Source organism: Marmota monax, unplaced genomic scaffold (assembly GCF_021218885.2).
Source record: "Marmota monax isolate L192 unplaced genomic scaffold, Marmota_monax_Labrador192_F-V1.1 WCK01_AAM20220418_F8-fsc00133, whole genome shotgun sequence".
NCBI lineage: Eukaryota > Metazoa > Chordata > Mammalia > Rodentia > Sciuridae > Marmota > Marmota monax.
The window spans coordinates 87,126-220,633 of NW_026694821.1; the positions used below are offsets into that span (position 1 = coordinate 87,126).

Here is a 133,508-nt window from a genome sequence, read left to right on the forward strand (position 1 = left end):
AAAACACCACCGCATCTGAATAGCCTCCAAAAGTAAACTTTCAAAGGTGAAGCCCAGAGCAGACTTCAGAGTCACAGCAAGACCTCCATTCAGCCTAGTATGGAGACACCCTGAATTTCAGGAGTACTTTGGATGAATGTCAAGGAGGTGGGAAATAAAGCATTTGGAAATGATTTTTATATTGCAGTTATCCTGGGTCCTTAACTGAGACCCTTGTTTTCTTTTCAAACGTGTCAATATAATGTTATTTTCTGTTTCCCTCTTTCTGTCATTTCAGTTAGAATTACTGTTATTTTTCAAGAATCTAACTGCACTCCTCAGAGACCAAAACAGAAAAAGAGAGACCTTGAAGTAGAATGTGTTAAGCGCCTTTGATTTAATCGATTGGGACAGCTAAAAAGATACAAATGTTTTCCTTGTTGAAAGGTGTATTAATGTTTCCTAAATGCATTGCTTGTTAACTGATTTATTCCACGACCTAGAGAAGGCTAGAGATGTTTAGCCACAATTTATCGTTCTCCTCTCTCTCGGCTACATTAAAACCAGAACCTTGAAGATTGGAATCTCTGGATTTCGGTGGGTCGGGCCCTGCCTTTAGATATTGAAATCAAGACACTAGCATGCAAATGAAACTTAACACATTAAAGTATTTGGAAACCAGCCATCTGTTTTGCTGTGTGGCCTTACACTAATAAACAAAAGATACAGTACAAGGCTAGGCGGGAAATGAAAGAAAGGCTGTCTTTGAAGTTCTCCTTCATCCACTTGAATCTTTTTAGAGGCAGCCTCAGAACCCAGCAGCTGAGGAAAAGCACCCGGTGCCCTTGATGTGGCCGCAGCAACTGTGCCTTCGAAGTCCAGGCTTTCCCCCTTTAGCAGGAAAGTGCAGGAAATCTCACGGGTGCTCTAGAGGCCTGCAAATTCCAGATATTTGTAGGGTTTTCTCCTCAGCCCATCCTTTTAAAACATCCTTTGAGGAGGAAGGAAGTCATGTGTCTGTATTTGTTTGTAATGCTGTAAATGTTCTGTTCTGCTCATGGGACTCAATTAAAGCCTCCAAAAATGTGTGAAAGTAAGGGAAAAGTGGCAAGAAGTCTAGGAGGATTGCCACTTTGAACTCTAGCTTGCTGGCTTTCTCTGTTTGAGGTCAATTCATGACTTGGTCAGAAGTAACTTCAATATGGCAAGGCTTCAGAGTGGCTTTCAACAAGAACAGTGGAAGAAACTGTTGAGACCAGAGAAGAAAATAAATATTGTTTTCTGGGTTATGTGGCGTGGACTCTTTACAGCCAAGATGGCTATGAACTCAAAACTGAGTCTGAAGGAAATGAGATGTGCAACCCAGAGATGGGGGTGAGCCAGGAAGGATAGATGTTGACAGGAAGAATGAGGGAGGGAGCAAGGGTTTACTGAAAACATACCACACTCAATTAAATGGGTGAAATATATTGAAACACTGCCTGACAATCAGAAAGGAGGAAGAGGGATGGGGTGGGCCCCATTTTCACAGCAGCTTTATACCAGAGCTAATTAAATATGAATCTCTTCCCTCTTGGTTCACTGATGTGAGGAAAGACTGACTGAAGACAGTTTCAGCTTTTGAAGGGGGCTCTGTTTATATATATGTCAATGTTCAGTTGGAGGTGAAAAGGTTAGCACTTGACCCAGGAAGTATCCATGTTTGTTTCAAAAATAGATCTGCTTCATAAATTTCTTCACCATTCTTTTTTTCCCATTATGAACTTTGATTATAATAAAAGAGCTGCTGTTACTTTGAAGAGACTCAAGGTATCAAACAGACATTGATTAAGTGAAATTACACTCATAGGGCAAGCTTCAGCTACATGATAATGAAAAGCATTCACTTTTATTCAAGAAAAGGCCCATTTCTTTGAAAATCCACACCACCCTTCTTTTCTTCCCACATGAAATGAGTCAACTTTGTAGGAAGCAACAAATTGTAGCCCTGTGAGACACATATGCTTAAGCATACCTGAAACTTGAATATATTTATTACAGACATCTTAAGACCCGTAAACTCTGCTCTGGATCATATCACTCCAGGATCTCAGAGCTGTTCATGATTGTACAGGAAATGGGGAATATTGTAGGCTCACAAAGAATAACTGATAGAACTCAGTATGGTACTTCAGGGACATCAAAACATTGTGCGACATGCAAAAGACTATTCACGAATCACACAAAATATACATTCATTGTGCCATCCATCACATTAACAATTCAGCTGAAAATACATCATATCCAGCTAAAGTAACTGTGGAAGGAAGAAGTTGATTTGAGCAATACCTTTAGGTTCCAAATAATCCAGCACAAATTTTAATTGGCAGGTTGGCCAGAAGAATGAGAAGAAAGGGGTAGGGTTGGGGAGAGACTTAGCACAGGAAACCAAGGTTTCTGAGCCTTGTGCCCTACAGGCCTTCTTAACTCACTAAAGGAACAAATTGAGACTACCTTCTGAGGCATCTGATGGGATTTAAATGAGGGAATTTATTCTTCACCTATAATCACATAAAAAATTGTACCCCTTTTGAGAGTTTGCCCACCCTGTCTGATTTAGTCACCTAATTCTAAACATTTCTAGAAAATTTGTATAAAGATAAATCTCTCAAGACAAAGTATTTACAACCAGCAAACTCATACACATGAAACTGAATTAAATTAAGGGATGAATTAATTGTGTAAACACACTCATAGTGCATGTCTTCATCATGAGCTCCTGGACACCCTTCCTCTAGATTCTACTTTTAAGGGCAAGGTAGGGGAGAACTGTAAATACATAGTTAGACAAGAGGTGAAATGCCTCCCTCTGGCATGTTTCTGCAGGCAAGGAGACCCTAGTTTCCAAAGGGCAACTGAAAGAAACAGTTGTTTCTATGAAAATCTCTTAAAATCAGGGAGGAATGCAAGGGGCCATCAGAAATTAATGCTGGCACCAAATCAGGACTACTAAGGAGTTAACCCCTCAGCAAGTTTCTGGTCTAGAGTTTTCTGGAAACACATTATCCTGGCCAGGAGCTCCCCAGATAGGATCAGAAAGAGAGACAGTAAGTGGAAAGGAAGATAAGCTAAGAATGTGCTTTGGGTAAGAAATCCCAGCCCCAGGAGAAGTCTGGGCTGTGGAGTTAGGGGCGAGGGTGGCCTTCAGTGGGAGGTAGTCAGAGTGTCTGAGGTAGAAGACCCCGGAGAAGGAACGCAGGGTGAGGAGCTGGACTTTTCCGAGGATTCCTCGGTCTTTTCGTCGCTTCCAGGTGGGGTAGCAGGAGAGATGGGCAACAGCCCTTCCTTTTCACGTTTCTTCTGCTTCATTCGGCGATTCTGAAACCAGATCTTCACCTGGGTCTCATTGAGCTGCAGAGAAGCGGCGATCTCCACCCTGCGGGCACGCGTCAGGTACTTGTTGAAGTGGAATTCCTTCTCCAGCTCCGTGAGCTGCTTGGTGGTGAAGTTGGTGCGCACTGCGTTGGGTTGACCCACGTAGCCATACTCTCCAACTTTCCCTGAGGTAAAGTAGGAATCCATTAGAGGAAAAGGTAAAAATTCTAAAATTGATAAGAGATCCTCTACACGCTTCAGAGCAACACTCAGGGGGTAGATCAAGAACTTCTCCACACCAACCCAGCTGAGGAGTGTGAATGATGAGGTGTAAAATGTTAACCTGAAGTCAGCCATTAGCTTGGTCAGACCCATGATTAATGAAGTCTGGAGATATTAACAACACCATCACCACCAACACTCCCCCGCCCCCAACACACACATGCACACACAGGCTTCCTACTTCCAGAACACTTAAATCAGCCTCAGCCCATTTGAAAATACAACAGTATGAAAGACTCCTTTGCCCCAACACACCTGGTACACTCTTCCCACACCCTACAGCGCGAGTCGAAAGCAAGAAGCTTTCTAAAAAATCATTATTAAATTTCTTCGGAAACTAAGTGAACAGCTCATCAAGACTCATCCACTTGTCGGCAGGACTGACCTGTTTTGGGAGGATTTCTTTTGACTTTCATCCAGTCAAAGGTCTGCGCTGGAGAAGACGTCTCCGACGCAGGGGAGCGACAGGCTTCTTGGTGGCTGGCGTGGAGAGGGGACAAGGAGTTATTATACGTGGCCAGGGTCAGGCTCTGGTGCTCTTGTCCATATGAGTGGTGAATGTACTGAGGCGAGCCCACCGTGCCCCCAGCATAACCCTGGTGGTGGTGGTGATGCTGGACCATGGGAGATGAGAGATTTCCAGAGTAAACAGCGGAAGCGCACGGGGAGTACCCACCACTTACGTCTGCTTCCTGATTTAACCCATAGGGGCCGTAAGGCGCACCGAAGTTCTGCGCGCCATAGCTTGGACCACAACCCGAGTGGGAGTAGGACACCCCCAGGTTCCCAGAAGTCTGGTAAGTGGCCGGCTGGGGGTGGTGGTGGTGGTGGTGGTGGTGGTGATGGTGGTGTGGCGAGCTGATCTGCACACCCCTGCCCACAAGAAAGCGGTCGTCGCCGCTGCAGCTGTTGGCACTGACCGCACACGACTGGAAAGTTGTAATCCCATGATCGGAGGGGTAGGCTCGCGCTGAGCAGGTCGCCGAATCACCACTGCTAAGTATAGGGTATTCCAGGAAGGAGCTCATTCTTGCATTGTCCATCTGTCACTGAGCGACCGGGTCCTGCGAAGCCCTGGGTGATCCTGCCAACTTTCTCACTTCCTCCATGGGGCCGGAGAAGAAAAATGATATGAATGTACAGTGCGCACGAGGGGGGGCTAGAGGGCGGAGGGCTCTAGGGATGGGCACGTGATTTCGCCAGCCAATGGCTAAGCCTCCTGCTAAAGTTTGCTGGCTCTGGCGGTGATGGATCACCGTTTCAGTGGCATTTAAATCCCCGGCGCTCCTCTATCTAGGTGACGCGCAGCAGCCCCCCCAGGCAGCCCAGGCGGCGGCAGCAGCTGCAGCGGCTGCAACGACAGATTCCGAGCGCTGGGGCGAAGGGAGCAGAGGCTGCCTTCTGCGCGCTCCCGACTCCGCTCACCCCCCTCCCCCCAAGAGGTGGGAGCTGGGAGGCATCCCCCGCCTCCGCCCCCTCCCCATCACGCTCAGAAAGATGAACTGGCAAGAGGTGAGAAGGGAAGAGGGCTCCTGGCTCCCCTGGGTGGGAATCCGTGGGCTAGAGCTCGCTGGGTGGCCGCAAGTACCTCGGCCCAGTCCAGAGAGCGCGGAGCAGGAAGGGTGGGAATCCAGTCGTAACCGCGCCCGAGTTCCAGGGTAATTCCACCGTACAATCTGGGCTGTGAGGCCGTGGGGCCGTAAAGAGCTCGAAGAACGCTGGAGGAGGGCGAGGCTAGGCCACTAGCTCTCCAAGCTCGGAATGGAGAAGGTAGTGTGCCAAGAACTGACTGCGGGGAACCCGGGTGGGAATGGAAGGTACGAGAGCAAGAAAAGAAACTTCCCTCCTCCAAGGAGGGTCTCCCCAGCCTTCTTTTCCAACCCCCGGTCATCATTAGCATGGCCATGAGGAGCCTATGTAATTCGATCCCCAGGGACTACTGAGCCCTTGAAACCAAGCTTGCTGGAAAAGGCCGGGGTTGCTGGGCTCTTCTCTGCCCTCCCTCTTTCCTTGCTCTCCGCCCCTTTCTCCTCCCCACTCAGCTTTGCTAGGGGAGCCCTCTGAGATCCGAAGCAACTCCACTGCTGGAGTTTGAGGGGGTAGGAGAAGGGGGAGGGGGATGACGCTATCAAACGTGGCCAGCGTGGGGGCCGGGCCTTGAGCTGCAGGCCATCTGCTGGCTCTTAAGGACTTGGGAGCCTGCGTGCAATCTTTAGCGCTTGGAAGGCCGGAACGCAATTCCTACAAACATTCCGAACTTTCCCTGTTTCTTTTTCTGGAGGGGGATGTTAGGACTGCCTCCACTTTCCACCTCACCCCATCTACTGCACGTCTGGAGTGGAGGTCGGGGCTGGCAGGTGGGAGAGGCGGTGGACAGATGGCTGAGGGTGAATGGGACAGTTCCCTCTTCCCCAACATCTCCTCCCCTTTCCAACGGACTGTATAGTTGCTTGAGTGAACTTTCAAGTCTTTCCATAGAGAGATACGTGCGTCACCCCAGGCCAGGGGTCCTGGTCTCCCTCACCCTAGTCCTATATTGATGCTGCTGGAGTCTTTAATTGCTGTTTACTATTAGGTTTCATGTCAACCTCGGGCTTGTGGAGAAAAAATGCCAAGCAGAGACCGAGAACTGATGCATTCTTAAGCAGGAGAAGTCCAGAGATCATCTAAGAAGCTTTACAACCAAAGCTGCATAGATTTTACTTTGACATGTTTGTGACATTGGATCGGATAGATGAAATTAATAGTGAGGATTATAGGTGGGTTTGGGGTTCCCATGTCCTCCTTTTCTACATTAAAAGAAAGGAAGTTTTTCTCTAGGCAGGCACATTTCAAATGTGTTAGTCATCCTTACATATATCTGTGTTCAGTTCTCATAAAGAAGTTCTCCAAAAACCTGTCCCCACAAGAGGGAAAATTTCTGTAGACCTTTTACTCTGAATTCTCTCAGTAGCAATGAAACATTTTCCCAAACATTTCCTTTTGGAACGGTATTTTCCTATGACCTTTGACCCACCCCAAGCATGGAAAGAGGAAGAGCTCCAAAAGTTCCCCTACCCCAGTTTCAGCTCCTAGGGATCCTCATCCTGCAGAAGGGGATAGACAAGGAGACCCTCTTGGAGATAGCCTCCTTGGGATCGCCAGGGTTGGGGAAACAAGGGGGTCTTGTTGGGCAGGGGACAGGATGTAAGAGGGTCAGTGCTGGCAGTGAGGGAGATCCAGGCCCTCTGCCCGCTTGCCTCCTTCCTATACCTTCTTTGTGGGCTTCCTCTGCTCTGGTTTGCAATATCCTCCCGGCCGGTTGTAGTTCGCCTGCACAAAGCCGCCTTCAGCCTCAGCCGCTGTCTTTTCTCTCCCTCCACCTCTCTTTCTCCTGGCCTGTTTTCAGGGGAACCTGCATGGGGTGTTTTCCTTTGGATCACAAATTCGCACTGCCACACAAGCCTGCATACATACAGGCCAACTGCCATCCCACCTCTTCGCACTGCTCCAGCTCCCGCAGGCTGGCTCTGCCTCGGCTGGTCCCCCCGAGTGCCGCTCTCCTGGAGTGGCTCACAAAGGCAGCCTCCCGCGGCATCCAGCCCGTAGGCTAGGCTTCGGTAGCTCCGATCCTTCCCCAGCCTCCACACCACCACTACCCCACCCCCAGGAATCGTGGGAGCCATTCTGCTGTATAAGAGACCCTTGGTCCTCTGGGCATGTAGGCCAGTGACCCAGGACTCAGCTAAAGTCTCTTTAAATGCCTCAGGAGAGTGGGTGAAAGGCGAGCTTGGTTACGATTAAAATAATCGCCTGCAAGTATCTGCCTCTGCTCAAAACGCCTCTTTCGGGGCTCTTCTAGAAAGAGAAAGAGCGAGGAGGAGACAAAACGCCGCCGAGGCCCCGGAGCCGTTCATGGCATCCGCGGCTCAGCCAAGCTGTTGTTTTAAAAGAGCAATAAAAATGAATTATGACTGAATGCCTTCTAACTTAATGCTTTCGGACGGGGATCCCCGGCAAATACGTAAGAGGATTTTTATTTGTGCATGTGTTCCTGCAATTGATCTCTTTGATGACATTCTCATTCATAGAAAGCGTTTGATTTATGAGCTTAGGACGAATCGCATCCAGGAGCGGCGCAGCCCTGGCCGCAGCCCGGACGCCCTGCTCGGCGCTAAGCCTGAGCCTAGGTCCGGAAGCCGGCCACAAACGCCACAGGCCGCCGCCGCCGCCGCCGCTGCTGATGCTGCTGCTGCTGCTGCTGCTGGGATTTAGCGGGTGAAGAGGTGACAGAAAGTAGGGAGCAAACCCATGAGGAAAGATCGCGATTTTATTCTAACTTCCAAGCCTTTGCTGTTAAGAGCAGGGTTCTTAAATCAACCGGCCCAACACACATGTTGCTGCGCTTTCTCACGGTAAGTAGCCCATAGAAGAGCACAGAAAGGGAAAAATAAACATGGGGAGACATAAAAACTGGAAAAAAACAGAACAGCCCCCAAACACACCCTAGGTCATATTTTATTGATATTTCATTTAAAGTGCTTTTTCTCTTTCTTTGCCTAACTGGGTTACTTTATAACCTAGGGTGCAGAAGCACTTCATTTTAAATCTCAACTTGCTAACCTGACTTCAAAGCTTTAATGATCCATTATTAGCAATGTAAACAGATTTAAGAATGAAATATTGATTTTTCTGACCCTGGATGTGGGGGGAGGGGGGAGTATCCTAGAATGACTGGACCAGACAATTAGAAAGAGTCTTTCCCGAAGTGCATTTTCCAGCTAGTAACCATTATTTTGTTTTATTGTTTTTCTCTATCTTTTAGGTCTGTTTTGCCTGAACCTATCAACAGCTGGGAGATTAATCAACCACTCTGAAAATGTACGGGGGATTTGTGGGGGAGGGGTTGGAATGTAGATGTTTGGAACCAATGTGTATAAATAAATGAATTGTTGATAACTTATTGACCTGGTAGCTTGTTAAAGAAACCCAGAGTTGCTCATTCCTAGAGCTGGGGTTTCAGTAGGCACTTTATTTCTCCACCTTCAAAAGCTTGAGCTTGCCCAACTCTTAGGCTGCCCAATCCTGTTTCTACTACTAATTTAAATTTATGGCTTGAGCCACTACACTGAAAGCCAAATCCATTCCCTTCCAAAAAAGAAAAAGAAAAAAGAAAAGAAAGGAAAAAAAAACCCTAAAAACAAAAAGTACTTGTCAGAAGCCCTAGCCATTTTCTGGCTTTATTTGTTGCGGTCTATTGAAGACTTTGAACATGCCACATTAATAAATATATTAAAATTGAAAAAGAAGATAAATTGTGACCAGAATTTTATTTACCAAGTTAGACTAAAAGAAGAAAAAAGAAACCACTATGATCCTTGAGAAAGAGGGGGAGAAAAAAATAAAGCTACTTATAGCAAAGGAGAATTTATTCTACCAAAAATACGCATGACAATGCATCCTAATGTAATACAAAAATAAAAAGAAAGTGATGATACAATTTCTAATCACTTTCTTGCAGGCCTCATATATTGCTTTCAGGAAAACCACACAAATGATTGTTAGGTGAGGTTTAAAACAACTAAAACTCCAATGTAATCTGTAAGAGATGACTCTGAAACTGAATCAGGGAATCACTAAACAAAATGCTCAACATTAAAGAAGTAAGGGGGTAGGTCAAGAAGAAAATAAAATAAAAATCAACTCCCGGAATAAAAGAAGGCAAAACCACCTGGTCAGGGGGTTTTTGTTTTGTGATGCTTTGTTTTTGCTTTAATGTTTTTAGTAATTCAGATGCTGCAAGTCAATTGTGGTGAGTGTGTCTGTAAAAAAGTCAAAGCTGTCAGCTGAAATATCTACAGGACTGTCGAGGGAACCTGGCAAACTGGGTGAGACTGCATCTGAAAGCTGCAGGCAAGAATCTGTGGAGAAAACGTTAAAGTCCTGCAAAGAGGGGACCTCGAGGGCCTCGGGACTGTCATTGTTTAGGCCAGCTCCACAGTTCTGGCCCATTGTTGACAAGCAGTTAGGAACAGTGGGTGACTGGTGCTGAAAATGTTTCAGATTTTTCTCATTGCTGGTTAAAGGCGAAACTGGGAAACTTTGGGAGTCGCCATTGTGTCCATTGGGAGCCTGCTGTTGCGAGAGGGCATTTTGCTGAAAAGTGTAACCTTCCCTCTCCAGAAGGGCCCCGGAGACGCTGAGGGCTTGCTCAAAGAGGGACTTCTCTTCTTCGTCCTCCTCTACTTTCTCTGAGTCCTCAAGGCTTTTAAATTTCCCTTCACTGTTTTGGTTTTCCTTGCACTGGGTCTGTCTCTTGTGCTTCATCCTTCGGTTCTGAAACCACACTTTCACTTGTCTCTCAGTCAAATCCAGCAGCGCGGCAATCTCCACCCTTCGGGGTCTGCAAAGGTACTTGTTGAAATGAAATTCTTTCTCCAGCTCTAAAAGCTGCGTGTTAGTGTAAGCAGTTCTCAGGCGCCGCGATCCCCCGCCGCTGCCATCGGCGATTTCCAGGGATTCTGCGGAAAGGGAAACCAACAAGAGACACACGCACAGTTGGAGGTGGAGGGGTCCAAGAGGGATTATTCCACTGGAGAATAAATATAGCAGAAAAGATCAACTGCAACAAAATGGCCGCCCTGGATGCAGTAGAGCTATTGTGCTGCCTTTCCTGGGAGCTCAGCCCCGGGAAACCCCATCTCCTCCACCTCTATCAAATTCCTGCCTGTAGCTCCCCCCAACCTCTTCATCCGGGAGCAAACTTTATATTAGCCACAACACAATTTATAATTAATGCATCAGCTGCTTAGCTGAGCAAGAGCGATCTATCACTCTTCATTACTGTCAAAAAGCCAAACTCTAGGACAACTAGACAAGAGGAGGTCAGTTCCAACTCAAATAAATCATCCCACATTACACAAGTTAGGGAAAGTTTCCCCCTCCCTCCCTAAAAATATATATGTCTCATTGTGGAGCACAGGATCTCTTCTCCTCTCCATCAAGCCCATTCCTGAACCCAAGGGGGCAAGGAAAGGCAACCAGGCATCTGTCCCTCTCCCCATTCGCTGCTATCCCATGCTCCCCTCCCCCATAACCGCTCTCGGGGCAGCCCGGAGGGGGAACAGGGTCCTGGGGACCTGGGGCCAAGTCTTGGGACTGACCTTTGTGGCTGAGGCAGGCAGGGCCAGTGGTGGTGGCGGCAGCGGCGGCAGCCGGCGGCAGCGCGGTTTTCTTGGCCGCCTTCTTCTCCTTCATCCAGGGGTACTCGGGAGGTTGCAAGGCGCCAGCGGGCACCGGGCTGCCGCGACTGCCCGCGGGGCTCGGCTTGGGGCGGCCGCCAGCGCCGTGGCGAGGGTGACTGCCCGGGTTCAGGCTGGGAATGGTCTGCTCAAAAGGAGGAGGAATCAGTGTCGAGTGTGAAAGCGTCGAGGTCTTGATTGATGAACTTTGAAATGTATCAGCGACAGGGGGAAAAGATGTCAGGCACTCAGCGAGCGACGGCTGGCTATTGATAAAACCAATCTCTCGCTCAAATTCGTAATTCATGGCCTTCTCCTTGGAGCCCCCTCGGAGAAAAAGTTCCCTCTTTTGGAGGGGCTTTGGGGGGGCGAGGCCCAGGAAAAAGGCGAGCGCGGAGGAAAAAAAAATCTATCATAGAAGATCGCTGCTGGGGTGTTTTTTTTCTAATTCACTGATTACAGCCGTATGGGGACCGCGCTACTATTAAACTATTGAATTCATGGAGACAAGGTTGAAATTGGACCGAATTGGCTGTCACATGATTGCTTCTGCCCAATGACAATTTGGGCTTTAATCAAAAGAAGCCACTGTCTGTTTGATTGATCCAAAAAAGTCGGGAAGGAACGCCTCATTGGGGGCCAGTGAGGCTTTATTTACACTTTTTTCAGGACAAAATATATATATATATATATATGTGGATGTGGGTGGGAATGCCCGAGAGTGAGTGCGGGACGAGGGTGCCTGCCTTACTCCTGCTCAGCAAGGAATCGGTGTGTGCGCCTGGGAGTGTGTCTGAGTGTATGAGTGAGTGCGAGTGTGAGCCTGGCTGCCGGTCCCGCCAGCGGCTGCCCTCTGCCTCCCCCGCACACTCCGCGCATTGTTTGGGATTGTCGGGAAGACGCCTCGCACCTCACAAATCATTTAAGCACCTCAGTCTGACGCCTGCAGTCATTAACAAAGTAATCCATTAATCTTCAAAGTTTTGACACCCGAGGGCCCCCGCATCCCAGCCACATAAGTTCTGCTAAGACCGGAGGAAAGAGCAGAGGGAAAGAAGAGTTGGGAGATGGAGAAGAAAGACAGTGGAAGGGACAGGAAGAGAAGGAGAGAGAGAGAGAAGGAGAAAGAAAGAAGACAGAAAAGAAAGAAAAAAGATTTGGGGGGCAATCCTTTTATTTCCCTATCCTCTACTTTTCCTAAAAACCAGTTCTTGGATCTCAGAACTGATCTCTCTCTCTCTCTCTCTCTCTCTCTCTCTCTCTCTCTCTCTCTCTCCACCCGTTTCCCCTCCCACTCTCTTCTGTCTGTTCGCTCCCCCCATCCCATAGTCCCTCGCCCCATTCTCAATGTCCAGCCTGGAATCCGCGCCCCCGGGCCCCATTGTTAGCCGGCTTTTCCACCGCAGCTTTGCATCTGGCTCCAGGGGGAAGCGGAAAACGGGAGGCGGCTCTCGAAGCTTCCCGACCTTCCTGCGCCATCAACTTCTCAGGAGTGGCTGGAGAAAACAGATGCACGTGCCAAGCGAGACAGCAACCCCAGGTCCATGTGTCCAAATCCCCGTAGCCAGGGCGGCGGCCAGCCAAAGAAATGCCGCCCCGAGCTGGCGAGTGCGGCTTCTGGCATTCTGGGTTTCATACCCTTATGGCTCGGGTGCGGTGAGTATTTCCGATTTCCAGGAAGTCTGTTGGAAGTTACCAGAAGCGAGGGAGAAGACGTTTGTTCCTCTCTCTTTCCCCCTACCCTTCTTTCCTTGTCCTTGTCGCTCTGGTTGGGGGCTGGTTGGTTCAGATGTAGGAGTGTTCCTTGGCAGCCTGAATTGCTTCCCACACCTTCCTACTCCTTGGACACCAGGGAGGTTTGCACCCGGGTTCTGTTGTGGGAAAGAGCACTGTGGGAAAGAGCCGGGTGTCCCAAGGAGGGATTATACAGGTTTTCCTTCTCCTTCCTTGTCTCTCTTTTTCAATTCCAGTACTTGAAACTGTGTGTGTCTTGGACAGTGCTGGGGGGTTGAAAAGATAACACCTTTAGGTACCAAATGACAACTTAAAAAAAAAAAAAAAGCCCACCAAGCCAAAAAGAGGGCATGAGGCAGAGATAGAGAGATAGAGGGGGGGGGGAGAGGAGAGAGAGGAGAGAGAGAGGTCTGAAGGTACTTCTCCCCACCCCCCCCCCAACCCTGAGGATGGTGATTCGCTTTTGCTTTCTTTGAAATGGACCAAGTGATCAGACTCCCCTAGGCCGGCAGGCATCAGTGGCAGGAAAATAAATCATTCTGATGGCCAAGGAGAGAGAGGTTGGTGGGGGAGAAAAATCTTCGTAGAAAACAAGAAAGGCTGACCAAGGAGCAAGGGCAGAACTCTGTCTCTGAGGCCAGCATCAGAGGGGGTTTGGGTTGGAAATGAGATATTAAAGTGGCCTCCAACCTCAACTAGCCAAGAGGCATTGCATTACAGATAGAGATGCTATTTTGGAAAATGTGAGGTTTTTCAGTTTTCTTGCTTTTATTCCAAACAAAGCTCTGAAGGAAGTCTGGGCACGATCAATCTTGCTCACCAAAAGCCTTGACAGCTTCTGGCCCTTAAGAACACATTTCAGCTTCAAGCTCTTTCCAAGATCAAATGTGGCCGAGCAAAGAGGAGAGCAGGAAACGCAAGTAAACAAGGAAAACTAGTCTTTTAAAGATATTTTTTGGCAGTGGAAGGGTTCTAGGGTTGCTTTTAGGAAAGGTGCTTTGTGGATTTGGTGATGTTGGCTTTTGGCATTTGCTTTTATCAGAAAATTTTGAGGGAAGGGGAGGGGAGATGCATAGAGGAAGCAGCACTGCCTCTATATAGCTGGGCTTTGTCAGGGGCTGCGTGGGTGAGAGCTTTCTGCCTGTTTCAGCCCCCTTAATTCAAATACCATCTGGAAGAAAATGCTTTTCTGAAGCTGCTCAACACTGAAATAGTCCCCAAATCTATTACTTTAACTCAGGATATATTTTAATAAGAATTTCTTTGAATATTTAGAAAGCTGGGGATGAGATCAATATTTTTCTTTGAAAGCCAAAATGAATGCCTTAGAGTGGCAAGATATGGAAAATCATATTAGATTCTCATTTTACAATTTCTGCCCTGAGGGAAGGAAGAAGCTTCTAAAGCATTCCTCCCTCAGCTAGAGTAGATTTTTAGAAATGGTTCAAATGGTGGTAACCCAGAAAGATTTTCATCCTTAGGTGGATATCCATATTCTTCGATTCTCTTTCTCTCCTTCTCCTCCTCTTCCTCTTCCTCCTCCTTCCTCACCTCCTCCATATATACTGCTCCTTATTTTCCCAGGTAACTTACACATGTCTCTAAAATAGTTACTTAAAAAGAAGACTCCTGTATCTGCTCAGCGTTAACAACCAAAAAGTGGAAGCTCCAATCCTCACAAAGGCTGATCTTCCTGCCTCTGCATTTCTGAGGTCTGATCATATTTCCCCAGGGAGGTTGGGGTAGGGGGAGCAAGACCATTTCCCCACAGACCAAACTCTTTGAAAAGAAAACATATATATTAGGAGCTGCAGGACAGATGTGGAGAAAGCACCTCTGGGTGTAAGAAAAACACCCAGCTCTCTGAAGCTGCCTGGCTTTGCAGCCTCTTTTTCTTAAAAGACTTTCTTTTTCTTAAAAGAAGAAAAGGTTACCTAAAAGCAGTTCGTTGGGACCTAACAGGTACCCAGAAATGGCTCCAGTGCCTGCTTCTAAGGATCCTCTGAGGGCACTTCTCGGGAGGATGGATAAAGGCCATGATGATGGATATTTTGGATTGCAAACAAAATGGCGACATTTTTCACTTCTGCCTCTGAGAGATACAATCCAGGGAGGATGGGGCTTATTTCTTACATCAGATGCTTCTGATCCCCAGACGCAGGCGGTTCTTTACTCCCAGTTTTGAGGATGATGATGATGAGGAGGAATGCAGCTCTGAGGTTTGCATTTTTTTGAATTTAGATCCTTCTCTGAGCAATTATTTAATCAGAAGATGGAAATATGTCCTTTTACTGTGCCTGTCTTTGCCTCTTCCAGTCAGTAGGCAGCTCTATCTTAAATGCAGGAGTGGAAATGTAATATTTAGCTCCTGTAGCATCAAATGAAAGAAGTACTTATACAATTGCATTTTTATTAGAAAGATACCAATCTCCTTTCTCTCTCCCCCTCCCCCTGGGGCCATAAAAAGAAAGCTGGGAGGGAAGAAGGAGAGGAAATAAATCCAGAGAATGGCAAATGCTAAATTCCTCTAGGAAACAGATGCTAGCATTCAGGCAGTCCAAGGAAGGGATCAGGGAGATTCTCCTGAGTTTAGCCCTCCTTTTTTTTTTTTTTTTCTTCTGGAGGTTTGGGGGAGTTTCAATCCCTTTAGATCTGTTTGGCTCTTCGAGGCGATTTCGGGAGAGATGGTTCTCTTCTGGCGCGATAAACGACTGCGAAGCGTCCGCGAAGGAGACCATAAGTCTGAACGCTCTTGGAAAGAGTTCTGCATCCTCTGCATTGTTGGTGATTCACGGGGTTAAGACGTCGGCTGGTTCGCTTTGACCGGAGCTGAAGAACACGGGACGACCGCCCTGAGTTTTCCCAACGCGCGGCCGCGGGGCACCTGTGCGCCCCCCACCGCGCCTGGGCCCGGCTGCCTTTGTTTCTGACAACCGGTCGTTCCACAGTCCCTGCGCCCTCCGCCTGCCTCCGCGGCAGCTGGGAACCAAGCAGCCCAGCAGGTCCGCCACACAGCCTTTCCAGATCTGCCGCCACCAAGAACCCCGACTGCCTTCCGGAATATTCGCCGAGCTTTTAGGCGAGCCGCCGGCCAGGCCCCAAGCCCAAGGAGCTGGGTAGGCGGTCGCGGCCTACTCCGCCAGCTCGCCTCCGCCTGAAGTCCACGCAGACACCCATCTTCAGCCAAAGAACCCCTTTTGAACACGGATGTTAATCAGAATAAAAACTTTATTTATTTTTTTTTTTGTTTTGTTCTCAGAATGTGAGCAGCAAGGAATGTAGAACTCTCAAAACAAATCAGCATTTTTCGCGTTTACAGATTGGTTGTTCAGTTTTGCCGGATGTTACAAACCTAAATCACTGTTTTCAAACGCTGGATCCTCTCTGGTTTTATTGCATCATTACCGTTTTATCAAGGAATTATATTTCCCTTTCAAATAAAAATTTTATAAGTACGCCAATACACCATTGAACAAAAGGCCCAAGAAACCTTCTGAACAATCAGGGTACAGAATTTCTTTAATATAAATACGAACGGATGGGGATAAATAATATTTAAAACTTAGACTATTCAATGCTTGCAAAAAAAATATAAATAAATCTGACTGTTCACCAGCATACACACACGGAAAGACGTACACTTAGTCATCCTTGTACAGGGAGCCCCTGTTTCAAAGCGCCTTTGATTTTTTTTTCTCGCTCTTTACAAGAAGTGCAATTTTAAAAACTAAAAATAAAATAAAATAAAAAGTAATCGCTCCCCCTCGGGAACCATAAAGTACGAACAAATTCACATTTGAAAACTCGACTAGAAAATTTGTTCATATACCCTGTTTCTGATCAAAGAGTGGAGAAGGTAAAGGGCGCAGGGCCAGTGGCCAAGCGAAGGGCGGGAAGAGATAAATATCGCTACTGATACTGACAGCCATTCCAGCAACCAAAATTGCTACGTCACATAAACAATAAAAATGCATTACCAAAGAAAACAAAACGGGGGGGGGCGGGAGAAGGGAGCGAAGGAGAGAGAAAAGGGAGGGGCAGGAAAAACATTTAAAAAAAAAAAAGAAGAAAAAGGTGGGGCGGGGGACTCTCCCGGCACGCAGCCCCAGCCCACCATCACAGGTGGGTGAGCTTGGGAGCTTCCTGAATTCTTCCCTGAGAAGGATGGTGGGCGGTAAGGTCCGTGTAGGTGGGGTGTGGCTCCCCTGGCCCTGGCGCGTGGTGGTGACCGCTGCCCAGCGGCCCAGCAGCCCCATAGTCCATGGCTGCAGAGGTGGCGTGGGGGAGGTGAGTTAGGCCAAAGAGTGCCGGCCCGGAGTTGCTCATGGGTTCCACATAGCTGCCCCCCACGAAGACGGGGCTTCCCTGTAAGTGTGGGGTCCCATAGCTGCCGTTGCCTTGCAGGCCATGAGCATGCGGGTCATAATCAGGAGTGCCCCCTGCGCTTGCCCCTGCCGCTGCATAGCGTTTCTGTGGGGGTGGGGGTGGCGGTGGGGCACAGCTGGGCAAGGGTGCAGGGTAGGAAGCGGGAGGCAGCCCATAGGTGCCTTGTGGGGGCTTGGAGAAGGGTGGGGGTGACTGGGGCTCATATGGGACACTGTTGACCAGCGAATGCATAGAGTTCAGATAGCCACCAGGGCCAGGAGGCACGGGGCTGCGACTTGGAGATTGGCCCCCCGATGACGTTAGCATGCCCTTGCCCTTCTGATCCTTCTTGTATTTCATGCGGCGGTTCTGGAACCAGATCTTGATCTGGCGTTCTGTGAGGTTCAGGAGGTTGGCCATCTCCACCCGGCGCGGCCGGCACAGGTAACGGTTGAAGTGGAACTCCTTTTCCAGTTCCACCAGCTGCGCACTCGTATAGGCTGTTCGTGCGCGTTTGGATGAAGCCTGCCCAGGCGGGCTCTTGTCACCAGCGCAGCTCTCTCCTGCCAGGACAGAGAGAGGAAGAGCACGTCAGGGGCTGCATATGGCCCCGCCCAGCTCCTGAACCAGCCTGGCCTCTCTTTCTCCAGGACCCAAAGATCCCTCCATCTGTTAGGGCCCCAAGAGGAATAGGATTTAGGTGCTGTCCTCTCTCCTGGTGGGGGAAACAGTGTAGGTGGTTAGTCCCTCTTTCAGCTTGTTTCAGGGAACAAATTATAGGCTTCTTCAAAGAGGGATGTGGACAGAAATCTCCACTGAGGTGAAGAGAAATCTCCACTAGCCTTCCTGGTCTGTATTTCCTTCCTGGCACTGACACATTTACTGGTCCTCTAGGCCCATCAGACAAGATTTCCTGTGGGCAGGTCTCACCATCATCATTCTTTTCCAGTATCCAGTAACTTTGGGACACCTAATGTATACTTCCAAACCTTCTTTTCCTCCTTAGCTGACTGAATGATGAGGCAGCAGATTCAACTGGCCAATTCTCCAACTATCCAGAGATGGGCAGAGTGATAATCCCAAACTGAAAGGCTTTTGCCCAGAAGAGATATCCTTGATGCTATCCATTTCTGGTGGGGAGGCTCAGGTCCCTCATGATGACCTATCCATTAGAGCTCCCCATGTCATTAAGCAGCCTACTAGAGCTTTGTCCACAAGTGTTATGCCCTCCTGTCCTCCTTGGCCCCCAAATCCTGGCTCTGGAGGCCCCAGATGCTCAGGCTTGGAGCAGAGCACTGGCAACTAGAGAGGGCAGGGGCAAAGGTAGCCAAGATGCTAGGAAGCCCAAGGCCTGGGGCCTTTCCTCCATTGGCCTCCAGTTCCAGGAGGCCCATGTGGTTCCCATTAAGATGACAAGCTGAATCCCCTCCCCCAGGAAATCCCTGGCTGCCTTCATTGTAACTAAGTCTGAGCAAAGCCTTCCCAGAGGTGAGGTAGCCACTCCATCTGCTGGAGCAAAAATGGCTCTGATCATAGACAAAGCATTGAATCTGACTTGGAGGGTGACTAGGCCTGCTTTTATTCTGCCACATTTCAATATGGGGAGGATGTCACTGTTTCATTAGAATACAGGAGCTGTGCTAAAAGAGAAACCGTGAAGCTGAGGATGGTTCTGCCTAGAGATCAGAACTCCAAAAGTGAAATGGAGGGATTCCAACTTCATTAGTCTCCACTTGCTCTTGGGGAGGTCCAGAGAGACTCCCATCAGGTCTGTGTCTGGGGGTTCCTGGTACACAGAGGCCTTATCACCTCCTTAAATTGCCAAGATTCTGGAAAACTTTGAGGTGGGAAGGAAGGAGAGTGGGAGCAGTGGATTTCTGGAAATGTTCTACACTCTGCTGGCTGTGGCTGGAAGTGGCTTGGAGCCTCCTCCAGAAAGCACCCCTTTACCTGAGCTGGAGCCGCTGGTTTTCTGCTTTGTGTTTTGCCTCGACTCTTTCATCCAAGGGAAGATTTGTTTGGCCATGGTGGGCGAGTTGAGCAGGGGGCTCTTGGCTGCGCTGGCAGGGGTGGGGTTGCCGTTGGCATTCTGAGGAGGGGAGACAGAAGAAGGGGGCGGGGGAGCCGCAGGGGTGGGTGCAGGGGGCTGCGGTGGGGGCTGGGGAGGCTGTGGGGCAGGGGGTGCAACCTGGGGTGGCGGTGGGGGCAGAGCCGGGTCACCCAGGCCTGGGGGCTGGCTGGACTGGCCGCTCAAGGTGCGCAGGCACGCTTCGCTCAGTTCATGCGCCTTTGGATGGCCCCCTGCGCTGGCGCTGGCGGGAGACTGGAGTGAGCAAGCAGGTCTGTGATACTCGCCATCAGAACCCAGAGCGGCGGATGCCGCATATGGCTGCTGACTGGCATTATAAGCAAACCCGTTGGCTGCCTGGTAGGGGTAGCCACCGTAGATCGCCGAGCTGTCGTAGTAGGTCGCTTTTTGCATCGCGTTGTCTCACAATCTTGATCGCACACTCTGACAGGGGCTTGACACCCGTAAGGGCGCACATTGGCACGCCCCCGAGGTCACGTGACGCTCCGCCGCCAATGGCCGCTTGCCGCAGACCTGGGAGGGGGGCGAGAAGCGCAGCGCGGTGAGGGCTCCGCGCAAATCCATCTTACTCTCAATAGCTAAGTGACATGAAAGCCATAAAAGAAAAAGTGGTCAGCAATATTTAGCAGCACGACTTGGCCCCGGGCGCAGGGAGCCGCACTATAAAAAGCCGCTGGAATTTACTGGCAGCTACAAATATTTGCTTAACTTGCGTCTGGAGTTGGGGGATTTTCCGGGGAGAGAAAGGAGAATGACTGAGGCTGGAAGCTGAGTCTCTGGAGCCGAGGTCCAAAACAAGAAAGGCCTGGTAGGCTGGAAAGAACAAGACTGTAATCTTTCTTTTGGATGGGGAGAAAGAAACGTGGGTGCCCCTTCATCTCTGTCCCTTTACTATCATCCAGAGACCCCAAGCCTCTCCCCTGTCTGGATCTTGGAGAACCAGCCAGAAGGCAAGGGGGAGCTTGGGGGTCTTCCCGCTTTTTCCTGGAATCCCCACTTTAGTACTGACACTTGCCAAAAAGAGCCATAAGATGTGGTTATTCCTCATCCAGCCCCTGCTTGGATCTTCCTGTCCTCAAGAGAGGTTTCTGCACACACACACACACACACACACAAAGTAAGCAATTGCCTTATCTGACCAGGCTGGATTTCAGAAACTGAGCTTTTTAGGCAGTTAATCTACCTTTGTTCAGGGATAGGACCCACCTCCTCTAAATGAGCTCCTGTGGCTAAGAAGCCCAGAGATAAAAGTTTGGGTGGAACACAGGTCTGTGTGTATGTTAGGAAGGGACCAACAACATCATCCTATCCAGCAAGTCACAACTCAAATCATGGACAGTTCTTTACTCTTTTCCTCTGCTACTTCTCAGGCACTTTGCAGCAAGTCACCCCCACCTCCTTTCCCCAGTTACAAGTTCCCAGATCCCCCTGTCTTGGATTTTCTGAGGTGCTGTTATTCAGAGCAATGATCAAATTCTACCTGTTAAAACATGATGGATTAGAGAAAAAAACAGCCCACCAGGAACCTGAAAAACCAGCGTTCATCTCCATGACCACGGCTTGAACTCTCTTTCCAACTTAACGATAATAGGTTCTGTCTTAGAAACTGCTATGTAATTTGATGTATGGGGGTCATTTGGCTCTGGAAGAGGCATGGAAGCACAAGCCATAAAATCCTGCCAGAGTTCCCTGATCTTTGTGTGCTGCTGTTGTTGATATTTGTTACTTGGTCTATTTACCTGCTTCAGAAACACCAAGTAAAGGATAACACTAAAGTCTGGGAATGTAGCTCAGTGGTAGAGCACTTGCCTATCTTGCAAGAGTCCCTGATTTCCAACACTACCAGGAAAGAAAAGAAAAGAAAAGGTGAGGAGTAACAACAATCTGAAAAGCAAGTGAAAACCTTAACCCTTTTTAATTTAGTTTGCAGAAATGAAATCGACATTTACTCTTTGTTTTCAACCTTTACATGCTTAACCTCTAGCTCTCACAAGAAAAGTTCCATATGAGTTGCATATATTCACACACATCACACATTCAAAATGTAAGTCCCTCTATTAACATTGTAATGATAATTCTTTAAGAAAATGGTATACACTTCATGCCCCAACTATGTATATTAAATCCCAGAATTATTCAAGTTTTCCAGGGATAGCAGATGTTAACTAGAAAAAATAATTTAATAAGCATCTACCAGTGGATGATTATAATTTTGTTTTAAATAATGGACTCCTTTAGATTTCATTATTAAACCAACAATCTGACCAACATCTGGAAAACAGGCACAATTAATTTTCCAGAACCTCAATTAAAAATTAAAGCATCACTTATCCGGAGTTACTGTGCATAATCATGAGCCCTGGAGTACTGTTATTCTTTTGGAAATAGATAAGCAGGTACAGATACCATGGTGGAAAGCAAATAAAGGATAAAGTAAAATTTAAAACTGAATAGCAATTTACTGTCTTGGTTTCTTGTTCTTTCGCTGAAAACAGTTCCTATTACATTTGACAGTGTTAATGTCTGGCATTATAAAATTTTTTAGATACCAGACTTGTGTAAAAACGTCAGGTCAAGAAATTATTCTAGACACTTGAACAGCAAGATATTAGATAAAACAAAATTAAGTTAATTTTGAACATGCAATGTTTCTAGTGACTTGCTAATCCATTATCAGGGGCCTGCGGCTTACTTAAGCCTTTTCTTCAAGTTGTGCATTGTCTTGTAAAATAACGAAAATACCTTTTAAAAAAATCAAAGAGCATATGACAGCCCCCATAAACTTAAAATATACATTCAACACCAAGATCCCACCAAAGTCCTTCCTATTGTTTGAGGTCTGCAATCACCTTGGACCTCACACAATTCTCCCACAACTCAGCCCCCAAAGTTTCCAACCTAGTAAAGAAGTTGGAGATTTGCCAGCCAGGAAACTTTGCTTTGTACCCCCCAAGCAAGGATTGGGAGTTAAGGGAGTTTCCTCTGCAAAGATCTGTTTCTGGACAATAACCCCCAGGTGCAGGAGCTGAAGGAGGCTAAATCCAGTGCAGGCAACAAGAGCTATTGTCTCTCTGCAAGGTATGCCCCAATTCGACCTCCTTCCTCAAGATACTGCCCCCTTTTCCACTCCAGTCCCTTTCTTAGTCTGCTTTCACCCCGAGTTTGAACAAGATAGTCGAGAAAGAGCCCCTGCATCCCTTGCCCCCTAGCTCCTTTCCCGACTCAGAAAAGTTGAGGCCGAGATGAGGGGAGAGGGGTGAGTGGGGGCGGGGATGGGAAAGCGGCCTGAACTCAAAGTGTAAGGGTATCAGTCACTGCCGGGAAGGAAGCTCCGGCTTGTGAACTCTTCTTGAACCGAGATTTAAGTCTGCAGCTATAAATCACCGAGACGTAAACTCCGCCATTCAGCGCTCAGAGCGGCCGGTTGAGCCCCTGCTTACCTTAACTTCTGAAGAGCGCCGCGAGCGCAGGCTCGGGCTCCAGCCCCCAGCCCGGCTCCGCTGCCCCGCCGGGTCCCCTCGCGCGGGATGGGCACCGACCCTCAGCATCAGCCGAGACGGCGGGCGGGCTGGAGACCCCAAGGCCTGGACGCCGCCGCACACAGCGTGGTCGCCTTGCTGCTCCGGCACGGCTCGCCCAGGGCGGACTGGGGCGGCTTGGACCCCCCTCCCACCCACCCCACCCGCCCACCCCTCCCCCACAACCCCCGCCCCCTGCCCTTTCTGAGGGCAGCAGCCGCGGCCAGGAGATAAGCGCTAGCGCAGCGCCGGGCTCTGCCTGGGCTAGTGGCACCGACTTGGGTATGTTTCTTATGAATATTACACGCGGAGCAACGTCTGGTCGGGGGTGCGGTGGGGGTGCTGGGGGCGGGCGGGAGGGAAGACCAAGGCGGCAGGGGAAGCGCGGGCCGGCGTGGGGGATGGGGCTGAGGCGAGGGGAGGGATAGGAGCGAGAGGGAGCTCGGCGGCGGGAGGAGGGCAGCCTCCCCCCACCCCTCCCTCTCCTCGCTCCTAGGCGTCACTAAAGTCTAGGAAAATTATGCTAATGAGGACGAACGGCTCTCACAAAGGGGCTCTCTTGCTGGGCTCTATTTCTTAGGAATCCGTTTGAGAAACCACACAACCCTCTCCCCTAGTCATTTCCAGTTAGGGGTGAGGGTAAAGGTAAAGAGAGAACCAGAAATGAGTTCCCCCAAGAGTTTGGGAGTTTACTTCACCTGCCACTCCTGATCCAGGCACCCCAAAGCCAATCTTCAGGGTGCTGGGATAGGGCCTTTCTCCAGAGACCTTCTCAAGAGCCAACTGGTCTCTTTGGTGATATTTTTAAGCAGAAACTCTTGGCATTTTGGTAGGCAGGAGGGAAGTGTCCTGGAGGAGAGACACATTTGACCCGGGGTGAAATGAGTGTCTGGGCTCAAGCACAAGAAAGGGTGCCTAGCAGCTCTCCAGTGCCCACTGAATAGTACAGACACGAAGCTCACCTACAGGGAAGACCGATAAAACTCTGATCCCAGCACAAATGGACATGCATGATATGTCTCTCCCCAAAACCCGTGTTAGTAAAGTGGTCTTCCTTTACTGAACTGAGAGCTGAGAAAAGGCACGAGTTTGCCTGGTAATATTGTCATAACTTTAAAAAGGATGATATTCCTCCCAAGTCTTCCCTGAGCTCTATAGGTTCAGAAGCAAACTCTGCAACATGTATGAGTGTGGCAAAAGAGAGAAATGGAGCTTTCCTGCAATTCCAAGGCGTCAATGGCCGGGTCCTTCTCAAAGGAAGGTGTTAAAAATATAAGTAGTATGTTTAAACTGTCAGGGAGCCAAAGTGTCACCTTAGAGCAAAAACAAAGCCAGGGGAAAGGGAGAAATCAAAAAGCACTCTGGGCCAGGGTGGCCTCATGCATACCAATGGTTTTTGTCATTTATGGCCAGGCAAGATTTATGACTCGGAGCCCCAAAGCTGTAAACAGAGCACAAAACAGCAAACACTTGCTCCTTATGGCATATTGCAGTGGCACAACTTGAAAGCTGGAGCTAGCCGCGTAGGAGGTGAGAGTCAGCCGCAAAAATCCGCTCCGCGGCATTTTCTCTTCAAACCCGCCGAGTCGGATAGGGCATTTGAAGAAAGAAGGCGTGGGTCAATAATCAACCCGCACTTTCTCCTCCAAACTGCTGACGCGACTCTCACCGCCCTCTCAGCTAAGCCAGCTGCAGAGAAGGCCGGCTCTCTGTGAGAACCTGCCCCGGGAGGGGACGGGATGGGCCGAGAGGGCCGAGGGGACTGAGGGCGCCCAAGCAGAGGCTGGGGCTCCTAGAGCCCATACCTTCTCAGGACGCCAAGACCAAGCCGGGCAAACCACGGAGACTGGACCTGAGGAAAGGCAGGAGCCCGGGAGATCTGGGATGGGAACTCAGCTCGGATCAGGGCCTCCACCCGCCCTTGACTAGGTGGCTTCTGAGTCACAGGCCCGGCAGGCAGAAGTGGGGCTCTGACTTAAAGACTAAGGTCTGGCACCCCGGCAGGCGGGCCTCATTCTTCTCTTCTGAAATCCAAAGGATTGGCTTTGGAGCAAGCGCAGGCAAGATGATTGAAAATAATTTATAATGGCTGAAGTTGTTTGTTGGTTTGTTATTGTTTTTTAAAAGAAAATATTTTTGCCTTCAGAAATTACCCGTTGCCGGCTGTGCCCTTTCTAGGCAAATCCCTCAACAATTCACCCGGCTTCTTCAAACTCACCAAGCTTCTCTTTGCTGAGAGGACCCAATGGCTCCTGGAACTCACCTCAAGTCCCCATGGTTCCTAATTTTTCTTCCAGGGGGACTAGAAGAAAACATTTTCTCAGCAGTAGAAGAGTACTTGGAGCAACAAAGGTGCCTGGTGGTACATTTCTACCATGCAAGGCAATATCCTGCATATCTGTGAGAGAGCCTCAGCGGCTCCAAGGCTACCTGTGCAACCAGGGAAGAAGGTGAGGGGTAATTGTGGGCAAGAAGAGGCATTGAAATCTCAGAATGGGGAGAAAAGTCATTGAGGAATTATACTTGCCTGTGAGAGTGAGGCTGGCATTTTGAAGGTAGAAGGGGACCGGCTTTTTAAAATAGCTGATAGTTTAGCTATAATGGAGTGGTTTTAGTTCTTTCCTGGGAGGATAAACCAACCCATGCTCTATAAAAGCAGCTATTGGCTTCTTCTCACTGTGCATGCTTTTATATAGAACCAGCTCAAGAGTCCATCGTTAGATATTTATTCTGTTTGCTGGCATTGAAGCGACAATAAAAAGATGCCTCTAACAAACCTCTATTCCCTTTCTCATTCTTTCTAGCGAAACTATATTATTTATGAGTCTTTAACTGGGTCAAAAATGTGCCAGAACTGGGTCATAAATCATATGAAATGCTGACAAGTAATTGAACAGCAATTAAAGCTTACATTTTATTTCCAAGGGGTGTTTTAGAGCACCAGAAATGGCTTCAGTTAAACAGTTACGGCAGAGACCGGCATAGGGAAGGGTAGAATCAACCCTTCTGTTCTAGGGAAGTAAATTCCACTCAAGTAGGGGAAGTCTGGTTTTATTTTTTTTTAAGGAAATGAGATTAAAAAAAAAAAGTAAAAGAGGCAAATCCAATTCCTAACTCCTCACAGGCACCTTTTTTCCTGCTCCATGGAACAGAGGAAAGTGGAATTTCTTCCACCTTTTCAAGGAGTTTTCACTCTTCCCAGGAGTGTGGGGTCCCCAAAGCCCAATTAGCTCAGGCTTTCCCTGTAATTTGGATGCACAGTTTAACTCTCATCTTCCTCCATCCTGGCAACCACTCTGTTTCTGGGGCTCTGAAGCCAGAGATGTCTGCCCCTGCTTCCTGATAACTCTGTCTCTAGACTTTTGTCCCACTCAGGGCACACTGGTCAGTTCTTAAACTCTTCAACCTGGCTTGGGGGTATTCAGGGAGCACCCACACTGAACACACCGATGAAACCCAAACATAGTACTAGCTCCCTTCTGAATGTGAGAATAACCCAGCCTCCAGGCAATCAGCATGCTCACCACCACCCCTAGCCTCTCCAAGGTCTGAGCTGTCTTTTTCCATCCCTCCCAGGCAGACAGTGCTCGCTCCTCGGTGCTCATGGAAACAATGGCGCTCCCTCTGGGTTGGCTCCTTAGGTCCCAGCGTGTGGGGAAGCATGCCCTGCAACCCAGCACTGAACAAAGTGGCTGGAAGCATCATCAATAAAATGGCAGCGCATCTGTACATTTCCTCCATCGATTTTCCTCTTGCATCTGCTCAGGCTTCCCAGGTCAGCCCTAACCCTCCATCCCCACCGGCAAACACTACTGACCTAGGAAATATTTCCCTTCTTCTCTACCCGTCCCCCATGCCTTCCATGAGGTCTTGCCCTCCAGCTCTGTGCTCCGCCACCACGGCCTGCGCCCGCCCGGCACTTCAGGACCCTCCCTCTGCTTGGGGCTGAGCTCCTGGGACTCCAGCCTGGCAGTGGACAAAGCCACCCCCATACTGGAGACTACTGGGCCCACCTAGTAGCTCCCAAGTATTCCTTTCTTTATAACCCTCAATTTTCCAGGGAATTAAACTCAGAGTCTGAGGTACTACTGGGAATCTTTCAAACGGTTTCATTTCCAAAAGAGAAACAAAGGAAGAGAAAGGCTGAGGGTCCTGTCCATAATCCAGGGTCTCCTCGCCTGACCTTTGTCTCTCACAGCTATAACTCACTCTAGATATGAACAATCAACGGAAATACCTTAAAATAAATTCCATCCTCTCGGTGTAGCCTCCAGTCCCATCAGCTAGCTCTCCTAGAACCGCTCCATGAGCACTGAAAACTGCAACCCGCTGGAAGAGCACTCTCCGGAGAAGGGGAAGGAGAAGGAGGAGGTGGGTACTTGGGGGTGGGGGAAAAGCTCTCTCTCTCTGTAGAGAATCTAGAAAACGTAATCACAGGCGAAGCCTGCCTGGGTCTTCGCTCCAAATGCCACAATAATGTGCTGTATTATGTGCTCACGTGGTCATACGTCAACTTAAATCCTTTTATTTGAAATAGGGAATCACTGAAGGAACTAGGTTTCCAAGCCAAACATTTAGCTTTGGGGGAAGAGAAAAGGGGGACCTTGACCAGTAGTCAGTAAGTGTACTAAGTAGTAGGATGCTGGGGGCCACCCCCACTACATACACACAGACATGCCACACAAGGTGCTTATCTCCACTTATATTTCTTAAAACACACTCCAAACATGAGGGAACAGCAATGCTATCCATATTCTGAGAGTCCACTTAACTTTCCTTATGACCTTCCTACCACCGCAGACAAACTGAATTCAGCACTCCCAAGTCCCCTGTCTCCTCTGGCCCACAGGCCAGAATATGGAAGAGAGAAGTCCGAAAACAACTGGCCTATCATGACCAGTGGAGTTTGTAACACCCACAAAATGTACTATATCTACTTGAGACACGAAAAAAGGCCAATGATTACCTGACAAAATGTTAAAACTTCTTCTCCAAGTCCAGCCAGTTCTGTTCAATGGGCGCCTACTAGCAAAGATATGCTTTGCTTTAAAGCAGTGAGTCAAAGTTTTGAAAAATCTGGAGGACATAATGCCCTGGCCAAATCTGCACTTATACATTTACTCAGTGCATAGCTGAGTGTTACATAAAATTGTTAGAAGAAAAATGTAAGGGGAAATGATCTATATGCCTCTACAAGAGGGATGGGGGGAAAGTACCAACCTTCACTGGGGTCCTTTGTGCTAACCTATAAGACAACTTGTGACCCTCTCTGCAGGAGGGTCTGTCTACCCTCCCCTAACACAACTCCATATCTATCAGCAGAAACTGAACTGAACCAATTCTGTTCTGGAAGAATCTGGTTAAAATAAATAAGCTGCACCCCAGGCTTTACCCCAACTTGTGCCTTTTGCTTGGTGACACTGCCCATTCGTTTCAATACTTCAACCCTTCACAAGCTGTCTAATAATAAGTTTCCCTTTTCTGGTCTTAGTTTCTGAACTTTGAGTGCTCTAAGGCCAGTGAGCTCCTCAAGCTATATTCTTTTGTTCCTTAAGAGTGTGTCTTAAGCTAGTTATCTCTAAGTCTTAGGACTCAATTGTAGCAGCTGCAGAATGCTCCCTTTCCTTCCTTCCTTGAAAGGGAACAGGAGTCTGATGAGAATATAACACCCTAGTAAGGGGGCCTGGTCATGGGGGTGTCCAAATCAGGCAGGCAATAAAAGACCTAAGCCCTTAGAAGCAAGCCCTGGACAAAGCTGGTGGCAGTGTTGCCATAAGGTTCTGTTTGTGGTATAGCTGGAAGAGGACCTCTATGTGACCTTTCCCACATCTGACCTAAATCAGAAGCTGAAAAGTCAGAACCCAAAGTGAAAACTTGCCTCTCTCAGATTTGGGAGATGGGGAACAGGATCATGGTTGGTTTCCAAATGAATTCTCCTGTCCCCCAAGGACTTAGTCCATTCATTCTTGTGCCTCTTGCACCTTATGAACCTCCATTCATTCACATTGAACACTCTACCCTAGAAAGAACTTGGAAGTATTGCCCACTTGCTGACAACTTCCCCCACCTCAGTTTCTATAGAAGCATCTACCCACAGATGAAAAGGGGCCCCCTTTAGAACTCTCAGGAGAGTTTTGGACAAATTGAAACTTTTGAGGCCATAAATCAACGCCAGAAGGCACTGGTACTGCTTCAGAGAAATACCTTAATGCCAGCAGGGCCCAGAAGCATCTCAGCTCAATCCTAGAGCCTCTATGCAGTTACCATCCCAGTTAATAATCAAACTGCTGTTTAAAAATTAACATGAAGCACTTGAGATGCAGTGATTTGGTAGGATGAGAAGGGAAAAGGAAAGCCAAAGGAACTTAACTTTTGAGGTAAAAATGACACCCCCCACCCCTACAAGACAGATTTTGAGCTGGGCAATTCACAGAAGACCTAACAGCTGAGAGTCTTCCTTCACCACTCTGAATTCTGTTTTCCTGGAGCCAAGCTATAAGCCTTTTAAAAACTCAGCTACCAATCTCCCTCCACTCACCCCACTAGCCTCCAACTTGACCAGGCTGTGATCCAGGCCACCAGCCAAAATAGGAAGAAAGTTGGCTTGGAAGGAGCAGGCAACCAAGGATACAGACCCTTAGTCAATATTTGCAAGGCTGTTAGCAGATTAGCTATATCTATACTCAAATACTGCAATCTGATAACTCTATCAAAACTACACTCAACATTTTTGTTGACTCTATTGGTTTTGCCACTCAGCATCAGGTCTCAGCCCACTGAGTGTGTGTGTGTGTGTATGTGTGTGTGTAGATGATAGATTATTATTTAACATGAGATATTCCCTGTGGTCTCAACTGCAGTATAAATGGGCTCCAAATTCTCTGGATATGTGTATCATGTTATACACATGGCCCCAAACTCTTGCAGCTATTATACCTGCAATTGTTCTGTTGTTTGCAGAAATGCAAATCATGTATACACACCGAGTTGCAAGTTCCTAAAATGTTCCATCTATATTTGATATGAACAGATATACAGTTGCTGAGAAAATATTATTACTATTATTCTGTTGACTTCCTATCTGATAAAATAATAATTTTATCTAGAGCACCATACCACCACTGAATAGCATGTTGCAATTAATTTAACAAGTTGATATCTATCTGGGGAGCAAATTTTAGGGAGCACTTAGACCTAAGGAATAGAAAACAAAATTTCAAAAACTCTTTTAAAATAAGTAATTCCTGAAACAATAAAGCAAATTCATTTGTTCATACCAAGCTTCTGAAAGCTATTCCAGCAGCCCCTCCCCCAAACAGGCACATAATTTATGGATCTTTTACAAGGTAATAAACCACAGTAATTACCTCCCTGCATCCCAAACTAAGAGAACAAATTAAGTCAGAACTTGAAAAGAATTTTAAAGAGTTTTTCCTTGTTCCAAATAGGAAAAGAAAATGCTAGGATTAGAAAGCGATAGTTTTTCCTGTAGGAAGAACCGTGGGTCAGCCCTGATGAAAAGCTGAAAGAGATCCGTTGGCTCCAAAGGCCTACACATTCAAATACAGCTACTTCTCTCATGGATAGGCAAAAGAATCAGTGAAACTGCAAGGCACTGAGACAGGTTTCCTCAACCGAGAGCTGGTATTTCCAAACTCACAGCGCTGGTGCTGGTATTTCCAAACTCACAGCCCCAATGCAGCTGCCTCGGAAGAAAAGGGGAGCAGCCCACGCAGCCGCCGCCGCCGCGCCCATGGCCTCTACTTGCTTTTACCTTGCAGTTCCTCGTGTGGTTTACAGGAAGACACAAACACCCCCTCTGGCTCCCTCCACCCCATCTTTGGCTTCTGCAACCGCTCAACTCCTTCAGCTTATCTGCTGGCTTTAGGGCAGACTCTTTGTCTGCTTGAAGTCCCGTGCAGCTAAAGAGAAGCCAGCTCCCAAACTCCTCCAAAGTTAAATATTGACCAGAATCTCTTTCAACCAGCTGTAATTGCCAGGAGCTGGGAAGGACAATCTCCTCCCAAATGCCTGGTGCAAAGTCCTGCTCTGGGAAGAGTTTTGGCAGAACGCTTACCTCCAAAGATGTTTAAATCTGAACCAGGAATTGCCTCCAACTCCAGGCGCTCAGGGAATCTCCTTTTCCGGTGTCCAGGCGGTCTGTGGACAAATAAACAGCAGAGGGTAAACGGTCGCTGCGAAGAAAGGGAGTCGGAAGATTGGAGTTGGAAATGCGGCCTGCGCGGGCGCCAGGGTGGCCCCGGGGGTGACGCCGACACGGAGGAGTCGCCAGGGCACTCGTCCATGCGACGCGTTCATAGCTCGAAATGTTCCAGTCTACAAATGGCCCGAAGATGGTGATTTATTTCTGTAAAATAAATACATACTCCATCTCCACATCCACACTCTCTCCTTTTTCTTTCTTTTTTGGGAGAGGAGGGAGAAGAAAATGGACAGAGAAGGAAGATAGGTGAAGAGGCTTTGCTGGTCGCATTGGTTCCTCTGGGAGAGCTCCTCAGGCACCCCGACTTGGGGAATGTGAATGCATGCTTTATTTTCTTTTGCTAACAAAGGGAAGCCTTGTCTGGAAGCATTCAATCACAGACTCTCCAGAAACCTCACTAATAGCGTTCATTTCTGTTGGCGCGAAATCAGACCCCAGCTCAGTCCACAAACCAGAGACAGTCTTGGGAGGTTTTGTCCTTAGGTTCATTCAAGTACTAGACCAGCCACTTCTTGGTTCTGGTGGGCTGGCAGGACTACCCAAGCACCCACTTCTCAGAGCCAAACACTTCTGCTGGAAATGGGCAAAGCCAGGGCACTGGGCAGTATTAATATTCCAGTATTAGGGCCTACTCCTGACCTGACCTGCCCTGCCCTGCACAACAGCCACAAGCTGGCTCAACTCTGTAGTACTGCTTCAACCTCATTGGTAACAATATTTGCAACTCTCTTACACTTTTACCAGCAATCATGGGTTGTAGAGACCTCAGCCAACTTTCTGGGGTGAGAGTTGCTGGGGAAGGAGCAGAGAATCATCCCAGAGCTCTGGGCTCTGGCTGTGAGAAGTTCTACCCTCTACTAGGACTCTCCGAAGGGCATTTGCTTCTACAGCCCTAACCCTGAATCCATTCCTCTTTAATCCAGACTTAAATAACTTCCCACATTGCAGCTTGGTTAAAATTCGTCCTCCACTGTCTCCTACATCCATGTAATCCTGCTGAGAGCACTGAGAGGGATTACCAAATAGCAGACAAGCCTCCTGACCCCTGGCTTCACAGCCCACTAGCATGCTGAACAAGTAGCAGCAAACTGGCAGCTGCCTTCTGCCACTACTAGACTCACAGCCTTTACTCTTAGTCTGGTACTTGGGACTCAGAAACCATGCTGGGCCCCTTTCTCTTGTTCAAACTCTCACTGTTGCCCTCATTGGGACTTCCCTTGTCCTTAGGGCTCCTGTATGACCCTGGGCAGGGTGGAGTTCAGCCATCTTGCACTTTGCCACTCAACTTCACCCCAGAAAGAGATACGCTATGCCACAACTTACCACCACCACCCTGCTCCAGGCTTAGGAGTATTACAATTATTATTATTACTGCTATTTCCTTATCCCCAAGTCTGATATTCATGGCTGTTGTTCCCCATAAATCTTTTAGACTAATAAGTCACAGAAAGATGTTGCCTAGGTCTCTTGCTCTACAATGGCTGCCACCACTGCTGTGGCCCCTCTCTACGTTTTTGGCGTTGGCTTGCTCCCTAGCTTGCCCAGCGCGGGTGATTTATGAACGCCGGGAAAATTGAACAAAGCCGCGCGCCCGTCCTGTGGTATCTCTGCAGCCTTCCCCAGCGTGAATCAGAACATTACCAACTGTCTGCGCATTCTTCCCACTTCATCACGAAAGCCAGGATGTGACCGCAAAAAGCACAAGCCCGAACTCACGTTTCACCAGACGCAGTGTGCTCCCTGGACCCGCAGAAACCCTGAAGAAAAGAAAAGCCCCAGAACCCAGCAAGGGCCTGCCAGCTCTGGTTCTCCACGCTGAAGGGTTCTTTCCTGCCTTCCTGAAGGAGTTAAAAACCTTTGGAGATAAATTTGAGAGTTATGTATTTAAAAATCAAATAGGAAGTTGGAGTCTCACTTCTGAGAGATTCATTCCTAGTGAGGCCCTGACGACTCGGATCCATTCCTGATGATCTGCATTAATTATTTAATGAGTCACGTGATCTCAAAGATTACAATTTCAATATCTCCCTGGAACAGGCGCTACACCTTTATCAGCTGCAGCCAGGATCCTTGTTTGGCTTTTTTGCTCCCCAGGCTTCAGGAGTGCATTCACCCTTGCCCTGATCCAGCAAGTGACTGCCGAGGAAGTAACAAGGGAGAAAACGAAATTGGTTATTCTGCATTGTAGACAGTGGGGAACCCACTGCTCTCTCTGGCACCCTGACATCCGTCACATCCTGAATCCAGCAGTCAACCACCTGTCTGATCACCAAGAGTAGGGCAGTTTGGTTACATAATATACCAGGGCAGCTTTGATAGTGCATCAGGCAAGAACTTACCTTCTTCCAGGCTATACACACCTGTGGCCTTGCACATCAAGTATAAGCCTAAATGTATACCTTCCATTCCTGGAAGAATAACCTCAGCAGAGGGGAAAATGCCTGTACTTACTCTCATCTTCCGTGAGAGCAAAGGCTCTACTCAACCTACCCACTCATTTACACAAGGAACATCAGGATGGGAGATTATTCAGCTGCCTCAGTTTCCTCATTTGTGTAAATTGAAAAGATTGATCAAAAATGGTCTCCAGGTCTCTTTCAATTCGAGATCTCTTTCATCTTCAAAAATCAATCCTAGAGAGAAAGGGGCTGCTTCATAAGTCTGGAACTTTCAGAAGAAGGATGCCAAGAGTTCCAAGCCAGAAGCTGCAGACTAGATTTCCTGACAGCCCCAGCCACCTCCCTGATGCTACCAAGGAGATAAACCACACATCTTCTCCTCCTTCTGTTGTTTCCAGCCCATACTCTTTGAGGTACAAAGCATTTTTTCTCCAGTGTGTAATATAGAGAAGGGTTGCCAGGAACAGCACTTGGAAAAGGTTGAACCTATGTTCTTCAACATAGGAGTGTGCCTAGGTATGTAGAGACCAAGCCTGGCTGAGGGTGGCCTATTTCGTACACAGAACCTATGCATTTGAATGGGGAGCTTCAGATTTCTATTGCATTTGTTCTTTGGGATTTTTCTTTCCTTCCATTTTAAAGAGTCCCTGATCTATTTCTGTGTTGGAACTGTTAGAAAATAGCCATCAGTGACAAGAACAACAGATTTGGAAGCTCAGGGGAACAGGTGGATGCAGGAGAGATGATGATACCCACCCTGTGGGGAGAAGGGTGAGAAGTGGGGGGAAAGGGGCACCTTGGGACAGGTGGATATAAAGGCAGAGACACTGTGGTAGGCCTGTCCCCATATATCTAGGTAATCTTCCCAAGAGCTCCATCCTGGGTATTAAGTACTCTACTATGCCTGTCACAGTTGAATTCCTGCTGTAATAAAACACCGGGTATATCGTAGATTTCAGCAAAATCAGGGAAGAAAGCCTGCAAAGTGCCATTTTTCTACAAGGGGGAGAGTGTTAAGTACTTAATTCAAACTGTGACCATTAAAGTGTCTCCTATCCTATTTAGGTTGATTTCAGATGTTGACAAAACTTTTATCTCCAAAGTCATGCACAACTTGGCTCTGTGACTAAAGCAGATGAGTGTGTATTGAAGGGAGGGAGGGAGGAAAAGGGAGGGAACAGGAGAGCATGTGTAAGGGTCATTTTGTTAGGAGAATTATAGAGCTTACACAAAATACTGTCTTTAAAGGTCAAGGGTTTGAGGGGCTAGCATGGTTTGCCTTTAAAAAAGACAATTAATGAGATAGAAAATTTGTCCTCTCAGTGAACTCTTATGGTTGCCCTAGCAAAGGGCAGACAATGCAGGATTTTGAAACACAAAGTGAGATTTTTCCAAGCTGTTATAACAAGCTTCTTTTAAGGCCAAACCTGAAGCAGACAAAACAGTGCAAAGAAATGGCATAATCATTTGGATTACTTCCGATGATTTTGGTTTTATAAACCTCACCAATACCTTAATAATCAATACATTTTGGGCAAAAGTGCCACTTTGTCCTGGAATATCAGAAAAATTATCTCAGTCCTCTCTTCCTTTTCTGGATATAAAAGCAAATGAAAGAAAGACATCCATTTTACCTCTATATCCAACATGGAGCTAAATTATCCAAACCCTTCCTCCCCACAAAGGAAATATAAGTATTTACCTTAAATGATGATAATCTGCCATTTGAGGTTTTGCAGCTTGACACTCAATTTCCACCAAGAGTTTAGGTTTTTTTTTTTTTTTTTTTTTTTTTTTTAGCAGACAACCAAGATGCTGTATCTTTGCCTGAGACCACATTATTTGCAAGAAGATCCCTCTCTCCTTCACAGACTTTTCCCAGAGAATGCCTTTCAGAATTGCTGTTGAATTACAAAGAAGTATTTATTGTATGAGGTGATTAATGATTCCTGGGAAAATTGCTATTTTCAGCGTGATTTAATTTCGTTTTACAAGTGCGTGTAGTAGGGGGAGGGTTAATAAGTTTCAGCAGCAGTTGCACTGCTTCCAGAAAAGCCTGGCACCCGTTCACGCCTTATAAAATGCACTTTATGCCAGTTTTCTTTTTTTTCTGACATGGTGTATTTGTTTGCCCCTGAATTTTCTTGACCCCTCAGAGACTGGTGCCTATCATTTTTCTCTCTCAAATCTGGTTTGTTTGTAGGTTAAGAACAGATCACCCCTGCTTATATCACACACAAGGCGGCAGGGGTGAAAGGGGTACCAGCACCAATACTGTACCCTGCTGATGGAAAATTAGGTTTAACAGTCCTCAGATGTTGTACAGGTAGGTGAACACCCGCTCCCATCTCTGTTACATTACTTCATGACCTAGAAACTTCACTTTTTCAAGGACAGATGACAGTTTTACTCTTCTTGCATCAGTATGCATCATCATCATTTCTGTATCTTTCTATAGGGTACTCTCTGCCTTGAGTGCAACCTGAACTCAGTATACAAATACTAGAGTTATAGAGATCAAGAAGTGAGTTTTAATTTTCAACCTTTGGATCTAGTTCTAGGAATTGAGAAGAAAGATCCCAAAACATTTGAGGAAAGTGACCCTCCTTTCAGAATTTGGCTTTATTCCAGCAGTGAACTCTTCCAGGTCTACTTTGCTTGAGGTACATTTTGGGGTGTCATTATGCTTTTATTTCCTCAGAAGATGTTTTGGAGGATGTACTGGGGAAAATCTCTTTTATTTTGAAAGCTCTTCTTTAATAAAAGAGAAACAAGCGAACAAAAATACTCAAGCTATACTTGGTGATGAGGTTCTTACAACCAGCCTAGAAACGAAAAGCAATCTCAACCCTTTGCACAAACTGTTTTTTTTTTTTTTTTTTTAATCTCCAGGGAAACAGGCAGATTAAACGGGAAGGTGCAACAAATACCAAAGGGACCACTTCTTTCCAAGTGTGCTCAGAGTTCAGTGTGTAGAACAGCTGCAGAAACTCCTGGGCCCCTGCTGCACTGCATGGTTTCACCTTTCATAGCAGGGAAGGACACGTTTCTATGCCTTACAGAGACTTGAAACCTGAAATCCTGGCCAAGTTTGGGAAGAAGAGGAGCCCTCTCAGAGCTCAAGAGCCTTCCTGCTCTTTGGAACATTTCCACAGCGGGTCAAGCCTGACAAGAGTTCAACTCAAGTTGAAAACACACACACGCACACACACAAATTATGTGATCAGTCAGAATCTATGTTACACAGCTCAAGCCATCTACAAGGTTTTTACATGCAAGGGCAAACACTTCAATCCAGAAGTTTTTTTTTATTATTATTTTTTAATGAAAAGTTTAGGAAACACACATATCTTTTAGTTTTTAATGTTTTTTAAAACAAAGTTTATTCTTGGCACATGGCTTTCTATACAGCCATATCACAATTTATACAGTTGCACATGGATCTAAATGCATTCCCCTCTCCCTGGAGATTGTGCCCCTGAATAAGACAGTATCTCTTTAACAATATCTTAAATAAATGCAAGGAAGGGAAACTAATGGGCACACCTACCATCACACCTACACATTTTGAGAATTAAATAATCGTGTGAGGCCCACAATGTCCACTCATTTATTCAGTTCAATACACGGTTTGTATGAGCTGCCCTAATGGAGAAGGAGGAGGTAAAGAGGGTGGGAAAAGGTCTGTTTTCCTCTTGCAACAAATATACAAATACATTGTCTCCAGTCAGTATGTTATGTCCAGCTGACTTCAGACATCTTAAATATATGCGATACCAAGTAGTTCTTCTCAGGTATACAAACCCAGGCCAGCAGGTTGTGCCACCAAGCAGCAACCTGGACAAGTGTCCTCTCTAGGGTGGCAATCAGCACACACTCTTCCTGGGAATAATGTCTTCTTTTTTGGTTATCCTTTTCACCAAGTTGGGCTTTGTTTTGGTGTCTGTTATGAACCAGATGGGGAGAGAGGGATGGAGAAATGGGCAGGAGCAGAGAGAAGAAAAACAGGTAAGGGACGCACAAGAAACTGACTAGGTCTCTAGAACATTATATGGAAGAGGGAATGGGTGTGGAGGAACCAGGAAGAGAGTGAGGATGAGGGTGTGGGCTCTGAGTTTGTGCTTTTCCTGGCGGGCCAGCAGAGGTCGAGGCCGGGTTGGAGGTTCGCATCTTGGTGTTGGGCAGTTTGTGATCTTTCTTCCACTTCATTCTCCGGTTCTGAAACCAGATCTTGACCTGGCGCTCAGACAAGCAGAGAGTGTGGGCGATCTCGATGCGGCGGCGCCGGGTCAGGTAGCGGTTAAAATGGAACTCCTTCTCCAGCTCCAAGACCTGCTGCCGGGTGTAGGCTGTTCGAGAGCGTTTGGGCTCCCCTCCATTATAACTGGGATTGACTGAATGCCCAGAACCCCGAAGAAGGCCAAGGAGGAGGAAGTGGAAGAGCGGGAAAGGAGGAGGAGAGAGAAGATAGGGTGGGGAAGAGCAATTGGACATCATCATTATATAATAACCTGACATCAAGTTCACGCAAGATACATAAAACGGCAAAGAAAATGTTTCACAGGCTATTGACAACGGGAAACACCCGAGAGCCATAAAGAATGGTGCTGGGCATTGGGGCTGAAGAAAAGCTTCAAAGACACATGGCCCGAAGCCTCTGCCAGGGCAATTAAATTTATGGGGGCTATAATTACTGCCCTAACAGTTTGGCGTCTCGTAAATCTCCCGATAAAGGGACCCTGGGTACAAAAGGGTTCTCACGTTTGGATCAGGCTGCAGCCTGGCGCGCACACACCCCTATCCCCCAGCAGCCGGGGCCAGATGGGGGCTCCCCTCCTGAGGCCCCCTTCCCTGGGCCTTTCGCTCCTGACCCCTGTCCCGACCCTCCAACCCTGGTCTGGCCCCAGCCCACCCTTCCGCCCCTCCCCAGCGGCGCCACATACCGGCGCTGACATGGATCTTCTTCATCCAGGGGTACACCACGGGCTCCTTGCCCTTCAGGCCCGGCGTGCTCTTGTCCGCCAAGAGCAGCGGGCACGCGGGGGCGCTGCCCCCTGTAGGGACGCCTGGAGTGGCGGGGGCTGCCTCGCAGCGCCGCGGGGGCGCAGGGGGCGCAGCACGGTGTTGCGGGGGAGGTGGTGGCGGGGGCTGCCGCCCAGGTTGCAAAACTTGGCTCGCGTGCAGGCCGTGCGGAGCCGGGCCCTTGGCGTGTGCCACGGGCTGCTCCGGCTGTGGTGGCCGCCCGGGGCTAGCGCCGCCGCGGTAGCCATAGGGGTAGGCGGCGTCCGCGGCACCGTGAGTGGGGTAGAGTGCGGCCGCGGGGTAGGCGGGCTCACGGGCGGCCCGCGGCGCGTAGTAGGAGGCAGGGGGTTCACGGCTGCCGCCTGCGTGAGGGAGCTGGGGCTGCTGCTGCGGCAGGTGCTGGGTCGCGGGCGCCGGGGGCTGCTGGTAGCCGGGGCCCCCGCCTGGGCCGCCGTCTCCGCCGCCCGGGCCGCTGTGCTGCGCGTACTCCTCGAAGGGAGGGAACTTGGGCTCGATGTAGTTGGAGTTTATCAAAAACGAGCTCATGGTCATTAATTTGTGAAGTGCAAAAATACTAATTTTTCTCGCGTTGTCGTTTTTCTGGGCTCGCTGAGGCCCCTCCCCCTCTTGCCTCGCTTCCCATCCCCCCCTTCCTCTGCGCCCTTCCCCTCCCCCCGCTGTCAAGTGCCCACCCCACCCCCTCCCGCCGACGCCACCACCAAAGTTCGCGCCGCTCCTCCCCCCCGCGCGCGCGCCTTCCGCCTCGGCCCCGCGCGCGCTCCGCCCCGCGCCCCACGTGCAACTCCCCCACCAATGGGCGCGCCGCGCGCGCGGACCCGGATCAGGAAACGCGCGGGTGGGTGATGGATGCCACTGCCCGGCCCAGGGAGGGGGAGTGAGCAGGGGCTTTGGTCCTCCAGCCCCCCAATTTGGATTACCGCAGGGAATTCAGGGCCTGTCAGGCTGTAGCTCCCTTGGGCCCCGCGAATGCCCTACTTCTAGCCTACGCCCCAGGGCAGACTCAGCGCTGATTTCCAGCCCAGTCAGGCCCCGCGTCCTCCAAGGTTCGAGGCCCGCTGCGGGAGGGAAAAGGCGTCGACACCAAGGGGCATCCTGTTTTTTATCATGGCACTGGAATAAAATGAACGTGGCCGACCGACAAATTTTCCCACCCGCTTATTCCTTTCCTACACCCTGCTGACTCGTCCCTATTTTGAGAAGACTGGCAGGAGCTGCAAAGGTTGGGTGTGTAGCTGAGAAATCTACACAGGGGTGTACAGCGAAGCCATTCCAGTGTAATCGGACAGACATTTTTTACTTTTTCCTTTTAAGACAGTCTGTTTTGTTTTTACCTTATTAAAAACAAAACAAAACCCACCTTTCTAATAGCATCTTATTTGATGGAGGGGTCAATCTAAGAACTAAACACGCGTGAGTTGACGAAGTGCGATTGTGCAGTCAGACGACGGCTCAAGGATAAGAATGGATAGAAGCAACACTTCCATAAAACCGAGCTTTGAAACAAATAACTTCCTATTTCAGAACAATCCCCAAATAAAAGCAAGCTTAAAATAGAATAAGACCTTTGCCAGATCTGATCCCCAGGGGTCTTTTCCAGCTAAGAATTTCTCTTTTGGATGCTGCTTTTTCAGGCTGTAGCTGAGACTAGAGTTATAGTTACAGAACAATCTATAATTTCTGAATTGCTGAAAATTAGCATATTAACGATATCAGTAGCTCCGGAAAGGAGGGAAAGGGACTGTTGCCTGCCATTTGGTAATTGAAATTTGATGGGTAAACTAATTATGCCATTATTAACAAATAAATTACTTATTAATTCCACCTAATGTTGATCTTTGAAGTAAATACTGATGCCTTATTCGTAGTGTGTACTTTTCCTTTTGTGAGTACCAGACACAACTAGATCCTCCAATTTTCAGCCTAGATTAGAGCGGTGCAAACTAGCATAGTCATCATTCTAAAAATAACTTTCATATTGGCAGGCAAAGCAAGGATATTTCAGCTGGTGCACCTTAGTTGATTTTTCAAAGAGCAGTATAAACAGCCTTCTCACAACTGAGTCTGGAACGCAGACAAGGAAAGTTATAGCTTAAGCCTGGAGACACTTCAAAAAGAATGTCAATTTTATCTTCATTTATATCGGTTACTCATATGAGTTACTAAATGCTAGAATATATCTATTTGATGGATAGTCTTTTAATGCTTAGCCACATAAAGCCTATTATATGGGACTAATCTTTAAACTAATTTAGGAGAAGAGGTTAAAAAAGGGATCATATTAGCTTTCTAACTGGAACCCTCCTGAAGTGGTATAAAGAGCTTTTCCGAATTGGGTGTATGTGTGTGTGAAAAGTGCAGCCCATTGACTTGAGGCACCCTGAATTTTTTTAATGGAATCTGAGGCACAGACAAAAATCAACGCTGATTATAATCTTTAGACATCTTCTCTAGACTCGAGTGGGGAAAATCTAGCCTGTGATACAGCAACCTAAACCAATATGTCTTGCCAGCAAGAAAAAAAAATAATAGGTACCTAGATTGTAAACTATGTAATATAAATAATATACATATAGATAATACGTATTACAAATCTGAGCTCTCTGAGCTTCAAGGGGAGAAAAATCGTGACAAGGAAATCTTGCTCTCCTCAAGTCATCAACCTTGAGTATTAGGGTCTTAACTATGTCTGTTTAATATTATTTATGGACACTAAAACACAAAATTCATGTTGTTTAGCCTCAGAATCTTCTATGAAATTTCTATTTTTAAGTATTAAGGAGACACAGGCACTGTTTGTATATGGATAAGCTAAACCAGCTAACTGTGCATGTGTTTCGTGTGGTTCTATTACTTTAGGAAGATGGGCTTACACAGAATCCCCCAAGGCCTGTAACTTGTCTTTGCGGTTCGTATCATAAACACAAACGGAGCCAGGACCACCAAGTGTTATCTCACACACCGACATTTTGACATTTTACTGCAAGATTTATGGCTGTAATAAACAATCCCAGTACCTTTTCTGAACCTTCCACAATCTTCCTTTGCAAAAACCATAGCACAATTCCATTGAATCAAATAATCTTTTAAAATATGTATATATGTAATTATACGTATATGTATATATATTCTAAATCACCTCTTGCCTTTACATAAAATCCAAGACAGCAAAGGAAAAACTAGGAAGATACTAACTCAAAAAAAAAAAAAAAAGAAAGAAAGAAAAGAAAAGAAAAACAAAGCCCTGAAGTTTTACCAGCAGCATCTTGCCCGAGAAAAGATGGGATGCCCTGAAATCGAGCAGAGAGGGAGCATGCTAATCTTCACACACCAACTGGCTCCAGTCCCAAGCCGAGTGAAATCTTTATCCTTTCCTTGGGAAACTGGTAAGCATATTTGCTCATTTCCACGTGCAGGGATAACATATATTCCCAACAAAAGCTTTCTTAAAATCCCATTAAGTAAAATAACTTTTCATCATGTCCTCGCATCCCAGATGGAGAAGGAGAGTGAAGGGAGTCCTAGGGAAAGGGAGGGCAAGAGGGAGGCAGTATTTGCAGCTTGGTTTGAATCTGATTTGAATCATTTTGAATATGTTTGGAACAGCCTTTCCTCTTGAATGCAACCCTGTCCCAAGTTTCAAAGTGACCGAACAGTGACACCGTGTGCATTTTGTTTCTTATTAATCTTACACATTGACAGTCTTTGTTAAATCACAAGGCGCGCCCTTCACCAGCCGACATTTTCATATTTGTTAGACGCGCTGACCTGAAGTTCACCTCGGCCTTGGACTTTGCGCTTCTAAAAGGTCTATACAGTGTCTTTTAGAGAGTAGGGTGCTTTGCCCAGGTCACTTCTCAGGAAAAACCAAGGGGGAAAAACCAAGGGGGGAAAGCAAAGGAAATGTAAACGTTATGGAATGTATTGACTGTATTTGTTCTTTGTTCTTTAGAGGCAGAGCCCCAGACTGTTCTCTATCTGAAGCATGTCTTTAAAGCAAACTGGGGAATGGTAGAATTTCAAAATGCCTGATGGTGGCTTTTGAGGGCTTCCTCCCACCTACCCTGAGGCATATGATTGTAAAGGAACAACATGTTACCAGCTATTTGACCAATTAATTGTTTGGGGGTAATTTCCTTGTAGTAGTTTAAAATAATGAACACAACCCAGACAGAAAACCTAACATTTATATTAAGATCATACATGAATTTCAACCAGGATTGTATGAGAGGCCTAAATATTGAAATCCTCTGAATACTCTGGAAGCAGTATGCAAGTGCCTTTTTCTTTCCCTTTAAAGACTAGCTGGGAGGTATCTATGGATATTAAAGCTAAAATGTTTCTAAGGTGTGTTACATGGTTTTAACCAGAAATACAATAAATAGTAAGGTCCTCTACAAGAGACATAGAATTGTCTCAGTAAGAGGGGTTTCCACTTTCTTCATTTCACTAGCCCAGATGTGGTAAAGTGTGTACTGCTGTAACAGCAATCACCACAGTTGTTTCCTTTCTTCTATTTCATCTGGCAAAACCCCATTTGGCTCCAAGCTCTTGGCCAGGGTAGAAACTTTACACATTGCACAGTAGAAGCACCCTTATTACTTCCATGAAGGCAGTGTTTGGGAAATATTTACTTTAATACTGAACATACCTGGCACTGTTAAATCTAATCAACCTGAATATATCAAGATGATCTCAAACATCCTTGCAATAGTCTACATTCTGGGTAGTTGGATTATCTCCAAAATTAAGAAGAAAAACCTAGAAAAATTTTATCTTTCTCTTCTACTTTCCTACATTGATCACTTCAAGGTCAATACATAGAAAAGAAAACCACGTCCCCCAAGAAATAGATTCTAACAGCATCAACACTTAAAACCAACTTAATGCATGAAAAAGAAAATATTGTTTAGTTATTCAGTTGCAACTCACACAGGAGCTGTGGTTCCAGCCTGCTTCCATAGTACACTATTCCCTTTCTTTTCTACTTGCCCACTCTTCCTGCTTAGCTTGTTTTCCCCACTCCTTACCCCACCACCCCACCCATTTCCACAGGTAATTTTCAAAAGTATATTCTGGAGAACAGAAATCTTATGGCATGGACTGGCATTTGTAGATTCCACCTTCTTGCATTCTCTAGTTATTCAATTGTGTCGTAGCATTTGTCTACATTCACTTGTGGGTTAATAATAAATATAACTAAAAATTCTTCAACAACATGAATGTTTTCTCCCTGGTGGTGGTGGTGGTAGGAATCCTGTCTCTTTCTAGAGGGTTTCCACGTCTTTCCCTCCTCTTTCAAGCTCTCAGAACTTTGCATTTAGTTTCAGAAAAAGTGTTTTCTATGTTTGAAAATTGCAAAGAACACATTTTGCATGAAGTACCTGTGTTTGCCCTTCTCTCCACACTTTTGAGGTCATTATAGGTACTTAAAAAAAAAAAAACCTAGCCAATCAAAATCACCTTTATCAAATAAAAGAGGTTTCCTGTACAGTTCTCTTGCCTTTGTGGGTACAAGGGAACATGGGAAAGTTGCTACATTGTTTCTTAAAGGCACACTGATGAGTTTTTGAACGTTTTTCTTGCTGACAAACCTACAAACCACTCCTGCTCTCCAACATCTAAGGTGTTGGTGTTTCAGAAATCTATGCCTATTTACCTGCTGCTATTCCCTCAGAATGGAAGCAATAATTCAACATGAAATACAGCATGTATTACTCTTGAAAAGAGGAATTTTCTATCCTTTCCTCCGTAATTGAGGTCATTCAACCACTAGGGTTCACCTGGAGTCCATACTGTGATACACGCGTCACTCCGAGCCATTTTATCTTTTGTGCTGATAGTCAAGATCGCAGCTCTAACATTGACATCAAACTCTGTCTGGGCAGATGACTAAGAGTGCTACACAATGTAAACTTTTGACCCTCAACTTTTTGACCTGCAGTTGTAGCACACTAACCACAAAGATACACAAAGCTGAGCTTCTTCTTTCAGGGAGAAGCTCCCCCACCCCAACCCCCTGGATTGAAGATCTCAGGATACTCTGCTTCTGCCACTGCCTTTTGGAACTGGAGGGTGAACTGGATATTTCTGTGTGTTTTTGACTGTATTTCCTGTCAAATTAGTCTGCTACTTATTTTTGTCAGCACTTACATAGGAACTAGACTAACTTGAAATCATTCATGATTTCAGTAACAAGGTAAATTTGGAGTAGAACAGGAGAATTTTTCAAAAAAATGAAAGAGAAGATGGGGGGACTAGCAATGGGAAATGGGGACTTTTTTTCTTTATTTAAAAATAAAGATGCAGCCCTAATTGTTTGGGAGAGCTAGCCCAGGCGGGCAAGTTGACTGTGAACTTGTACTAAAGCGTGCTCTGCTGGCGATTCCTAGGGTGTGCAGATTTATCTTCTCTGCATTTACTTAACCCGGCAGTGAACTGCACGGGCGTCATTTGTTAGGCGATGACAGACTTCACCTCCAGCAAGGGCTGCTTCACAAAATTGCAATAATTACCTAATAACCTTCATAACAAATATTATTATTAAAAAGACCCATTTGTGGGGAAAGGATCTGGTGGGAGAAGGACAAATTTCTTTGTGAAAAAATACCAAACAAAACAAACCTGGGCTGATCTTTTAGTTCTGGGGCTTAGAATGGCTAGAATTATGGATCCCTCCCCTATGTGGGTGGGAGCCTAGGCTGACCCCCTCAGCCCATGCCTAGTAGCCCCATTAATAGTTTTGTCATTGACTCCAAGGAAATCCCTCCTTAGAAGCCAAAGGGATGGAACCTACAATGCTCTGCCCTCTCCATGGTGGGCAAGCCATGGATAGACCCCCCAGCCAAAGCAGGGAGACACTAAAGGGCATCTTTCAAGCTAAAATGACAGTCTTCCTCTTATCAGCCCATCTTTTAGGATGTGGCTGTTTGGGCATAATCCTCTCTGAAGCTCAACAAATGAACATGACTGTTTCTGGTAGAAAATTCTAAGACACTCTCCTTGCAGAGCCACCAGCAGTGAAGCAGGGGAAAACACAGGAGAAAAGGACTCTTGGCATAATGTTGTGAAATTAGACCATGCAAACCCTAACAAACCCCTAAGTAAGTGTGACCAGAAGCTTCCTATTATATTTATAGGTCAGGAAATATTTTCTCTTAGGTTTGTGGAAACAAATGAGCCCCTGCACATTCCTGCCGCCTTTTCCCTTTACAAGATGAGAAGGAGCATAGACACACTTTTGCCACCGGCTGAGGCTGGATGTCTTCAGTGACAGAGATTTTTTTTCCTAAGTAAGTTCCTTTGCAAAAACAACCCCCCCAAAAAAAATAATCACAAAAAGAAATAGCTTATCTACAAAATGAGTAGATAACCAGTCATCCTTTTTAGCAAGCTTGCTATGAAATTGGGAAGAAAGAAAAAAATCCCTCTAATAACACTTACATAGGTCCGACTGGATATTGTATTTCTTAAAAAGCCATTTTACTCCATGTGGGTCAACCTGCTCTCTTAAATTGTACTCAAGTTTTGTGAAGATTAAAATAGAAATGGACAAGCTGACAGTATTTATAGCCTGTAATTTTTAAAATTAACCAGAATGATTCTCTTTGTTGTACGGTGCTGGAAATGACTCCAACGGTCTTTCTTTCAACCTCTCACCCCAAGTTGGGGTATGCCACCAACGTGGTAAAGATAATTTCTTTATTCAAAGTTCTCCGACAAACCTGCCAGGATCCCTGTGACTCTTCTGCTTCTAATTTCAGTCTCCAAGGAATCACTCAAGCAAGATTACCAAATAAGTAACCAAAATAGAACCACCACCCAATATTTTGCCAATAAAGAAAAACAGCCATAGTAGCAAAAGAAAGGATCCAGAATTCTCAGACCCTACATAGAATTCTTATTCCGGTCTCCACTTAAGATTTGGACACATATGTTAGTGCTGTAGTATCCATATCACTTTAATGGGTTACACAAAATGACTTCAGGAATTCTTCATCTTGCCACTATTCATGAAAAGTAGGAGTTAGGTAGGAGGGCTCTAATTTTGCAAGACAAAACAAACTTTCAAGGTTTTGCTTTTGGTATCTCTAACTTTGGGGACAACTGTTGGACTTCCTTTGGGTACAGGTGACCTGTGCAATAAAGTTTGTCAAAATTCCAAATCTATGCCTCAAAATTTTTCTCTTTAACTATTTAGTTAATATCTCTACCAATAAGCACTTGCAGGAAAGCTGCCCAGCTCCTGAGAGAAAATCAGATCCTGTTTTTTTTGTTTCATTTCTCAATGCAGTTAGAGAATTTGGCTTAACTCCTCAGACAGGATTGGGGGGAAATCTTTTAGGTCCCTTTTGGGTGCCCACCCAGAAAAAGACACCAAGACAGGCCACTATGTCCCCAGTCACTTGGCTTAGTTGTGCCATTGAAGAATGTAGGGGGCTGGGGCCAGAAGGGGTAGCTGGGACCAAGATGGAATTGTACCCGGGAAAAATTCATTTCACCTTACTTCACCCATTGGTGCAATTTTGGAGACTGTTTTGGAAATCACAGATTATGTAAATTTCCTGGGATCAAACAGAAAGAGCAACTAACAAAAGAGAGGCGGAAATCTCCTACTGACAAACTACCAATTTCTTTCCTAAACTACCCTTTATGATGTGTCAGGAAAAACAACCTAATGGCTCTAGGGACTTTTAAGTTGAGCATTGAAGACACCTCGATTTCCCCCCAAACTTTAGGGCACAGTTTGGAAAAAAAGAATTTGTCTGTATGCTGAGGGGGAGTAAATTGCTCTAATCTTCAGTGTTATCTAGGGGGATGCCTAATTTGCCTTTTGAGGGTCCTGTGTTTTAATTCTACAAAGAAGGAGAGGAAACGGAAAGAAGAGCGGGAGAACGGGCAAGGCGGAAGAAAAGAAAGCGTTTTTAACCCCTTTCAATTAGCCTGGGGATTCAAAGACTAAAGTTAAATCCGGCCATAAAGTTTATTGCTTCAGACTCACAGGCGGGTGAGAACAGTCCCAGAGAAATAAAAAAGAACTTGCAGGCAAACAAGGTTCAGGGCCTGGTCCCTGGGGCGGGGGAGGGGGTGCTGAGCCATCCCCCAGGTGGGGACCTAGGGTCCCCAGCGTCCAGTGGGCTTTAGCAGCCTGGGCTCGGCCTCGCAACCAGGGGCCCAGCCTGAAGGTGCAGCCCGCGCCACGCGGGCCTCAAACACCCTCCTGCTCTCGCGCGCCAGCCTGAAACCCGGCCCCGAAGGCCGCCGCCTCAATTCAGTCCTGCCAAATGACCCTGGCCCGCGAAGACATATTGCCACAGCCCCATAAGGAATCCCGCCAGAGTCCGCCTCGGCCCTGCCGGGGCCTTTCTTTCAAACTCCGGAGCTCAGCGCAGCCCTTGGCGCCCGCAGCCGGCGCCCCACTGTCTCCCAGCCCCCACCCCAGGGCTCCTCGACCCCCAAAGAGCCCGGAACAGGCCAGGAGCGGAATGGGGAACGGGCCTGCCAAGACTCCACACGCAGGCCTATTCCCACACGAAAATCATCTTTTTGCACGCCGGCAGGAGCAGCGGAAGTCATTAACATCCGCGGTTGTGCAGCAATTAAAGTTAGGCCTGGGGATGCGGCCGGGCCACAGGCGCTGTTCACTGGGCTGCCTCCGCAAAGCTGGTTTCTTGGCTCTGCTAATTTGAGCAGAGGAAAACTTTGCTGTCCCTTTTTGAATTCAGAGGCAACCTCCGAGAGGAGGGGGGGGGAGGGAGAGAGAGAAAGTTTTCAGAGCACAAATAAACTTGAAAGAGCTCAGGAAGCAAGCTTACCTTACCTTAACTCGGAGGGAGCCATTTTTCAGAGTTTTGAGAAGTTGTAGTTTGGACACTTCTGGACCTAAAATTGACAATTTGAATGACCAGGAGGCACACGTAGCCTGCAAAAGAGTCAAATGGAGTCCAGCGTCAGTGAGATTATATGTTATGTGGTATATAATGTTGGATGTCAACTCCCCAAAACCATAAAACTTACTTTAATGGCCCCACGTGACGTTTTATAGCCAGTGAGCCGATCTGTCTGTGCTATGGATGATTTTACGATCTAATTCATAGACAAAACCCTATTCATTTGGCACCCAAATGTCATATAGCCGGAACTGGGGCTTATAAAGTTTACTGTTTTATAACTTTTAAAAGGAAAGACGGCATCAGTGTAAGCAGTCGGTAAATGTGCAAATCTCTAGTTGGGCTTTAGCCGCTCTGAGGAGTTTCCCAATCGAGCTAGGATGGGGTAAGTACCTTCCATTTGTAGAAAATTAATTGTAGCAAAAGAAGTCAACTGGGTTCAGGGTGAGGAGTGGGGAAGGGGTGCTGGGATGGGTTAGGGGCAGGGGGTTTGGGGTCCATAACCTGGCATAGCAGGCTCTTCAGCAAGTGGAGGCCTAAGGAAAGAGGCAGGGTCTATGTGGGCCCCAAGGGCGGCTAACAAAGCCCTTGGATTTTTCTCCTTCTTTCTCTCCCTTTTTCTCTTTTTTTGTACCCAGCAAGTTAACTTGTTTTCCTCAGAAATGGGCATAGTGGACTTTGGAACAGCTTTGCTTTTCCCACTTTCTGCCCTGAACTTTCTGATGGGTCAAAGTTAGGGAGGTAGCTGGTTAGGATGGTCTGAGGCCTCCATGCACAGGCAGGCTGCTCAGGTGGCCTCAGGCTCACCAACTTCCAGGACTGGACAGACAGAAAAGCAGAAAGAGCCGCTCACTGTTTGGCACAAACCAGACCAAGAGAACTTACAATAGAAAGTTTATTTTTTTTGTTTCCAGTCAGTATTTTTTCCTCAAAAACAAATACCAAAAAAAAAAAAAAAAATAGCTGATCACAGTTTGCTTAAACAGCCAGACTTGGACAATATTTGTAACTTTGTTCACAAAAACATACATCACTGAAGCTGAGCTTATAAGAGCCACTTCCAGAGTTCGTGCAAAGGGTCCTACAAAGGCACGCAGGGACACACCGCTTGGAGTCACAGTTTTCGTCACAGAGTCACTAGTCACTACACGTCGAACAAGTTAAGTTGTGTCTCATCAAGTCACCTCTACAACAGCATTAATTACACAGGAATATAGGTAGTTTGAATAAAAATATCTTTAACAGCTTGGAGCTATTGAGACAGGAACACTTCCACGCACATGCACAGTTAAACAACTCGAGTGCAACACACAACATTGGCACTAAACGAGGTCGAAGGGGGACTTTTTTGTGTGTTTTTTTTCCTCTTTTTTTGTTATAGTTACTTCAAGTAACACAGCTTGCTTCATATAAATAAGTTAAAACATCTATTTTTTTCAAGACAAAGCCATTCAGGACAAAGAGATGAACAGAAAGCAGATCTACTTATACAGGCGCTATAATGGCAATAAACAGGCTCATGATTAAAAGATGAATTAGGGCAACGAGAACAGGGCTTCTTCACAGAAGGAACACAAGGGAGTTTCAGAAAGTCACCTTAGTACTGACACTATGCGGGATCCGCTAATACTGCTCAGTACTTTAAACGCTCAAATACTCAGGGGCGGAAGGCCCCTCCCGCCGCCGCCATGCTCATGCTTTTCAGCTTATTATCTTTTTTCCACTTCATTCTCCGGTTTTGGAACCAGATTTTAATTTGTCTCTCGGAGAGGCAAAGAGCATGTGCTATTTCAATCCTTCTTCGGCGGGTCAGGTATCGGTTGAAGTGGAACTCCTTCTCCAGCTCCAGAGTCTGGTAGCGCGTGTAGGCCGTCCGGGCCCTTTTGCCTTCCGGGCCGCCTATGTTGTCTGCAACAGAAAAGTCAGCGGTTTAGCCACCAACTCCTCAGTCCTTGGCTTCCAAAGTCCACCAGCTTGACAAGCCAGGGTCCTGAGCAGGGAACCTGGGCAAAAGACTCAACAAGTCCTCCCTCTCTGCCTGTCCACCCTCCCCTCCCGAATTTCCTTCCCTCTTCCTTTCTAGAGAGAAACAATACGATTTGAACTCTGGGAACAATCGGCCCATCATAGGCTGGAACCGTGTCCCGAAGGACCGCCGGGCTTTCCCTCGCCCCTTTTCTGCCCTCTGGCCCTGCCCTGGACACCCCTGACTGGGGGGCACAGCCCTCACAGGCTGCCCACTCCTCGGAAACCAGCCGAAGTACGGCCCTATTCTGAGTGCCTAAGTGGCCTCCAGGTCACCCTCCCTTAAAGTTCCAGCCCCGAGAGCCGCCTCCTGTTCCATCCTGTATGCTGGGGGCGCCTGCTTTCTTTTTCTTCTTTTCCTCCTGTCTCCCTCTTACCCCCAAACTTCAGAATCCTGCCGGCCCTCGCCTCGATTATTCCCCCCCAATCCTTTTTGGGGGGCTGTAATTAGTAAGGCTGTTTTCCCAGGGTAGCCCTCCTCATAAATTATCCGCCCTGACAAGCCCGATTCACGGCCCCTACTGCCATCCTCTACCTCTCTGCTATCTGCTCGGCTCTCCAGACCCCGTAGCGCATTCAGAGGCTCTGGGGTTTGAGATGGATTTCCCCCCCTTTCTCTCACTTTCAACGTTTAAACTTGCCTGCCCACCAGCTCATTCCCTTACTATTTGCGAGCACAGTGTGCTGCTGAAAAGAGGAGGAAGAAGGATGAAGGCAGGGGAAGAATGGCAGGGAGAAGCTCCAGGGCTGGGAAAGGCAAGACTAGGAAAGAACCACAGAGAGAGCGACAAGGAGAGAGGGGGACCAGGAGCAGCGCCCCAGCGGACGCGTGGATTTAGAAAAAGGCTGGCTTTACCATGACTTATGTGCAGCTTGCGCATCCAGGGGTAGATCTGGGGTTGAGCGGGCGGCGCCGGGCTCGGCTCGCTCTGCGCGCTCGCCTGCTCGCTGCTGGCGGGGGCGTCCTCCTCGGCTCCGGACGCCGTGCCAACCCCCTCTCTGCTGCTGATGTGGGTGCTGCCGGCGTTGGCCGAGGCGCCGCTGGAGTTGCCCAGGGAGTTTTTCCCGCCGTGGTGGCTGTCGCTGCCTGGAGAGGGGGCCACGGCGGAGCAGGGCAGCGGGTCGGGCGGAGGCGAGTGCGTGGACGTGGCCGGCTGGCTGTACCTGGGCTCGGCGGGCGCCGCGCTGGCGCCGGCCGCGTAGCTGCGGGCGCGCTCCCCGGAGCCAAAGTGGCCAGAGCCCGAGCGGCCGACGCTGAGATCCATGCCATTGTAGCCGTAGCCGTACCTGCCGGAGTGCATGCTCGCCGAGTCCCTGAATTGCTCGCTCACGGAACTATGATCTCCATAATTATGCAACTGGTAGTCCGGGCCATTTGGATAGCGACCGCAAAATGAGTTTACAAAATAAGAGCTCATTTGTTTTTTGATATGTGTGCTTGATTTGTGGCTCGCGGTCGTTTGTGCGTCTATAGCACCCTTGCACAATTTATGATGAATTATGGAAATGACTGGGACATGTACTTGGTTCCCTCCTACGTAGGCACCCAAATATGGGGTACGACTTCGAATCACGTGCTTTTGTTGTCCAGTCGTAAATCCTGCCTGATGACCTCTAGAGGTAAACTCGCGCACTAATGGGCGAGTTGGGTGGAGGCGAGAGGGGTGGCGCGCGCGCCTCGGGCGCGTGCCCGTCACCAGCTGCCGCCCTTCAGTCGGACTCGAGCGCCACCCGCTGGACGCAGGGCGCATCGCTCCGCTTCCGACCCGGGGCTGCAAGGGCCGGGGTCGAATTGAGGTTACAGCCCATTATGGCAAAATTATTGCATTTCCCTCGCAGTTCCATTAGGATGTACCAATTGTGAGGCCGTCAGCTGCCGATCGTGCGCCCGGCGAGGATGCAGAGGATTAGGGGGAGGTGGTGACTTGGAATTTATTTACAACAACTTTATTTCCCGGCTTTGCAGCCCCTCTTATTTTTGTGTCGAGGTTGGGGTCGGTTCCACCCGTCCTGCCGGCAGCTCTGAATTTTGAAATACAGATATCACCTTCGGGGAAGGGGAGGAGGCCATTTAGCCAATTGAAGAAATAAATCCTGCCCGCAGCAGCAGCTACAATTACGGCTCTGTTTTTGCGAGCGCATGAGGGACAGTGTCCCTGCCGCTCTTAAGTGACAGGCGTCTATTAAAGATAGCTTTTGTGTAGTGTTTCTTCGAGGCAAGGTCAAATTCCATACACTTTTATAACTAGAGTTGATTTTTTTCTTTCTTGTAAATATGGTTTTCGTGTCATTAGTTTCCTATTTGATTTGCCTACGTATCCAGCCTGGAGAATCTTCACCACCGGGTTGCCTTCCTCCAGCTAGCCCGGGCCCAAGTCGGAGGGTTCTCGGTGAACCCAGCGAATGGGTCCACGCTTCCCTCAGCCACAGAGGCTGCTTGGGGCCTAGGGATCCGCGGGTCGAGTTATTGGGGTCTTGCTTAGATCTCCAGGAATGAAATGAGGAAGTTAATGGAATCATTTCGCAGCGGTGCCTAGTTATAATATCTCCGTAGTTATTTTTCTGGGCTTTGAAAGACGAAAGTAAATCACAAATACAACTAAGAGGCGAGGGGAGTCTCTCCACTGGAGGCCCAGCATCCGAGGCGCCCCTGGCACGTTTGGAAGCCAGGACTCTTCTTGCTCCCATGGCCCTGGGCCCCCTTGTTGTGTTCTGAAAGCCGCTTGGTGGCGGCGCCAGCGCTGTCGGAGGAAGAATCTGGAATCTGGAGTGGGAGCCTGTGGGAGCCCAGTTGCTTCCGGGGCTGTAATGTTCCACCGGCTCCCAGGTTGGCTGTTCACGACTGAGGCTGCTGCTTTTCCACTGACGGTTGTGCGCGGGCCTTAGAGACTGGACTCTGTAGTGGCCCTTTTGTTCCTGGGGGCAGCCTCATAAACCGCCAAAAAGCTGGGGCCCCAGCCTTTAGGCCCTGTCTTTCTAGTGGCCAGAGATGACTTGGTGATACCCGTCAGGACTTAATGCTGAGGGACCGCGGCAAAGACGCCCAAACACCAAACGGGGCACAGCCTGGGGCTCTTTCTTTCCGGTAACCCCGCAGTCTGAGCTCAGAGAGCCCAGAGATGCTAACAGGGGCCTAGATGAATTCTGAGTGCACCCTGGGACCCCGGAGCCGTCTTGGGCAGCCTTGGGGAACAGGCCTGTGTGTGTACAGTGCGCCCCGCTCGACCGCTGGGATTTGCCGTGTGTGGGTTTCTTGGTTTTTGTAATAAATAAACGCTCAGGGCTTGCAAAGCTCCTGGCACCCCCCAAAGCTGTGGAAGCCCCTGGATGGGAGCAGGCGGGGAGAAAAGTTTAGGGAGCAGGCAAGGGCAAAGGGGCAAAGCTGAAGGAGGTTCTAGCGCTGGCCTGGTCTCTGCCCAGGCATCTACTCGCCCGCCTTTGCCTCAGAGTCCTCCCCGCTGGGCTGTGTGGAATTGATGAGTTTATTTTCCTTTTTCCACTTCATACGGCGGTTCTGAAACCAGATCTTGATCTGGCGCTCAGTGAGGCAGAGCGCATTGGCGATCTCAATGCGGCGGCGCCGCGTCAGGTAGCGGTTGAAGTGGAACTCCTTCTCCAGCTCCAGCGTCTGGTAGCGCGTGTAGGTCTGGCGGCCTCGGCGCCCGTGGCTCCCGTAGACCGCACCTGCAGGCAGAAATGGCCGGGTGCCGGTAAGCGAGGTCCCGAGGGCCAAACCAGTCAGTTCCCTGCCTCCCGCCAGGGGCCTCTGGGCTGGAAACCACCCCGCCTCCTCTCTAGCCTCTCCCACTACATCTGGGGATGAAAGCGGGCTGAATGGAGAAGATATTTCATAGCAAGCGAGGTGTTTTTCACCTTAAACGACTTGGAATGGGAAGTTACAGTTTTTGAAATTTTTGGCTTGTAAGAAAACAATTACAAGGGAAATAATAGAATAACATTCTTAATTTGGAACACCAGAGTAATTTTTGTATGTGTGAGGAATAGTATGTGTGCTTGGGGTGAGTGGGAGTGGAACCCTGTGAGCAGTATAGACACTGAATTCACACATTGGTCTCTGTGAGGACGCTACTAAGGCCACCAATGTCAAGATTCAAAACATTTTTTTTTGAAAGTTAAATATGGTCAGCCCTGATAAATCTCTGCAATTCTCCCAAATTATATGACCCATCTGAAAAATACAGAGATCCACTTGGGGAAAAGTGACTTTTACAGCAAAACTCTAAGTTTTAAAATCCACATTAGGTTCTGTCTCCCTCCAAGGGGGGAGAAATTCCCGGTGGAGTCTTTGAAAACCAGGGCCAAAAAGATGGCATTATAGGTGAGCTGGAGTTTCTAGCAATAGGGATGTGTTGGGTTGCCTGTTCTGCTGCCAAAGGTTCCCAAGGGTGGGAGGATCCCCCCAAGCCAGTGTAAGGCTCAGAAGGAGGCAGAAGTTGGCTAAGAGTGAGCAGTTGAGTGGAAGGGGGAGGAGGGGAGGGAGGGGGAGAGAGAGAGCTAGGGAGAGAGAGAGACCCTGAGGCTGAGAATGTGGCCCTTAAAGGCTTTGAGGAGACACTGGAAGAGGTCAAATGGGGGGCCCTCTCTGTCTGGGTTTCTGAAGGGCAGAAAGGAGAGGGAATTGGGAGGTGAAAGAAGTTATCAGTGACGTCCGAAGGAGGCCCAGTCTTCTTGGGAACCCGACTAGGATGCAGCCAAGGTGTAGCAGGGGCAGGCTCTCCCAACCAGCTTCCTTTTCTGGTTGCCACCTTCCCTCAAGTTTGCCCCTGTCAAGGTTTTCACACAGCCTGGTAGTGATTCCCCCCACCCTCCCCTAAAGTATCACCTTACAAGGACCCTGCCTTTGCTTTCCTTTGCATCAGCCTGATGGCTCCATTGGGAATAGTTTTCTTCTTTTTTAAAAATCGATTTTTAAAAAGCCAAAGAAACTTTGTTCATTCTTTCCTCCACTCTCTCTAATTCCTCTTCCTACTTTCTCTGGCACTATCTCCTTTCTTCTTCCTTTCCCTGTCTCCTTTCCCCTCTCCCTCCACTGTCTTGGGTGGTGGTGGTGGGGTGGGGTGCAGGGAAAAGCCTTACCAGCGCAGGAGTTCATCCGCTGCATCCAAGGGTAAACAGGACTCGTGTACTTCCGGTCGGTGCCTTCGTCATGGAGGGCTTTGCCCTGCACGCTGCTGCTGTCGGGTTTGTACTGCTGCTCGGGAGAAAAGTGCAGGTAGTCCCCGGGGCCCCTCTGCTTGCCACTGCCCGAGGGCGAGGCGCCACTGAGGTCTTTATCAGAATAGAAACACGAGGCCCCGTACTCGTAGGATGCCCGGTTGCAGGCCAGGACCGAGTTGGACTGTTGGTAGAAACAAGGTGAGGTGTATGTCTTGTCCGGGAGACTCGACGCCCCATACGAGGCCGGGAAGGGCCTCAGCGCGTCATAGCCGGCTGGGTAGAGGGGCAGCTGGCCCAAGAAGGAGTCCTGGCCGCTGGGCAAGCTCCCGGGGAAAGTGGGATTCACAAAATAGGAACTCATTTGCGCGCCCCTCTGCAGGACTGTGATTTGTTGTGTATTAGTACATCTGGCTATAACTATTAGTAGTCATCGAACTGGTTTGTTTCTGGATGGCCGAACGCCAAAAGCGACAGCAGCAAATCGCACCAGCTGACGCAGCGGCGGCCAATGGGAGCGAGCGCCGGAGCCCGCTCCCCGGGGACCGCGGCGACCGAGGCAGCAAAGTTACAAACAGCCCCCAGCCCGCCCGCCCGCCCGCCCGCCCGGCAGATTAATGGGCGCGCACAGCCAGCCGGCTCAGCTCCTTTTCCCCGAACGTCAGCGGCGGGCACGGCCCGGGCAGGGATGTGCAGATCAGACCCGGGTAGGGGGAACTAGCGTCCAGGCCGCGGGAAGGCCCAGCCAGGCTCGCTCTTTCCTCCTCCTCATTTTGCCTGGTTGGATTTTGCTGGGGTTTTCCTCCAAACAGGAAACCTGACAACCCCGCGCCAGGAGGGGCGGCAGCACGGAAGGCTTTGCTCCCTGCTGGCCTGCACTCCAGGCACGGCCCAGAGTTGCCCCTCCCACTGCGCTCCCCTACTGTGGATGTGGGTTCTTGAGCTAGACAAGGGACTCTTAGAAGCCAGGCCTTCACTGTCTGCTCTTCACTCCTGTACCTCAGAAATCCATACAACCCCTTATTCTCTCCTTCTCACTCTAACCAGAGGTCTGGGCCTTGCAGCCAAGGGCTGAAAGCTCACTTCACAACTACCCAGCGCAAGGCCAAACTTAAGCTCTTCCTGCTGCCTCTCCCTCCCACATACAACACGTCTTGAGCACTGATGGGCTCTTCTGCAATGGCCCTTGCCTTCTTGGTCTCAAAGCAAGCACCGCCAGCAACTGCGCATTCCCATCCTGTCTTTGAACCCCGGCAATGGAGAGACCAGAAACCACTGTCTCAACAAGAAAAGACCATAGAGGAACAGCTGTGAGACTGAGATCTGAATCCAGAGGTGGGACTTGCTCCCCTCACCCAGCATGGGGGACTCTCCACCTTTGTACAGCTCAGAGCTGAGACAGACACAAATCCAGATGCAGACCTGCTCCCTCTTCATTCCAGAGGCAGAGGGGATGCAGGGCCCTTGGCCAAGCAGGGCAGAGAGAACTAGCCCGGTGGGGCCTAAGGACAGGGGATAATTAATGGGCTTGGTTTCAGGAGCCCCAGTAGCTCACACTGTGTGGGTTGTACCCTCTTTCCTGTCCTTCCTGAGACTACTCCCGGAGCTGCCACAAGCAGTAGCTCCAGAACCCAGAATAGTTGTCTCAACGGCTCCAGAAATCCTAAATTGCTTTTACCGCTGTCCGAAGTCTGGCAGTCCCCAGATAGGACATGAAAAACCAGTTCTGGGCTACTCTCTCTTGCTTGAGAGGTGTACATTCAAGATAGTTGCCTTTTACAGCACAGGGATCAATCTCATTTTGCAAAATGTGATATTGGTCCAATGACATTTTTAAGACTGTGTTTGTTAGGCTTGTAAAATCCCTTGAATTAGCTTTAAAAATCCTCAATTCTGTGGAGGTTGAAGAAAGAGTATTGACGTGATTTGGTTTGATTTCAGAAGGCTGTTTGTCAGATCTATAAAACTCTGGCCAACACAGGCTAATGGGGTTCAGGACTTAGCTGGGGGAGTGACAAGTGGTAATGCTCCCATAGGAATCTGTGAACGACTTTCTTAATCCCTTCCTTACTTTTTGATTTTTTCCTTGACTTCCCTTTGCCCAAAGGGAGAAAAAAAATCAGAAAAAGCCCATGCACCATGAAGGTTGCCAGGAAGCCTTGTGCCAGTGTCTTGATCAAACTCACTGGAGAAAGTTTTACCTTTGCATAGAAGGAAGGTTCATTCTTAGACAAAATTTGTCATTTCCTACACATTTCTTCAGGGGAATGATCTAATAGGTGAAAATGAAAACTCAGGAATCAAAACGTAAAAAGGAAATTATTTTCTCAAAAAGTCAAGTTTGAAGAATATCGTATTTCTGTAATTGTTTCTTAAAATCATTAGATGGCAGTGATTTCACGAAAGCTATTATTTAAAATGAAAATAATCGTTTTGCAAATATTGATAAATATTTACATTTACAATTTTCTTTTGTTTCTCCATGTCCCACACAATGTTGGAGCTTGTAGTTTTTTACTACTATTATTGTTATGCTTTGACCCAGATTCTTGATCTAATAATTGTCACAGCCTTCAAAGAGAATTTGATTTCTCAGCTAAGAGTCAGAAAACGTTATATTTCTAGCTTCTGTAAGCACTAAGAAGGGACAATATATTAAATTAAAATCTACATGTTACCCAAGGCTAGTGCATATTATGTTGGCAGTCAACGAATTTATTTCTCTGACCAGACACACACGTGTGTATATATATATGGGGTGGAGGGGGGGGAGGCAGGCAAGCACACTGGACAGACCCACTCAAGCAAGAATAGGAACCTCACAGTCTCCGTAGACCCTCCATAAAGCCTCTCCTGGGACGGTGAGAATGTCCGTCCCAGGAATTTCTCTTCTCTCTCATTGCTACACAGAAAGCAGACTTACCTTTCAGTTTCCTCCAACGGGGGCAGGATGGCGAATAGGGTCACACAGTCCACCCTTGCCCTGGGCTACCCGTCCACTTCCTCCATTTCCACCAACCTGGAGGTTGGCCTGCTGGTGTGAGTGTGGGGACCTCGAAGGCCCACCTCCGTTCAGCCAAATCACTAGCCAGGATCAGAACCCAAAACACACAGGTGCGGCCTCTGTCCCTCACAGGCCCTCTCCTGGAGACACAGCCCGCCTTCCTTGCCATAGCCAATTCTCCTCAGGGCCAGCCAGGCCAGCAGGCCTCAGGACCACAAGTGGTCTTTCCAATGTCAGAATCCCAAAGCCAGCGTGTTCCCCCAATCGGCGTGCGCCCTCAGGGCGCCTTGGGACGCGCAGTTTGGACAGAAGCAGCCATGATGTGCCAGGCGGCCTGTGCGACCAGTCTCCATGGTGCTGGGGTGAGGGTGAAGGGAGGACCCGAGTCTTTTCCGGCGTCCGGCTGTCAGGGGTGGCGGAGGCAGCAAGATTTCCCAGCCAAATAGACCCTGGGAGACAGCCCCCAGACCCCCTTCTTCCCCCTCTCCACTGCCTTCTGGGGAATCTCTGAGGGGCCGGTAGAGCAGTCGCGCCAGGCTGTAAGAGGCGGGCTGCGGCTGGCGCCGGTCCCGGCGACGGCCACAGCGTGGCAGCAGCGAGCCCCCGACTCGGTCGCAATAAATAATCTGCCCGCGGCAGCCGCAGTCAGGCAGCCGGACGCCCCACCATGCAAATTCGCCGCTTTATCTGCCCCAAGCGCACCCACCGCGCGGGCGAACGTCCCAAACATCTACACTCCTTTTTAAATTATCCAGTGCATACCAAGGTTTCTCAAAACGGAGAAAACAAATAAAAAGAATTAATGCCTAGAACCTCGGGATTGATTCTTGTCGCTGTCCCTGGAGCTCCCCGGGGCAAATCCGGGCCGAAGCGCACCAACTGAGCCGCAGTTCGTATCATCGCGCTAGGCAAAGCCACCGCTAGCAGACCCTCAGTACCTCCACTCTACTAGGTCCGCAGTACTCTCCCTGCTTGTGGGAGGTGGGGCTAGTGGACGCCAGACCCTTGTGCCAGGTGGGTTGGGGGGTTCCCGTTATTGCCAAGACTCGGTTTGCATCCGTCCTTCAACCTTAGCGGCTGGCTCCTGCCACCCACACTAACACCACAATGTGTTTTTTTTTTGTTGTTGTTTGTTTGTTTGTTTTGTTTTTGTTTTTTTTTCACCGAAATGTCCCACCAAGCAACAACCAGACAATTAACCCCATCCTCTCCTTCAACACAGAATTCCACCCATCCACCTATTCCCTCCCTCAGAGCTTCAGACACCTCTCATCGCAAAACCGGGGAAAGGATGCAGGCAATCTGCGGAGAACTCTGGCTGAACTAGTAAGTTCCTTTCTGTCTGAAACCAATTTATATGGAATAGAGAGTACTGTTTTGATGCCTCTGGGTTAACTCACTTTGTCCTCACCTCTTCCCACCTTCCCGGGTTGGGAACTATCTCCTGTTGTTGGAGAATTCCATCGAACCAATTGGGCCATGAATGAAAAAAGAAACAAAAATATCCAAACCGAGAAGCTGGCAGGAAACACAGAGTGTGGGGTCAGTGGAGAAAGGGCGAGAGAAGACTCAAATACTGCTGCCAGGAACATGGGGTCGATGAGAAGGTGCCACGATGGGAAGATGGCATTTACTGACATGATGAGCCAGGGAAGGGAGAAAGAGGGAGTGGTGCTGATGGTGGTGTTGGGTGTGAGTGAGTGTGTGTATGAGTGTGTATGTGTGTGTGTCACAATGGGCTATGGTGGGTAATGCAGGCGAGTGTGAACAGGGGAGTATGGGGTGAGGGTGGGTATTGCATTGCTCCCCTTCAAAGCCGTGCTGGTTTCCCTCTCTCACCCTGCGCAGCACCTCACCACCTTTGCTCCTGTCTCCTTCCCACATGTCTCACCTTCAGATGGCGGCTGCCAGAAGCTCCTGCCCCTCTGACAGCTGTCGCTTGGGCAGCCCGGGAGACGAATTGTCCTCCTTCCTGGTGCCAGAGGACGCAGGAAATTAGCCAGGTTGCGAGTTGCAAAGCGGCCGCTGCGGCGCCAGGACCTGGGCGCGCCCCACCTCCAGCGCGAGCAGCCCGGCCAGGCCTGCCTGGGGCTTCCCTTTGCTCGCCATCGCGGGACAAAGCGCGGACCAGCGGGGACTGGAAGGCCGAGCTCCGAAGCAGGCAGGATGGAGCGGAGCAAAAGAATGCGGCTCTATTCTCGCAAGGGAAATTATAAAAAAGTTCATGTTCACGGTTCCTATCCACATGACCGACAGCGGCCAATGGAAGGGCCGAACAACTCATAAAGTTGTATTGCAAAGTTGTAAATTTTCATAAACAACAACGGATTTATGACCCTTTCCCCATCACTAAGAGGAGGCAGCTCTTACACCGGCGCCATCTTACCACCGAGGCGGCCCCTACTTGGGGCCGCAGGTTTTACAGACCATTTTGGGCCGGGTTTTATTAAAAGAGCTCTAAGAAGCTGGCCCCACCGGGCAAGAGATAGAATGGAGGTCTTCGCTGGCAGAGCTCAGGATGCTTTTCGCCCCCTCCCTAACACCGAGATGCCCCTGCCGAGGCTGCGTAGCCAATTTTGCGGTTCCTGCTTCTCTCCGAACCCCTCCGCTAGCGTGTTGAACCTTAGGGCACCCTCAGCCTCTTCTAAAGACAGAGTGGAGGTGCAGCGGCAGAGTCCCTGAATCCTATTTCCTATCCTGGGGCTGGGTCAGAGGGTGTGCAGAATCTGGGGATCAGTTGTAGGGTAGATGATGTCCCTTTCTGAGTCCGCTCCACATCCTTAGAGGAGAGGGTAGATTTCGAATTCTCTTATGGAATTTGTGGAGTTTTTTAGGGAGGTTGGTAGAACATAATGAATCTGTCATAGATTCCGTCTTCAAGTGATCTTCTGCACACAGAGACACCAGACAAAAATCTCTACAAAGAGATACAATTATGGACACGGAAAATGTGCAATTATGGACACACAAAAACACATGCACCCAATTATGGACACAGAAATAATCACACAATTATGGGCACAGATATACACACAATTGTGGATGCAGAAATATACACAATTATGAAATTATATGAGAATATACACAGCATGTATAGAAAAACAAACATGCAAAAATAGGCACATGCATACTCACACAAATCTACACATAAAGCATAAAAAGATACATGACACACTTATACACTAATACATGTACACCCAACATTTGGATAGGAGGATAGTCTATTTTTGCTTCCCTACTGCCATCCTGGGCAAACAGGCATACCCAGGGCTTGCCCTTCAGCTATAGCCACCTTTTCTTCTCCCCAACCTTTTGGATAAAGTAGTCCATGTTTCTTTGTCACCAAGCATCTTTATTTTGTTACATAAAACACAAGTAGCTGGGCTGGGAAGCATATTTTCCCTGAACCCCAGGCTGGAGCTAAGAGGGACACAAGACAACACAGGAGATGAAAGGCATCAGGGAGGGCATCGGGCCTCCCAGCCACTACAGAGTTAGCTCAAGACAACACACCATGCTACAAAGTCACCCCATTAACACATCCTTTCCAAGTCAAGACATTCCTTTGTAAATGAGCTCCAAGACTACAGAAATGACAAAAGAAAAAAAAAAAACCTCAAATAAACAGTATTTGTTATTGTAGGAAAAATCAGGGTGTACATATTTGACATGGCTGAACAGTAGGACACAGGGGCTAGGAAGAGGACAGGGAGGCTGGGAGCATCTCTGCAATTCTATGAAGCAGAAGCTAACCCAGAGGTCTGCAGCCATCTCAGGAATGCTTCCCTCCATAAGTGGGGGCGGTGATGGGCCTGAACTTGAGGTGCCCAAGCCAGAGAAAGAGGGATTCTAGGTTGCAGCACATAGTATGCTTTGGAAGAAATATATTATTTTTCAATTTAAATAGAAGCCAATGCCCTGGTCCCTGGACCCCCATGCCTTCTCAGTGATGCCTCAAAGGCAGTCCACTGGGAGAAGCAGGGGCCTGGCCTGGGAGAGGCCGGCACCAAGTAGCAGGCAAGCCAGCCAGCACAAAATAGGTAGTTTGGGGCTAGTAGGTAGTACTGAGAGAATCACCATTCTTAAGGGTATAGGAGGTGGTGCTGGGTGTCTGCCAGTGTTGAAGGGGGCTTCCTGGGAGTGGAGGCCCACTGGGGCTGGGCCCATAGGTAGTTTGGGGGTTGCCTCTCAAGGAGGCCTGTGCTAGGTAGTATTTTGGCCATGCCAGAGCCAAGCGCTGGCCTAGGGTTTGGGGTATCTACTGGGATACTCATAGGCAGAGGGGATCCCAAGGCGACCTAGTCTCAGTGGCCACTCAGTCCAGAAAAGTTGGGAACTAGGGTGGGTGATGGGGTGGGTGGGGTGCGGGTTGGAGTCAGGGTGTTTTTATTTTTATTATTATTTTTTACATTTTCTTTTTATTTTCCCCATTTTTGTAAATAAAACCAGTGAGTTTCTCAAAGACGCTTTTCTGACTGTCCAGTGCAGCCAGGGCCCCAGTGTGGCCCTTCATTCCTCCTCTTCTTCGTCCTCCTCTTCATCTTCCTCCTCCTCATCGGCCTTGTCCGCGACAGCGGCAGTAGCAGCAGCGGATGGCACTGCACCCTCAGGGACTGCAGTGGCGGATGGACCCTCGTCCTTATGTTCTTTCTTCCACTTCATGCGGCGGTTCTGGAACCAGATCTTGATCTGGCGCTCAGTGAGGCAGAGAGCGTGGGCGATCTCGATACGGCGCCGCCGCGTCAGGTAGCGATTGAAGTGGAACTCCTTCTCCAGCTCCAGCGTCTGGTAGCGCGTATAGGTTTGGCGACCTCGCTTCCTGTCAGGTCCTAAGAGTAGAAATGCAGACACATGGACAGACAAGCAGACAGGGACATGGACAGAACAGTGCTTTAGCCAGGCTACTATCCCAGAGCCTGCACCTTCTTCCTTGCCCAGACCGTAAAACCGGCTCTGCCCCGCAACCGAGAACGGAACAGGGGGAGGAGAGGGAATGTTAGCACAAGGCTCCAACTGTGGTGCCAGACGTGTAGGCAGTTCTGTAAGGAGCAAAGGCACAGAATCCCAACTTTACAACCGACCTTTCCAGCCGGCTACGCTTCCACAATATCCTGGTTCCCCCTGACAAAGGGAAATTGTAAATATAGAGTGTGGGCAAATAGGAGCCGCTGCACTTTTGCCATTCAAAGGCAAGCCCCTCTGCTCCCCAGCCTTGCAATGCAAGTGGGCGACCCTCCTGAGCAACCCTCGCCCCTGTCTCCAGACCTTCCTAGGGCACTCTGACCCTCTGTCCCAGTTCCCTCCGGGCCCACGTCTTGAAATGGCCCCTGGCACAGGGGTGGGTGAGAGGCCCCCAGAGGACTTGGCTTTTCGGCCTCTGAGAAAGAAAAGCCAGGCAGAAAGGAATAGGAGGGAGAGAAAAAGAAGAAAGGGAGGGAGGAGGAGAGAGAGACAAGGAGAGAGAGAGAGGGAAAATAGCGAACAAACTTAATGTTAAAATTTCAAGGCAAAGAGAGTTAAATAAATTTACGAGGATTGAATCCATTAATTGGGCCATAAAAAGTTTTATGAGCCTCATTTACATACAATACTATGGGCTCTCCACGCAATGGCGCCTCAGCTCTAATTAAAACCAGAAAGGCAGCGCCGCCGGGAGTCACGGGCCGCCGGCACACAGCCGCCTGGCTCCGCTCTCTCTGGCCCCGCGCTACCGAGCGCCGAGCTCCCGGCTACTTTTCCGCCCGCCCCGCCTGGTGGCTGCGCCTACCTGAAGACCTCATCCAGGGGTAGATGCGGAAATTGGCCTCGGCTGGGCCGTGCAGCGCTCCCTCGTCTGCCTTGTCGCAGGCGCCTTTGGCGAGGTCACTGCAGAGCCCGGGGATGTTTTGGTCGTAGGAGGCGCAGGGCAGGTTGCCGTAGGCGTCGGCGCCCAGGCCGTAGCCCGATGCGAAGGGGCTCTGATAGAGGGGGCTGTTGACATTGTATAAGCCCGGTACCGTGGAGGCGAAGGCGCCGGCGCCCGCCCCGTAGCCGCTTCTCTGAGAGTTGGGCGCAAAGGAGCAAGAAGTAGGTTCGGCATTTTGGAACAGAGAAGCCCCCGCCGTATATTTGCTAAAAAGCGCGTTCACATAATACGAAGAACTCATAATTTTGACCTGTGATTTGTTGTCCGGCAGCTTTCAGTGTCGGTTTTACGAGGTAGCGTGATATATGATAACATTACACCCCCAGATTTACACCAAACCCCATTTTCTTTTGGACGGAGCTCGCGGCAGCACGTGACCGCCCACATGACCGCCTCCGCCAATCTCAGCAGCCCTCACAGGTGGTCTCGCTCCGCGGGACCCGCGGCCGCCTAGAATGGAAGGGGAAGAGGCTCAAATATTCCACCAACGAATCCGCCAGTGCCAGGCGACCCTGGAGTACCCTGTGGAACAGGACCCCGAGGCTCCGCGGGAGCACCCGGCTGGCCGCCAACTCAGGCGCCTGAGCCTGCGGACTCTGGGCAGTGTCCGCGCAGCACAGTTCCTCATACTTAGGAGCGAACCCCAGACCAACCGTGTGGATCTTCCCTGTCCATCTTCTGTGTGTTGACCCAGTCCCTGGAGGTTCTCCGCACCCTGCGCACCCGCCCACCCTATGGCCTCCCAGGCAGGGCTCCGCTATGGGCAGTTCTATTCTGCCTAGGTCTTTATCATGTTCCATGGGCAACAGGCCAGATTTAAACTCTGATCCACACCGGGCAGGCGCAGCGTCGCTTTCAGCTGCAGAGAGAATGCCACCGCAAACTGGAACCATGTGGTTCGAATAAACTCAACCTCTCCCGGCTTCCTTTCCTTAATCGGCAGCGCACAGTTTATCCGCACTAAAGGAAGCAGTGAAATATTTATCTATTAATGAGCCTCATTTGCCAACAGATTTATTAGCATGAGGTTCTCCTCCCTCCTCCTGGACACCAGGGCCCTACAGGCTCTGTGCTTTCACTCCTGAGCACCTGGCTAGCCTCCGGCAAACCAATAAATGGCTTAACACTCCTTTGTCCTTCCCACAACCCCTGGTTCCCCCCCCCCTGGCTCACTGGGGAACTGGTTCTATTCCCTTCAGCTTGGAGGAACCTTGACTCCCACCACACACCTTTCCAGGCAGCCTTCACCCTAGCCAACCCTGGACCTCCACCTTGTGGTTCTGGATGCCTGGGAGCAATAAATGCTTTAGACCTGAATTGGACAGGAAAGGGGATCCAGGCATCTGGGGACTGCAGCCCATTGTGGACCCCATTTCTTTAGGAGATAACAAAAACAAATATGGGAGCCTTCCCCCCACACCACCCAGCTACAGTGGCTTTACCTTTCTAAGTACCCAGCTCACAGAAAGCTGAGTGCATAGTAGTCTTACTTCTTCTGATTTAGACCCTCAACCCACGGTTCCTACCTTCCCTGCCCTGCTGCGGTGTTGGATCAGCTGAAGCCCTGCTGCCCACTGTTCTGCAGAGGATGATTGGGCTAACCCTTCCTCTAAACGCCTCATAAACTGCCCAGGCCGCACTGGAAGCCTGGCCACCTTTTACTGCCCAGCTCGATTGCACACCATAAACCCGACCTCACAATGGAATTGCTCCGGAAATTCTCCTCTAAATTATAGAGTTTGGTTCCTTGTGTACAAAGCACTCTTCATCAGTTTTAGAGGGTCCAGGATGCCCCCTTATTCACAGCACCCTCTCAGGGGGTCCTGGGGCACAAAAGGCTGTAAGATAGTTCAAATCAGCAAGGATCCCCAGCTTCTGTCCAGTAAAGGGCTCATACTTGGGCGGGGGAGGTGGGGGCAGGTGGGCTCCGGGGCTGCCTGGGGGTACAGAGAACCTAGAGGAACAATATCCGGGGATGCCCTTTATGGTGGGTCAGGATGATACAGTCTCAGAATCTCAGATGGGACATGAAGGGCATAAAACAGGAAGAAAAAAATTCCAAATAACAATGCCTTTTGAGAGAGATAAAAACCTAAGTTAGCTAAAGGAAGACGAAGCAACAAGAAGAGATCAAAGAAGCAGAATTAGACAGCTTTAGACCAATAAATTGTTCCTCCGGTGACACAAAAAGACGCAAAGAAAAAGACCTGGCTCTGCCGCAACAGTCTGTCTAGACTCAGGCGGCTGGGATGGCTGAAAGATACCTCCTTTAAAGTAGAACCTGCCCTAGGTAGGGGGATCCTACAGGCCCGGTGGGGAATGATTTCAGGGAGTGCAGGAAGAAACTCACCCGCCTCAAGAAAAAGCTGTATGCAAGCTCCACATGCCTATCTCTGCCCCAGGTTGGCCCCCCAGCTGCAACCCAGCAATCCTGGCAGGAGCTCTGCTCCTCTCCTTAGGCCAAGGAGGATCCAGATGCTGCCTGAAAGGCTTAGGTTCTTCTGGGCCCAAGTCAGTCAACTGGGCCACTCCCGCAGGCACCTCAACCTCTCTTTCCTTTCTGTGCTTCTCTCTGTCCTGCCTCCTGTGGAAGGATTTTAAAACGAAAACAGCCTAACAAAAAGAGGTTTTCAATAAAACCTATTTAATCATGAGTTCTTGAGCCATTGGTTACCTACTTATTTGACTAAAAAGATGTAAATACACTGGGTTATGTGTAATTATAATCATGGAAATCCTTGTTGATGCCGGGCCTGGAACAGGCCCTTGTAGGCTGGTTTCTAATCAGCCAAATTGATTATCTTTAGATAATTTCCCACTGTACTCTTGAAGCAAGCTTTTCCCCTACTGTCGGAGTGTTTCCCATTTCTTGTTAACAATAGTCCTGGATATTTAAATCCAGTTAAATATATAAACCCAGCTGTCCCAAGCGAATGGCCCTGAGAGTCAGGAGAGTCAGGAAGCGATTTCCTTCTCTAAATGTTTCTACCCACGCCTCTCGCCTCCGTTCCCCATCCAGTGAGAGGTCCCTGGCCAGGGCACAGGGAAAGACCCATTCCCGACCCGGGCAAATGAGCTCCGTCTGGTGCAGAATCTGGTCTGGGCGAAGAGCGGTTGCGGGATGCAGCTCTTAGGCAGCCGAGAGAGCAAACAGCCTCCCAGCCGCCAGCTGGCCAAGGGCAAGGAGGCTCTGCCGGAGCTGGCCTCAGAGATTCTGGGAGGCCTGCACTTACCTGGTTCCTTTGTGATCAGTGGAGAGGAGCGGTGCAACCTATTTGTGACTTCATTTATTTGTAGTTACAGAAATCAAGCTTTCTATCTGCAGTTTTGAATACACAATATACGGCCACGGGTCACTCTGGGGAAGCTTTATAAAACCCTTCTTACAATCGGATGTTGTGAAATAGTATGCATTTTATACAGAAATATAATGAAGATGTAACCTCTAATACTAACATGTATATATAGATAGGAAAAAAGGAGAAAGAGAAAAAGCGAGTGAGGCAAACCCCCAGGAGAGATGTCAGCCCAAACCTAGCTCCCAGTTTTACAGCATGTTCAGCGAGGAGATGCAGGTTGTAAACATTTTGTGGGCTTGGCAGAGACTATTACAATCCCAAATAAATGCACCGCGCGGCGTGTTCACAAGGCTCCGGGGTGCTTCGAAGGATTCGGTTTGCTTTTGTGTTTTCCCTCCGAAACCATTCTACACCCGTGGCTGATCCTCCAGTACGGGCTATGGGTGGCCTTTGCAGAGGCTTCGAAGCATGTTCCCCACCTAGCATAGGGATAGACTGAGCATGGATTGGGGTCCCTTCCTTTTGGCCTGCTCAGCAGGGTCGCCAGAGTAATCTCTGCACCTAAAGTCAAGGAAATACCGCAGCCAAAGTAAAGGATGTTTCCACGACGTGCGCGCGCGCCAATTCTGGAGCTTGGATAATATTATAATTGTTATTTTAAACATCACATTTATTTTAGAACAACCAAATAGTTCCTGGTCAGTTCCAAAAGATTCCTCTTCCCAAGCAACTCCCGGCTAATCTACTCTAGACATTCACCAATGATGGCTTCACGCCCAATTTTCACCCGCCTAATTTTATTGTCACGTATTCAAACCGGCCGAGTCCCGGGGTCTTGGCTCTCTCCGGTGCTGGCTTTCTGGGTCCTGAACCCGGCCCTGAACCACCGCGCAGGTTTCCGGTGCCTCCGAGGCCGCCAGGGAACCCGTGGTCACGGTGTGCGCCCTCTGCTTTCCCTCTGTGGGTTCATCAGGTCCGAGGGCTGTAGACGTTGGTCCTTGTGTCCATCTGCCGATGAGCCAGGTTCCCCGCGCGTCTCGCTGCCCCGAAGCCTGTGCTGGGTTGAGGGCGGTGACCCCTGGAGTCTACCCGCGCCTGGAGCTGCAGCCCCAAAGCGCTGTGCCCTTGGGATGGGGCCTAGGAGGCGCGGGCGGTGAGGGTCAGGCAAGCACCCACCGCATGCATGCTTCCCAGGAAGGCTTCCAGCCTGGCATGAGTAGCACCAATAATATATGACTGTTGTCCACTTAAATCTGGGGCTCCCATTCTAGAAAGGCTCGCGTCAAGTCGACATCTTAGGAGCTTCCCAGGGTCGCGGTGGCCGGAGATGGCGGCTCAAGCACCTCTTTGGTGGAGCCACACTGCCATCTCCTGGCCTTACCTTGGCACTGCAGCCCCCGAAGCCCGGGCCAGCCTGAACTTCGGTAACCGCGGCTGCGGTCCACAAAATGCCTCACTCCCAAGGGCGGGGCGAGGACCCAGTCCCGGGCGGGGGGAGGGGTGGCGCGTGGGGCCTGGAATCTACGCCGCGGAGCGGGTAATGCCCATAAAAGAGAGCTGTTTCCGCAACCGCTTTATCGGCGGCAGACAGAGCAAACAAATGAAAGGGCTTTGGTGGAATATCCTAATTGGGGCTGGACAGTTGTAAACTCATTAAGGACCGAATTCCAGACAGTTCGCAGACCCGGTCTTTATGGCGCACCCTCACTGCCCATTCTTTGAAGTTCCTTCTGTCTACAACAACAGAGTGCGTCCCAACTTGGCGGCGGGATGGGGGTGGGGGTGGGGGTGAGGGGACACTCCATCCACTCGCGCCTGGTTCCTCTTTCACGCTTCCGAACACGGTCAACTTTGCAGGAGTCACGGAGGGTGGGGGGCAGGGCGAGAGAAGAAAAGAGGGGAGCGAGGATGAACCCTCCGGCCACATCTGGAAAGCGCTCGGGCCTCCGAAGTTGTGGCCATTCCCTCCGCAGCCCTTTACACCCCATAAACGGTAACAGCCCTCATTTTCTTTTATGGCGCTTCGGGGCTCCTCGGTTGCCTGGGCCCTGCCTCTGCCAGGACTTGTGCTCTCGGGAGGGGGTTGTGGGGCAGGATGCAGATTCTCCCGGGCCTGGCTTCCAGGACGTAGTGGGGAGAGAGCGCAGGCCTTGAATCCCGTGCAAGTCCCCAGCTGCGTGAGCGGGCAGCCACGATGGCGGGTGAGGTTTGCGATTCCCTCCTCAGAGCCTCCTCAGGAGGCGGGCCCTGTGGGTCCTGCGCTTCTCACTCCTCCCACCTTGCTAGGAAAGGCCGCAGGCGGCTGTGGACCCGAGTTTGGGAAATTTGTTGGGGCACCAGGATGAACAAGTGGTCTTTCCACCGGTACTGACCAGTACTGGTCAGAGATACCCAGGCCCCAGCCCATCTCGTCCGAGGTTCCCTGCGGTCCAGTGAATAGACACAAGGTCGTGAGTCCAGGCCTCGTGTTTTTCTAGTCAGTCTTCCTCCGCTGCTTGTGCCGCCTGGCAGTTGGCTACGTTGGGAAAGCTTAGGCCCCGCCGTGACTGGCAGGTCTCAGCTTCCAACGCAGGCTAGACGCAAAATTAGGGATCTCCCTCCCCGACACCCCTAGTCTGGCCTCCAATCAGAGACTCTGCCCAGACTTCCCGACGGCGGAGAAGGTGCAAAAAGCAGACCCGCAAAAAAAAAAAAAAAAAAAAAATAGAAAAGAATTGATATATTTTATTTGGCAAAAAGTTAAATATCTCAACACAATAATTTGGTCAGTAGGCCTTGAGGTAACTATTGCAAAATATACAGTGTATGTTCAGCCCGATGGAAAACCCAAATTATTCAAGAATACAAATGTTCAGTAGCCCAATGGCGGTTTTGTGGTGTATAATTTATTATCAATAAAATTAATTCCATTACAATAAGCATTTTCCCCCAATTAAAATGAAGCATAAACCATAGGTAGTAACCTTCTGCACATATGTATAGCTCCGAATTTCCTCACTGTTCCTCTGGTGCAAAAACAATATTCAAGCTTGTCTGATTATGAACTTTTTCTTTAATATATAGATTATATGTACATGAACAAGATAAGACTATAAAGCATATGTAGAGACTAAAATGCCTGCATTTCTTAAGTAGAGAAACCATCAATCTATGCATCCTGAAGAACCTCCCCCCATTTTAAAATTTTTATTTCACTGGGAAATCCTTACAGCTAGTTTACAATCATAGGTTAACAGCCTAGTTATACAGAAGACGTATTCCACTACAGAGCTATACTCTATGCAATTGTTTTTCCCCCTCATAAACAACCTGAGTTCAAATTGAATTCTAGCTTCCACAATCACAACGGGTGCATCACCCAGCACAGAAGTTTGAGTCACAAAACATAATTACCACAATAAAACACAGTGTTCAAGTATCTAGGCAGAGCGATCTGCCACACAAAGAGCAAATTAAATTAACTACACAGACTAAAAACTATACAGCCCGCGTCAACAGTTGTGCATTATAAAAAGGTAGTTTTTCCTTTTGTTTTAAGTCAGGAACAGGTAGATTTTTTTAAATATATACAAGCTAGCACACACAGCCATCAGCGCTAATGCACCCCCCCCCTTTGTCTTATAGAAAATGGAAAGCTTACAATACCTCCTCCATCAAAGCTGCAGGCCTAGGAGCCAGCCTGAGCAGGGTTTGCCAGGGGGGAGATGAGGCCTGGGGTTTTAGAGCCGCTTTGTGCAGGGTGGTGGAGGCTGGGGTTGGGGGAGAACAGGGACAAGGGGACAAGCAGTCCTGTCTTTTTTTCTCTAGCGCATCTCTTTTCTAAATAACCCAAATGGCATCATTCGTCTTTTGCTCTGTCCTTGTTGATTTTCTTCATTTTCATTCTGCGGTTCTGGAACCAGATCTTGACCTGCCTCTCGGTGAGGTTCAGCAGTCGGGCCACCTCGTACCTGCGGTCCCTGGTGAGGTACATGTTGAACAGAAACTCTTTCTCCAGTTCCAGCGTCTGGTGTTTGGTATAAGGGCAGCGCTTCTTCCGCGTGGAGCGTGCGTGAAGCCAGTTGGCAGCCGGGTTATCTGCGGAGGAGAGAGACACTGGGTTTAGAAGGAGAAGCACCCTCGCTGGGTACGAGGGAGCCTCCTGGGTGTCTGGTCGATATGCAGGACGCTGCTGAATTGATTAGGGAAGGCAGCCCAGCTTCGGACACAATGGAACCCTGGCAGACAGACGCACGGACGGTCACTTACAATTGCCCGCAGTAAAACCTAGGCTCCCCCTCCCCTCCACCGCCCTCCTTTCTCCTCTATCCTTCTGTCCCTGCCTCTTTTTCCCATTCTTTGCACATTCTAAGAGAGTGAAATTTAGAAACAGATCTCCTTTTGGGCCACGCAGAGGGAAACGAGACGCTGTGTTTGTGTGGCAAGATTTAAGAATGCTTCTCTCTCTCTCTCTCTCTCTCTCTCTCTCTCTCTCTCTCTCTCTCTCTCTCTCTCTCTCCCTGACTCTCTCTGACTCTCTCTGACTCTGTCTTTCCTTCCCCAGCTTTCCCTCCACTCTTCCCACTTCTTATTTGACCTTCCTGGAAAGCCGTGAAAGCTAGGCTGGCCGGCAGGGCGCCCCAACGCCTTTAATCACGTCTCCAGCTTATTTGAATAATCTGGAAAGGGGACCCTTGCGGCCCGATCTCCCGCAGCCTCATCCTAGGCAGGATTTACGCCGCCACCGGCTGAAGGCAAGAAGTGGATGGAATCGACCGTGTCCCCCTGAGTCCCGGGGTCGGGTTGCCCGGCTGCTGCTGCTGCCGCCGCTCGCGAACAAGCTAGCTGCACAAAAGACTCTCTCCGCTGCGCTGCTTTCGAAGAACGGCCCAAAGTAGCTCAGTCCTGGGCCTGGGCAGCCTAGTAGAGGGGCGGCGGGTCTTGGCTCGGCTTGTAGCGCCCGCCCCGCCCCCTCTCGCTGCAGCAGCCTCCTCCCCTTTCCCCAGCCCTGCAGGCCTGCTCGTCACAGTTCTGTGGACTTGGGGCCCCGTCTGAGGTGTCCCAAACACCAACTTCTGGTTCCCGGTCCCAGCTCGGGGAGGTTCCCAGCAAGGACGAAGGCAGGCTCAAAGAAAGCTGACGGGCCAGCAGATCCGGGGGGCCGGCGTGGAGGCGGCGGCTGATTTGGAGGAGAAGACACTTACTGGGATCGATGGGGGGCTTGTCTCCGCCGCTCTCATTCTCAGCATTGTTTTCCGAGAAGGCGCCTTCGCTGGATTGTTTTTCTCTATCAACTGGAGGAGAACCACAAGTATAGTCAGTCAGGGACAAAGTGTGAGTGTCAAGCGTGGGACAGTCACCCCTTCTGGCCGACAGCGGTTCAGGTTTAATGCCATAAGGCCGACTGGAGGGCAAGCCCGCGAAGGAGAGCGCACCGGGCGTGGGCTCCAGCCAGGAGCGCATGTACCTGCCGTCCGGCGCCGCCGCTGCCACGGGCGCCTGGGTGTGCACGTAGGGGTGGTGGTGATGGTGGTGGTGATACACTGCAGCAGGCACCGCGTTGGCGCCCGCCGCGTGCACCGGGTTCCACGAGGCGCCGAAAACCGCCGCCTTGGACTGGAAGCTGCACGGGCTGAAGTCTGGGTGCTCGGCCAGTGCCGCCGCCTGCCGTGGGGGCTGGCCCAGGGCCCCTGGCGCGTAGCGGCCAGCACTCAGCTCGTCGGCCGCGTCAGTGCCCAACAGGAACGAGTCCACATAGTAGTTGCCCAGAGCCCCGGTGGTGGCCATTGCCGTGTCCCGCGCCTGGTCGGCCGGGCCTGACCCACGGAAATTATGAAACTGCAGATTTCATGTAACAACTTGGTGGCACCAGGGGGGAAGTACAGTCACCTAATAAGTTGCCGGCGCCCGCGCCCCCATTGGCCGCGCGCGTCACGTGTCCACCCGGCAGAACAATAACGCGTAAATCACTCCGCACGCTATTAATGGCTCGGTGTTTTGCAGTCATAATTTTTATAGCAAAAGCCATATGTTTTTATGCAAAGGGATCACGCCGCTCCACGATCGGGTTTGTTTTAATTGTGGCCAACGAAGATTAAAAGATCAAATCTGGCCTTGCCTCTGTTCTCTCCCCTGCCCCCTCCCAACACACACACTTCTTAAGCGGACTATTTTATATCACAATTAATCACGCCATCAGGAAGGCGCGGGTCCCGCATGCGACTACGGCCAGAGGAACCCCTCACATAAAATTAGACAATAATTGAAGCCATAAAAAAGCAGCCAAATCGCATTCTCGCTCTACTGTATTTAAATCTATATTTATGATATTTCATAAGGAGTTATTGTTTCAGAAGCCACACAGACTGGTTGGGAACTCGGGAACGACCAACAGATTCGTTTGCCTCGCCGTGGCTCCCAGCTGTAAAAATTTACGAGGACTTGGAAAGGTTAAATTAGACTGTTGTGTTTGGTTGGCGAGCTCCCTGTAAATAATCCCTGCGGTCCTCGGGAGTCTTCCCCTGGCCGGACGCGAAAAGTCAAATCCAACGCAGTATGGGTCCCAAGTAGAGTAGACACTGGCCCCTGCCAGAGCTCGCCCAGCAGGGACTGACTGTCTAGGGGGGAACCATCTGGTCTGCCACCCACATCCCAGCCTGCGGTAAAAGAAAGTCTAGCACCCGGACAGCCCCCCAAGTTCGTACTTGTTTCATCCAGGAGCTGGCAGTGAGGGAGCGGCCAACTGCCACAAGGTGAAGCTTTTGAGAGTAGTCTGGTTGTGCAGCGCTAGGCCCCTGACCCAGGACCCTGCTGCACACTCCTTCGCCCAGCGCATTCTGCACCTCTTCATCTGGCTGGAGGCCGCTAGCGACCTGGTCCTATGCTCTATTCGCCAAGGCCCTAAACTGAGGTCTGAAAGATGGTGAAAAACCGCCAGACAGCATCAATAGAAGGGGAGTTCGGCTTGCTAAAAGGCAGTCCCGCCTAAGAGATTCCAAGGCTCCAGGGACTGGGAAGCCCGCACTGGAATAAAAGGTCCTGCACCCAGTATGAATGCCCTTCAGGGATCCTTTCTTCTCTCCCTTCTGGCCATCACCCGGTGCCCAACCTCGGTTACCGACGGAACCGAGTAACTTTACAGAGTTACAAGGCCCAAAGCAAGGCGGCCGCAGCTCAAGTCCAGGACTAGAAATTAAAACGGGGCATCGGGCACAGGGCATTGACTTTAATCTCATCCTTTGACCTGATCAAATTGGGGAGATTATTTCTCACCCTTTGGAGTCTTGGGGGGTGAAAGCAAATGAAAAGGCCGCAGCCTCTATTGTTTTTTTTTGGAAGAAAAGGTAAAAGGAAAACCCATCACAATTCCAAACAGAAAGTAGCGACTCCTAAAATGGGGTAATTAAATTCACGTGTGAACACTATGCTTGGAAGTGTGTTTCTCATTAGTCCACTTCGCTGGCAGCAAGGCTGGCGACCTCAGGCATTTATTTCTAACTTTTGGCTTTCATTCTCACCAAAAGTTCGAGTACTCCCCCCCCCAAAAAAAAAAAAAAAAAAACACATCATGAAAACATATCCCTATCCTTAGAGGCTGAGACCCTCAATTGTTAGTATATACTGGGGAGGGAAGCTGGGAAGCCACGCAGATCCCAAACGTGTGCCCCTTCCTCTGCTCCGCGCTTCGCTGAGAAAGGTGGCCTACACAATGAACTAGCGAAGTGGCCTGTCCCGGCCGCTACAACCCCCTCCCCCCTAATATTTTCCTTTCCTTGTAAATTCCTATGCGTCATCCCCACCCCTATCACAGCCCAAGGTGTCCTAAATGTCCCACAGTCCACAGGGACTCAGATTTTCCATTTAAAATTTTAACTCTGGAGGAAAACTTCCCTTTTTGTAATTGTTTGTAAATGGAAGAGCATGCTTGGTTGTCCTTTCCATTTGTACCCAGAGAAGACACGATATATTACTAGTATTTTTTAAATAAATACAAAGCTGTTGCTTTAAATAGCCTTATCCCACAATAGTCGAATTACTAAATAATCACCAAGCATTGAGTGTTAAGCAGCTGATACTGGTGCCTAAAAGGGGGGGGGGGGTTCACAAAACCAAATATTGGCCCTCTTGAGCCCAGAGGCTTGGAAACAGAAAATTCATACTTTTGCTTCTGCTTTTATTAAAGGATTGCATGTCCATAAAGAAACAATAAATGGGTGTGATTACAAACTGCCCCTTCCTGGCTGAGAATTTTCCAAAAACCTTGAAATAAACCTCTGAAATAAATCCAATACACTGGTCCGGAAAATACCAGAGAGAAGTTGAAGGGAACCGGGTGTGCCGGTCTTTCAGATAACAGGTTGGCCAGCGGAGCAATGAAAACAATCCCTGGGCCTCAGCTGAGCTGGGAAGGGAAGTACAGCTCTGTGGGCATTGAGTCTGAAGGCTATGTGAGTGTTTTGGAGGAAAGGGGAATGGATTATTTTCAGTTTTCGGTGGGGAGAATGGTCAAAGCTGGTTTTCATCCATAGCCCCTAGCTTAAGACAAGGATTTAAGTTTGTATCTCGATGACTCTAGAATTTAGGATTCCTTTCACCTATTTGAACCTACTGGTGCTGGAAAGAGCCCAGCACCCAGTTGTACAAAGCGGCCAGATCGAATATATTCTGAACCTGGTGCCTGCCCCTGGCAAGCAAACAGTCAAGCTCTGCCCTAACGAGCTCCCCCATCACAGTCAAAGCCTGAGTGAGATGGGACCTGCAGGCCCGGCAGAGCCAGCAAGGAACTTCCCGATGGAGCCGATGGAGCCTTGTGGTCTGGCTCCACTACGTCTGGCTGGGCCTCAGCCCGTGTTCCGGGTGAGGGTGGTGAACGCCTCCTTGCCCTGGATGTGGGCACACAAAGACACCGCGGGTGCCCCCTAATCCGGTCTCCCAGACAGCCAGTTAGCGACAGGGAGAAGGAACGCAAGGCCGCCGCCAGCCGGTCGTGATCATAACCGAGGCCTTGTCTGCACAGAGGCACATCAGGCCAAACCCACGTCCTGGACAGCGGTCCCACGCAAACCCTTCCTCTTCAGACTCCGACCTTTACTTAAGCGCCCAGAGAAAAATAAGACCTCTGGCTTTCTCTCAAACCAGCCCTTTTCTTCTCCAGGATTTTAAAAGGAGAGTAGGCAGCAAGACTGAGAATCAGATAAAGAAACAGAAGATGAAAGAAAAATAAAGAGAAGGGAAGAGGGGGAAAGGAGCAAAGAAAATAAAAGGATAAAAGAAGAAGGAGCAAAGGAAGAAGGAAGAAAAAAGAGGTGGCTCCTGGGAGCAGAGGGAGCCTTTTCAGAGGGAAGGGTTAAGTGACAAGGCCAGGATACCAGCCCTTGTCCACCCTTATCCCTCCTATCTCGGCCTGGCTCTCTGGCTCTCCCACTGGCAAAGGGATCTTTCCGGAGCTCACATCCCAGATAGGAGTGTGTGTGTGTTCAAGCCTTGCAAGGGAATGGCGGGGTCCCAGGCCAGGCGCGGGCCTGCAGTAGGAGCAGCTCAGGATTGAAGCTAGCGCCCCTGACCTTGAATGGCCCGGGGCCCAGAATTCTTACCACGCCCCCGGCATCCGCGAAGGAGCAACTAACCTGATGGTACCTGCTCTGGGCCAGGTGTTGTTAGGGGAGTGATGAGGCCTGCTGGCTGGCACAGCGCTAAGGAAGAAGAGAGGCTCCTGCGCTGAGAAAGCCGAGGTTGCCACCGCAGGCCTGGCACTACTGGGGCCTTGATGCCCCGCCCGGCCCGGCCCGGCCCCCGCGCGTACAGGTACCTGGAGACGATTTCAACTGAAGTAATGAAGGCAGTGTCGTGCTGTCGAGAGAAAGGTGGATCCCAACAACAGGAAACTACCTAAATCACCGACCAGTTCTGGTGCTGCCCGCGCGGGGCTCCCTCGCCCGCCGCCGCCGCCGCCACCGCCGCTGCCGCCACCGCCGCCGCCAAGGAGAGAACCCTGAGATCATGCCTGGACCAGTCCCTTGGCAACCTGCGCCCACCGCTGCCACCGAATGCCTCGGGCTGCCACAAACCCGTCACGGAGGGAGAAGCCACCGGTCCCCAAAAAGGTAAGCTTGGGGGAGGGAGGGACAGCGGGAGGGAGCGAGGGAAAGCAAAGGAGAAAGGAAAAAGGAAGGAGGGGAGAAGGCGAGAAGAGAGCTGGGAAAGAGCAGAGCGCGCGCTGGTTTCCCAAATCTTGCAGCTTCGAGAACCGCCGCTGAGCGGCGGCAGCCGTGGGCGACTCAAAGCGCCAGAGGACAGCGCAGAGCCGGGTTCTTTGGCGGAGGCCTCCACGCTCGCTCCCCTCGGCCGCTCGCTCTCCCCCTCTCTCTCTCCCCTAGCCGCCCGCCCGCCGAGACGCGCGCTCCCGAGCCCCCTCCCCCTTAACGTCGCCCCCCCCACCTCCGGCGAGCAGGAAATGCGTGGCCCTGCCCAGGGCATCCAGGTGGGGGAGGCTCTGCTGGGGGAGGGGGCGGCCAGACCTGGGTCCATCTAACCGCGGTCGCATCACTAAGATGCGCAGCGGACCAGGCCTGCTCCCCTGGATTTAGGCAAAGGGTCATCTGGGACCTGGGCACCCGCAAAATAACTGGCCTCCACGAGCCTCTCTGGGGCTCCCGAAAGAAATCCTGTTTAGCTTCCTCTGCCTATGCAGCTCCCCTCTCAACTGAAACCACTGGTCCAAGACAGCCACAATCCAGATATACTAGCAAGTCATAAAACTGAACAAAAGCCGACAAACCTTACGGCACCAGGGCTATAGGGCCCAGACAAATTACGACCGTCTAGGTAATATTTAAATAGATGCCTAAAGTAATTGCAGGGGGCTCAGGCTAGTACTCCTGTTGTAAAAGTGGTGGATGGAATAAAGTGGAAGGTGAAGATAAGAAGTAAAAAAAAAAAAAAGAGGTAAAATTAAAAAGCTTCATTCCACAGCTTTTATTCTATAAGAACATAAACATCGTCTTTTTTCCACGCACAGCAGCAATACAATATTAATTTATTCTGATTTAAGATTAGAAGTAAATAGAGCTAGAACTAACATTTATAATAATGATAGAATGCATTTGCTTAAAACATGATTGGCAATTTTTCATAATAATAGACATTTATACAGATTTGTATTTATAGGTTTTTTCTCTTTTCTGCACCTACAGGTTTGACCCTTTTATGCATGTAACTTCACAGTATAAAGGAAATCCAAACAATGTCTCCCTTCTCTAGTTTATTCTTCTTGCCTCAGCCCTCCTAGCTTCCGTGAATTTCAGAAAGCCATGCACACACAAAAAGATGTAAAAAGTGTAAAATAATAATAATAATAATAATAAACCTCCACAAGACAGGGAGAATTGTGGTGTGCTTTTCGGGTGTTACCAGTGGTAACGATTTTAATGACAAAAAATCCACTAATTCCACACGTATAAACAAAACTACATTATTATCAACAGCCAGAAGAAAATGGAAATTCAGAGGTAAATGAAACATTTTAGTCAGGCAATGCAAGACCTTACACAATCTAAAAGAGAAGTTTCCTTCTCTTGGTCACTTTTTTTTTTTTTCTTTTAAAGCTGGGATATCTTACAGAGGAAGGAAAAAATAATCATTCTCTTTCTGCTTTTTCAATCAGCCAAAGCCAAGCTCTATTGCCAACCTGCATGTCTATGCCTGTATGCCCTTCTCTTGGCCAAGGAAGAAAGGAAGAAGAAAAAAGAAACCCAGGGGCCTGAATCCCCTGATTAAACACAGCCCAGCCCTCCAGGCAAGCGGACCCAGTGGCGGCTCCTTGCACCATTGACCTCAGGCCAGACACCTTAGGGCCGACAGTGGGACCTCGGTCTTCTGGCTAGGTTGTCTGAGGTGGGCAGGAAAATAGCTGGAAGGATGGAAGGAGGAGGATAGGGGTTATTTCAAGCATTGAGACCCCTAGACAGCAAACCAAGCCCAGTCAGGATTTGACACTTAGAACAATATCTATTTCAATAGAATTTATCGCGATATGGCTTTTTCCCCCTGAAAACAAGTAAACCAGCACCAAGCAAACAAAGAAACAAAAAGTCAGAACAAACCAGCCCTGCACAGATGTAACGGCCCGGGAGATGGCGAGTGTGGAAGGGTAGAATGGGGCTCCGACACAGGTGCGAGTTCTGGGGAAGAGGCTGAAGACAGAGGGAGGGGACGGGCGCTCTGGCATCGGGAGAAAAAAAAAAAAAAAAAAAAAACCCAGCATCGCTTGGAGCTTCATCAGGAAAAATTAAAGTTGGCTGTGAGCTCCCGGATCCGATTTTCTCGGTTCATTTTCTTCAGTTTCATCCTGCGGTTCTGAAACCAGATTTTCACTTGTCTGTCCGTGAGGTGGACGCTGCGGCTGATCTCTAGGCGCCGCTCTCGAGTAAGGTACATGTTGAACAGAAACTCTTTCTCCAGCTCCAGAGTCTGGTGCTTGGTGTACGGGCAGCGCTTCTTCCGGCCGCTCTTTGCAGTGAGCCAGTTGGCTGCGTTTTCGCCTTTGGAATTGCCTGGCGTTTAAGAGAATACAGAGGGGAAGGTTAAGTCGAGGCCACGCGGGCTGCACGCGGGGGTGAATTCCAGACGTCTTTCCCATAAGAGGGATGCCCCAAGTCACAGAGAGAAGGGTTATGCCCCTGTTTGGCTTGCGGAGAACAAGCAGTTCCTCCAAAAGTCATGGCAAATTGAATGGGCCTTCAATCTACACCCACCCCTCAAATTTACATTTTCTTCCACTTTTCCCCCAAACACCTGTTTAAGCACAAAGCTGCCAGGGTATTTGTAGAATGAAAGGCCTGGGAGGGCAGGCTGCACATCTTGAACTTAACGCCATTCTTTTCATCTCCTCTATGGCAGACAAGTATTTCCTGAAGCCTCCAGGTTGGGGGAAAGGACTGCTTTCTTTGATGGGGGACCGGCAGCGGATTGTTTTACTACAGCCCCCCCCCTCCATTGCTCATGATGAAGAGGAGAAGGGCATAATTGGGCCAATGGGGAAGGCAAGAAAAACTGATTCTAGGGTCAAGGGCCCTCCCTTGCGTCTCTGCAAGAGCCAGGGGTATGCAGCTGGGCGATTCTGAGTTCCAGGGGAAATGAAATAGCCCCTCTCTAGTTTTCTTCTCTGGGCCCCGGCGTCCAGGCCGGATTTGTCTTTTCTTCTCTGGCAACAGGGATTCCCGCCCCTCCTGCAACTTTGAAAAAGGCATGGGGGATCGTAAACTCGAACTTCGCCGGTTAATGGGCTTATTTATTGGCGCTGGCGGCTGCTTATTTTGGATGCCTTACAAACATCCGCACTATCTGCGGGCGAGCCACTTTCCCTCCCTCCTCCTCCCCCCGCGTGGGCCGCGCCGTGCAGGCTGGGCCCGGACCAGGGGTTGGGGTGCTCCGGGCCACCGGGAAGATCATGCACAGGAGGGGGGCTGCTCGCTGGTGTCGTCGCCTCCAGTCAGGGTGAGCCGGGGCCAGCGCTGAGAATGTCTTGGTGTGGGCCTCTAAGCTGGACATGAATTTTTACTGCATCCCCACGCCCAAATATTGAAAAGCGAGTTCACAAGGTCAGCCTGCTTGCAGCTTGGGCCAAGGCTGGCCGGCTGCTGCGCGGACTCCTGGTTCTCTGCTCCTTCCTTTTCTTGGGTCTGCCTGTCTACCCTCCTGACTGCAGCCCTCTGGCGCGCCCTGCTTACCCAGGGAGTCCTTCTCGGGCGAGGCTTTGCTGCTCTCGGAAGGGGCCGGGGAGAGCTCCTCCGCGGCGGAGGATGAGGCGTGCGCCTCCTCGTCGCCCTGCGAGCCCCCACCGCCGCCGCCGCAAACCAGCGTTGCGGGCGGCGGGGAATCGAGGGCTCGCTCCTTCCGGGCGGCATCGGCCGAGCCAGAGGCGAGTGCCGGTGGCGGGTCGAAACCGCGCCCCGGGGGCTGCGCCGGGAATGGACTGGCGCCGAGCTGCTGCACGCCACCGCCGCTGCCGCTGCTGCCGTAGCCCTTGGCCGTGCCGTAGGCCTGAGAGAGGCGGAAGTAGCCGGGCACTGGCACTCCACTGGAGGCTCCTAGGGCGCAGCCGTCGGGCGGCGGGCCCCGCGGGAAGGGGGCCAGATCGGTGGTGGCCGCTGAGCTTTTGGGGCATTTGTCCGCCGAGTCGTAGAGGCAGTAGGAGCTCTCTTCTTTGATGTTCTGGGCGAAAGAGCACGAGGTGGCCTGTGGTGGGGCCTGGGGTGGTTGTGGCGGGGGCGGCGGCTGCTGCTGAGGTGGCTGCTGCTGCTGCTGCGACGGCGGCCCCTCAGGCGGCTCCATCCGGCAGGACCGGGGTGCATCTAGCCACAGGTCTATGGGCGCCGGCGCATAGCCGTGCGCTCCGGGGCCCAGGGCCCCGCTACCGCCACCACCGCCAGGCGAAGCCGGCTCATTGCGCTTGCCGCCCAGTGCGGGGAAGAGCCCGCAGCTCTGCAGCCCGTAGGGCAGGTCGGTGGCAGGCGGCAGGTAGACCCCGCCGTGGGCGTAGTAACCACTGCCGCCGCCGCCCCCAGCGCCACCTCCACCACCTCCCGCTTCGCCTCTGCCCGAGCTGATGAGCGAGTCCACCAAAAAAGAGTTCGCGGCGGGGCTCTCCGAGCATGACATTGTTGTGGGATAATTTGGCGAAGGGAGCAGATAGCCCTTTCTGGCTGACATTTCTTGTGCAAAACATGCTGAATACGATTAGCAATCCCCCCGCACCGCGGCGGGCGTCCGCAGCCAATCCTGAGCCAGAGTTTCCGCGCGACCACTCCCAGTTTGATTTCGTAGGCGCAGGGCCGCTCTCCGAGGGCGCCCTCAGAGCCCGCGATTGATATAAATATGTAATCTGTATTGATGGGCCAGGAGATGCACGCCTGACACCTTGGCCCGAAGGCTGTGAGCTGTGGGGGTTGCCCTAAAGTGGCTGGTGGGGGCCTGGCCCTAGGCTCGCCCCGCCCCTATTCTGATGTGAGCCCTAAGCGGGGGTCTGTTGGAAGTGTTCTTGGGCCCTGCGCAGTTAACAAGTGGGGTGTTTACGGTGCGCACCCCAGCCCGCCTTGGGTGCTCCCATCCCTGTTGCAGAAATGGCCACTAGGCCCAGGTGCCCTGTGACTACATATAGGAACCCTGTCGGGGACTCACGTTCTTCCTATTCAGCTCTGGACCTGGAAGTGGCCCCATCTCTGGAATCTGGTTTCCCAAAGTAGCAAACCTGGTCCCAAAGCCACTGGGATCCTCACAGTGTCTGGAGTAAACTGGAAGCTAGCTATTGCCATACTTCTGACATCTCACACCAAATACTCCCCCAAATGCAATAGCTGATCCCTGATCCTTTAGCCTCCAACAGTGTCCTACCCTGTGGGCTCATCCAGTCAGGATTTACTCCTCTTTAGTGCTCACCTGGCTTGCCTTTTATACATCTCCTGTTGGGGAACCTTGGAGGTCTGGTGTAAGTGAGCATGGGAAGTGACTGGCATCCTTGGCTGGAAGACTTTCCCCACCAGACAGGAGGCCAGAGCCAGGTCCAGACACCCTCACCAACACCCTGAGGAGATCCCATACTCAGGTCCTTTAAGAGAACTGAAAGCTTGGCCCTAGGGTTTTTGTTCTTCTAGGATGGAGAGACCTGGAAGGGGAAACTTGGAGGAATGTGCCCAGCAGACACCTCTGCCACTGTTTCCTCTCCTTTGGGCCATGGCATTCCTATGTTCCTGGAGGCTATAATAAAAGCTGATATCACTAAGCTTCTGCCTCTCCCCACCTCTCTTACTCCATCCTCTCCAAACCTATGGCTGGGGCAGTTCTTCCTCCTAAGGTGTGCACATTTTAACAAGGCCCAGGGTGAAGAAATCTATTACCTCAGCGACTGAGCTGGGCCTGTGACCCTTTTATAGGAGAGTTCCAAGCCAGACCCTTTGCTCAACAAACATTGACTGGATCCTACTCAGGGGTGCTTTCTTAGCCAATTGGAAATGGCCAGCCTGGGGCGCTAGCCCCCAAGTGTGGGCCTCCATACCAGGCTCAGGAAATGTGACCTTTTCCGGCCGGATCCAGTGGAACTGGGGAGGTCTCTGCCTTGCCCCTGACCTGTGGGCTACAGGTCTCCAGAATGACCCAGGCTGGCTACTCATCCAGCTTCAATTAAAGCTGGAGTTACTGACCCTGGGGATCCCAGGAAGTAGAGCAATCAGACCTCTCTGCCAGTGGCAGGGAAAGACTTTTACATTCGGGTGGTCTGTTATGCTTCCTTCCAGGATGAACTCAACCTGAGGAGATAGGCATCCTGAGAGAATCCTGAGAGTGCACGAGAGAGCTAGCTAGGTACAGCCCAGGCTCTGGTTTCTAAGAATCCAACAGCTGCCATTGTGGCTGCTTTATAATTGGTGCCCAAGAGGCCATGCCACTGCTATGGTCATCCAGTGTTCCAGCCACTTCTACCTCCATCCCTGTGATGACCAGCTCTACACAGACTAGGTATCAGAATACAAAACAAGGCGATAGTGGAGAGAAAAATAAAGAGGAATGGAGGAGAGAAGGACAAAGAAAAATGAGAGAGGAGGAGAGCTTGAGGGAGCCAGTTTTTTTCCAGCTTCAGTCCTCAAGCTATAGCAGCTGCTTAGCACAATCGGAATCAAGACTCGGGTCCACACTGTGCTGACACATCGCTAACTCTCCACTCTTGGAGAGCGTTGTTCCTGCACCCCAGGCCAAGACAAATTTTCATCCCCCTATGCCTAAGTAGCCAGCAAATCTGAGCACTGAAGAGCTCACAGGGCTGCAGCCTAGGGCCCTACGTTGGGATTTTGGGATCTGCCTGGTCCCTGCTCTGCTCAATAAGAGGGTAAAACTCACTGGAATTGTGTTTAGCAGTGCCACCTGGGTATGCTACAAAACTAGGGGCTACCCAAAAAAGACACTTTGCTCCTCAGCACTGCCTGTGCCTCTCTGGAAAGGTCATGTGGCAAGTATAGGTGGCAAGAGTGAGAAAGGCTCTTTGAGGAGAATGAGCCCCAGCAGGCCAGCATGCCAGGATTAGGACCCAGCTTCCTGCCTGTCCGGATCCAATGTAAAAAGCAACTTTCCAGGCTCAAATTTGGAAAGGGCCGTTGCCATTGGAGAGTATGTTTGAGATGGTGAAAGCTACAAAAATAAAGTGAAAGACATTGATGTAAACCTGTCTTTCTTAACATTTTAGGGTGTCAGGGACCCCCCTGAAAAATAAAAGGCAAATCTGACTTACACTGAAAAATGCCTATCTATGCAGTCCCACAATTCAACCATCATTTTCAAGGAATTCACAGACCCCTCAAAGCCTTTTCCTATAGCTCTCCAGAGACCCTGCCAATTTGGCTGGTAAGACACCCTGATGCCCTGCTGCAGGCACCCCTCAGGCTAGTTTTGGCCAGGGCCCTGTAGGACCGCGAAATGGGTTTCTATGCTGGATGAGATCCAGGAGCCTGCACGTGCCAACAAGGTTACAAAAGTTAGCTTAGCATACAAACTGCATCTGCTACAAAAGGCGACCCCTGTTAAAGAGTGAAGGAGCGGGAAGGCCTGCCACCAGCATCACAGCCCCTGGGGTTGACACTTGGGTCTTCATGGACCTTTGCGGTGGTTGGTATGAGTTCTTCCAGCGTGACTCCCCCAACCCCCTGCAATCGGATGTTGAGTTTGAACTTAGATTAAAGGGAGGGAAAAGTGTGCAGGCTTGTATGGAAGATCCTCTCTAGCCTAGGACCTGGGTCCCACCCGCACTGGGACTGTTGAGTTAGGAAAGAAGAGCCCGCAGCTGCGCTCCCTTGGTTCCCTTCGCTCCCTTCGCGGACTGACCTGCTGTGGCTGGTTCCAGCTAGAGAATCAACGCAGCAGAAACTCAAATTAAATGCTACTTTGTGCCTCCTCAGCCATCTGAGTTGGTCTGGAGCCCCGAGTATTCCTGACCAGCCCCAAGCCTCCTGGACCTCTCTAGGTGTTAGCCTCCTCAATAAAATATTCCTTTCGTTTATCGATCGCTTTGGTTTCCGGAGGTTTCCCATTCCGGAGAGATTAAGAAAAGCGATTCAACTACCGCATGGGTCGCCTTCTGTCCACTGTCTCTCCCTCTTGCCCGTCTGCCTTCTTACCTTTCACCCTTCCTCCCTGAATTTCTTTCTCTTGCTCAGGATGCCTTTGACCTGAAACCCCGGGTGCCTGCTTGCCTCCACCAGGCTTGTGCCGCTGCGGTTCCGCCGCCTCTGCAGCGGCAGCCAGAGCCTAAGTTTTATTCAGGAGTAAAAACTGCCCATTTCTACCTGATGATAACACTGGGTCCCTCCACGGAGCCTGAGATACACATCAGGCCCGTGGAACATGCAAGCCCGTTAGCGGAGAATTACTTTGCAGTTCACTAGAAGCCGATTCCTCTTCCTGAGTAGGCCCTTCCAAACAAGGAGAAATAAATTACGAAAAGCAAGTTGTGTTCTTTTACAGGAAAAATAATGAGTTCCCTAGCTTGAGATAGCTAGTAAACAATTTATATCTGGAGGCCATTCTCAATACTTTCTGGCTTCTGAATTATCCAGCAGGCTGAGGGGTTGGGTTGATGCTCCGTAGAAGGAAAAAATAAATAAAGAAAGAATGCTGTTTTTTCATATTCAGCATTAACAAAAATTTTGTGTTTTCTCTAATTCACGAATTTGTGCATAACTAAAAAATTTCCCAAAACAATGACGTTCTTTTTCTGTTGGCTTTTTTTTTTTTTTTTAAGAATGTCAACAGTTCCAGGGATATTTAATGTGTCTTTTTTGAACCGGTCAGGTGCAATCTATTCTTAAACAAGCTTTAAAATTATTCTAAATCCAACCACCAAGCTAGCTCTTCCCCGCATTGTGTGGGGGAGTGTTGAGGCCTTTTCACACACTCCTTAAATTGCAATATTCTTAGTTTTGCCCACAATAAATGACCCCTTGCCTTGAAACGAAAGGCCCATCTGAGGTTGTAGGAATAGCTCCTAGTGCAGAGAGCCGCTCACCGTTTGGGTGTTTTTTTTTTGTTTTTTTTCATGGCTGCCTTTTTCTGACATAGTTTTTTTTTTGGGATCCCATTCTCAACAAAGACTAGTGATTCTAATAAGCAAAATTTACATACATGTAGAGAGGCAACATCTACTTTTTCTAGGATTCCCTGTAGAATCTCACATACTGCATATTTGGGAAAAGAAAATAATGCTTTCAAAAAACTGTTAAAATATTGAAATAAAATTTTAAATACAGGAGGAAAAGGGAATTTTAATTTGGACTCCAAATTGTAAGCATTTTGATAATTTAAAATTCCATTTATGACAGCCCTGAAGGAATGACCCCTTGGTCAGACTTTATCCTCTAGTCCGCTTTGAAAATGGATAGGTATTTACCAATGCGTTTTTGCATATTTGTAAAATCCTCAAAAGATCTCTCTCTCCCCCCCCCTCTCCCTCTCTCCCTCTCTCCCTCTCTCTCCCTCTCTCCTAAGAAATTGCTGCAAAATCCCAGCTAGGTTTATAACAGCACATTCCAGATAAGCAATACAAAGACTTCTCCAGCAGTCTTAAGAATCAAATGCAACTTCACCGAATTGGCCTTTTTTGGAAACAAAGGTTTTCCCTTGTCTGCTAGGCAGACCTCAGACCTCACCTAGTAGGAAACCAACAGCCTCTGGCGGTCTGCCCCAGGGAATAAGACTGCTCCAGCGAGCTGCCGATGAAGACCACCCCATTGTTTTGAGTAGAAACTTTCTGTTTGCCCAGTCCTCCAATTTCTCCCCTGCCTCATAGCTCCCTATCTCAGCGGGGCTGGAACCCTTTAGCTTGGATACCTCCCACCCTCGCTCATCCTATTCGGAGTATTTCCACCAAATCAAAAGACCTCCTTGGGTGAAATCCTGGCGCTCGGAGCTAAAATCAACAACTTTTCTCACTTAGGCCTCCTTTTGCTTTCCAACCTTAGGGAGCGATGGGAGAAGTGGGGGTGGTGGGACGAACGTCTCCTGCGTCACCCCACAAACCCGGTTAGGTTCCCGGCCCCTGCTTAGACAATGGCCACCTTCTCACTCCCACCCATACAATAGTGAAAGTGCTAAACTTGTGTCCTCTTACCTTGACACATTTCCGAAATCACTGCCAAGTGGCTTCTTCCGCGCCACGACGCCGGCGAGGCCTAGGGAAGGCACGTTGCTCTAGATTACACCAACTACTTCTTATGCGTGACCCCCCCACACACACACACCTTTTAATACGAAGGGGAGCGGCACAAGTGAAATAATGTACCGTGCTGCTCTTAGAATCAGAAGCAAACAAAGGCCAAGAATCACGCTGGGGTTCCCGGCTCCCCGGCGGCTTTGACATTGATCGGAAGTGCGCCATCTCGTGGCGGCTGCGCGACTAGCCTCAGACGGAGCTCCAGTCTCCAGCCTCTAGCCAGGAGAGGGAAGCCAGCTCCCGGCAGAGAGGAAGAGAGGACAGAAGGAGAGAATGTGCCCAGCCCGTTGCTATTGAGATCTCATTTTTACATCTAAGAAATTGCTGCAAAACCCCAGCCGGGTTTATAGCGGCGCATTCCAAATATGCAAATTGGCCAGCCCCGGACGGGTTTACGACCACATTGTCACAGCCATCAGAGGATGGGCTTTTATAGGGCTCAGAAATCAAACCCGCGCCCGCCCGCCGCCCGCCCGAGAGCAGTTCTCCTGGCTAGACTCTATCTAGCAACTTGAGAGACTTTGGTTAATCTTTAACCATCCCAAAGGAAGTCTTTCCCTAAATCCGGGCTTCCCTGCCAGCCCCCCTCCCAGCCCCCCAAGGAGGGCCCTTGTTCTTCTCTGTGTGTCTGTCAACCTAGACATTCATCTAGGGGTCTGTTCTACTGGCCTTTCAGCTTGGCTTCCCCTGTCGGGCCAGTTAGGCAAACAAACAAACAAACAGAGCAGGGTCTGGGGCCTCTCTTCAAATGCGACCATCTTTGCTGCTTTGGCCCTGTCTGGGTGGCTGGAGAGAGGGTGGGGTGGGCAACAAAAGGCTCTGTCCTTTCGTCCCTGCCCCTCAAGGTTATGGGTGATGTCCAAATTTAAGGCAGAAGTTCAAAGGCAGCAAACAAAGAGGAAACTGGCATCTTTTCTCCCAAAGAAAAGACTGCCTCATCTAGGAGCTGGGGAGAAAGCACACTTAGAGGTTCTTGAGAATTTGCTCTGCTCTGGTACCCAGACTGATTCCCTTCTTGTTGAAGGGGATCAAAAGGGCATCCCAGAGGGGTTCTACTCAGGCCTCCCAATCCTGAAGTAAGCAAGGGCAACTTGGGGTCAGGCCCATTGGCCTCTTTAGGCCCCAAGGCTTTCTCTAGGGCTGAGGTTACTCTGAGAAGATGAAGTACCACATTCTAGAGCCTGAGATCCCACCCCTAGGAGCCCACTTTCCACAAGGACATGGTTTATCAACCACCTTGGCTTCTTAAGATTGGTTTCTATTGTACCAAATTTCTGATTCAGTCACCTCCTCATTCCCTGAGGGGCTTGATAACCTTGTCCTATTAGTAGTAAAAAGGGTGTTGGGGAGGGGAGACATTTGGCAGTAAAAAGCAAGCAAGGAGAGGAATGTCACACCAGGACCCAATACTCAGGTTTCCACTGTCTTTATTTTCCTGGTGCCCTGTTGCCTGTATATGCTGTGACATATTCAGTGGGTAAGAATCCAGGACAGGCCAGCCCTTCCATGACACAGAGCCACTGGACACTTCTTAACGTAGGGAGGCAGAAAAGATTCAGAGGGAGGCTTTCTCAGATGAGGTCCTCAGGTCCTGGCAGGCTGAACTGCCTCCAAACATCCCCTAACACTTTCCAAATGTTGCAAGAGATTAAAAAGACCATTCTCAATACCCTTCCCCACCCTCTAACATCCCAAAGGGAATCACCTAATGACAAAACAAAACTGTATTCAAACAAATTAGGTTATGGTTTCTTTATTTACAAGTCTTTTGAACACCATCCCTGTATGAAGCGTACATTCAAATATTCTTAGCAGTGAGCATGTTTAACCGTGGAACACTGTAAACAGTTAGAGCCTTTAAATATTTTCATTTTACCCCTTCTACATTGCATCTTTTAAAATTCGCTTTGGTTCCTTCAGGGAAATATATATATAATATAATATAATATTTATCATTTAAAATAATTCCAAATCATTCTCCAGCTCTTGGAAGGCCGCCGGAAGCTTCCAAGCTCAGTTCTGAGCCAATGAGAGCAGACAGTGGCAAGAAAAACGGGGACTATGGGGGACTCCAGCCCCTCATAGCCATATCCTAGGACCTGATGGCCAGGCCAGCTGCTCTGCTGCCCCACACTGAGCAAGTCCAAGCTTCATTAAATGTGGTGGAGACTTTGCCAAACTGCTGCACTCCACAGGCATTTCCTGTGGAGATTCAGGGGCCAGCGGCCTGGGTGCAGCCTCTCTGCTTTTTCATGTCTTCCACCTCAGGGAATAGTCCACTCTGCAACCAGGCTTTGGGCCTGAGCAGCAGGCTGGGAAGAAGAACCCTGTTTGGCAGGAAGAAAATCCAGGTGGGCTGCAGGAGGTGACTGCTAGGAGCTTAGGCTTGGAACAGCATGGTGAGTAGCTAGGAGGGATAGAAAGACACCAGCACCACCTGGACAGTAGATTTCTTTTCCCTCAAGGATTTTCAGCCTTCTTCCACCTCATAGCTACTTCTTAGTTCAACTGACTTTCACATTGGTTTTGGAAAGCAGCCTCATTCTGGGCATCTAGGAATCCTCCCCTTTCCTTGCCCTGTGTCCTCAAGCTGAACTGGGCTTGGAGGGCACACAGCTTCTTGACTTAGGAGTCCTAGGGTAGGGCAGGCTCTGTGTGGAGGGTCCTGGGAGGGGTTGGTCTCCAGGGGCCCTGTCAGGAGGCCTAGTCCCCCGGGGGAGACCACACCCAGCCTCAGGCTCTACAGGCTCCAAGAATGAACCACCAGGGGTCCCAAACCATTCATTCTAGTGAATGCACAACTCCCAGAATCCAATTATTATTAGGAAACTTAACCATTGAGATCTTAACCAAGAGAATCCCAGGCCCCCTCCTGTTGAGCTATCTTGGTGCAGCTTCTTCCCCTCTCTTGTACACCTCCTTTTTTTTCAAAAGTCACTGTGTGGCTTGACCTTGTCAAGGGCAAAATCTGCATATGATCTCATATGTATGAAGCCCCCCCACCCATTTCCAGAAGGCTGGAGCCTTAGAGGAGTGGGTTAGCTGAGTAGTACTGTAAACGGTCTCTGTTGATTTTTTTTTCCTTCATTCTTCTGTTTTGAAACCAGATTTTGACTTGACGGTCGGTGAGGTTGAGCATTCGGGACAGTTGCAGGCGCTTCTCTTTGTTGATGTAGACGCTGAAGAAGAACTCTCGCTCCAGCTCTCTTATCTGGTACTTGGTATAGGGGCATCGCTTTTTGCGGGTTCGTTGGCCACCTATGGAGGGAGAAAGGCAGGGGGTGAGTCAGGCACAGTGCCTGCAATCCCCCCTCACCAGAGCCCCGAATTGAGGAAAGGGGCTCACCACAGGATCTGGAGTCTCAGCCTAAGTCCCCTTAAGGTCTCTCCAGGCCCTGGCCTCAAGTTCCTACTGCTGGCAGGGGACAAGCTGCAATGGGAGGCTCAGCCGCAGATAAAAGGCAGCTCCCTAGATAGGCCCCCGGGGAAGGTGCTCCTGCTGCCCACTGAGCAGAAAGGAGGGCTCCTCACAGCAACAGGCGAGTTTGCTCTGCTGAAGCCGCTTTGAAAGCAGCCGAGTGGGGGTTGCTGGCTGCTTCTTGCCCCGCCAGACTAAACAAACAGCCGCCTGCGGACATTTCACCTTCAGCACCTGGACCGCCTGTTCCCGAGGTAGTAAAGGCTGCCGGGGCCCCAGTCTTTCCCTGTTGCGGCCAGGATTCCTCTATCGTTAACATCTGGGGCGGCTGCCCGGTCTTTGTCAGCCTGAGTCCTGGCCACAACCTTCTGCCGCCTCCACCAGTCTCCCAGTTCCTTCGAGGTGGGAGGTGGCAGCGGAAGGCCCCCTATCCTTGGTCTTCAGTTAAGTACCACCACCACACAGCCAGGGGGCTTTCGGGGGCTGCAGGGATGCTATTTTAGGTAGGGTGGATGCAATAGAGGCTTTCCGAAGCTTCAGGCAGGCTCAATTTGCTCCCCCCCCCTTAAAACAACAACAACAAAAAAACCCATGAGACAAAAAAACCCCAAAATTCACTTTTGACAGATTTAATAACAATTGTGAATAACATGCAGTTGGACAGAAGACGGCACGTAATTGCCACAGCGCCAGAGGAAAATGGCTTCCTTTGGACAAAAAGGCCAACTTTGGGTTAATTTGTTTCTTTAATATATTGCTCGAGCTAAGCGGGCCACTTTATCTGTTAAACGCTCTCCTAGCGCCATCATTAAAAAGCGATGCCTTTGAATCCCAGCCGGGACCAGAGTCCCGGCGCAACACATGGCTTTTATAAAAATCTCCGGATTACCTCGCTATCAAAGGCTCCTGAAGCCCTTGCAGGGGGAATTTACAGGCGCCCACCTCCGGCTCCCCAGCCTGGAGCTGGCCCCGAGCGGGATCGAGCTGCCGAGTTTGGGAGCTGGGAAAGGAAAAAAAGGGAAAAGGGGAGTTGTTTTTTTTTTTTTTTTTTTTGCAGGCATGCTTTGGCCGGTGGGTATTTCACGGCCAATTTCAGCACTCGCCACGTGATCCCGCCTTTTATAACAAAGTTTTGTTGGGGGAAACCTAAAGGCCCTTCATAAACCTTATATGCTTATAAAACAGCATATAAAAATTTAACAGCGGTGCTGCGCTAGATTTCCAACTCCCCTTTCATAAAGCGCGGGGCACACTGCCTTTATACGTACTGGAGCCGCCGGCCTTGTCCTCAGTGTGGCCGGAAGACGACTCGGGGCTGCTGCTGCTCTCGGGGCGCCGCCGCCGTTCCTTCTCCTCCGCTGCCGCCGCCGCCTCCCGGCAGCCGCCGCCGCTGTCCGAACTTGAAGTTGCCGGCGCGCCGGTGGCCGCCGCCGCCGCCGCCGCGGAGGTCGCCGTTGCCGCTGGGGGCCCCTTTTCGGCGCTCTTGTCCCCAGGGTAGTCAGAAGCGGCGAGGTTTTCCGGGGTGCCGTAGGCCGTCTCAAAAAACTGGTCGAAAGCCTGTGGCAGGACGCCGTTCCTGCCCACCGTGCTATAGAAATTGGACGAGACGGCGGGGGTGGGGTGGTGGTAGACGTTGGCCGAGCTCTTGGCCAGCACGTCGCCAGGCACGCCGGCCGCACTGGGCGCCTGCAGGCAGTCTCTGTGCACGAGCTCCTCTGCGGAGTAGCAGTGGGCCAGATTGCCGCGGGGGTGCCATTTAGTGGCGGGCTCAATGGCGTACTCTCTGAAGGTCACTTCGCGCACGGGTTGGACCTGGGGCAGGTTGGAGGAGTAGGAGTATGTCATTGGGCGCGAAGACGGGGTCTGGGGCAGAAAAGAAGGGAGGCTGGAGAAATCTGGACCCGAGACGTAGTAAGTACAACTTGGCAAATACATGTTAGAGGAGCAGGGACCACGCTCATCAAAATCCATCATTGGGCTACCTTGGGCTCTCCGCAGTAGCCGAGCTTAACATGATTCTCCACTGCAGCTGCCTCTTTGAAGCGGATCCGTGAAGTAGAAATTTGGAGACGTAAGCTGACGTGGAAATCTATCCCCATCCTTAGCAGGGAGGTGCTGGTCATGTGACCCGATGTTGAAATTGACAAGCTGCGAGCTAGTCCGGGCCTTTTTCCCCCCTTTCCTTTTTTTCCCCTCCCCTCCCTCCTCGGCTTCCTTTCTTTGTAGCCACCTCAGGGGAAGCAACAGATCGTCACTCGGTGTTCTCACCGAAAGCACGTAATCGCCGGTGTAACTCATGTTGGCTGGGGGGCCTCCCGGCGCGCGGTGAGGCTGGGGTGCGCCCCGGTGCAGCTCGCTTTTGCTCAGCTGCATGATCCTGGTCCTCGAGTGCGCCCTGGGCGGTGAGAGATCTGAACTCCCGACATCCCCACCCCCACTCCCCGGGTGGGTGAAGGATGCTCTGGGTTGGGGGTGACCAGGTGGAAGCCCGAAGCTGTGTGGCCGGTGGTCTCAGAGTGTGTTCTTCTGGAGACTCACGTTCTCACCCCCTTCTTCTCAGTCCCCCTCCCACAGGCTTGCTCTGGGAAGCACCTCAGCCTAAGAAGCTAGCCAGACCCCTTTTGGGGCCAGGGTTCGCAGCCGTGGATGTGCCCGCCTCGAGGCTTGTCTGATTTGCACGGTGACTTGATTACACGCTCGCATTCACGGTCACTTCCGAAGCGCTTTAGTGCCTTCCGTCCCTAAACCGCCAAGAACCAAGGCGGCTTCCCCCGCGGTTTGTCAATGATTCGCGGGGTCCGGAAGGTCCTTCGTCTCACCCGGGATCCACCTTTCCCTTAATCTTCCCCGCCTGTCTCTTCACCCCACCCGCTGTCCTTGGAGAAACCCCCTTCTCCTAGCAGCCTGCCTGGGTTCCAGTGACTCGGCAGAGCCAGACGCTCTGGGGCTGCGCCTCTGCTCTCCGGTCCGCATGCCTGCCTGGTCTTCTGGAGCTGAGGAATCGGGAAACCATGCAATTGAGGCAAGCCTTGGGCTGTTTTAGAGGCGCTGACATCCGAGGAGCCTTCCCCTGGGTATGCTGCACCTTTGGGGGACCCTGCCAGGATGCTTGCTGAGCTATGGGGCTGTGAGGGAAAAGGGGGGCCAGCAAGGAGGGAGTGATAGCCAAGGAGTCCTGACCAAGAGAGGGGTGACTTGCCTCTTTTTTTCCCCCTTGCAAATCCTAAGAATGAAAGTGAGAGATGTGCAAGGCAGAAACTCAGAAAGCTCTGTGTCTTTCGGCTACTCATTCCAGAGAAGGAGCACAATACCAGAGAGAGAGAGAAAGACACACACACACACACACACACACACAGAGAGAGAGAGAGAGAGAGAGAGAGAGAGAGAGAGAGAGAGAGAGAGAGAGAGAGAGATATGCTTTCCAACTCCCTGCACCTTGGGCAATAAGGATGCCTTAAAACGGTTAGGTTTGCTCTAAAGATAAAAGCAGAGGCCATAGTTGCTGGTTTGAGCATACCTTTCTTGGGAGAAGGAAATTGGGAAATTAAATAGGCAAAATAATGTTTATCATTCTGCAGGATTAAAGGAATAATATTTGGGGGGAAATGAAAGAAGGGAGAGGGCACAGAGCAGACAGGTAGGGCCAGGAATAGGAAGGGGACTCAGACCTGAGGCCTCCCCACAACTCTAGGAAGGAGTGGGGGTGTCAGAGAAAGAAGTCCAAAAATCAAAAATGAAAACCTTTTCCCTTCCGCATCTATGAAATAGCCAAAGATCTTTATATATGTGGAGAGATTTAGAGTATAAACTCTAAGGTCTTTGGTATTTAAGTGTCAACATCGATTAATGTATTTATTGCTGAGCTGACTGTAACCGACTCAATAACAAATTTAATCATGTATTGCACTGGAAAAAATATTCTCATTATGTCTTTTCTCCAAATAATGACCCACCATTGCATTTGAATACCCTGTAAATATCAATAATATCAAGTAATTACTCTGTAGTGGAGTAAACTAATTTATTAGCATTAATGTTTATGTGCCCCCCCACACACACACACACAAGGGTTGCTTATTACAAATCAAGCTACTCAGACACAATGGTTTAATGAACTCTTTATTCAGGATTTGCTGCAAGAACTTTCATGCCCCTTGAATCCCTGAGAGCTAAACTTGAAATTATTCGTGTATCTTCAGCTTGACATATTTGTCCACTGTGGCTTGCGTAGAGGGCAGCAGCAGTGTGAATAAGAAGGTCCAGTGGGAGGGAAGGTTATTGAGGAAGGGTAGCTTGAGACCTCCTAAAGCTGGGAATCACAATTATGGGATTGTCCTGCAGTGAAAAAACTTCTATTTCCAGCAGTGATCAACAAGGCAAAATATTTATTTCTCTATACAGTATCTGCTCTTGGAGACAGAATATGAAAGAGAGAGAGAGAGGTTTCATACAGCAGTATTTGAGTAGTTTCTTGTCTTTCTGCCTTGATTTTGACTCTTCCAAACTCTCTCCCAGAAGCCCACCCAGTCCTCACCACCCCTACCCTTGAACAAAAGGAATGCATGAAGGGTTTCAGTGACTTTGCCATAACAAAGGCGCCACCATTGCAGGGCTCGCCCCGCCCCTGGGTGAAGGCAAACAAATTCTTGCACTTGTATTAGGGCTTTTAAGACCATAATTGAACCCGGGGGCGTCTAGGAGAACCGAAAACAGTTCTAGACAGACCTGCGGTTTTATAGCAGTTTTGGCAGTCAACTTCAGCTTGTGTCTGAGCAGTGGGGCCACGGTGGCCCACCAGCTGGGGGACGCCAAGCTACCTCCCCAGGCAGAATACAGCCCCTCTCTTAATTAGATCGGTTTCCCTGGTGCCAGGGGGAAGGAGTTCTTGCAGAAAGGTGGGTATGGGTCTGTGCGTGCTCTGCATAACCGTTGCGTTCTATGTCCTCCAGGGCCAAGCTGAGTGGGTGCCTGCTTGTCTGGATCCTAAGGGTGTCTGCAAGGAGACAAGGAGAATTCCCGAGGAAAGCATGGGGACAGAGGAAGGAGCTTCCGGAGTGGTTGGCAGGGCAATTGGGCAAGCTGTACGAAGCCGGGTGCCCAGAGGGACTTGCAACCTGGAAGGGGGCGTGTGGGGGCGCTGCCGTGAAGATGAATGAGGGAAGAGGCTTTTGATGCCAGCAGAAGGGAAAACGCCCCGGAGCTGCAGAATGCTTTTAGTTCCCCAGCAGGAACAAGAAGCGGGTGCTCTGATCCCAAGGCTGCGCAACGTTCCCAGCTTTGACCGCTTCCGCCCCACTTGCGCGGAATACGCACAGGTAGTGTGAATGTTCTTCTATGCAGGCAGCAGGGGTAAGGGGTCTGCGCCGCTCTGAGGTTCGGACCAAATCTTGGGGAAGAACGGGAGAGAGAACTGCAGAACCTTGGTTTTGACTTTCCTATGAGCCTAACTGAATCTTCGGCTTTGCAGGAGGCCCAGCAGCGAAGCGGAGCCGGGCTCTGGGGAAGAACCGAATGGGAATAAGGCCACCCCGGAAAGCCAAGTCCGAGTTCCAATTCTTGAAGAGACCGCGGCGGGCAAGGTTGTGACATTGGCCCTGGCGACTGTTTTCCCATAAGCTGCTGTTTCTCAAGAGCTCCACAGCGCGGGGCCATCTTCAGAAAACACTCTTCGGCGTGTATTTCCTTTAATCGTCCATCCGGAGCTCCCCGGCGGCTAATGCGCGAGGCCAAAAATGTTTGGAGGAAGAAAAACAAAGGCAGGAAGTGGCGGCGGCCTGACGGTGCGTGTGTGTCTGTAAAGAAGGGAGGGAGCCGGTTCAATCTCTCCTTGTTTTTCCGAACTTCAAGTTCTAGGCAGATCTCCGCAGGGCTGGCCCCCTCTCTCCCGGCGCAGCTTTTGGAGGTGGCCACCCGGAGAGAAGGCCGGCGCCCGCGCCAGCCTTGTCAGGCGGAAATGGCTAACAAAATTTGGTCAACAAAACTGGCCAAGCCTTTCTGAGGCTTCTTCTGGTTTGTTCTAAAGTTGGGGGGTGGGGGCGGTGCTGCGCATCGCTTCCCGGACCCTCTTTGGAGGGTTGACTGCCACTGTCTGAGGATGGTGGTAGTGCAACCCGCGCTCCACCCGCCTTCCCAGGCGGGATATCAGAATAAAGTCTGTCCAGGCGCCTCTGCCACATCCGCTTCTTCTTGTAGTAGGGGAGGTCTGGGCAGCCGCGAGCCTCTCCACAAAGCCTGGGCGGGGTGGCCTCGGGGCAGTCCCTGCGCAGTTGGGCAATTGGAAGCCCGTTACCCCGGTTGTTGTGCCTGGGGCATTTCCAACACATTCAAGGGACAGGTGCTGCAAGAACCATCACTTGACAGTCAGCTTAACATCTTCTCACTCCAAGGGAGGATTGAGCTGTGGGGCAGAGAGCACCTCTGGACTCCAAGCTTCCTAACCCCAACTGGCAAGGCTGTCCTCGCTATCCTTGGGGTTGGCTTGGGATGCTCCCTGGCTTGGGACGCTCCCTGTCCCCTGACTCTGAAAATCTGAAGTCTCCAAGTGCCTATACTTGCAGCCCTTTGAATGCAAGCGAGTGGTCCATAGGGTCCACAGTGTGAATGTCAAACCAAGCTGCCCCCACTCAACACATTCCTTCTCAAACCGGTCCTGTTCTCTTGCAGTTCCTGCTAGCTCTTCTCCTATCCTGCCTCTTTCCAGCCAGTCTTCCCTTCTCAGTTCTCCTGCTTTTTTCTGATGTCTTTTCTAGGCTGTGCAAGAGCTAAGATGCCACTGGAGGGCACTTAGTATGCAGGCATAGAGAGAGGGGTCTATTAGATTTCCCACCTCCCCTGTCTAGATCTGAACTGGGTCTCTCACCTCCTTCTTTGGACTACTCCATCCCAAATCCCTACTATGTCTGCTTTATTTTTCTCGCTCCCTCCTTCACCAACACTTTTCTTCTGGGGACCCAGCTCCTGCTTTTCTGGCCTCAGCAATCTCCAACGGTAGCTGACCTGGGAAGGGATGGACACCTTTGTCAGACCAAATCTCATTCCTAATTGTCTACAGTTGTTTCTCAATGGATTTCTTAGGGCACCTTTAATATTTTGCCTCTTCTTGCTGACATAAGCTCTTACTTTCTTCTGTCCCAAATGTTGACTGTTTTGAAAAAGCTGAAGAGAAGATTATTGCTACCCTGGTGACCATAATGCACACAGGTGCAAGAATCAGCCAGGAGGATGAAGGTGGAAATGGCCACAGAGCTCTAGACAGGATTGAAGGCCAGGTCTCTATTTGGAGAATCTTTCCTTCCAAGTAGGAAGTGTCCTTGGGGTTACTGTCCTTGGTAGTGGGCTAGGGAGATGGATTGAATGGAATGGCCCAAGAGATCTCTAAGTATTTGTTCTGAGGTAATGGTTTATTGGAAGATCATGGTCAATCTACCATTTTTGCTTCAATAAAATATCATGGGAACACTTCTGTTACTACAAGGTGAAGGCAGGGATTAATTTGTCCCTTTGTCAAGCACCAACCCTCCCCTTAAATTCTCTTACTCTTCCCTAAAGCACAGGAACAGATAGTGCCTTGAACTTGACCTCATAGTTGGTTTTTGGTCTGACCAACGGGTAGAATCATCCTCCAGTGCCCCTCAATACCTGAAGAAGTCCATATTCTTCCTCTGGCCACTGGGGGGTAGGGCATAGGGTTCAGCTGAGTGTCTCAAATGCCCAAGCAATCTGGTTATCATTTAGTTTAGTGGGTCTCAAACTGATGGGAGAAGGGAGGGTTACTACCTTTGAGAACTATTTTTATTTTTACTGTTGCCAACTCATTAGAGAAGATTTTTTTTTTCCTATCGAGCAGGAACAAGTAGATGGGGAAAATTAAAGCACAAAGCCCTGGTTCTCAGTGTCTGCCGTCTATTTTCCCTGCAGTTTCGGCCCGAACGGGTTTCTCCTGCCGAATGTACCTGCAATAGGATGACAAAAGAGGGCAGTCCAACCAGAAGGTTGGCTCTATGTCCTGGTCTTAGTTCCCAAGGCCATGGCTCACAGGATCTCAACTTACCCCAAGCTTCATTTCTACTAGTGCTGTTGGTGGCTCACACTCCATGCTTGAAAAGAGCCTCTGCTCCTATCTACCCCTGCCCAAGGAGCCTTCGTTACCCACACTGCCAGGCAGTTCTGCCATGATACATTTGGAATCCCTTCTGCTATATATCTCCACCCTATCCCCACCCTAGACCCAACCCTGCCTTTGCAGCCCTGGGGTAAAGCCCAGCTTTTCAGTCTTAAAAAAAAAAAAAAATCATTTGTAGGTCCTCTTTGGTTCATCTGGAGTGATAGCCAGCCACAGAAGCAGAATAGGCTCAAGATGTTTGCTGCTGAGCCAGAAGCACTGACCTACAGCAGGAAGGCTACGGGCAGGGCATTAAAGGGCTCCCCTCCTTGCATAGCATAGTGAAGGCTTCTTGGGGTCCAGGAATCTGAAATCTTTACATCGGCAGAGTCCTCCTCGGTGCAGATTTCTGGCAGAAGAGCATAGAGGTTCCCCAAAGGTCTGCCATATCGTGATGAAGGGCCTGGACTCCGGGACCTCAGCAGGGCCTTTGCTTTCCTTTCCTGCACTAGGCCGCTGGTCTTGTAGGTCACTTGTTCCTACCCGGACCCAGAATTCCATCCCAGTCACATCTGCTCCTTAGGCTTGCAGGTGTTCCCTCTTGCCCCGGGTAGGCCTCGGCCGGTTCTGAAGTCTTCTGGGCTGGGGAAGATCCCGCTCTTCCGGGACGAGGACATAGTCTGGGTCATCCCTGTTCCCGGGACTCCTTTCCAATAGGGATAGGAGTAAGGGCGTTGGAAATCAAGAAAGAATACTGCTCCAGTGCTGGAACCCAAGGTACCAGAACCCACTTGCAGCAGGAATGATGACCCCGCCAATTGTACATCTGAGCCTTCCTGAAATTGCGGCTGCGGTCGGCAGCTACCGCCACCGGCCCTGACCGTGGAGGCGGCAGTGGCGCCGAGGACTTGACCTTTATGGAGAGAGAGGAGAGAGCTCTCTGTGCCGCCGGGAGGGGGACGCGGCTGTCTCCAGCCTCTTTCACCCAATAGCAGCCCAGACAACCCACGCATGCTGCGCAGCTCACCCCCTTACCCCCCTCCATTTTGTGCAGTGTTCCCAGGCCTTTGGCGGAGAAACAAAGCCCCCAGCGCTGCTCTCACCACCTCCCCTGGGAGCTCTAGTCCCAATTCCCCCAGGTCAGAAGGCGCAGAGCTAAAGCTACACCCTCTCCAGGGCCCTCTTCTCTCGCCTGATCCCAGGTACCCTCAGCCAGCGCTTGGGTACTACGCTGGATGCCAACCCCGGCCCCCGCCTGTGCTAAGACCCGGTGCGCTGGGTCCTGGCGTCAGGCTGCGGGCGGCGCCGGGGCCCACAGAGCCCGACCTGGCAGATGCGCCGGGCGCAGCGAGGCCCAAGGCGCTTCCACGCCCAGGTGGAGAAAGCAACTGTCTGGAGCGCCGGGATTCGGCAGCTCGGGTCCAAAACATGGCCTAAGCACCCAGCTGGCGCTTGGCTCCCTCGGATCTCATCGCACGGCTCAACTCCGGGCTCAGAAAGCGGAAGTATTTGGTAGAGAAAAACACGGTTTCTTTTCAGCCCGTCTCAAAACCCCTTTTAGAGAAAATGCTCCTGTCAAGTTTTATTTCCCGTTGCAAACCACCTTCCACGCTGCCAAGAATTAAGACCAGGAGAGATTAAATACCCGATTATTCTCTTGGGGAGGGAGGGGCGGGGCGGAGAAGGGGGCACCCGCACAAAACATTCATTTGAATCGGCTTGTCCTCATCAAATAGCTAAATACAGAGCTCCGCTGGGCCAGCTTGGCCTGCAGTGACGTCAGCGAGCAGCTTTGGGGAGACTCACCGAGCGAGCGGGTCCCCGGCCCTCCAAAGTCCAGCGGGCCTCGGGTTCCACTGTCCAGATCTCTGCCTCGGTTCCTGCGGCGCGTCTCTGGCTCGCCCTAGAGCCGTCGGAGTAAAGGAGGTTCAGTAAGGGTTGGAGCCTCCATTTTGAGGAGGGGGTTCATGTGGAAGCGTGGAGAACTTGGGGCCTCTGTCCCGACGGGTACAACACCACCAGGCCACTCTCTTGAGTCCACAGCGGGGCTTCTCCCACTTGTCCACACCCCTGCACTGGAGGAGGCCTCGTGCGGCCACACAACCTCTACTAAAGGTTTGAAAACCTGACACCCGTTGTAATGATTTCTGCCGGGTGGATCCAGCTCTCAGCCGCGCGATAGAGCCCTTCAGAAATAAAATCAACTGTGGCAAGGCCCTGGCGGCTTTCACCGAGGAATTTTTCTGTACCAGCGTCTTTTTTTCTTTAAAATAAAATTTAAAATAGCAAGTATCTCTCAGGCATTCGTCGGTGCTGGCTAGATGCGTGAGGATTGAGTGGATATTTTCATAAAGAAGGCAACTGGCTCTTATTTACCGCGCGACTGAGCAGATAAAAACTGAATTAGCATGCCTGTCTTAAAACCTAGGAATAAATCTCCCCAGGCCTTTCGGATAAGGCTACATCTTTGCTTATGAAAAATGGGACGCGAGCAACTCGCTGCACATTTCTCTGATTCTGCAGGTCTTGGGCTGTTGACACGCATTCGATCAAGTTTAAAGGAATGCCCATAAATCAGAAACCGCTAGCGTCTCCAGCGTCTCCTTCGTAGAGGTCCGGGAGTCCAGAAGGGCGCCTCTGAACCAAAAGGGTCTAGGGATTAGTAGTCCTGGGCAACCTCTGTCTCCATTCCTGAACTGGGGAATTCGCAGAGGAAGAGAGATGCCGCATCCCCACCCAACCGTCCAAACACACACAACAGAGTAATCTGCACATATCTGTTATATGGTGAAATTTGGTCGTTAAGTACTGGCACACAAATGTATCACTGTCAGCTGAATTTCACTGCCTTATGGTGAATTTCTATGAAACTATTTCAATTAAATTGAATTTTAAAAAAGAACAATTTTCCTTTACTCCTTAATTTTTTTCTTTCCTTTACTATTACAAGAACAATTTAATTGGATGGCTTCAGTTCTGCATCAGACATAAATTGTGGTGAAACACCCTGGGACATTTTATAATCATCCACTTAGAATAACTTAATAAATTTGATGATATGAAGAGCATATCGGAAAACTAAGGTGTTTTTTTTAAAGTCTCATATTTATAATTTTTTATTCAGTAAGAATTTTCTTTTTAGAAACAAATACTTGGATCAGGTTTTCATTAATACCATCTATGGGTCAGTGTCTGACATTATTATTCCTATGTTGCAAAAGGAGGCTGGTGTCCTCCTGGTTGTCTTTGTTCTAAAGGTCTTAGGCTGAGTGCTATTTAGGCATTAAGGAGCCATCAAAATCCATGCCCACCTAAGCTTATCTGGTAGATTCATGAATATTTTAAATAAGAAGGAAGTTAGGTAAGATTAACACTATAAATAACCATTTTAGAAGGGGGACCCATTCTGACATATCTTCTGTCATTACAGTTTCAAAAAATGGACAAAGAAAAAGAAGGGTACTACTTTACCCAGGGTTCCTGCAGTGGTGGTGGCTTTTGAAAGGGGCAGTATTCCGGCTGAGGAGATGTTGTTGGCCTCTTTCCTAGGCCTGAGGCTCAAAATATTCCTTACATCTAAGGAAAAATATCCTCCATCAACAGGAGAGCCCCCTTTGGAGCTGTTCATAAGAACACTGTTTGATCCAGCTTTGAGGGGATTTTCCACCACTTTAAACATTTTGGGAGAAAGTCATTACTTTGGCTTGATTGTAGCTCATTAAGAAATGGAATTGTGGAACAAGACGTGAGGAGGTGGATCTGCAGCAGCATTTTCATTTGTTTCCACAAGTGGAGTGAAAATCCTCCGGGCAGCCAAATACGATTGCACTTCATGAGACCATTCAATATATGTTTCAGAACCATCCTTTTTTTTTTCTTTAAAACTTTCAGATTCTTTCCATAACTTCATTTCTAAAGCTTTCAGTCTTCAGGAAAGGTAATAGAGGTTTACAGCAGCCATGTTTGTAATCAACCAATATCATTTTCCATCATTATGAATCTGATTCTTCCACTCACTATTACTCTCCTCTAACATAAAGGTAAACTTAATCAGCATCTGAAAATTTTGCATCCCAAGACTACTGGTTCCACCAACGTTTCAATATATGTGTAGATTTGACAAAAATTAACTTATGTGTATATTAAATATATAAACATACATATGTATTATTTATGACTCTGAACACAGCACTTGATGTGTAATTAGGGGTCAATAAACAGTAGATATAATGCTATAATAATATTATTATTATAGTTTTGATGGTGGTTGTTAATATTAAACATATTTATTTCTCCCACAAATCAAATGGAAGATTTGTAAGCATCAATATAAGATTGCACACCACCCTGGAGCAGCACTCAGCTCTGAGCTATTCAGGATAACTCTTCTTCTGCCTCCATATTATGGTCATTTTGTAGATATGAGATATTTATAAGATCTCTTTAATGACCTCTTGAGAGGTGGATTTCTTTGAATTTCTGAAATGTAACTCTAGAACTCTAGAGTTAGCAAGGCATTCGAAACTTTTTATTTGCCGTAAAGACTCCCCAATAGCTCTAATTAGGGTGGGAGACCACCTTGGAGGGCGAGGGCCAGGAAAGAAAATGGTTATTTAAGAACACCTCTTGAACTGTAACAAAAATGTACAGCTTTAAAATGGATTTTCAGAAATCTGATTGAGCTGCTGTGAAGACAAATCAAACTTGGCCATTAAAAAAAAAATGAACAAAACTTCATCATGTAACAAACATTTTGTACCTGAACTCTAGAAATCACTTTAAGTTACATTGTCTTGGGTCATCAGCAATTAATGTTATTATATCTGTACAGATTCTACAATTATATATACAAGCACACACAAGCACTGATATGCAAATGTATACATGTATACACACATATGATATATTCACATATATACAGGCACATGTATAATTTACATATATTCAAATTTACTCCATCTGAAGCCAAATGAATGAGTGTTAAATCTCTAAAACAACAAGTCAAGGAGGTAAGAGGTTTTGATTTCCTTAAAGTTGAAGAATTACAAGAAGGCTTGTCAACACGAGGTGGCGCCCTTGATCTACTAATCCAACCTAGGCCAATTCATGAGCTGTCAAAAGTCAAGGTCACAAATTGTCTTTTTTTGTCAAGGTCAAGGTTTAAGGCCTTACCTAGTCCTGTCATTTCAAAAAATATCAAAACCTGCCCTTTCAGACACATTCAAATCCAAGAGCAGATTTTAAAATACGATAGCCTAGGCACTGCTGGTACAAAACAACTGGTTTTCATTTTCCACAGGGAACTTGGGAATTTGTACTATCTCTTCCTCCTTTCTCTTCTATCCTTTTCAGAATAAGTAATACTTTCATCTCCTTGAACACTTAGGATTTTGGCTAAGAGGAATTTTCCTCTTTTCTTAAAAAATTTGAAGCAAAAAAAAAAAAAAAAAAAAAAGCTGAATTAATAGACATGAATGGTCCTTGGCTTGTATGATACAAACCTTTCCCTTTTCTTTCGGTGAAGTGCGCATTTAGCACAGGAAAGTAATGAGTTTTTCCTTCAGGTTTTAATGGCAGTGACTATTTTATTAACAGAATCAATACCACTATATTACTATGTACAAGTCTAATTTTTTAGTAGAAATATTTAAAAAGCAGGTGCACAAATACATTTTTTCACAGTGTGCTGAATGTCTTTATTTACAAGATAGCATTTTATAGTGAATATGAACAAACCGAATGTGCTGGTTGAAATAACTGCTTGGTTTAAAATGTGCAGTGAAGACGAATCCCTAAACTTTCTAATGAAGTCTCATAACACAATAAACAAGGAAAATACTAACACCTTAATAGATCAAAATACAAAATATTTAGCCATCTAAATATTTCAGGGGAATGGATTTCCATTCAGAGTTTTCTAAAAATAAAAAAAAATGATTTATCCAGCAAAACGTTTAGAAAATATTGGAAAATGCCAATTAAAAAATTTTTTAAAAGGAATTGCATTCAAACTGAAGTCCTTCATGTTTGGGTAGGACTTTCTGGGAGATCTAACATAATGTCAACCCTGCGGATCATCTGGTAATTTAAACATTTAAAAAGTACTCAATTCTTTGGAAAATCTCTAATATTGTGGTAGTCCAATCACAAATATGCTTGCTATTATTAGAAGGACATTACCAACCTGGTGTTTCTTTCTAGCCTCAAAGGATTAAAGGCTGTATTTACTATCAAGACAAATGATCCTCGGAAGAGTTTTCTCTCCTTTCTCCCTTCATAATAAAAATTAAAGACCATTATTTCAGTACCTTCTCTTTTTTGCTTTAAACCTATATATGAAACATTTTTCAGAACATACAATGGTAGGAATTTCACTAAGATTTACCTGAGCAGGCACTTAACATGCAAAGGGAATGGCGACCTAAGAAGAACAATCAGATGTTTACAACAGACTCTTGCTTTTGTAACCAACTTTCAAATCATTACCATCTAACACAGTGTCCTAAAATATAACGGTCACATAAATACTTACAAGATTTTAGTAAGTGCGTAACTTATCTGAAATTTCGTATTTAGGGGTTGACGTTTGACTCTAGAATTTGTCATTTAACGGTCTGTTGGCGGGAGAACTGTCAGTCTTTACCATCTTAAAAAGTTTTTAAAAAGTTGTAGATTCCATTAAAAAGAAATTCCCACTTAAGACAGCAAAATGCCAGTGTCTCTCTTTCCAATTCTTCGATTATTATTAAGCATTATTACCATCAGCTGGGCAAAAACAATCAGTTCTGAAGCATTTCTTCAAGTTGCCCTGTGCTCCACTTTTTAATCCATTAACTAGTGGTCTTCAATTTATTGATGACTTTTTTCTCTTTGACCCTCCTGTTCTGGAACCAGATTGTAACCTGCCGCTCGGAGAGGTTCGTCGTGGCTGATATCCTCCTCCGTTTGTCCTTAGTTATGAATTTGTTCGTGGCGTATTCCCGTTCGAGTTCTTTTAATTGCACCTTAGTATAAGGCACGCGCTTCTTTCTCCCCCTCCTATAGGAGCTGGCATCCGAGGGATGGGAGACCACGTCTGGAATACAGGGGAGAAGGCAAGTTACACAAGGATCAGACCTGGGACAGACACAGAAGACACCTCGATCTGAGCCACCCTCCTTGCAGTGCCCGGCTGCGCTTTGCCACGAGCTGTACAATCCGGCCTTACGCCAAAGCCTGGGGGTTAGCCGGGAGGATGGTTAGTTTTGCACTGAAATGAAATCTCCCAAAGCTCCAGTGACCATCCCAACGGGGTTATCCTGCACACGCAGAGCGTGTTTTCCCTCAATAGCTTAGCCTAGCGGCCCACACCTTAGCGCCCGACTCAGAGTAACAACACTCATGTGCCTGGTTCCTCTCACTTTGCTCTGAGTCCCAGCACTCAATGCTTCTACAAGTAAGGTTACTCCTCCGATAAGGAACAGTGGCAATTTGATGAACCCAATATCAGGTCAATTTCTGATCCTTAAGTTCTTGTCAAGGGCTGGAGAGGGCGGGGCGCAGAGGGAGAAGGAAGGTAGCCAGGGTCCCCACAAGTTCCCTCCCAGCACCCCTTACCCAAGCAGGGCCAGTTCAACTTAGGGCGGTGCGGACAGCGCCAGTCAGCCGGGGTCAGTCTCCCAGGGGGTGCAGCGCCGCGAGGGCAGGCCAAGGAAAGATCAAGAGGGGCACCCGGGTGACCCCGGGCATGAACTGAGGAGAATCTAGAGCAGAGCCGGAAGACCGGGGTTGCAAAGGGGGCGCCATTTACCGGGCAGTGTGGATTTCCAGAGGTGGGGAGGCTGCGCCTGCTCTTTGGGGCAGTACATTTGGCCGTTCCAGCCGTTGGGCAGCGCCCAGGGCTGGTAGCTTTCCATGGGAAGACCCAGGGGCTCGTGGCGCGATTCGCCGGGGCCCCCGAGACCCGGCACCACCGGCATATCCAGGTAGCCAGGCACGGGCTGATGGTGGTGGTAAGGCCCGGCTGCGTAGCCCTGGTGGTAGAAGGCGAACTCCTTAGCGCGGGAGCTGAACTCCTCGGCCGCGGGGCCGGCAGTATCCATGTACTTGTCCGCGAAGGCAGCGGCGGCGGCGGAGGCGGGCTGCGCACACGACTTGATGGCGTTGGGGTGCGGGCCCATGCGGGCGCACGGGTAGTAGCTGCTGCCGAAATAGCCATAGGGCAGCGCCGCTGGCCCCGACGAGCTCTGCGCCGCCGCCGAGCAGGGGCTGCATTGCTTGGCGGCCTCGGCACCCGCCGGGCCCGCCGGGCCCGGCCCTCCCGAGGACGACGCGGCGGCTGCGGCTGCGGCGGCCGCGGCGGCGGCGGCAGCGGCAGCGGCGGCCGACGGGGGCGCCTCCCCCGGCGCGCTGCTATAGGCGGCCGCGGCGCCGGGCGCCAGGGGCGCGGGGTGCGCCATCAGATTGCGGCATTGGTTGGCCGCGGCCGCCGCGGCTGCCGCGGCCGCCGCCGCCACCGAAAAGTTGCCCCCCGCGGCCGCAGCCGCAGGGTGGGGGAAGCCCCCGCCCCCGGCCCCGGCCGCCGCTGCCGCTGCCGCCGCCGCTGCCGCCGCCGCCGCCCCTTCCATGTTCTTGTTGAGCTCGTCGGCCACCAGGCCGCCGCCGTTGTCGTAGAGAAACATGACGGTGGGCTCGATCCAGCGGGGGTGGAGGAGCACGGAGGCTGTCATAGCCCGAGCCGCATGGAGAAGACCCCAGTGGCGCTGTTTTAAAAAGCCCCCAAGAAGTGAAGAGCGCGCGGCGCGGGACCGGGGCCCGAGCTAGGGGGGCGGATCGCGCCCCGCGGGGTCGCGCCAGGCGGCCGCCCATTGGCCCGCCCCCCCCCCCGCTCCGCCCACGGCGTATGCAAAGCGGGCGGCTCCAGACCCAGCTCGGCTCTGTGCACCCGCGGTCCCCGCCGCCGCCCGCGCGGTCACCAGCGCCAGCACTAGCACTAGCACTAGCTGTGCGGCCGCGCCGCGTACACCCAGGGGAGAGGAGGGGGACGCAGGCGGGTGGGGTATAGAAAACCCGGCGGGTGGGACAGGAAGGGAAGGGCGTGACTTTCGCATCCCCCCTTCCCTTCCCTTATCCCAGTGAGGACCAGCTCAGCGCAAGAGTCGGGGAGGGGACGTGGGCAAGCAGTTGGGTTGCGACCTGAGGCCGTGGGGACTGGTCAGGTAAATCCAGCAATGACCAGGGATGAGAGACTGGGGAGGATGGGATCAGCCCAGCTCAGGCTGGGTATTTCTTGGGGCCTTTGGGAGGTTCTCTTTCTAGGTATCTTTAAGCAGGGAGACCCTAGGTCTACTGTGCGAATTTTGGCTTCGACAATGTCACATTCTCAATTTGGCTCTCTTTCCAGGGGAACAGGGACAGGGCGTTTGCTGCTTGTTGGTTGTTTCAGAAAGGCCTGGCTCATGGATCCCAGGACATTCCACTGGAAAACTTGGACTGCATTTAGGAGCTCCCTTCCCTTCCTTGTACCTATGTCAGTGGGCAATTTTATACACTTACATTTAGGCCCATAGACTCTGAACAACTTATGATACCCTACAGTGACACACACACACACACACACACAAACACACACACATGCACACAGTCGCCTTCACACACTTAGGAATATAGTCTGTTTCTCACTCTGACCCAGTAAAATTCTTCCTCCTTCTTCAGAGACAGAGATGGAAAGAGCAACATTCACCGTGCTCCTGTCCCACCAGTTCTGCTGGCTTCTCCTAGAAGGGGCTTTGGAGGAACAGGCTCCAGCTGGGCTGTTGACTGGAACTCCAGCCTCAGATCTGGGGCCTCAGCAATCTGTTGCATAGAGCCTGGGGTGGACCTGACTTTTGGCATCTGGGATCCCACAATTTCATTCTGTTTGGGAAGAGAAAGGGGTTGCTTCAATGCCTTCCCCACCAAGTTGGTGCGCCAACCTGCAGAGGGTGCCCAGTGCCCAAGAACTAACCTAGAAGTCTTTCCTTTGTGCCTAGGAAATGCAACCCTTTCCTGGGAGCATGGTGGATGTTGGTATTGGCAGAGCAAAGCAACTACCCCTCTTGGAGTCATCATGTTTTAGTGAGGGATTTTGAAGATCCTGCCACTTTGGGGCCAAATACTTCCACTTCTGATTTTGTGACTGTGAACTGGTCAGTTGTCCATAAAGGGAACAGGCATTCAAAATGAAAGTGGGCACATTCGGGACCATGCAAGCCGTGGAGAGTACTGGACTCCCTTCCTTCTCAGGCTACTGGTGAGCAGCCAGGCTTGGACCTGCTCTTTGGTCCCAGCTTGCAGATTCATCCCTAAACTCAGGGCACTGCATGTACCACCCCACTGCTTTGCTCTTCAAGCACCCTGGGCTTCCTGCATGGTCCAGACTGATGAAGCTGGCTTAGGATTTTATCTGCCCAGATTCCAAGCTTGCCCTGACCAATGTAAATGTCGCCCCATAAAACCTTCTCTTACACCCCCCAGCCCTCCCCTCTCCCCCACCCAGTGCTTCCTTTCCCTCTTGACTTTTTAGCAGTTCTGGGTAAATATTGATTTGCCCCCAGTTTACCTTCTCCGTGACTGGTCATTTGCAAACTAAGGAACCAGACTCTGTAAAGATTTGATTTTTGTGTTACTTTCCGGCCCTTTCCTCATCCCCCACCCCCTTCCTCTCTCCAAGTGGCATTGTAAAACTCACGGTGACAAAGAAAAAGAGTAGGGTTCGAGGCCCCAGTTCCTAGGGACTTGAGGGCGGTTTTACATACGGGTCAGACACGGCTGGAGGCCAAGGTCAAGTTGAAAGTTATAGTCTAGTCAGCGTGAGAAAACTGCCTCGCAAACTTGGAGACTAAGGCGGCTGCAAAAGGCCCACCGCTCATCTCCCCTCATTCTTAATTCCCTTTTACTCCGGAATTCTAGTTTTTGGCTCTGTTTGGCTACCCAGCATTTTTTTTTTTTTTTTCCTGCCTTCGTAGAGTTTTTGGGGCGGTGTTTACGGACTCTTCTTCTCTGCCTCCGCCCTGCTCTTGGCTAGGGTTTCGTAGTCTATTCTGTTTTCCAGCCAGACCCAGAAAAACGAAAACACTGCTTGGGAAGCCCCCCTCAGCCGGCGCCTGTGCCAGCTCACCTCTGGCCGTGGCGCGGTTGCTGGTGCACGCGGCGGCTAAGGCCAGCTCTACATTCTTCCCTCCCCCGCCCACTTCACCGGAGCCGGGAGCCCAGCGAACAGAGGAAGGGCCTCAGCCCCAGACTGCCAAAGTCGACTGGGTCCCTCCACACCAAAAATGGTGAGACAAGATTTCATCTTGTCCTCTGAGGAGCCACAAGCAGGTTTGTCTGGGAGCGATAGCGCCTGGTGGGGCAGGGAGGAAGGCTTTGGGTCGCTTCTCAAATTCATTCTGCTTTGCTTTCCACACTTGGCACCCCCTCCAAGCAAGGGCCTGGGGCTAGAATTATTGAGATTTATGTCTCCCTATCAATTTAAAAAAAAATTCTCAAGATATGGTTTCTTAGAGGGAGGCAGCCTGCTTGTCCCTTCTTGTCTTGGATCTCGATATATATGATGTGATTTTTCTACCAGGCGTCTGGGCATGCCTTCACTATTTTTAAATGTCTGTATGTCCTTCTAGATATTGAGTTATAGCCATCAATCTGCAGGAATGGTTTATAGAACTTGAATGAGCTCTGTGGATAATTTTGGGTCTGAGTTTCTAGAATTTCTACACACTTTGAAGTAAGAATAATCACTGTTCTTCCTTCTTTCACTGAAGAATATAAGAGATTCATTAATGGTTCTCAATATGGTTTCTTAATCCACCAGGCAGCCACAAAAATGGCTTGCTGTGGAAAAAGAAAGGTCAGAGGACAATGAAGACCAGACTATGTTTTGGGAAGGTATCATCGTGGACCTTCCCAGCATTCTTCCTCTTTTCTCAAAAGTAAGGTGAAAATTTGGTTGCCTGCCCAGCTAGTGGGGTCTGACCTTTCTGAGCCACACTCATCCTTTTTTAAATTTTTGGGGGCTGGGGATGTGGCTCAAGCGGTAGCACGCTCACCTGGCATGCGTGCGGCCCGGGTTCGATCCTCAGCACCACATACAAACAAAGATGTTGTGTCTGCTGAAAACTTAAAAAATAAATAAATAAATAAATAAATAAAAAATAAATTTTTGGTTCCCCAGGCTCAGGAATTCCTATAAGATTGCAGAGAAGTACCATCAATTTAATAATTTAATCCTCAGACATGGGTTAGGCTGTGGAAGTCAAGGCACCCACTGGGATTTTCAGGCAGCAGTGGCCAGTTGAGCAACAGAGTCAAGCAGAGGACTGCAGGAGTGGAGGCTGGAGAGACTAGGCTCATTTTCCAATCTCTGCCTGATGTGCCCAGATTTCTCTGGAAGAGCCCTGAGAGGGCAATGCCGGCAGAACCTGAGGGCGCAGCTGCAGCAAAACCTTTGTTCAAGTCGTTTCCACAGCCTTTCTCCTGCTCCAAAATGCCTTGGCTTCTTACCTCCTGGGTCGGGCCAGGGCATCCTGTAGGGCCTCGGCTTCCCTGGAGCCTCCCCCTGAAGACAAAGACCTTGGCTGGGTTTTTCTGGGTGGGGGATTCCATGACAGCCTGGGACAGGGTACCCTACTCTCCCAGGGTTGGAAGAAAAAAAGGACAAAGGGTAACCAAGGTTTAATTGAATTTGATTTTCATTTGCAAATGAAATTTACCTGCTCTCACTTTAACTTGGAGGACGCTGTCAGCACTGCTTCCTGGCACTACTTCTTTGCATCTATCCAGCATTAGGATAAACATTCCTTGGTTGGTTTTAAAGACACTTTGTATTTCAGGATATTCATGTGTTTCTAATGTATCCAAGCAGCTTTACGAGCTGCCTTTGCAGAATATCTTAACCCTCTCCCTTCCACCCCAGGGGGACTGGGAGAGCAGAGATAATGGCAAAGGAAGAAAAAAAAATCCAGAAGGAAAGAAAAAAATGACTGAGGGACTGAGGCTCACCAGGAAGGACTGAGAAGGGGAAAATTCTCAAACAGGGTAGGCACTTCTGAATCCTCGCTAGAGCACAGCATTTGGGAAGCAAGCAAGTAGAGGACTACTATGTTCATTCTGGCTTTTTGAGTGTCCTCAGCCCTATCTCCGCTGGGGTGGAAGCTGTACCCTCTTTTCTTAAAGGGAAGGGGCATATAGGTTCTGAAACCTGGGCTAAAGCTGGCCATTGGGTAGGGAAATGGTGCATTGTGAGTCATTCAAGCCTTTGTTCTAGATTTTTGAGCATTTGAAGCAATAATAAGGCCCTGAAATTTCAAGGCTGTGGGGCTAGGTTTGGACTATGGGAAGTCATTTTCCATCCTGGTGACCAAATGCTAACATTTGAAAATAGAAATGTGTGGTTGAGGAAGACCCACACTGATCCCACCTTGCCTTTAAGATCCCCTTGTAGGGTGGATTTTGAGGAAAGCAAGTTTTTGAAGGAGCAGTTCTCCTGTGCATGGGAGGTTTCATCCAGGACCACAAAGCCACTAGGAAAGACCACTTCAGGAAGGACACCACTTTCAACACTGCCCTGTCCTGTCCAGGGAGCCTTTGAGAAAGGAGACAGGCAGCACCTCTTCACTTAAAACAAACAGCCCTGAGTCCCAGACTCCCAGTGCATAGCTGCCACTGCATAGTAGCAGCCAGCAGCACCCGGACTCCTCAGGGTTGGCGCAAACTTGACAAATTTGGAGTGAGGGGAGAGTGCTCAGGTCCCTGAGATCTGGCTCTGAGTGATTCCGAAGCCGGAGGTTCAGGTGGTGGTGGAGGGAGGGCTCCTTGCCCCCAACATTATCATGCTCCTCGTTGAACCTGGAAACAGCCTTTGCCTAAAGACCTGAAGGTGCGTTGGTACAGGGGAACTGAACTCCCGGGTATTAATAGAACCTCCAGGAGGAGGACCCGCCTTCCCAAAGTGCCTGTCTGGCCAGCGGGTGAGGGCACCAGCCTTCTGGGACCCAATCCACCCAGGGAGTGAAGTCGCCATTTATTGGGTCGGAGTTGGGAAAAAGCGGAATGGTCCCGAGAATCCCCTTACGACTCTGACATGAGAAGGACGAGGAGTCTCTGCACCCGACGACAATGACGACGACGTAGTCAATCCCTCCACTGAACGAAAGGAATCCTACCGCCGGCCCCCACCCCCTCCCAAGCTTGATGCTCACACCCGAAACAAAACAGGAAACCAGTGCTGGGCTGTGGATACTTTATGTCAACAAATACACTGAAGACATTTCAGCGTTTGAAGGAAGTAGAGGGTTTGTACGTAAGTCTGGCCCCATCAGGCTGCGTCTTTCTCCCCGAGAAACCAGTGCAGGCAGCCAGGCAGCCTGGGCCCGCGGGAGTCCATCCCTCGCTAAGGGCTCCCGTGCCCCAGACCTAGGCTGTGAATTCTTAAAGCACAAAGAGACAGAAGGAAGGAAATTCACCAGTACAGCCAGGAGGAAGGGGGATTCAGGACTCTTTCCAGTGCACGCTGAGTTGTAATCAGACTTGATACTTGGCACATGATACATTGTAATCATGATGTGTGCGCCTTGGTAAGCACGCACAGATTCACACATCCAACGAATATGCACAAGCAGTGACTGTGCACATCCAATGTGGTGTGGGTGAAAAACAGGCATCATACCAACCCCTAAGAAAAAACTTTCACCTTGTCAGACCAGCCTGATGACATAACTTTGAGGTGGCTGGTGCATCCCCTTTACCCATTTGATTTTTCCAACTACTCTTCATTCCCTCTCCCTTGGTTTTGTAAATACACCTGTTCTCAGTGGAAGAACAGGTCCCCACTGGCATTTACCTGGTTCGAATGTCCTTCTCAGAACCTCTGGCGGGCTCTGGGGACCCTCACTGAGCTGGTCTGCAGCGTCTGGTGCTGCTCATGAAGCAGCCGCCGTCCCTTTGTCCCCGGAGCTGGAGACCGGTTTGGCCCAATGCTCAGAGAAACGAAGCAACTCAATAAAAACTTTTGATATTAGTTTTTATGGGTCTTTACACTCTGGTGAGGGGAGCCGAGTACGGAAGCTCCATTAATCAGCCCTCAACCTTGGGTTTGGATACTCAGTTTATGGGTTGGGAAAGGGAGCTTGCCGGAAAGAAACCATCAGGGATGGTCGGCTGATTCCGGAGAAATGAAAAAACGAACAAGGTCATTTTCTGGTCCTGGAAACTAAAGATTAAATAGGCAACACCAGATGATATTCAATAGATCACTATTTTTTTAGACCCTCTTGCAGGGATAGTTTTCCACCTTTGTTTAACACAATTTAAAAAGAAAACTTTTTGTTATGAAAATTCCTGAATACATAAAACTGTTCTGAACCCTGATACGCCCAAATTCTAGCTTCAACACCTATTATCATCTTGTCTTACATGTTTCATCATCCAGCTCCATTCCTTTTTTCATATTTAAAATTAAATTCCAGACATGAAATCATTGCACTCTCAACATAAGATTTTGAAGGTATATTTCAGGATTGAGAAAAAGACTTGAACTTGAGTTGTTTTGATCACAATCTAAAATGAACTTGAGGTTCCACCCAGGAAAATTTTTGATGAAAAAGTTTAGGTGGTGATCATACCTTGCCTAAAATTTTGTATGCCTTATCTTTATAAAAATGTATATGCACGAAGGAGATTTATATCACCCTTTTCTGTCTACATAATTGCCCTTTAATTGAAGATTCTATGGCTGCATCCAGAGTTTTGTGGGGAGATGAAAAACTCTGCCTTGGTTCTTTCCACGTCCTAAACTTGATATATATTCACTTATTAGTAGGCAAATGACTGTTTCTCATTTCAACACATGTCCTTCCCTGGTAGAAATTCTAGAGAGATTTCTCATAATTAAGCTAGGAAGAGAAATTTTTTATTGGACTGATATTGGTAAAACTGTGTCACAGAGGACATAGTTTTCAAGAAGAAATGTAATTCTATGTATTTTTAACAATATCCCTCTGAGATAAAGAGATTTTTAAAAAGAATTAATAAAGACATTGAGGTTTCTTTTAATTCAGTGGTCTAATTGACTAGGAGCATGATCTTCTCCAGAGAATGCTAAAGGTAATTTAACTAAAAGCTTTGGCAATTTTAGAAACCAAAAAGGCAAAACCAAAAAATTGCAAATTATTGAATTTGACAAGTCCTGTACCAGTCAGCTACTTAATAAGTTCTAACCTCAAGTCCTTTTTCTATAGCAAAGTGTTGGGTTTTTTATGGTTTCTTAATTACCCCTCTCCCCCTTTTTCTTTTGAGTTGTTAAATATCTGGGATGATTTTATACTAAGCATATGTAACTGCTTTATAGCATAAGAGCTAGTTGACCAAACTCATAAGGGGTGTGTAAATTAAACAAAAGGAGATATTTATGTATATTCTATCAATCTAACAATTTCAACTGTATGCAGCAGAAAGCCTTGGAAATACTACCCATGTGTCCCCTGAATACAGCCTGTGGGGCACTAGGAAGATTGATCTCTTCCCAGGCTTAAGGATCAGTGTCTTGGGGGAGGAGCGTCCATGGTCCCCTGGTCCTAGTATGGAGTTCTCATGGGGGTGACAGCTTAGGTCAGGGTCAGGGTGGAAACTGCACAAGTGAGAATATTCAGAGGATCGAGAGAAGGAAAAGGACGCATTAGAGACAAGCTGGGAGAGTACGAGGAACGGAGGTAGGGGGGAGAAGAATAAAAAATAATGAAACCATAACTCTCAACAAAAATTTAAGCCATGGTAGCTCAAGGAAGGCCTGTGTTTTTGAAGCTCAGAAGAAGCCCACATTGTGTGGAAACTTATTTTTATGCCGAAGCCTGGTTGCCTTGCCCCCTCCCCCACCATCCCTGACTGGTGAGTCCTACTTACAGCTTAGGCTGCAAGCCTTCTGTGATTTCTGTAACTACATAAAAATAATCTGGACTTTGAGAACGTGATTAGGCTCCAGAGTTAAATGCAATTGAACTTCTGTCTATAGAGAGTCAGAGCATGTGAATTCCAGCTGGTATAGGCTTTGGAAGCATAGGTCAGAAGCTGAGTTGGGGACAACCCTCAAGCCTGCTAGCAATTATGTGCTCTCAGCCACTTTTAAAAAGGCCATATTTCTTTACATTTTTAGGATCTAATGTGAGGTTATGTCGGGTCACGGGACCCTGGGCTGGTGCAAAGTAATTTGATGTCACTGAGAGCAAGCAGACTCGTTTGTCACCCTGAAGAATAGATGTCCCCACAGCCTGTACTGGGAATGGGGCAGAGTGGGGTTGGCTGGGAATGGGGGTGGAGTTGCTGGATGTAGCTAGGAGTTCAGTGCCAGCCTAGCCAGGTGGGCTAGAAGGGGGTTTTCTAGGTCCTGTGTCATGTTGGAAGGGAAGAGGGGATCAGCTAGGCTCCAAGCTCAGACATCAGTTCATCTGAGCTCAGCCTGGGCTGGACACTGCAGGCCCCACTTGCAATCCACACATCATAATTTTTCATTCCCTGAAGTTAAATCTAGTTAATCCAACTGCACACCTTCCTCCCATCCCACCCCCGAATCCTGCTTCAACAGTCTGTATCTGATTCAGTAAAATCTAAGGGAGTCTCCCTATCTGAATGGCTAAATTTCATCCCACCAATAAGTGATGGGGGTTGGAAGTTGGGGGACAAAAGGAGCACAGACTTTTGGGGAATGCACTTCTGTGTGTGAAGAGAGATGGTGATGTCTATAAAAGACTCCAAGGCATTTTGCCTAGAATGGACTCCCCACCATTTTCAATTACTTTCATTTGGGAAGGTGGGGTAGCACAAAACAGAGAACAGGGTTACTTGAGCCCTCCTTTGAGAAACAAGGAGAGTCCAAACCCTGGGGAGGCATATGGGTAGGAGTGGTGAACAACACTTGATGGGCAAAATGAAGAGGAGGCTACAGTCCTGGCTAGCCATGATTTCTAGCACTAAAGGGTGTAGGAACCCTATAGAGGACAACTACCTATAGCAGTTACTGTCCCCTGTAGTTCCATCCAGAGGACCTGAAAAGTCTATGAGCAGAGATGCAGACCTCCCTGCCTCAAGGCCCAGTTGTGGCTACAAAATGTCCTGAGATTCATATATTGAAATGTGAAGCAGTGTGTCTGGGCCTTCTGTATTATCCAAAAAAGGGACATCCTGGTGATATTTTTTCTTCCTGACAATTCTAGGATGGTATGATGTTACAATAAGTGGAATAAGAAGGGGAAACTCAGACCCAGCCAAAGGAGTCAGCCAGGAGGCCTCCTAGAAAGGGAACCCCCACTCAAAGCAGGTGAAACTGCAATTGGCATCTCCGTGGCACGTAGGGATGACTGTACAGAGTGCTGTTTCAGCCTTCAGGTTTGTAACAGCTGCTAGAGCTGTGAGAACAAAGACGAGACAGCACTCTATATGTGAGGCTTATTTTTGCAGGGGCAACCGGACAGCCCAGTCTTCTACAGAAATTAGACTGACTGGGAGGTGCCAGCCGGTATAAGACTTGACACTCTACGAAGGAGATGGAGGCGAAATGCTGCCTGCGCATCTTGGAAAGCGGGGCTCCTGCGCTCTGCTAACGTGCTTAGAGGAATCCGCAGCTGGCGAGAAACTCACCTGGCTTCTGAGGAAATCTGTTGATTCCCAGAGCCACTCAGGATGCTCCAAGAGAACCCACATATGCGCGCTCCAGAGCTCTGCCCGCTCCGGGTTCAGGAGCCTTTCGTGATGTCATTTGGCTACCAGGACCCCAACATGGAGAAGAGGAAAGTGACAAAAGTCGGATCTTCCCTCTAAAGGTGGAAATGGCGCCTCTCCCCTGAGTTGAAGCGCAGTCTGGGGCCTGGGGATCTTTAAGATAGCCGAACGAGCACTCGACTGTCTAAGGGGCGGCTAGGAAGAGAGGGGCTTCTCTTTGCACCGTCCCACCCGCGCCCAGTCAGCCCAGGTGGAGGTCGCGGTGGGCAGAAGCTGGGGATGATCGCTGAACGCCGCTGCAGTTGCGATCTCTTCCCACTAGATGTCTTCCCAGTTAATCGGAATTGCAGGATGCTGTTTCTGTCCCAATGTCTGAGACTCGGTTTCCCCGGCCTCTTTTGGAAGTCTGGAGTTTCGTTGAGAAAGGAAACCTTTCCCTTTATTTCTAATGACCCCCTCCTCGTCCCGTGCTCCACATCCTGGCTCTGGAAATCAACCAGAATCAAATGTTGGCTCCCTGCGGGCCCGCGTCCGACCGGCTCATGCCATTGGAATCTTTTTATGACCTTTGATGTGTTTAAATAACATGGCAAGGCTGAACACACACACCTCGGATTAAACTTTAATCGGTTGCAGTCAAGGTCGCCCAGGTGGTAAACGCGTTTCCTCCGATGTCTCCTGGCAGACACTGTGGGGTCCAAGGTCTCAGGGCACAGTGCTGGGTCCCTACCATGCCCCCCTGCCTCTGCCTAGGCCTGGGTGGGGAATCAAAGCCTTGGTCACCCCATTGAACTCCAAAGTGGACTGAAAAATGGGATTGGGGGTGGAAACACAGGGTGGACCAACGACCAGAGCACAGTTTTTATAGCTATTAAGACAGAATAGTTAAAAATTCCAAGAGGCACTTCCAATTTCCTCAGAATCCAAGAGAATGGTTGAAGTTCCAAAGTCATGGTCAGTGCTTTGATTGATTCATTGTCTCCCAGCTTGGCTCATCACCCAGGAAAGGAGGGGGATCTAGTATTCATGAAGAAGCCAACATAGCCAACTGTTTTGAAGGTTGCCAAGTTCATTAGCATTAAGTTACTATCTAGAACCCAGGTTGTAGCAGCCCTTCCTGTGGGCCACACAAGGTTAGCTTCAGTTTCACTCGCTGAGTCACTGGGTCTGAACGTAACTTTTTTGAGCCAGTACACCTGTCATGGAGAATTGTCTTAGGCAATATTTAGGAAAACACCCAAGGTCAGGACAGCACGTATTGTGAAGCCTCTCACTGTGTGTGTGTGTGTGTGTGTGTTAGTTGTAGTTGGACACAATAACTTTATTTTATTTATTTTTATGTGGTGCTGAGGATCAAATCCAAGGCCTTGCATGTGCTAGGCGAGTGTGCTACACTGAGCCACAACCCCAGCCCCCACTGTTTTTTTTAAATGAATTTTTTGGGGGTATTATTTGTAAAGTGTACCAGTTTTAGATGTTAGCTACACTCTCAGGAAGTCCTCCTCTCTCAAACACACATGGTCAAGTGTCCCTCTGGGGGAAATTTTCTCCATACATCAAACCAGATTTGAATTCAGGGGAGAATGCTGAAAGGAGGTATCCCAAGGCTTGGACCTCAGTTTTATGGGCATCAACATAGACTCCTTTCTCCTGGGAGAGGTTTTTAGATTCCTTTGGGGCTCACCCCCTAACCTGGAAATGAAGATGCCTGCCAAAGACTTAAAGCCCCAGCTATGCACAGCAACAGAAGTTCATTGACTCAAAAATGAATCATCTTTGGGGCTGGGATTGTGGCTCAGTGGTCGAGTGCTCCCCTAGCATGCACAAGGCTCTGGGTTTGATCCTCAGCACCACATACATGTAAAATAAAATTTTTAACTATTCTGTCTTAAGTTACTATCTAGAACCCAGGTTATAGATTCTACAACCCACCTAAAACTAAAAAATAAATATTTAAAAAATGAATCATCTTCAATTTTCCCCAAACCCCTAGTGCCTGAGGGTCTGTAGATAAGACCCCTGCATGCTCCCCAGACTTGAGATTTCCACAGCTCCTAACTACGGGAGAATAGTGTATATTTGGTTTATTGATTTTTGTAGTTGCTGTGGTGGTGGTGGTGGTGATGATGGAGATTAAACACTGAGCTACATCTCCAGCCTATGGTTTATCAATTCTCACCCCCAAGTGTCAAGAAGCTTCATATACTAGACTAGGGAGCTGACCTCTCTAGTTAGAGACGATATTATCACTGGTTAAAGTTAGTTTTAAAACTTCATGGAGCCTCCTGGGGGCTGGAAATACCCTATATCTTGATCTTTGTAGTAGTTTCACAAGTGTATACATATATAAAAATTCAGTGAGCTGGGTGCTTAAGATTTGTATGCTTGGCTATATGTAAGTTATATGGCAATAAAAATTTTTTTAAGTGCTTCGTCATAACGACCTGTGAAGTAGGTCCCAAGGATATTATAATCATCTCCATTTTACAGACCAGTCAGCTAAGACTCATGGGGAAGCTAGAGTCCCAGACCACATGGATGAAAACAACTACCTGAGCTTCTTCCTCTCAGTCTTGCTTCAGTAGCCAGCTCTTTCTTTTTTTTTTAGCAGATTTCTCAGGTGGCTGAAGTCAATTCAGTCTAGAGATACATTTAAAAAAAATTTTGTTTTAGTTGTAGATGGACGTAATACCTTTGTTTTGTTTATTTTTATGTGGTGCTGAGGATGGAACTCAGTGCCTCACACATGCAAGGCAAGCGCTCTACCCCTAAGCCACAACCCCAGCCCCTAGAGCTGCGTTTTCAAGTAAGGTTGTGAGTCAGGAACTTGACAATCTCCTCCTTCAAATGCTTTAGTCTTCGCCTATAGGGAGACAGTGGAGAGGGCTTGGTGTCCAGAGGCTATGAGGCCTAGTGGGCCCCACTTGTGGGACTGGAATGAGGAAGTAGATCCCCAGGACTCAAAACACATTTTCTTCTTTGTATTCTAGTCATCTCTGCTCATACCATCCCACTGCATAGCCTGAGGCCAGGCAGACCTCTCCCACTGATTCCTGCCACCTACCCCATGTTTCTCAAAAGCACTAGTGAAGTGGGGTGGGGGTGTACTGAAATAATGGTGACTGCAGTTAGATGGTTGAGGATATAGAAAGCAGTTGTTATTTATTCCAGGCACAGTCGCAAAAGGCTTCCAAAAATATCGAGCCGAGATATTTTATTGTCCAGCCTGTCTGCAGCCTGTAATTATGCGTTCAAGATGTTTAATGTGTGCAAATGCATTAGCCGCTTTCGCTGGTGAAAACCCTAGCTGGGGGCGGGCGAGAGGCAGGTCTGGAGATAATTATGTCGTACAGTCGCAAACATTATTCTGCTCTTACTGTAAATGGCCCCGGCCACCTTTACGAGAAGCCAGGAAAACTTTGAGAATGAGTAGCAGCGTTTTTGTGGCCAACTGGGTTCTTCTTTTTCTTCTCTCTCTCTCTCCCTCTCCCCCCCAACCCGCCCCATCCCGGATCGTTCGAAGTGTCTATCAGGCGTCCTCTTTTCCAGGTTCAAGGGCTCTGAGTAAGGGAGGGAGGGAGGGAGGAGGCGTGAGGAGAGAGAGAAGGAGCGAGCCCAGCAGAGGAGCGGCCCAAGCGGGTCCGTAGTGCCTACGCCCTGGCCAGGCTTTGATTGGCGGTTGGCACTGCAGCTGGCCCACCTTGGGCAGGGGCAGATACTCCAGCTGCGCAGGGTTGTTCTGGGCTCTTCCGCACCCTCCCTTGATCGCCCTCTCCGAATCGGTTTCCGAGGCTGCTTGGGATTGAAATAAGACCGCTAGGCCAAGGTCCCGGACCGGGAGCAGTTCTCAAAGACACGGACTTAGTTTTGCTGGGGTGGGGTGCCGGGTCAGCTCTGGCAAGGCTGACCCGGGCTGAACTTGCTATTTCGGGTCCCAGGTCCCGCGGGGCCCGGAGAACAGCTGGGATGAGGAACCCCCGCCTCCATCCCGGGCCTGCACGTCCTCTGGGCTAGTCAATCCCCCACCCTCCCAGTGGCCAAGACGTGAGCCTGGGCTCTCCGGAAACCTTGTAAGGTATTGTACTGGCACCTTTCCCCATCCAGTGACATACACTGGGTCCCCGGGTGCAGACTGGCCCCGCCCGCCTAGTGAAAGTGACTACTGCAGGAACCGCAGGCCTTGCGTGTAGCCCGGCCCCTGAGCAACAAAGGTGTGCATTTGCAAGCCAATAGTAGCTCCCCCACCCCACCCCACCCCCGTCCCAAATTTCCATTTTGACTCGGGCTTTTAGGACAAAAACAAATAGGGCCGCGGTGTCCTGCTGGGGCCTCCCTTAGTCCAGGTGCCAGGCCGGCGAGCTCTGGTTTGGCGACCCGCAAGGCACAAGTTCTGCCCCAGCGAAGTGGCTGCGGGCGATGCCCGCCTAAGGGCTTCTTTGCTGGAGGCGGGCAGAGATACGTCGGGAGCCATTGGGTCCCGGCTCCCTTTAACGCGACCTTCCGCCTTTGAGCCTAAGTCCTGTCTCCTTAGAAAAAAAATTCGGATTTTGAAACTCGTTTTAGGTCGCTGATTTTAAACAAAACAAAACCAAACCATTGGAAGCTCGATTTGTGTCTTGGGCCATGTAAGAAAATCTGTTTGGGATCCAGGGCGCGTTTTCTGAGGCCTGGCAGCGCTGTTGCCGCCCCAGGGCATGGAGAATAGGCGGGCGTGGAAGGATCTGGGAGGATGACGAAATCCCAGGGAGGGAAACGTTCACACAGAGAAGAAAAACAAAATCTAGCAGACGTGATTTGTTCCTGCTCCAAATACACCATCCAAAGAGAATCCCTCTCCTCTACAGTTACTGGTACTTGGGATCTGGGGCCCTAAGATTCACCAACGGTGGGAGGAGGACCCCAAGACCACCAATCTCTCTCTTGAGGGTACAGGCTCTAGCCACAGATGGAAAAAGCTAGTGGGGGTCCTGGGTGGCTACATCCGCAAAGAGAACCCTATGCTTTGAGTGACTCTGCATAATGAGTTTTCCAAGGCTTCCTCAGACCTGAAAGGGCAAGTTAATTATGCATCAGCTAGATATTTAGGGACAGCAAGACCTTGGCAGGAGGTGTGGACTAAAGCTTTCAGACTCTCTTCTTGTTCTTTCTTACTCCCTATATTCTCTACTGTCTCCCACCTTTCTTCCACCCAAGGAAGTCAGACCTGTAAGTGCATTCGGCTTTGCTCCCAGGTCCTATCTGGGTAAAAAGAAGGTTGAGGAAAGATCTCACTGGTGGTCTCATTTATTTCAGAGACCTTAGAGGTGGCTATGTTCTAAAGGCTGAAAAATTAAAATTTAACCACATTCATTGTCCCACAAGCATGTGGCCTGAAGGTCCCAAACATGCCATCTTCTAACCCAAGGGTGCCTGGTTGCCTCAGAGGCTGAGGAGATTTTCCCAAGCAGAAGGAGACAAATGGGAGAAAAAGCCATTGTTTCTGTACATTTCCTGACTCCGATAAAAATCTGTGTTCATAGTGGAAGGAGGGAGGACCTGTGTCCTGTGACTGCTGTCCTGATGTAAATTTTTTGGCCTCTTTCTCCCTCTTTCTCTCATATAGAATTCTGAGTTTCTAAATACCCTCACAGCAATACAATATTTGATCCTCTCTATGGAAAGTGAACCAGATCAGGTTCTTCCTTGCTGTCCTCCTCCTCTATTCTTCGGCTGCCTCAAAAGAGCCCAAAGAGACACAGAAAAACCCAGAGGAGTCTCTTGCTGTTGGAAATGACTCTGCATGATACCCAGAATCCAAAAATGGTGAGTGTTTTCCCTCCAAAGGCTGCTTATGTCCTGAGGCTGGGGAGAGGTTTGGCTGGGTTGTCTGAGCAGCAAGGGGATCTCTCTTGCAATTGTACCCAACTAGGAAAGAGGTGGAACGAGTTTTGAAGGACTCTGGGAAATGGGTGAATAGGGCCACCTGGAAGACCTACATTTCTCAGTTTTCTAGGTCCCTGGAGGAGGGATTCCTTGGTTGGAAGTGCTTGTTGCCAATTCATTTCCAGATTTGATTTTCCTGCCCAAGAAAATTGGATCCTTGTTTAAATCTTTTCCTAGAAGCTATATGCTCATTCTTTGGCTTTCTGTTTTCTATTAGCCAGGGACTTCATGTAAGATAATCTGAGTTTCTCCCTCTGACCTCTGAAACATGTAATTTGGGGGAGATACTGTATTTAAAATGCCAGTCCCAGTAATGAGCCCAGCTTAGCAGTGTGAGCTCCCACCCTCCCCTTAATGAACAGAGCTGTCGAGAAATAATTTCACTTTGATCTAGTTTGTGACCTGAGTTTTTGGCTTAAAGAAGACTGGGCAGCTAATTGGATTCTTCAGTTGCCTTTAATCTCCACCTCAACACTTGGAACCTGACCAAGCTGAATTAAAACAAGTCTGATAAACAAGATGTAGCAGGCTCCCAGGTTAACAGCAATCAGAAAAGCCACCCCACCACCGCCATTGTGGGGTTTAATGATCACAGCATGGTTGGCACCTCACAAAAAAACATGAGGCTGTAGGCCCCCAGAATCTGCAGCACAGAAGCCTTCAGAACCCTCCCCCACCCCCAACACCAGGGAAGTGACTTAATTAGAAAGAGAAAGAGGGTAGGGGGAAATGGGGAAAGAAAAACTTACAGTTGGTGCAAGAAGCAGGGTTGGGGGTTCATCTCAAAGGGAGGCAGGACGGCCAGAAGACTTTGTCCCTGGGAGAGGAAGCAAGCTAGGCCAAGCCTTTGAGGGCTGGACAGTAAAGATTCCAATTTGAATTTCCAACTGTGCTCCAAGAGTGAGGGGTGCGGGAGGGAAATAGGATCTGAGGGGGCAGGGTTATGTAGCCTGAGGAGCTGGGAATCATGGATTTTATTTAATCTTTTCAGATGCCAGGCTTTTGTGTTCTGGAGGCAAAGCAGGAGGAGGAAGGGGTCTGCTGTACCTCCCCATTCTTAGTTGGGGCCTGAGAAGGGCTTCCCTTCTGAGGCTCCAGGCTGCTTCTTTCTTTAATAGCTGGAGGAGTCCTGAGGGAACCCTCCTTTCAAGGTGGTGGGATTTACCCTAGGGCAGGATTTCTCAACCTGGAAACTACTGACATTTTGGCTTGAATAATCCTTTGCTGTGGAGTTGTCCTGTGTGTTGGATAATGGTGCAGCATCTCTGGCCTCTATTATAGGCCAGTAGCCCCTACTCCAATGACAACCAGACATTGCCAAATATCCCCTGGGAGGCAAAAAAACACCTCCAATTAAGAACAGCCAGTTTGAGCCTCTATGAGGCAGGCATTTCTAGGGTAAAAGTGGACATCTTTGGTTAATATGATCTTTAGTATTTTGGAGAGGGAGCCTGGTGGATACTTTGTTTTTTAGTTTGGGCCTCTACAGCCAGGTGGATCATGAATCTTGAATCCCCATTGTAACACCCTCATCAAGAAGATGTAGCTTCAAATCCAAACCTTTAAACACACTGAATTCGGGCTGGGGATGTGGTTGAAGTGGTAGCACGCTCTCCTGGCATGCGTGAGGCCAGGGTTCGATCCTTAGCACCACATACAAAGATGTTGTGTTTTCCGAAAACTGAAAAAAAAATTAAAATTCTCTCTCTCTCTTTAAACACACACACACACACACACACACACACACACACACACACACTGATTCCAAGATAAACATGAGTGTGTCCATGTGTTCAGGATAAACCTAGGGGAGGGGGATCTAGGCCTCACCTTGTTCTGCATTTTTGAATAAAATAAGGTTGTTTTCTTTGGTGTGTTTGGCCTTGAAGTGGGAAATAGTCAGGTTTTTGTGCAATTTATACCAGTAAATGATGTTGTCAGTGAGTGGAGAGCCTGTGGCACATGTTGGGGTGAAAGACTGTCTCTAGAATGATGTTAGGCAGAGTCTTATTCAGTAAGTGGCTCTATAGCTGTGCACCTGTCTCATTCCTCCAGCTCTGAGACCCAACCAACTTGATTCTGAGGCTTTCTGGAATCTGCTAAGGACCAAGAGAAAGTGAATTTGGCATAATTTATTGAAAGCTTGGCACTACTATCATAATGCAGATGAAAATCAACTTAAAAATAAGGATTTTTTTATAATCCAACTATTTTAATCATATTATGTCCCTCCTTTTTGAATTTCCTTTTAGAATGTGTCCACATTGAACAAAAATGAAGAAACATAAAAATGAAGAGAAATTGATTAATTCACAAGGATAGTTCCATTAGGTTTGAATGTCAATAATAACATGAAGGTTAAGTTGTGTGATCTTTATATGTATATTTCAGTACAAGAAAGGGTTATAGACATTTAGGGATAGCAAGGTCCATTTGAAAATCGTGGTCTTCAGGTATTTGACAAATATCTTTAGGTATTTGACAAAAAGCACTTGTTGGGTTCTTAGAAAGTGCTGACCACTTTACAAAAATTAACTCATTTAATCTACCTAACACAATTCTAGAAATTTATTATAATCATCTCCACTTCACAAATGGGGAAACAGAGGCCCAGACAGATTAACTTCTCCAGGGTTATTCAGCTAGTAAGGGTTATCTTGCTAGTATTGCATCCAGGTATTGGATCCAGGCCCATATTTTCAATTTTTATTGCTGGGAATGGAACCCAGGGCCTTGCATATGCTAAGCCTGGGGCTCTACCACTAAGCTATATCCCCAGCCCAGGGCTCATATTTTAACCACTAATTTTTGTTATCTTTTATTAACTTTTTGGGTAGGGACAGTGGCCCAGAGTTCAGCTATTGGAGAGGTAGGCACTTCTGTGCTAAGCAGGTAGCCACTGCCCTGGAAGCCTTATTTTGAGCTTCAGGGCCAGATTCCTTGTCAACAGTGGGTCTATTAATAGAAGCTTTTCTGATAATTGAAAGTAAGTTATGGGAAATGTAATGCATATCCCTGGTATTTACTACTCCAGGAACATGGGAGACATAATGAAGGAGGGAAGGTTGTAATTGTAGAAAAACATCTATTCTACTAACAGAAATCAGTGGCAGCCAGAGATGGTCTCCCCAGGTTTCCGGCCCTGCTGGTGGCCCCTCCACCAGGCTCTGTAAAGGCAGGAACCCCCCCAGAAGAGGAAAGGGGCCTGTTATAGGAGTCGTCAACCTGTCACCACGGCTAGGGTGAATATGGCCTCTGAGTTGGTGGAGGGGGAGGCTTACCTTTTAGCACCACAGCTGCAGGGCTGGGGGAGGGGCTGCAAAGGTTGGGTGGGGAGGCTGGAGGTGGGGCCAGCCTTCTCTATCCACAGCCCAGAGTTTCCTAGGAGCAGACATTTATCGAGTCAGCTAAACGATGTGCTGGGCACCACTAGGCATTTAACATGAGCTTAGTGGACCTTACCCTCAAGTAGCCCTAACAATCTGTAAGTGCGTGCATGTGTGGGTTTGTGGATGAGACAAAGATGAGGTGACATTACAGTATAAATTAGCACTGAAAAGCTGAGATAAGAACCCAGGGATGAAGCTTTATGAATAGTGTGCTAAGAGGGCTCTAGGGGATTGGTTGAAGGTGGGAAGCAAGGAGGTTGGGGTGTTGTTCTGGGTCTAGCGGGTATCTCTGGCCTGGGCAGGCAGAGAGAGTGAGTTGTCTGGGGATGGAGGAGATGCAAGGGAGATGTTAGGTACAGCAATGTTTGGCTAGAGATGGATGGTAAAGGAAGTATATCCAGCACCTGCTGTGTGTCAAATGCAGTATTTTGTAGAGATTATTTTACCAGGTCCCCCACAACACTTCTATGAGCTGAGTACTGGTGTTATCCCCATTTCACAGGTATGCAAATAGAGGCAGAGGGTTAGTGACTGGTATAAGATCTTTCTGCTCAGTGGCAGACAGTTCCTCTTTCTACTACTCTGAGCAGGGTCCACAAGGGAAAACCCAGGGCTTGGCATTTGCCATTAATCGGGTCAAAGGGAACCCTGTGGGAAGCTTCTGTTTGTGACTTTGCTTGTTTTTGTTAAAAAAAAAAAAAGAATATTAAAGAGCTGTGCTGTTGTTACATTTCTGTTATTTCCCCCTCTGTCACCGTCAGTCCCATCGTAGGAACATAGCTAATAGTGATGAGGGGACAAAAAACAAACAAACAAACATTATTTTCAGGGACAGGTCAGAGGGCACTGTGGCTCCGAGTGGGGGTCCCAGCGCGTGGGATGCAAAACGTCGCCACGGGTGGACTGGCGGGCGGGTGACGCCTGGCAAGCGACCGCGAGAAAACCGAAGCCCCACGGAGCCAGGCTACAGGTCGGCAAAAGTCCTGCGGGCCAGGCTCAGACTCAGCGAGGCGTCCTCCCGGCGGGGCCGGGCCACGTCCTCGGAGTTCCATCCAGGCTGCGGATTGGCACAGGCGCCTCCCGCGCGCCCTCCCCTCCGCCGGGTTCGCGGAGGGAAGCGCCCTCCCAACCCCAGGTGGCCGCAGTCCCGAGGTGGAAGTCGGGACGCACCCTCTTCCCTCTCGGTGGGGAGGAACCCAAGGTTTCTTGCCAGCGCCCCTGGCTCCGCGCTGCGTGATCCTGGGTAAAATCACGGAACTTCTAACCGGTGAAGAAAACGTCATAATGATCACATGGATAATACTGTGGGCTTGCCTGCCCGGTACCTTAGGCTCAAATGAGATCATACAGTCAACGAATACATTTTTAATATTCACCCACGGCTTGGTAAGCGTTGTGCTAAGCACTTTACATTCTGAAATATTTATTTTTTTGTCTATTTGGAGAAGTTTTATTGAAATCCTACATACAAAAAGTGCATGTCATAAGATCAACAAAATATCACAAAATGAAACCACTTGTGTAACCAGCAACCTATCAAGAGAACAGAACATAACCAGCACCTTACTGTCATCAAAGAGAGTCTCTATTCTAATATCTACCATCAATATTTATTAAAAAAAAACAATTCTGGGAAATTTATTGGCAATGTGTGAGGGCATTGCATTCTGTCAATAAAGTGCTGTCAATACGATGTTCCCTTATTTACTTACCAACTGTTGAGCTGCTATGAAATTTGTCTGATTACTTGCTTCTAGGTCTTGTCAAGGGACTGGAGCTTGGCTTCTCACTTCCAGCCTGTTACAGAGCACCTAGGCTACCTGGCAATCCCTGTGGCCCTCCTCAATGGAGTGAAAGGGTGGCCTTCACTCTGGAGACCCTTTCTCCTGTGACTGACGAGGGTAGATGGGGTGTATCTCAGAAGGACAGCTTCAGAATGCAGCTTATTGCTCTCTGATTACTAATACAAATATTAATACAGTCATAATAACATATGTTTGAAGATGTCTCCAGCAGACTTGTTGGAACAAATGTGGGGCCTGAGTCTCACCATGAAATCCCAGAAAAGTTACTACTTTAAATAACTGAAGAGTCCTCCTAGATTGGCTTTAGAAAAGGATGTTGCTGCTTGTGTGAGCAGAATCTTCCTGCTGGATAGTCCCCTAAAGAACCACAGGGTGTTTGGTGGTGGTGAGAAGGGTTCAGCCCCTTTGTGCTAAGGCCATGCCTTGAATTCTAACCTAAAAATAAACAGTAGGAGGCCTAACTCCCTGGGGAGCACCCAAGTCTTCCTTCTCAGACTGCCTGGCCTGGAGGTACACCAGAAAACTCCCTAGGACCAACTCTTCAGAGATGAAAATCATGATCCAGCAGAGTTGAGTCCTCAGGCCACCAGCTTAAACCAAGGGAGCTGGAAGATCTCAGAACAGGATAGCATGAGTGTGGAGAAAATGATAGAGTAAGAATTCCTTACATACCAGTGGTCATTTCTCCATTATGGGCTACTATGAATGCTTCCCTGGGTTTTGTTCTGTTTTTGTGAAGAAGAAAGGTATGTATTTCAAAGACCACTTACTCATTTAAAAATGCAAGATGAGTGATTCTAGCTTTAGTTCTGGAACCAGAGACTTAGATTTGAGTCCCCAGTCTGCCACCTACTAGCTTCATAACATAATAAGTTTATATTTCTAACTTTACTTTCCTCAACTTGAATATGGGTATAATAGTGTTATCTAATTAGCCCATAAGGTTGTTGCAAAAGTTCAATGATGAAAATAAAGCATTTAACTCAGGACCTGGAGTGCCTAGATGCAATAAGAGCTGACTTTAATTATGAATTCTCAATCTTGTCATATAATGTAATTTTCATAGAGATGGCAGAAAAATTATTCTGATCAGAACAGGCAGAATTATTGAGTCATGTTGTGTCATGGGTAAACCTTAAAATATTAAGCTAAGTACAGAAAGCTGGATATGAGATCACTTATTGTATGATCCATCTACTGAAAATGTCCAGAAAATGTGATTTATAGAGACAGAAAGTAGTAGTTGTTTCAAGCTGGAGATGGGAGGGCATTTAATTATAAAAGATTATGAAGGAATGAAGGATCTTACTAGGAGTGGTGGTGCAGATGTTCTAAAATATATTGTGACGATAGCACCACTTGGTATTCACTAAAAATCACTAAACTGTACAATGTGGAGGTGACAGTGTCTTAAAGAGGGCAGAGTGGGAAAGAATAAGCTTTTTTGGGGGGGGATAAAAGAGTAAATATTAATTGTAGCTAACTTTTATGAAACTATTAGTATGTGTGAGGTACTGTTCTACAAGCCTTATATCCATTGACTTTTATTTTATTTTTTTATGTGGTGTTAGGGATTGAACCCAGGGCCTTGGGCATGCAAGCCAAACACTCTACCAAGTGAGCTATATCCCCAGCCCTATCCACTGGCTTTTAAAAACTACATGACATATTGCAAACTGGGTAGTGTTATTAGCTCCATTTTAGAGATGATAAACTTGAAGCACAGAGGAGTAAAGTACCTTGACCACAGTCATAAGCTAATATATTGAAGGATCAGGATTTGAATGCAGAGCACCTGTAGTTTACCCTGATGATATTAATGCCTATTAAAAGCCTGGGGTGGGGGAGGGAAGAAGCTGGGCACAGTGTTCCAGGACTGTAATCCCAGCAACTTGAAAGGATGAGCCAGGAGGCCAGCCTTGGCAATTTAGCCAGACCCTGTCTCAAAATAAAAACTAAAAAGGAGAGGGGATGTGGCTCAGTGGTAAAGCACCCGTGGGTTTGATCCTCACTTTAAGAAAAAAGGAGAGATGTCAGAGTCTGGGCAAAAATCTTGAGTTACATTGTATGAGTTTGAGCCTGGAATATCCAAAGATTTTTGCTTAAAGAAATGTGATGTTGTTTCATGTGTAAATAAGAACCACATCAGATCCTGGTGGGGGGTGGATTCTCCCTGCTTATTGCTGCAGAGTGCCATTTTTCTGTATGAATATTTTAAAATGCCAGACAACCCCTTCATTTCTAAATGTTTGAAGTGTGGCTATGCTCATTCCCATAGTATGAACTGAGATCAAGTTTTTGGAACAACGTTTGGACTGATTTAAACAATCCCAGAATCACAGCCCAAGCTCCAACTCACATCCTCCTCCCCCAGCCTCATTCCCACTGCCTGTCCTTCAACCAAGAGTGCAATTCCCACCCCCATTCCTGCCCCTGGAAATCTTCTTCACCTTTCCAATCTATTCCTCCAGGCAGTATAAAGTCTTTCCAAATTGAATAGAAACAAATACTGTGTTTTAAAGATCTACTCTTTTTAAATTTTTTGTTGTTGTTGTCGATGGAAAGAATATTCTTATTTTATTTACATGTTTTTATGTAGTGCTGCTGAGGATCAAACCCAGTGCTTCACGTGTTCTAGGCAAGCACTCTACCACTGAGCTACAGCCCCAGCCCCTAAAAATCCATTCTTTTGATTTGCTGCACTGAGAAAGAATATGTGCAGTTACAGAACATAACAGGCCATACTGATACAGAACTTGAGAGAAGTAAAAAAAACTGATGGTGGGCTGAGGGTGTGGTTCAGTGGTAGAGTACTTGCCAGGCCTGCACAAGGCCCTGGGTCCAACCCCCACTCCCACCCCAAACAAAGAATAACAAAACCTGTCATACTTCCAAGGGTCAAAAAATACTATACCAGATCTTTCCATTTAAATTGTATGAACGATTTGAGTGGAAATACTATTCTTTCTCTTGTTTAAAAAGATATACATGTATAAATATATCACAATGATTTCCATTTTTATATATGTCTATAGTGCACCAATTAAAAAAAAAAAAAAAGGTAAATAAATAGAAGGAAGACCAGTAGAGTATGACAGGAAGGAGAGAGGGGGTAGGGGGGAAAGTGGAAGTACCAGGAATTGGAACACAGAAAATTATATTAAATGCATGTATGAATATGTCAAAAATACATATAACTATTATGTGTAACTATAATGCACTAATAAAACATTTTTTAAAGATTTAAAACTATGTGCATGTATAAAACAGGAAATCGTAAGTGAAAATGAAAGGAATGCCGATTTCTTAGATACTGTACAGGCAGAAGAGTTTGAAGGGAAAATTAACACAGTAATGAAAAGATCAGAGAGAAGCAGACAAGTGATAACAATCTAGTAGTCTTGGGATGGGAAAGGGATACGATTTTTAAAAATCGTTCTTGTTTTGTGTGGGAGGAAATACTAAACTAATGCATGCTCATTTAGAGAGATATCAAATTTTGAAAAAATATATGCTGTGGCAAGTTAATTCCCCCACACCCCCCCTGCTCTAAAGTAACAGTTGGGCATATATTCCTCCAGATATATGTGCATATAAAATATACATATGTTTCCTATATAATCACCCATGAAAAGTCACTGATCATATCTGATTAGTTGCAGACATTTGCTTAGAATTTCTTTCTTCATTTTAACAAATGTGGAATCATGCTATACAAATTTTTTTCCTTGCAACTTACTCTTTTCAATTAATGTAAGCTTAGACCTGTTTGCCTGTGAATACACAGATCTTCTTTGTATATCAAGTATATCTATGCTAAATATTTTATTTAACCATCATTTTACTTACATATTGATGAACTATTGAGTTGGTTCCATTTTCTCATTAAGATGAAAATGATGTAGTAAATATTCTTGGACGTAGGATGTAGGAAAATTTTCCGGAAGTGACACTTTGAAGACAAACTGAATAATAACTAAACTTACAAATGTCAAAACTGCCTCCCAAAAGGCTTTACTTTTTCTTTTCCTTTTTAACAGGATAAAGAACGCACAAAATGTATTATTTGCCTTAAACATGGGATACTACTAGACTGTGTTATTTCTCCCATTTCACCAATAGTACCAAAGTGACGTTGTCTTCGCACGCTGCAATTTGTTTTTACAGATCTTCATACAAATGATATTGAAAATGGGTTTCTTTATTTGAACTTGACTGAGCTCCTCCCAGGTGGAGGGCAGGTTGGAATAAGTGGGGGTCTTGAAAGGAGCACCAGATCGCGGAGCGTGGTTCTAGTGGAGGGGCGGGTCGAGGCGAGGACCCTCGTGGGTGCAGGGCTTCTGCGATTCAGAGGGCCTGGACCTCGCAGCCCGCAGCCCGAGTCTTTCTCAGCAGACGGGGAATCCTTTTTAAGCCCA

At 48.9% G+C, this 133,508-nt stretch overlaps 11 protein-coding genes and 4 long non-coding RNA genes across 28 annotated transcripts; 4 read left to right on the plus strand and 11 right to left on the minus strand.

Annotated features, from left to right (window-relative positions):
- Positions 1 to 1,841: 1,841 nt before the first annotated feature.
- On the minus strand, positions 1,842 to 4,896 carry Hoxa1 (homeobox A1). 2 transcript variants are annotated; one of them, XM_046426039.2, is made up of 3 exons: positions 4,299 to 4,896; positions 4,001 to 4,095; positions 3,387 to 3,518 (listed from the first exon to the last, which is right to left on the minus strand). In XM_046426039.2, exons 1-2 carry the CDS (start codon positions 4,656 to 4,658, stop codon positions 4,036 to 4,038), a joined length of 420 nt encoding a protein of 139 aa, XP_046281995.1. In that variant the 5' UTR covers positions 4,659 to 4,896; the 3' UTR covers positions 3,387 to 3,518; positions 4,001 to 4,035. The 2 variants fall into 2 exon arrangements, with proteins under 2 accessions (XP_046281994.1, XP_046281995.1); XM_046426038.2 differs by having other exon boundaries at positions 1,842 to 3,518; positions 4,001 to 4,896.
- Positions 4,897 to 4,904: 8 nt separating this feature from the next.
- LOC124080177 (uncharacterized) lies at positions 4,905 to 8,557 on the plus strand. 3 transcript variants are annotated; one of them, XR_006847619.2, is made up of 4 exons: positions 4,905 to 5,127; positions 6,191 to 7,618; positions 7,710 to 8,009; positions 8,420 to 8,557. It is a non-coding gene; the product is annotated as an uncharacterized LOC124080177 (long non-coding RNA). The 3 variants fall into 3 exon arrangements; XR_006847618.2 differs by having other exon boundaries at positions 4,912 to 5,127; positions 6,191 to 6,374; positions 7,457 to 8,009; XR_006847617.2 differs by having other exon boundaries at positions 6,191 to 8,009.
- A 348-nt stretch (positions 8,558 to 8,905) lies between these two features.
- On the minus strand, positions 8,906 to 12,096 carry Hoxa2 (homeobox A2). The gene is made up of 2 exons (XM_046426037.2): positions 10,758 to 12,096; positions 8,906 to 10,115 (listed from the first exon to the last, which is right to left on the minus strand). Exons 1-2 carry the CDS (start codon positions 11,140 to 11,142, stop codon positions 9,376 to 9,378), a joined length of 1,125 nt encoding a protein of 374 aa, XP_046281993.1. The 5' UTR covers positions 11,143 to 12,096; the 3' UTR covers positions 8,906 to 9,375.
- Positions 12,097 to 15,779: 3,683 nt separating this feature from the next.
- Hoxa3 (homeobox A3) lies at positions 15,780 to 60,318 on the minus strand. 6 transcript variants are annotated; one of them, XM_046426066.2, is made up of 6 exons: positions 60,190 to 60,318; positions 48,025 to 48,126; positions 34,867 to 35,065; positions 30,619 to 30,701; positions 18,885 to 19,536; positions 15,780 to 17,497 (listed from the first exon to the last, which is right to left on the minus strand). In XM_046426066.2, exons 5-6 carry the CDS (start codon positions 19,414 to 19,416, stop codon positions 16,686 to 16,688), a joined length of 1,344 nt encoding a protein of 447 aa, XP_046282022.1. In that variant the 5' UTR covers positions 19,417 to 19,536; positions 30,619 to 30,701; positions 34,867 to 35,065; positions 48,025 to 48,126; positions 60,190 to 60,318; the 3' UTR covers positions 15,780 to 16,685. The 6 variants fall into 6 exon arrangements, with proteins under 6 accessions (XP_046282022.1, XP_046282023.1, XP_058429151.1 ...); XM_046426067.2 differs by lacking the exon at positions 34,867 to 35,065; XM_058573168.1 differs by having other exon boundaries at positions 30,619 to 35,065.
- LOC124080215 (uncharacterized) lies at positions 22,721 to 25,317 on the plus strand. 2 transcript variants are annotated; one of them, XR_009225098.1, is made up of 2 exons: positions 22,721 to 22,823; positions 24,688 to 25,317. It is a non-coding gene; the product is annotated as an uncharacterized LOC124080215 (long non-coding RNA). The 2 variants fall into 2 exon arrangements; XR_006847630.2 differs by lacking the exon at positions 22,721 to 22,823 and adding an exon at positions 23,024 to 24,071.
- Positions 35,400 to 37,245, plus strand: LOC131423478 (uncharacterized). The gene is made up of 2 exons (XR_009225097.1): positions 35,400 to 35,827; positions 36,057 to 37,245. It is a non-coding gene; the product is annotated as an uncharacterized LOC131423478 (long non-coding RNA).
- Positions 36,761 to 38,803, minus strand: Hoxa4 (homeobox A4). The gene is made up of 2 exons (XM_046426073.1): positions 38,108 to 38,803; positions 36,761 to 37,558 (listed from the first exon to the last, which is right to left on the minus strand). The coding sequence occupies exons 1-2, from the start codon at positions 38,736 to 38,738 to the stop codon at positions 37,212 to 37,214; spliced, it is 978 nt and encodes a 325-aa protein (XP_046282029.1). The 5' UTR covers positions 38,739 to 38,803; the 3' UTR covers positions 36,761 to 37,211.
- Positions 48,994 to 53,517, minus strand: Hoxa5 (homeobox A5). The gene is made up of 2 exons (XM_046426072.2): positions 50,976 to 53,517; positions 48,994 to 50,002 (listed from the first exon to the last, which is right to left on the minus strand). The coding sequence occupies exons 1-2, from the start codon at positions 51,868 to 51,870 to the stop codon at positions 49,752 to 49,754; spliced, it is 1,146 nt and encodes a 381-aa protein (XP_046282028.1). The 5' UTR covers positions 51,871 to 53,517; the 3' UTR covers positions 48,994 to 49,751.
- Positions 53,541 to 60,597, minus strand: Hoxa6 (homeobox A6). 3 transcript variants are annotated; one of them, XM_046426075.2, is made up of 3 exons: positions 60,190 to 60,597; positions 55,217 to 55,331; positions 53,541 to 53,803 (listed from the first exon to the last, which is right to left on the minus strand). In XM_046426075.2, exons 1-3 carry the CDS (start codon positions 60,580 to 60,582, stop codon positions 53,544 to 53,546), a joined length of 768 nt encoding a protein of 255 aa, XP_046282031.1. In that variant the 5' UTR covers positions 60,583 to 60,597; the 3' UTR covers positions 53,541 to 53,543. The 3 variants fall into 3 exon arrangements, with proteins under 3 accessions (XP_046282031.1, XP_046282030.1, XP_046282032.1); XM_046426074.2 differs by having other exon boundaries at positions 55,217 to 55,478; XM_046426076.2 differs by lacking the exon at positions 60,190 to 60,597 and having other exon boundaries at positions 55,217 to 55,868.
- Positions 60,598 to 61,629: 1,032 nt separating this feature from the next.
- Positions 61,630 to 66,772, minus strand: Hoxa7 (homeobox A7). Its single transcript, XM_046426077.2, has 3 exons — positions 66,554 to 66,772; positions 64,066 to 64,653; positions 61,630 to 63,127 (listed from the first exon to the last, which is right to left on the minus strand). Exons 2-3 carry the CDS (start codon positions 64,442 to 64,444, stop codon positions 62,808 to 62,810), a joined length of 699 nt encoding a protein of 232 aa, XP_046282033.1. The 5' UTR covers positions 64,445 to 64,653; positions 66,554 to 66,772; the 3' UTR covers positions 61,630 to 62,807.
- A 3,434-nt stretch (positions 66,773 to 70,206) lies between these two features.
- Positions 70,207 to 77,221, minus strand: Hoxa9 (homeobox A9). Its single transcript, XM_046426021.2, has 2 exons — positions 72,686 to 77,221; positions 70,207 to 71,579 (listed from the first exon to the last, which is right to left on the minus strand). The coding sequence occupies exons 1-2, from the start codon at positions 73,266 to 73,268 to the stop codon at positions 71,341 to 71,343; spliced, it is 822 nt and encodes a 273-aa protein (XP_046281977.1). The 5' UTR covers positions 73,269 to 77,221; the 3' UTR covers positions 70,207 to 71,340.
- A 1,210-nt stretch (positions 77,222 to 78,431) lies between these two features.
- Positions 78,432 to 86,928, minus strand: Hoxa10 (homeobox A10). Its single transcript, XM_046426019.2, has 2 exons — positions 81,209 to 86,928; positions 78,432 to 80,032 (listed from the first exon to the last, which is right to left on the minus strand). The coding sequence occupies exons 1-2, from the start codon at positions 82,188 to 82,190 to the stop codon at positions 79,758 to 79,760; spliced, it is 1,257 nt and encodes a 418-aa protein (XP_046281975.1). The 5' UTR covers positions 82,191 to 86,928; the 3' UTR covers positions 78,432 to 79,757.
- Positions 86,929 to 89,466: 2,538 nt separating this feature from the next.
- Hoxa11 (homeobox A11) lies at positions 89,467 to 93,269 on the minus strand. Its single transcript, XM_046426020.2, has 2 exons — positions 92,416 to 93,269; positions 89,467 to 90,987 (listed from the first exon to the last, which is right to left on the minus strand). The coding sequence occupies exons 1-2, from the start codon at positions 93,119 to 93,121 to the stop codon at positions 90,755 to 90,757; spliced, it is 939 nt and encodes a 312-aa protein (XP_046281976.1). The 5' UTR covers positions 93,122 to 93,269; the 3' UTR covers positions 89,467 to 90,754.
- Positions 89,918 to 97,320, plus strand: LOC124080161 (uncharacterized). Of its 3 annotated transcripts, XR_006847609.2 has the most exons (5): positions 89,918 to 90,128; positions 90,837 to 90,943; positions 93,708 to 94,221; positions 96,097 to 96,462; positions 96,615 to 97,320. It is a non-coding gene; the product is annotated as an uncharacterized LOC124080161 (long non-coding RNA). The 3 variants fall into 3 exon arrangements; XR_006847607.2 differs by lacking the exons at positions 89,918 to 90,128; positions 90,837 to 90,943 and adding an exon at positions 92,248 to 93,549; XR_009225092.1 differs by lacking the exons at positions 89,918 to 90,128; positions 90,837 to 90,943 and having other exon boundaries at positions 92,259 to 94,221.
- Positions 97,321 to 105,682: 8,362 nt separating this feature from the next.
- On the minus strand, positions 105,683 to 107,956 carry Hoxa13 (homeobox A13). Its single transcript, XM_046426086.1, has 2 exons — positions 107,038 to 107,956; positions 105,683 to 106,323 (listed from the first exon to the last, which is right to left on the minus strand). Exons 1-2 carry the CDS (start codon positions 107,954 to 107,956, stop codon positions 106,079 to 106,081), a joined length of 1,164 nt encoding a protein of 387 aa, XP_046282042.1. The 3' UTR covers positions 105,683 to 106,078.
- Between the last annotated feature and the right edge of the window lie 25,552 nt (positions 107,957 to 133,508).

Coding starts and splice junctions, on each gene's coding strand:
- Hoxa9 (XM_046426021.2), bottom strand. CDS start 73,268: ATGGCCACCACCGGGGCTCTGGGCAACTACTATGTGGACTCGTTCCTG. Junction 71,580..72,685: donor CAAGCCCCCCATCGATCCCA/GTAAGTGTCTTC, acceptor TCTCCTCCGCAG/ATAACCCGGCTGCCAACTGG.
- Hoxa4 (XM_046426073.1), bottom strand. CDS start 38,738: ATGACCATGAGCTCGTTTTTGATAAACTCCAACTACATCGAGCCCAAG. Junction 37,559..38,107: donor GAAGATCCATGTCAGCGCCG/GTATGTGGCGCC, acceptor CTGGGCATTCAG/TCAATCCCAGTTATAATGGA.
- Hoxa1 (XM_046426038.2), bottom strand. CDS start 4,658: ATGGACAATGCAAGAATGAGCTCCTTCCTGGAATACCCTATACTTAGC. Junction 3,519..4,000: donor AAGAAATCCTCCCAAAACAG/GTCAGTCCTGCC, acceptor ACTTTACCTCAG/GGAAAGTTGGAGAGTATGGC.
- Hoxa2 (XM_046426037.2), bottom strand. CDS start 11,142: ATGAATTACGAATTTGAGCGAGAGATTGGTTTTATCAATAGCCAGCCG. Junction 10,116..10,757: donor TGCCTGCCTCAGCCACAAAG/GTCAGTCCCAAG, acceptor CCCTTTCCGCAG/AATCCCTGGAAATCGCCGAT.
- Hoxa6 (XM_046426074.2), bottom strand. CDS start 60,582: ATGAGTTGTTCGGCCCTTCCATTGGCCGCTGTCGGTCATGTGGATAGG. Junction 55,479..60,189: donor CTGGCAGCCGCCATCTGAAG/GTGAGACATGTG, acceptor TTCTACCAACAG/TCCAACTCGGTCCTGGCCTG. Junction 53,804..55,216: donor GCGGATGAACTCCTGCGCTG/GTAAGGCTTTTC, acceptor TTCTGCCTGCAG/GTGCGGTCTACGGGAGCCAC.
- Hoxa13 (XM_046426086.1), bottom strand. CDS start 107,956: ATGACAGCCTCCGTGCTCCTCCACCCCCGCTGGATCGAGCCCACCGTC. Junction 106,324..107,037: donor CTGGAAATCCACACTGCCCG/GTAAATGGCGCC, acceptor CCTGTATTCCAG/ACGTGGTCTCCCATCCCTCG.
- Hoxa10 (XM_046426019.2), bottom strand. CDS start 82,190: ATGTCAGCCAGAAAGGGCTATCTGCTCCCTTCGCCAAATTATCCCACA. Junction 80,033..81,208: donor GCCCGAGAAGGACTCCCTGG/GTAAGCAGGGCG, acceptor CTTAAACGCCAG/GCAATTCCAAAGGCGAAAAC.
- Hoxa7 (XM_046426077.2), bottom strand. CDS start 64,444: ATGAGTTCTTCGTATTATGTGAACGCGCTTTTTAGCAAATATACGGCG. Junction 63,128..64,065: donor CCCCTGGATGAGGTCTTCAG/GTAGGCGCAGCC, acceptor TTCTACTCTTAG/GACCTGACAGGAAGCGAGGT.
- Hoxa11 (XM_046426020.2), bottom strand. CDS start 93,121: ATGATGGATTTTGATGAGCGTGGTCCCTGCTCCTCTAACATGTATTTG. Junction 90,988..92,415: donor GGACAAGGCCGGCGGCTCCA/GTACGTATAAAG, acceptor CTCCCTCCATAG/GTGGCCAACGAACCCGCAAA.
- Hoxa5 (XM_046426072.2), bottom strand. CDS start 51,870: ATGCGCCCTGCGTCCAGCGGGTGGCGCTCGAGTCCGACTGAAGGGCGG. Junction 50,003..50,975: donor CAAGCTGCACATAAGTCATG/GTAAAGCCAGCC, acceptor TTTCTGTTGCAG/ACAACATAGGCGGCCCGGAA.
- Hoxa3 (XM_046426067.2), bottom strand. CDS start 19,416: ATGCAAAAAGCGACCTACTACGACAGCTCGGCGATCTACGGTGGCTAC. Junction 17,498..18,884: donor AACCAGCGGCTCCAGCTCAG/GTAAAGGGGTGC, acceptor CTGTCCTGGCAG/GAGAGAGCTGCGCTGGTGAC.